The sequence below is a fragment of the Gobio gobio genome (assembly GCF_949357685.1).
Source record: "Gobio gobio genome assembly, chromosome: 6".
Classification (NCBI taxonomy): Eukaryota; Metazoa; Chordata; class Actinopteri; order Cypriniformes; family Gobionidae; genus Gobio; species Gobio gobio.
The window spans coordinates 9,517,175-9,661,353 of record NC_137102.1 but is presented as its reverse complement, the minus strand read 5'-3'; the positions used below and the strand labels follow the sequence as shown (position 1 = coordinate 9,661,353).

General features: G+C 40.4%; 1 protein-coding gene across 2 annotated transcripts; it reads left to right on the top strand.

The window, feature by feature from the left end:
- The first annotated feature begins 39,869 nt into the window (after nt 1-39,869).
- Nucleotides 39,870-108,526, top strand: LOC307128085 (cadherin-18-like). Of its 2 annotated transcripts, XM_079819672.1 has the most exons (12): nt 39,870-40,116; nt 56,898-57,384; nt 74,358-74,652; nt 76,922-77,041; nt 88,668-88,835; nt 89,142-89,329; nt 89,489-89,742; nt 92,253-92,389; nt 94,013-94,134; nt 99,670-99,784; nt 104,998-105,249; nt 107,748-108,526. In XM_079819672.1, the coding sequence occupies exons 2-12, from the start codon at nt 57,148-57,150 to the stop codon at nt 108,251-108,253; spliced, it is 2,394 nt and encodes a 797-aa protein (XP_079675798.1). In that variant the 5' UTR covers nt 39,870-40,116; nt 56,898-57,147; the 3' UTR covers nt 108,254-108,526. The 2 variants fall into 2 exon arrangements, with proteins under 2 accessions (XP_079675798.1, XP_079675799.1); XM_079819673.1 differs by lacking the exon at nt 74,358-74,652 and having other exon boundaries at nt 39,994-40,116.
- The last annotated feature ends 35,653 nt before the right edge of the window (nt 108,527-144,179 follow it).

Sequence of the window (144,179 nt, the reverse complement as noted above, 5' to 3'; positions counted from 1 at the left end):
ATTAGGTTGCACCAAAGCTGCATTCATTTGATTAATAATACAGTAAAACGGTAATATTGTCAAAAAGTGATCCTTCAGAAATCGTCTCTGGTTACGTATGTAACCTATGTTCCCTGAGAACAGGGAACGAGACGCTGCGTCAGCTGACGCTATGGGGGAACGTCTCCAGCGTGACAGGTGCCTGAAATCACAATTACAAAACGTCTATCCTATTGACCGGCGACAGCCCATGACGTCATCAAGGTGCAACCAGGAAGTATAAAAGGGCGCCTTGCCAACATGACAGTATCTAAACGTCTGAAGGGACTGTTTGGCAGGCAAGCCTTGCAGCATGGCAAAGCGACGCAGCGTCTCGTTCCCTGTTCTCAGGGAACATAGGTTACGTACGTAACCGGAGACGTTCCCTTTCGAAAGGGAACTATCGCTGCGTCAGCTGACGCTACGGGGAACGATATACCAACGCCGCCATGCCGAAAGGAGTGCATGCCCACTGGCAGTGACAACTGTCAGGACAAGCAAATTCAACTGAAAAGCCTGAACCACTCCCCTTCTGGTCACTTTAGGCTGTCGGTGACAGCGCTCCCTACGGTCAGAGCCCAAGCTATAAACCTGAGAAGGAAACTTCGCATACTACATGAAGTCCTACCCTGGCCGCTCGAAGGCCTGGAACCAGCCCGTTCGACAGAAGGGGTTCCTTTAAGGGAACGTGGCAGGGGGACCCGAGGGAACCCGCGCCAGTCACTATTTGGGAAGAATTCACTGAATGCCACCAGGGAGGCCTGACCTAGCGACCTCTATGTGGGACACGTCAGTTCGGCCAACCCCTGTCTGCTTAAGTACAGAGCCTCTGGTACTTGCCTCCGGAGAGACATCCTGCTAGGGTACTGCAAAAAAGGCAGTGTCCTCCACCAGCCGGACCTCAGAGACGGGTTATCCTGGAGAGCAGCGCTCAGCGAAGTGCTTTCTAACCCTTGCTAGCGAGGGGAGTTTAGCCACTCGATCCTAGGATCTACCAAGCACTTATTTTAAAACGTGCTCAGGAGGCCGAACAGGCCTACAGGCTGATCCTTGCTGGGAGGCCTCGATGGGCCTACAACCGACGGATCAGTGCCAAGCGGCTATCAGCTCACAGAAGACTCTCACTTGAGAGGAGCTCCCAAGCCTGCCTGGTAGGTAACCATGCTGTAGGCGATCTATGAGAGTCCCTTCCTGTAGGGACCGAATAGTAGCAGCGTCGTCTCGTCATGCTAGGGTATGAGCACCGCCTTCAGGTGCTACCGGCTAGAAACCGGCGCCTGATAGCAGGTGACCACCAGCTGTCAGCTTAAGCCAGTTATGTGTTCCCTCCTAGGGAACTCGTCCCCCAGGGAGGCCAGAAGGGGCCTCCACCTGGTAACCTGTGCCGACTGCTCGCGTGTCCAAACCACGGAGCTCGCCCTCAGGGAGGCCTAGCAGGCCTACCACCTGACCGTAGTCGAGCTAGCCCTCGAGGTAGCTGGGAAAACAGGGACTCGCTCCGTCAGGGAGGCCTAGTGAGGCCTACCACCTGTTTAGTCTTTGGGCGTTCCTTCAGGGAGGCTTAGTTAGGCCTGCCACCTGACAATAGGTGCGCTAGATAGCTTTTCCACAGTGACTAGACTCATCTAGTAACTGCGAAACCGGAACATGCCCTTAGAGGAGGCCAGGTGAGGCCTACAATCCAATAGCGAATCCCCCAGGGAAGCCCGTGCCGCTTGCGACCTGTTAGCAACCCGTGCTACCGTGAGGTACCGAAACTGGGGACCGGGGAATGATCTCAGGGAGGCTCGCCGCCTACCACCTGATAGCAGAACGTGCTAGTCCTCCAGGGAGGCCTAGTGAGGCCTACTACCTGCTAGCACTCCATGCTCACCGCCACAGAGACTGGGAACCGGGAACTCGCCCTCAGGGATGCCGGGTGAGGCCTACTACCTACTAGCAGCTCGTGCTAGCCATCCAGTGACTGAGGCCCGGGACCAACCCCTCAGAGGAGGTCCAGTGACCCTGCTTACCCCACAGCAGGCCCTTAGGGAGGCTTGGTAGCGCCTACCACCTACTAGCAGCTCGTGCCAGCCGTCGAGGGACTAATGCTCAGGAATACCCCCTCGGGGGAGACCGGGCAAGGCCTGCTACTCACAGCAGGCTCTCAGGGAGGCCTGATGGGGCCTACCATCTGAGCCAAGGTAACCCAAAAACGGGAGCCTACCCCCCAGGGAGGCCTGGCAGGGCCTACCTCCAAATAGGAGGCCTGCAGGTTCTATGAACCCTGCCGTGGATAGAAGAAGGCTGGCTGCTGCACCCGGGCTGACGGTAGCTGTCTGCTGCTGACGAAGAACTGGACATCCAGTTATCACCTGGGGACTCATCCCCAAGGAGGCCAAAGAGGGCCTACTGGTTGACGAGGTTTCTGCTGAAGTTGACGTCGACGGAAAGAATCCTCGGGGGCCCACCTATGGGCCACGACGTCGAGACTCCCTTGTCCTGGAGTCCGCTGCCCAGACTGCCCAAGCTGGCTACTCACAACCAGCTGGCCTTCATATGCCCGCACCTGGGGCTGGCTCCATCCCAGAGGCTAAAGGGCCTCCGCGATAGTGCAGTCTCACAGGGCAGTGCCTACAGACATGAACCTAATCACATTGCCAACAGCAGTGTACTCAGCAAACAAACGCTTAGGAACCCTCTAAAGCGAGGGGAGTACAACTTACGTCACCTGCTTCAGGGCGGCCGCCTTACTTTCTCATACAGCGGTCTGCCGTTCGTGCAAGGACGTCAGCCATTGGTAATGCTCGGGCCTCAGGGGAGCATTCGATCAAACCACCACTTTTTTGAAGGTTGCGATGTTCAGCTCGACCCGAGCCCTAAAGAAGGTGGAGCAGAGGACATAGAGCAGAGGATAAACACATCATACAAAAAATGTAACCCACCGGCCGTACCATCCTCCAGGATGAGGCCGGGGGCCACCAGAAGGTGGTGGCCACATCAGCTCTGAAAGGAGGGGCACAGCAAAACTAAAGTCTTGGACGCACACAGCGAAAGACGCTCAGCCCGGCCCCACGACCACTGGCAAGGTCGCTATCCCTGCTGCAACACCTACACTGCATTACTAAATAACCCCAGAACGCAGAGAAGGGGGCGGGCCTTGGCCGGACTACTCTGTAATAAGAGGAGGCTGAATCAAGGATGCAGAAAAACATGCACTGTTCTTATACTTAAAGACAGGCCTAGGGCGTCAAACCTGCTTTTAAAGGAAGCGCCCCCCATCCTTAGCAAAGCCTAGGCCAAGTGGTGCGGTGCCACAAGCCCGCGAGCAAGAGCGGCAATACAAACACTCACATAAGTGATAGAGATAACACGGAGAGGCGGTAGATCTCTACTAGCTAAAGTATAGCATTATGCACAAACATATAATGTTGCAAAGAAGATCGTTCTTAGCTTACTCACGGGGAGCTGCAGGCCCTGCGATGTCCAGCGATGTTCCATAATCCCCCGAGCCCTCTCAGGAGAGCGAAAAACGGAGTCCTGAAAACATTAGTAGAAAATGTTTCACCCTTCTCGAGGGGGACTCACCACTCGCTCTTCTCGGCGCTTCAAACCAGCCATCAAGCTAGTATACGACCACCATCCTGAGGGGGGCGATTTCACCAAACAAACCAGGCGGGCCGTCAGAATCTTACATTTTCTGCTCATCATTGGCCCACCAGCCTGATGTAAAGCGCCCAGGGGAATTTCACAGGAGGAAGGGAAAAGGCAGCGCTCATCTGCGCGCCCTGGGAGGCGGAGTCCGCTGCCTACGCTGGTTCCGGTTACCAGCACCGGCTTCCTTCCTCTTCTTGTTGCGGGTGTCCCGCCTTCTCTGCGCACCAGTCCTCCACGGAGGGGGCGCTCGAGAGGCGACGCTGGTTCGCTGGTCCCGTCTCCAGTCCTCAGCTGCCTGGGCGCGGTCCCGGACCTCAGCGGGATGCATGTTCTAAATGCCGCCGAGCGCGCCTTCGCCTCCCTGAACTTTCCGACCACCGCCTCCACGGAGGTGCCGAAAAGTTCAGAGGGTGAAACTGGGGCATCCAGGAGAAAGGACTTCTCTTTCTCCCCGATGTCCGCCAGGTTCAACCACAGATGTCTCTCCGTGGCTACCATCGCCGCCATCGAACGACCGATGGCAAACGCAGTTTGTTTGGCAGCCCGGAGAGCGAGATCCGTGGTCCGGCGCAACTCGGTCACCGCATCAGGGGTTAGTCCCTCCCCCTGATCGAGGTCCCTCAGCAGGTCCGCCTGGTAGGCTTGTAACACTGCCATGGTGTGTAAAGCCGCCCCAGCGTGACCCGCTGACATGTACGCCCTGCCGTTCAACCGTGATGTTGTCCTAAGCAGTTTGGTCGGCAGGGTGGGAGACCTCAGTGTCGATGGCCGCCCAGAGGCGAGATAGTTCGCAAACGTCTCGTCCACGGGCGGCAACGACACATATCCAGCCTCAGCCAATCCCTCGACATCAGCGAAGTTAGCTCGCTGATGCCGATGGATGCGGGCTAAATACGGCTTCTTCCATCCCTTCGAGATCTGTTGTTGGAGATCCGGAAGAAATGGAAGACTCCCGGGAGCTGGGCGGTCATGAGCGGAGAGAATCCGGTCATCCAAACGATTTGGACGCACGACCTCTCTCCTCGCGCGCTGCCACGGCAGCTGCAGTCTACCTGCAGCGCGCTCCATGACCTCCACCAGCTCCCCGTACATGGGACAGGATGGATGCGAGGTTTCAGCCTCAGCTGACTCACCAACCTCTTCATCCATCCTTTGCTCGGTTGGAAGAGCCGCAGACGAGGAGGAGGAGCTCAAATCCCGCTCCTCCTCCGATGTCTGCCCCTCGTGATCTGGATCGTCATCTGCGAGCACCACACCAGTCTCCAGACGACGAGCCAGATCCATCTGGGAAACCCAGGACTTCAGACGCCGCTCAGCCTCAGCTCGAGCAGGGCCGTCCCCAGATGCTGAATTCTCTCCCCTCGAGAAGAGAGCCAGACGAGAGCGGAGAATCTTCAGGGGAAAACGCTCGCAGTTTGCACAGGAAGCTCCCTCGAGAACTTCCCGTGCATGCTCCTCACCCAGACAGTACACACAGAGTGTGTGTGTATCCTCAGGTGTAAGATACCTGGTACACGGGTCCACACATCTGCGGAAGTGCCGTTGTTTCTGGGCACACTTCATCTTTGATTGTACTTGACGCTTTACGTGAAAATCGGCAAACAGTCCCTGAAGACGAAAAGATGCTGTCATGTTGGCAAGGTGCCCTTTTATACTTCCTGGTTGCACCTTGATGACGTCATGGGCTGTCGCCGGTCAATAGGATTGACATTTTGTAATTGTGATTTCAGGCACCTGTCACGCTGGAGGCGTTCCCCCGTAGCGTCAGCTGACGCAGCGCGAGTTCCCTTTCGAAAGGGAACAGTCTAATATGATGCTGATTTGCTGCTCAAGAAACATTTCTTATTGTAAAAATAAGATTGTATATTGTAAAAAAATATTGTAAAAATAATGCTGAAAAAAAGTTATATTTTTATATATTGTAAGTAAGTAAATGCATTTTATATAGTACATTTAAACATAGCAGAACTATCCAAAATAAAAAGATAAAAACAAGACTAAAATAGAATAGAAACAAAGTGAAACCAGACCAAACAAACAGTCGGACTGAAGTATAATAATATTACAATGCCAGGGAATACAGATACGTTTTCAATTTTGACTTAAAAAGAGTTATGGAAGGTGCAAGGTGGATGTCCAGGGGCAATTGTTTCCAAAGATGGGGGGCGGCAACAGAAAAAGCTCTATCTCCCTTAGTTTTTAGACGAGAGCGAGGGATGGATAAAAGAGACCTGTCTGAAGATCTTAAAAATCTGGACAATGACTGAGGAGTAAGAAGATCTTTAAGATAATGAGGAGCTTTGATCATTAAGAGCTTTAAAAACAAACAACAAGAGTTTAAACTGAATTTTAAAACGGATCGGGAGCCAATGAAGCGAGGCCAAAATTGGGGTGACATGATCATATTTCTTTGTCCCGGCCAGCAGCCTTGCAGCTGCATTTTGCACAATCTGGAGGCGTGTAAGCGATGACTGAGGAAGACCCAGATACAATGAATTACAGTAATCTAAGCGTGAGGAAATAAAAGCATGAATAACCTTCTCCAAGTCTTGGAATGACAAAAATGATTTAAGTTTGGAAATAATCCACAGTTGATAAAAACTATTCTCAACAACAGAATGAATTTGTTTGGTTAAACATAATTCTGAATCCAAGATAACACCAAGGCTCCTAACCTGGGTGGAAACTGAGTGGAAATGATTACCCAAATCCTTAATAAAACTACTCCTTAGTTTTGGGGGATCAAAAACAATTGTTTCAGTTTTGTCATCATTAAGTTGAAGAAAGTTAGTCTTCCTTGATGTCCCTGATGCATTCCAACAAAGGTTGAATGGAATTGCCAGCTTTCAATGGCAGGTACAGGTGTGTATCCTCAGCGTACAAATTAAATGTAACATTGTGCTTCTTAATAATATCCCCCAGTGGATGCATGTATAAGTTAAAAACAAGTGGACCCAAAATAGATCCCTGAGGTACACCACTAATGTGAATGTGAAGTGACGTGTGACCCATACTTGGAATCTGTGCTCTGCATTTAACCCATCCAAGTGCACACACACACACACACAGTAGTGAACACACACACCCAGAGCAGTGGGCAGCATATTGCTGCGGCACCCAGGGAGCAGTTGGGGGTTTGGTGCCTTGCTCAAAGGTCTCACCTCAATTGTGGTATTGAGGGTGGAGGAGAGCACTGGTTATTCACTCCCCCCCACCGACAATACCTGCTGGACCTGAGACTCGAACCCACAAACTTCGGGTTGCAAGTCTGACTCTCTAACCATTAGGCCACAACCCCATAATAGAGGCAGAATATGAAGAGAACTTACCTAACTCTATAAAAGACCTGTCTTTAAGGTATGAACTAAACCACCGTAAGGCTGTCCCCATGATACCAAATAAATGCTCTAAATGGCAAATAAGAACATCATAGTCAACAGTATCAAAGGCAGCTGTAAGATCAAATAAGATAAATACAGCATTTTTAAATAAATACGGCATCAACAGCAAGTAAAATGTCATTGAACACTTTTAGCAAAGCCGACTCTGTGCTATGATGGGCAGTGAAACCAGATTGAAAGGGTTCTAATAACTTAGTTGATTTAAAAAAAAAAAAAAAAAAAAAAATGATAGCTTAGGATTTTTATGATGAATAGAAAGTTCAAAAGAACAGCATTTCTTAATAGATTTTTTAACTTTTGGTCTTTTTTAACAATATAATGCATCCTTGCTGAATGAAAGTAATTAAAAAGCAATACAAAATGTACTGACTTTTGAATGGTGTACATTAGAAGACTATAGGCCTACGTTAAATTGTAGTGAAATATGTTATCTATAATATTATTGTCACCGTGCAGGACACGCCCCCTCTGCAGCCATTCGTACCAGATCCACCCACTCGTTCCCAATCACCAGAATTCTGATCACCTGCACCTGATATCACTCATCAGTTCACCTTTAATAGCCACCATCTCCCTTCATTCCCTGGCTGCGTCTGAAAACTTAGGCAGCTGACTCGTTGCCTCGCTCAAACAATTTTTTTTTTTTTTTTTTTTTAGCGTTTGTGCATGAAGGCACCTCACAAAACTAATTTCGGACAGACTACTGAGGCATTGTAACAGTTTAATGATGTACAGCAAAATAGAGAGAGCTTTGGTGAGAACTAAACAAATATTTAATTACTACATTAGTAATCTCTCACTAGAAATTACATCAGAGGTGGAAAATGTTAGTAAAAAACGTACATTTACACACAAACTGACCAGCAAAGGCAACTTTTGGACGCCATCTTTTTTCCCCAGCTCAACAGAATGGAACGCACATGATTGTGGGATATCAAAGGCAGAGAAGAATACATCTATGCTGCCTTCAAAAATCCACATCTGTTCCCATCACCCAGCCACCTGCATGCCGGTGTTCGCGCTGACCAGCCAGCCTTCCAGTTCCCTGCAAGATACACTAAGACTGTGATCTCCAGCTTAGCTTCATTCCTTCTGTTATTCAACTGTTTAGTCACCTCTCTGGACCCCTCTGTCTGCACATGAAATAAAGTTGTGTTGACCTTACCAGGGCCGGCCCGTGGCATAGGCGGAATAGGCAAATGCTAGGGGCGCCCCTCATCCATAGGGGCGCCAAAATGTATTACTGATTCTATTTTATTCATATTCATTTGAAATATTACCAAATAAAGCGAACTTAATTACAAAAAAAACTTAACTAAGTCCCCCGCATCTTCCCGGTCCGCCTCATCAATCTCCTCCGCCGAGCTTGAAGTGCGTCAGAAATATAACGCGCAATCAGTTTAACGTTGGGAATTTGTTGTGCCGCGTCGCCTCTCGCCGCATCTAAAGTAGACAGGATTGCTTTCATATTTTAGGGTGCTTGGCCGCTCGCTACAGGTGTAGACACGGTGAAAGTTGCCTGATAATTTATGACGGATGGCCGAATTGTAGTGTCATAAAAAACAGAAGCCCTCTGATGCAGGCAAGATAAGGGAAACACTACAAAAATGCTCTTCTTATTTAGTATTTTTGTCTTGTTTCTAGTCTAAATATCGAAAAAATTCTTAAACCAAGGTGCATTTACTAGATATTTTTTCTTAAGTGAGTTTATGCTTAAAACAAGCTAAATTATCTGCCAATGGGGTGAGAAAAATAATCTTGTTTCTGTCCCAAACAAAAATAAGATAATTTTTCTCACCCCATTTGGCAGATAATTGTGCTAGTTTTAAGCTAAAACTGACTTCATTTAGATTTTTTCCCCCAGAAAACAAGGAAAAAATTATCTAATGTCATTTTACTAGTAAATACATATTGATTTAATAATTTTTTGATGTTTGGACTGGACACAAGAAAAAATTACTAAATAAGAAGAGTATTTTTTGCAGTGTAAAGACAAAGGTAAAGTGATGTAATGAATGAACAATTTATTTAATTGCATAGTAGTAAAATACTAATGTACGCTAATTAATTCTAGTTTTACCTTAAACTATATGCAAACAGCTGTTCTGGGTTCTCCAGTGGCCACAGACTGTATTTTGTCCAAAAAAAATCATATCTGTTTTTTTAAACGCATGTAATTCACTTTTTTAATAGCCTAATGTTTTTTCTCTACAGTTGTGCAGTTTTAAGGGGACATATGGACATTTTAAAATGTATTTGCCGAAATTAGTAATGATATTTATATACAGGTTTATTTAAAATAGCAACATTTTATGTAAATTTCACATTTAATTTCTCAGTTTAATTCATGGTGAAAACATGAATGTGCATATTAGTGGAAGTTTGCTGCCATCCACTGGAAAACAAACACTTTTGCCAGTTCTCAATAGTTTGTGCATGAATGTTAGATGCAATTACTTGTTATTTGTGCTTAAGCTGTAATGTGGCGTAGGTGCTATTTTTGTATAGTTTAACTATCATCAGCCTTTAAAAAAAATAATAATAATAATATCATGAACATAATGACTGGGTAGACTGGACATCATAAAACAACAACAATAATAAAAATAAAAAAACATCAATGCATTAAAACAGTACCAGTGTTTCCGCAACTTAGACTGAAAACATGTAGCTAAACCTTGATACAAGGGGCACCAAGTAAAATCTTGCCTAGGGCAGCAAATTGGTCAGGGCCGGCCCTGGATCTTACTATCTTTTGTCCTCTTCTGTTTATGACAATTATATTATTAATAATATCTTTATTATTATTTATTAATAATAATATTTAATACAATTTAAATAACGAGTCAATACATCATCAATTCTTCTTTCAAAATGGGTTTTTGTCTTACCCTGATTCACTATGGTAAGCCTAGGTACACCAGCAGCCATATCACACTGTAGCCCAAGACTGAAGCTAATCAGGGTTGAGTCTGGTCAGTACCTGGATGGGAGACCATCTGGGGAAACTAGGTTGCTGCTGGAAGAGGTGTTAGTGAGGCCAGCAGGGAGTGCTCAACCTGTGGTCTGTGTGGGTCCTAACACCCCATAGTGATGGGGACACTGTTCTGTAACAAGCACCGTCCTTCGGATGAGATGTTAAACCAAGGTCCTGCCTCTCTGTGGTCATTAAAAATCCCATGGCTCTTCTCGTAAAGAGTAGGGGTGTAACCCCGGTGTCCTGGCCAAATTCCCTCCCTTGGCCCCTGTCCATCATGGCCTCCTAATAATCCCCATTCGTTGAATTGGCTCTATCACTCTCTCTCCTCTCCACCTATGGCCTTTGTGTGGTGAGCACACTGTGGCTGCCGTCGCATCCTCCAAGTAGATGCTGCACACTGGTGGTGGTTGAGGAGAGACCCCTGACATGAGTGTAAAGCGCTTTGGGTGTACAGTAGTACATATGAAAGTGCTATATAAATGCCTCATCATTCATTCATTCATTAGAAGTCCCGCATAGCCAGACCTTCAAATTGACAGCAGAAGGTCTGGACTCCATTGCATGTAATTTGCCAAGGACTGCCCGGACGCCGTCTGAATAACATGTAAAGAAGCATATCACAGTGTTTTTTTAGTTTTGTTCAGGGGCATGAAAATGTAACAACAATGTCCCTACAATAACAGACTGGTGTGTAAAACTCTTAGGCGGCTGACTTGAAGCAAAACTGCAAGCCAACATTGGAAACACTTCAGGAGATTAAAAGTCATTGCTTTATCAAGCAGCAGCATTAACGCACAAAATGAAACTGATTTTGGACTTCTGAGGTAGCGTAATGGCTTAATGATCTACAGAAAAATGTTGAAAGCTTTGGTGATAACTAAGCACATATTTAATTACTACAATAGCAATTTCTCGCTGGAAATGACATCAAAAGTGGAAAAGATTAACTTACATTTTAACAAGCTTTATTTTTGAGCTCAACTGTCATGGAATGGAATGGAATGGAACGCACAGGATTGTGAGATATCAAAGGCCATGAAGGATATATCTATGGGTGCTTCTCATTTCTTTTTAGTGCATCCTCGTTTTCCTTCCCTCACTTTCTTTCCTCGTGTCTTAGCTCCACCTCCTTAGTATGCAAGGAAAGAATACACCTGTGTATCCTCACTCATGACTCCTCAAGCTTCCTCGCTCCACATTCCTTGCCTCTTCGTGGTGCAATTAGAGAACTGAGATGTCCTTCAAGATGCCTAAGTTTGATCAGTTTCCAGGTCACAGGCTTGAGATCAACATGTGAGGATGAGTTATTTTATTGAACAGATAATTTGACATATGTTGCTCTCTAACAGAGTTCATTGTAAAGCATTATCTTTTGTGAAGGGTCATTTCATTATGGTTATTGCAGTGCTGTGCGTGAATTTATTTTCAAGGATGTACCGTGTCTATTAATGGGTATAGCTAATGTCTTCAGCTCAGCTTGAGATCCTTTCCATCTAAACTGGTTATTAAAGGCACAATATGCAAGATTTTTTTATTAAAATATCAAAAAACCATTAGAACAATGTTACATATTTTGTTGACCTGTGTACTTACATTATGCCAAACATTTCCAACTATGTTTAAATCCAGATAAATCAGCTATTATAACCAGTGTTACATGATCGCCTGTCAATGACGTCAAACGTTTCCAACTATGTTTAAATCCAGATAAATCAGCTATTATAACCAGTGTTACGGATCGCCTGTCAATGACGTCATATCCGCGCTACCTTTGATTTCTGTAGAAACCATAAATGCCAAGGACGGTGTAATATATATTATGCATTTTATTAGACAGGCGAGCAACTGTTTGGATATACATTTATTAACAGTAAACTAATCATTGTTATACAGCGCAACACATTTAGTCTTATTGTTTGAATCACTTGTTTTCTTAATTCACCTGTTGCTAAATAATTGCATGTCATTTAGCACCAGTCATTTAGTCATCCTTTTTTTATTAATATGATATGCTATCGATCAAGATTACTGCAAAGTGCATCAAGTCTTTCATACCAGCCACCAAGCAAATGCACAGAGTAACGTTATAAATAGTGCTGTGAATCGATAAAATAGATAAAAGATTTTTTTCTGTAATTAATCATGATTAAGAGTTTTTCTTATTTTGTATTGTAATAATTTCATTTACTCTCCAAATTAATGAAGAAACAATTTAAAAACAGCATAGTTTAAATATTTGTTGTAATAGCATCTTTTTATGAATGAAGGCCAGTATTTCTACTAATGTCTCTATGAAACATTAATGACATTACTTTACAGTATAACTGAAAGCTTCCAATTTCAACATTTATTAGGCTTTAAAAAAAGAACAACTTTTAATTTAATTGAACTTAAAACAATCTTTACATAAACTTTACATATATTTACCCATGGCCTTCCCTGTTAGACATTACACAGAAATTGAATAAAGTTATCAACACCTTTCTTAACTGCATATATAATAAATTAAATATAGATTAATCATCATTAAAGCTAAAATGTTTTTCTGTTCCTGTTGTTCTTTGATGAACATTAATAACAGACATCGGCTGCTGCTGAACATGACGCGGATGGGACGCGTTAAATTAACGTTAACGCATTAATTTGCCCAGCACTAGTTATAACATAACTTTCAACACACTCAAATGTATTTAGTATGATTGTTTTAACCATGTAAAACAGCACTGCGTCACCTCCACATACGCAACGAAAAGAGAAGAAATGGCCAACTGCAGCATAAGCATAAAAAAAACCTCAGAGACCAGTGTTTTGTGCAGGTCTCTCTCATTAGCATTCCCTCCCAAGGGCTCTCGCCGTGTCCTGCTTCATACCACCATGACGTTAATAAATCTTTAATAAATTTGCTCATTCATGAACATTATTTCTGCCTGAGTGAAGAGACAAGACCACAACTCCCATGATCCCACTCTCATCCATGGCGTCATCAAGCTATGCCTTTGTTTTAAATATGCAACCTCTAGTGGCGAAACTTACATACTGTGCTTTTAAGTCAAGTAGTGCATTTTTAATGAGAAGTAGGTTAATCTCTCTCAAGATAATCACAGTCACACAGAGCCGAAGTACAATCAACACAATGTTCTTCGGCAAAAAAGCATGCAGTTTTGTATTTTAACTGAGGACTTTAAATTAAAATTGTTACCAATTATCTTCCACGCTCTAATTGTTTTGTTTTTATCAGAAGCATAAAGATAATCTAAAATACATTTCTACTACTACTACTTATAAATAATAATAATAAATAATTTATTTTAAATAGCAAAATATTAAATATTTAAATAGCAAAATATTTAAATATTAAAATAATTTATTTTAAATAGCAGTTTAATAAGTGGGACAATGTACTGTAAAACATTATTTCTGCCTGAGTGAAGAGACAAGACCACAACTCCTATGATCCCACTCTCATCCATGGCGTCATCAAGCTATGCCTTTGTTTTAAATATGCAACCTCTAGTGGCGAAACTTACATACTGTGCTTTTAAGTCAAGTAGTGCATTTTTAATGAGAAGTAGGTTAATCTCTCTCAAGATAATCACAGTCACACAGAGCCGAAGTACAATCAACACAATGTTCTTCGGCAAAAAAGCATGCGGTTTTGTATTTTAACTGAGGACTTTAAATTAAAATTGTTACCAATTATCTTCCACGCTCTAATTGTTTTGTTTTTATCAGAAGCATAAAGATAATCTAAAATACATTTCTACTACTACTACTTATAAACAATAATAATAAATAATTAATTTTAAATAGCAAAATATTAAATATTTAAATAGCAAAATATTTAAATATTAAAATAATTTATTTTAAATAGCAGTTTAATAAGTGGGACAATGTACTGTAAAACATTATTTCTGCCTGAGTGAAGAGACAAGACCACAACTCCTATGATCCCACTCTCATCCATGGCGTCATCAAGCTATGCCTTTGTTTTAAATATGCAACCTCTAGTGGCGAAACTTACATACTGTGCTTTTAAGTCAAGTAGTGCATTTTTAATGAGAAGTAGGTTAATCTCTCTCAAGATAATCACAGTCACACAGAGCCGAAGTACAATCAACACAATGTTCTTCGGCAAAAAAGCATGCAGTTTTGTATTTTAACTGAGGGCTTTAAATTAAAATTGTTACCAATTATCTTCCACGCTCTAATTGTTTTGTTTTTATCAGAAGCATAAAGATAATCTAAAATACATTTCTACTACTACTACTTATAAATAATAATAATAAATAATTTATTTTAAATAGCAGTTTAATAAGTGGGATAATGTACTGTAAAACCAGCTGGTCATGATCTCAAAATTAACCCTTTCACCTTATGATCACCCTGTCAGATTATTTTGTGATTATGGCCAACTGGCTGTACATTATCCATTACATATTAAAATCCACATATATTTTCGATATATAGATTTGCAAGATTTTTGTATCTGCCTCAAATGTGAAAAAAAGCATCTGAATCTTAAATCTGAAAGCAACTGCACCCGCCCTCATCTTCCTGAGATCCCACTTTTGAAAATAATATTAATTCATCAATAGCTTCCTGCTGGGAGGTCCACTAGATCTGACTGTGCAAGATAAAGTTTAGTGTATAACAGCAGACCACCCCTTCACTTTGATCAAGAGTATTACCCTTGGAAAACACGCAAGCTGTACAGAAATAAAGTCCTCCTTCGATCCCTGTCAGTGCAGCTGACATTAGAATCCATCACTGTCAGAATAATGGGTGTCTACATCAACACTATCCAAGGTTTAAACTCAAAATAAACAGGATATTTCAGTATTTTGAGATAATACCCAGTCAGAATCAATGCTTCCTCTTAAACATAGAACATTGCCAGGCACTTTGATATAGTCTAAAAGGCATATTTTAGCCAGAAATGATCATTAATTACCAAACCCAAACCTGTGTGATTTTCTTTGTTGCGAAAACAAACAAATACTCAGGATGTCGTCATTGCTCTTTTCTATATAATGAAAGTGAATGGTGACCAGAGACTGTCAAGTTTCAAAAATGTAATAAAAGACCCATTAAAGTAGGCCATCTGACACATGTCGAATATTCCGGAACTGGAGTCTATGCCATTATTTATTAAAATCCTTTCTCTCTGCCAAATATCACATCATATGGACTATTTTTATGGTGATTTTATCACATTTGAGCTTGATATGAAAACGAGTATATCTACATTCGGCTAAACTTCTTTTATGTCTCACAAAATCATTAGAACGATTGGTGACAGATCAATATTTTTAATACCTATATTCCAACTGGCAAAATAAAATATAAAAGAAAGATCTAGAATTAAAGAAATATAATGGGTATTGGATTGAAGTTAGCGGAGTGCTAGAGTTGTTGCACTACAATCCTTTGTGCTTTCACATTAATTGCGTTAAAAGCATGTGAAGTGGCCTCTTGCAGTGAGGCATTGTGCAATTAGACAGTCTAACATGTATATGTTTCAAGATCTTGAGTTCTGCCTTACTGTATATAACTCTTTAAAACATGAATGTGAGGGTGATTTTACAGTAGATGCAGAATTTAGAAGAATGTCAATGCTTGAGAAGATTAAAATAGTTCTCTCTGAGACCAATTTGGTAAAAAAAAAGAAAATGTAAATATAATTTAGCAACAGCTTGTTGCAATACTTGTAGTGGTTACTGTGTTCTGGTTTAATAGTCCTGCTGGTGTGCACTTGTGTGTACTGCCTCGTACCACAGAGAATGTTCATTAGTGCAGTAACCATTTGGAACATTGCAATGGGCAATGAGTTCATTTCCAAAAAAGAATGGGTAATAAAGGATAAAGAAGCGTATGTAGGATGAACGTTGTCACGGCTGCTAACAGAACACCAAGCATTGAATGGAATCTCCCTTTGTGTTGAATGTAAGCGGTAACTAGTTATACTCCAGCAGGAGATGAGTCACTTTCCTGTCCTGGAAGTGCAGGTCCAGACTCTGCTGCATTTGCCTCTCCAGGAGGGATTTCATTGCTCACTGGTTTTGAATTATCTCCTCAGCTGTTGGAATGAATTAATTTCTTGAATGAATGGATTAGGTTTAAGTACAACACCTTACAGTTCTGTATAGCTTATAAATTACATCAACGGTTCATAAAAGTGAAAAGTTCTTTAGAAACATGCCCACATTGTTAGTAATCAAAGCCTTGAATTCACGTATATTTAGACGTGATGCTTCTACTTCTAATATCTTCAATTTTAAAATGTTTAAAACTGTAACAGATTCCACTGGAGGCAAGTTGTAGTTGAACCCAAGTGCAGCATTTATTAAATCCTGAACGTGAACAGGAATACAATGAACATAAACTTGGCATAGAATCAACAAGAAACATGAACTCACCAACAATGGTACAGGGGATAATACTCGACCAACTGACAAGGCAAACATGAGGACTATACACTCACCTAAAGGATTATTAGGAACACCATACTAATACTGTGTTTGACCCCATTTCGCCTTCAGAACTGGCTTAGTTCTATGTGGCATTGATTCAACAAGGTTCTGAAAGCATTCTTTAGAAATGTTGGCCCATATTGATAGGATAGCATCTTGCAGTTGATGGAGATTTGTGGGATGCACATCCAGGGCACGAAGCTCCCGTTCCACCACATCCCAAAGATGCTCTTTTGGGTTGAGATCTGGTGACTGTGGGGGCCATTTTAGTACAGTGAACTCATTGTCATGTTCAAGAAACCAATTTGAAATGATTCGAGCTTTGTGACATGGTGCATTATCCTGCTGGATGAAGCCATCAGAGGATGGGTACATGGTGGTCATAAAGGGATGGACATGGTCAGAAACAATGCTCAGGTAGGCTGTGGCATTTAAACGATGCCCAATTGGCACTAAGGGACCTAAAGTGTGCCACGAAAACATCCCCCACACCATTACACCACCACCACCAGCCTGCACAGTGGTAACAAGGCATGATGCATCCATGTTCTCATTCTGTTTACGCCAAATTCTGACTCTACCATCTGAATGTCTCAACAGAAATCGAGACTCATCAGACCAGGCAACATTTTTCCAGTCTTCAACTGTCCAATTTTGGTGAGCTTGTGCAAATTGTAGCCTCTTTTTCCTATTTGTAGTGGAGATGAGTGGTATGAGTGGTAAAAAAAAAAAAAAATGACTAAATGTACCCGGTGGGGTCTTCTGCTGTTGTAGCCCATCCGCCTCAAGGTTGTGCGTGTTGTGGCTTCACAAATGCTTTGCTGCATACCTCGGTTGTAACGAGTGGTTATTTCTGTCAAAGTTGCTCTTCTATCAGCTTGAATCAGTCGGCCCATTCTCCTCTGTCCTCTAGCATCAACAAGGCATTTTCGCCCACAGGACTGCCGCATACTGGATGTTTTTCCCTTTCACACCATTCGTTGTAAACCCTAGAAATGGTTGTGCATGAAAATCCCAGTAACTGAGCAGATTGTGAAAATACTCAGACCGACCCGTCTGGCACCAACAACCATGCCACGCTCAAAATTGCTTAAATCACCTTTCTTTCCCATTCTTACATTCAGTTTGGAGTTCAGGAGATTGTCTTGACCAGGACCACACCCCTAAATGCATTGAAGCAACTGTCATGTAATTGGTTGATTAGATAATTGCATTAATGAGAATTTGAACAGGTGTTCCTAATAATCCTTTAGGTAAGTGTATATCCAGAGACTAGGGGAACACATGACTATGGCAACCAGTGAACAACCAGAACTCAACCACATGACAAGACAATGAACCAATGAGAACTATGGACACATGACTGGACCAACCAATGAAAACATGACACATAGAGAAGGGAACCAATCAGAACAAGACACATGAAACTAGGTCAAAACACACAAAAAGTCCTGGAGGGTAATGATGGGCAGACCGAGGCTTCGTGAAGCACTGAAACAGTTGAAGCAAATGTGCCATATTTTGTGCCTTCGAATCAATTTGACACCGTCTCTACGGCGACACCTAGTGGTCACTTGCATGTGTTGATCTGAAATAGCCTTGACGATCCATGTAAAAACATTTTTTTTTAAAGTTTTTAACATCTTTTTGACAACTGCATGATCTTGTTCTTTTAACCTGTAGCCTCCTCATTGTGGATAACTATAGGTTTTTTTGGTCATGAAAAATGATCAGTGATTGATTAAAATGATTAATTAAAATAAATAAAGCCACAATGTGTCACATTTGTTACATAACATTTTTATTCAAAAATATTATTTGCTCTGCTGTTGAAGGACTTAGCCGACTTCTTTTTTTTTAACATATCATTTCTCCAGCCTTTGAAAAAATACTCACAAGGGACACTTGTTGCTGGCATGCACAAATATTTTTTAGCAAGTAACCTACATACAAATGAGGGAAAATCACTGCTATCACAAAATCTCTCTCCACTCACAAAAACCCACGAGGGTTTTAAACTGTGAGGAATTAGGTTTATACAGATGTGTGACTGTGTGGTTTGTTCCCGTCCCTTTCAATCAAACACAGTTTCGGCAGGCGCCACCAGATGAAACACTTGAAGCTTCCTTTAGCCATAGTCACGTGACATCAGTGTTTCGAATCATGGTTAGGACCAGGCCCTGGTGTGGCGGCCATCTCTGGACGCTGGTCAGGGGCACATGACAAGACAATGAACCAATGATAACTGTGGACACTTGATTAGACCAACCAATAAGAACATGACACACAGAGAAGGGAACCAATCAGGACAAGACACATGAAAGGGAAACACATGACATGATCACATAAGGGCAAGGAAGTCACATGACAAGAACCAGGAAACATGACAGAGGCAAAATTACAAAATAACAAAACATGAAAACATAAACGTGAACCAAATCCCAAAACCAACTGTGACAAAAACATTTCAATCTGCCTTTTATTATGGCCGTTTTTGGAATAAACTTCAATTCTGACCTTGTAACTCGAATGGCCACCAGAGTGACAGTGTCCAGATTAATGCTTCCTCTTTAGTCATCTCGTCTTTCAGAGCCATTGCCCTGGCCATGAAAATAAATTACAAGTTGCCGCATCCATCCATCACGTTTAACTAATGCCAAAGTGTAGAATTTCAATGTGACACTTATCCCTAAATTCAAAAGATATGAGATGTGCGGTCTCCCATCTCATTATAAAACCTCAGGAGAACAGCGTCCATAAACACATGACGGCATTTTCTTTCAACATTGACATTCAATCAATGTCTGAGGTTGTATTTAGGGGGGAAAAACCTGATTAAAAATAAACACAAGCACAAGCTGCCAAGCAAATTACAAAATAAGCTGTCAACATACGTCTCTGGTTCATAAATTCATACATGCTCTCATTTGTTCATTCATAACAATTAATGTTATGTTAGCTGATAAATGTGTGTATAATATAAATTATTTATTTTGTATATACATTTATGAGAAGGCATTTAGCCATTCATAACTCAAAATATATGTGAAATCTTACAGGAGAGCTGTAACACTCAATGCATGCAACATCTGTAATAACCTTAATCCTCTACCACTTCCCAAATAAGTTACAGTAACAATCAACACAATATTTTTATTCAATATTTGAGCAGATTAAGTTGTATATTTTTTGACTTTAGAGTCTTGATTATTTTACAATAACTCATCATTCTTAATTGGTGTGCTGATTTGGACTGATTTGATCATAACATTACAAAAAGAATCAGTAATAATATTAACAATTACAAAAGTTATGTTTTTATTAAGATGTTACAATCATCCCTTCTCTTCCCAACTGTCTTCATTAGTGAATATGGCAGCTGCACTGCTATTTGACTATTCATTTTAAATGCGTTAAAAATTTAATGTTTCTCCTTGTACCAACAAACACATCACCTCAGCTACTGAATTATAGCTTATACTTATATCCTCCTGAAATGTATCCGTGATTTGTCTCCATATGCTATGCCATAAATGCTTAATGATGCTATTCAGTTTCTCCCAAAGAGGCAAATGAAACTGGATTTTACCTTCTTTAACTGCAGACAGACTCTTATTCTCATCTTCTGGCTATGGAACAGTGTTCATTTATTGGAGTCGAGCCAAAATGATGGTAAATGTGGCGAGGAACAATCCAAGCAACAGACTGAGGCTTTACAAGGTAGCAGGTAATCTGCCGGGGCATATACACCGTGGCTGAGGCTGAAATGAAAGCTCCATATATCAGGATAAAAATGTTTATTTGTTTGTGAACATGCCATGATAAAAAGTGTGTCTTTTTCTTGCTCATATATACACACATAGTACAAGATGGGCATCGCAGGAAATGAGAGGCTATCATGTTTTCCACTGCTAGGCTTTTCTCTATTTCACTGAAGTGTAACACACTGTTGTTTTGTCTCAGCAGAGCTTGTGTTTTGTCACAGCAGTATAGAAGCCCGCCAGTATGTCGTAGCACTGTGTGGCCCCCTGAATGTCAATAAGCCAGTGGCCTCTGACTAGCCCACTGTCTGACGGACCATTACCCACTGTGATGAATTCTGTGTCTATGTCAACACTTTGACCCCGCACACAGTCGTTCTGTTGCTTTTCACACTGTGTGGACTTTATCACATTTAGTGAGGATAAGAGTAGCTATCATACATAAAACTGTCAAATGAGAGTATATTTACAATTAAACAGAACATTTGTGGTGTTTTAATGACTCACTCATACAGACAATTTACAGTCAAATTAACATTTATTCAGACACCTTCAACATTTTCTCACATTATCAAAGTTTATTCGCTATAGTTTAGAAAATGGTAATAAAATATGACAAGAACTTAAGAGTTAAGAGTTAAACTGTGTCAGATTAAATTCATCTTGATAATGTTAGATAGTGTTCCAGGCAGGTTTTTGAGCCCGTAAGTTATGACTTCAAACCATGACTCACAACTTTGTAGCATTCCAGGCAAAGTCACGCCAAACTACCTGAGCGCAAGGAATTGTGGTAGCTAGATGTAAACAAAGTATGGCAGACTGAACGGGGCTTATGCTCATTTACAATAATTTCTATCACCAAAGGGGCTTACTCCTTGCTTATTTGAAGGAAACGGAGGAGAAAAATGGCAAGATAAGCTGTTATACCTTTTATTTTACGTTATTTGTGTACGACTTTCATAAACACCGCATCTGTATGGGCTGCCATTGTTGTTCTGTGGGCTACGTGATGTCAGAGCACATAACTGGGAGTACATCGATCTAGTACGAGTTCACGGGTGGGAAGTCACAGGTTTGACTGCCGTTCCACTTTCACGGGTAGAAGGTTGGAAAAACACAGGCATAACTTTGATAGAAAGGTATGTAATGGATTACAATGTTCAGTCTGTGGTGTAAAAGGTGTAATGTCTAGTGTTTTGTTTTTGTTTCATGTTTTCCCATTGTCATGTTCCTGGATTTGTCATGTCATGTCCGATCAGCGGCTGACTTGAAGCAGTGTATGATGGTTAGAAATTTTGGCAGAGCCAACACCACGTGACGTATGCCATCAAAGTCCCGCGAGAGTGATTCGAGAGCAGCCAGCTGGTGCAGTCTGCGCAGCTTCTACAGATTGAATGCACGAGCACCAATGACGACATAGCTGTTCCACGATTGGCCGGATTCACCGCATGACAACAACCACGTGCGTTTCGTGTTTATTCTAAAACCTTGAGGTCCACTAATGCTCACAAATCTGTATTTTATAACAGTAAAACCTCTTTTCATGTACTTGCGATGTTATATTATTGTGTTCGGTTTATCAAAATAAAACGTTGACCCCACTTTATTGATAGTTCACTTAAGTTGAACTTCATTCTTGTACAAATACAAGGTATATTGAGCAGTTCATAAAGCATTAGCCTACATGAAAATATCTCTGAAACATATGTTTGTTTATGTCAAGTCCAGGTTCAAATTTAGTTCAAGTTTAGTTCAAGGCATGTTAAGTCTAGTTAAGTCGAGTATGTTGTTTACGTTGTATCTGTTCACATTGGGATTGTAAATAAACTGCACTTGGGTTCTATCAACTTGCCTCCAGTGGACTTAACGTTACAAAAGGTCACATTAGCAATTAAAGAAAAAACTTAAGCAAAACATGGTCAGGTCAAAGTGTCTGAATAATTTTGGCCCCAACATTTTTATCAATGTTACTGGTAGTCCACTGTATGAAGAATTTTTGGGTAGAATATCTATATCACAGTTTACTTTATTTTGCTATCCACGCTTACATAAATGAATTATGGTGTCCTGCACCCACTAGTAAAAATTATATCTGGTGTCTGAATATTTTTTGGTTTGACTGTATATGGTTGCTGAATGAATCAGTGTTTTTCTGTCACGGCTGCTAACAGAACACCAAGCATTGAATGCAATCTCCCTTCGTGTTGAATGTAAGCGGCAACTAGTTATACTCCAGCAGGGGTTGAGTCACTTTCCTGTCCTGGAAGCGCAGGTCCAGACTCTGCTGCATTTGCCTCTCCAGGACCTGAGCTAACAATTAACAAAGATTAATAAATACTAAAGTGTATTTCTCATTGTTCGTTAATGCATAGTAAAAGTGAAAATCAATAAGCAAATGCTAGTTTAACATGTATTGAGTTGAGATTTAAAAATGTCATAGGTCTGAGCTTCCCTCTATTCAAGAGGGAGAGAGTTCCAAAGGGTACTCTGGGTTTGGGCCAAAAATCCAAGCTCGGAGCCGTCCCCTCTGACAGCTCGCCAAATACACAAATGTTTTATTCTATCTGAATATTTGTAAGTGTAAACGTGTGAAAAGCGGGTTTGAGGAACAGCCAGCAAATTAGATTGCGAGGAATGCAATCTGCGATTTGTCGTATAAGGAATTAACAATGCGGATAAATAATGTGGAGCCAAGCCATGTGATGCTTTGTGCCTCGGCATCATAATTTTAAAACCAACATGGAGCCAGTGCAAAGACTCCAAAATAGGAGTAATATGATTGCATGTCCTGGGCCCATTCTGGATCCTGGCGGCTGAGTTTTGTGCATTTGTGCAGCTTGTTAAGTGTGGATTTAGAAACTCCGGCTAAAAGGGCATTAGAGTAATCTATCCAAGAGACAACGAACAAGTTAATAGGACATTATTGTAAAGTGTTACCAAAATTTCCACCACTAATGCAATAACTGACATTCTATGAGGAACACAAACACAGATAAAAAGTGAAACTAACAGTAAAAAAGTTCCAGTCTGTTTATCAACACTGATGGAATTGCCATTCAGCCATACAAACAAATTCAGGGAATGGAAGTAACTGTGGTATGATTCATAATTCCCTTTCAAAGATTTACTCTAGTTTACCTCTTTCTTAAAGCAGAACTGTAATTGGCAATTATACAAGTTGGTAATTATAAGAAGTCCTCCCACTGATTTTGTTCTGCATGAAAACAAGTTTAGTTTTTACATTTTTGATTTGCTTCAGGGATAAATGCTCTCTGACACTGTGTAACACAGATGCCAGATTAAGAGATCGGATAATGGGCCCCTGTCAAATCTGCTCATTTTAAGTCATTGCCATGGCTGGAGGGTCTGGTTTAACTTTGCTATGAAAGTATTGGGATGTCAGATCCCTTTATATAAAGCCTAAAACATACTCTGATCATGCAGCCAAATGTATTTATCATCACAGGCTATGGACTGCTGACAATGTCAGTTATGATGCCATTTGTCACAAGACATTATACTATATACACCTAAAGAATTATTAGGAACACCATACTAATACTGTGTTTGACCCCCTTTCGCCTTCAGATCTGCCTTAATTTTATGTGGCATTGATTCAACAAGGTGCTGAAAGCATTCTTTAGAAATGTTGGCCCATATTGATAGGATAGCATCTTGCAGTTGATGGAGATTTGTGGGATGCACATCCAGGGCACGAAGCTCCCATTTCACCACATCCCAAAGATGCTCTAATGGGTTGAGATCTGGTGACTGTGGGGGCCATTTTAGTACAGTGAACTCATTGTCATGTTCAAGAAACCAATTTGAAATGATTCGAGCTTTGTGACATGGTGCATTATCCTGCTGGAAGTAGCCATCAGAGGATGGGTACATGGTGGTCATAAAGGGATGAACATGGTCAGAAACAATGCTCAGGTAGGCCGTGGCATTTAAACGATGCCCAATTGGCACTAAGGGACCTAAAGTGTGCCACGAAAACATCCCCCACACCATTACACCACCACCACCAGCCTGCACAGTGGTAACAAGGCATGATGGATCCATGTTCTCATTCTGTTAACGCCAAATTCTGACTCTACCATCTGAATGTCTCAACAGAAATCAAGACTCATCAGACCAGGCAACATTTTTCCAGTCTTCAACTGTCCAATTTTGTTGAGCTTGTGCAAATTGTAGCCTCTTTTTCCTATTTATAGTGGAGATGAGAGGTACCCGGTGGGGTCTTCTGCTGTTGTAGCCCATCCGCCTCAAGGTTGTGCGTGTTGTGGCTTCACAAATGCTTTGCTGCAAACCTCGGTTGTAACGAGTGGTTATTTCAGTCAAAGTTGCTCTTCTATCAGCTTGAATCAGTCGGCCCATTCTCCTCTGACCTCTAGCATCAACAAGGCATTTTCGCCCACAGGACTGCCGCATACTGGATGTTTTTCCCTTTTCACACCATTCTTTGTAAACCCTAGAAATGGTTGTGCGTGAAAATCCCAGTAACTGAGCAGATTGTGAAATACTCAGACCAGCCCGTCTGGCACCAACAACCATGCCACGCTCAAAATTGCTTAAATCACCTTTCTTTCCCATTCTGACATTCAGTTTGGAGTTCAGGAGATTGTCTTGACCAGGACCACACCCCTAAATGCATTGAAGCAACTGCCATGTGATTGGTTGATTAGATAATTGCATTAATGAGAAATTGAACAGGTGTTCCTAATAATCCTTTAGGTGAGTGTATCTGCAGTTATATAGACATTTGAAACAAAGCAAGTCCTGTAATTTCATTTAACATGTACTATATTTAATTAATTATGTTTGAGAAATTTTTGAATTTTATGCTCTAGCCGAAGGCCTGTGATTATGACAAATACATGAGTTTTTGAGATTTCTAGCACATAGATGTATCCATCACCATTAGAGAGAGTTGTTAAGTGTCCGTGGGAGATAGCTCTGAGTAAAGGTCTAACCTCCGGGACGGATGTCAAGTGATTTATGGGGCTGTTGGTGGCACTATCTCACACTACCTCTGTAATAGGCAAGAATATAGTAATTAGAGCCACGAGACCTTCACTGAAATTGACTCAAGAATCTGACTGCTGCAAAAACGAGGCTCCTAGCTGTGCTAAATGGAAGTGATGTCCATTTGCAGAATGAAGTCGGTGCAGAAATGTGTCGACTGTTTACATAGATGCACCATAACTGTAATTCATAGTTTTCAGTCATGTGACTATCGCAGAGCCCTGGAGGGCAAAACAGCCATAGAACTGCAACACAAGCCTGTCAATGTTCCATCTTAAAAACAAAAACATGTGAACAAGATGCAAGTTTTGGGGCACTTGGGATCCATATACAGCACCTGCTGCAGTATTTCAATCACTAAAAACAGCGGGACGTTTTTAAAACGCTTAACGTGAAAAAAACTATAGGGTGAGTTGCACTAATAAGGATTAAATTAAGCAAAGTTTAACGCTAATCAAAGGTTTGTTGATCTGGGTTTTATTTTAAATCGAGTTGTGTTGCACCACTTCATTTTAAACACATATTAATGTATTAAAGAGCTGATTGGGATGAACCGACGCCAGGCTAAAGAATTCTTATTAGTGCAACCCGCCCTTAAAATACCTTAATGTACCATGATATTAAAATATTAAATTCAGTTTACAACTATTTGATGATGCATACTATATAGGTGAGTAGATGAGCCAAGAATATGAATGCAACGCATTTCTTTATAATGGTTTTCGATGGGAAAAACACTTAACCTTGTGTTGCATTAATATTCTGCGTTCATTTGCTTGCCTGTAGAAAGTATGCAACATCAATAAGGTGTATATTGAATTTGGTCTTTTAATATCACTGTCTTACTACATTCAAATTTACTACAAACCTGGTAAAAATGACTGACAGGCAATGGAGCCTTGTTTTGCCCTCCAGGTGAGCATTCCTATAATGGTGTGACGTCGCGTGAAAACTATGAATAGATAATGGCCTCACATCCATATTAAAAAACAGAAAAAAAAAATTTTGGCTCTATATCCCTCTTATTTTCTTTCTTTGCATTATTATTTTGACAGAAATATTATTTTGTACAAAAAAAAAAAAGAAGATTGATTGATAAATAAATAAAATAAAACCATCAAGGCTATTCATCCATAAAGTATGAATGAACTGACTAAGTGCTTAATCTGGTATGGAGTTAATGCTTCTCACTTCTGTCTCGAGAGCACGGGTCGTTAACCAGATACCTGTTTAATGGATTTCTTGTGTGTGACACATACTGTGACTAGTGTTGCCATGCGTTTGCATTTTTATGCTTTTTCTATTAGTATTTGGAGAGTTGCAAAGTACTGTTACTGGGAAAGAATATTCAGACAGAGTTCATTGCCACTTGAGAATTTATAGAGTATTCAGTGCTCTTTAAAGCAGCTCCTAGAATAGTACAAGGTCACTTGACTTACCCATAATGTATTTACCTTTCCTGACCTATTGGGTCGTATGGGTTGGTTGGAGGACTTGTTGCACATTGACACAGTTATTACTTATAGTTGGTCACACTGATATAATGCATCCTGATGTGTGTCTGGATGTTTGATAAAGGAACAAAGGATGTAATTGAAATCTTGATGGTGTTTTTTCATTAAGTATAATTTCAAGTTGAATGAATAAACCCAGTCTGGAGAGCACAGATAATTTTCTCAAGAATAATGGAAAAAGAGGCAGTCCATCAGTCTTGAAAATGAGGAGCCACCCGAACCTTCAAGACAAAATATATACATTTGTTAGCAGTAAGTCGTTTTTATGTTCTGTCATATTCATTGAAAAGCATCTCTCTCTTTCTTTCTCTCTCTCTCTCTCTCTCTCTCTCTCTCTCTCTCTCTCTCTCTCTCTCTCTCTCTCTCTCTCTCTCTCTCTCTCTCTCTCTCTCTCTCTCTCTCTCTCTCGGGACATTGGGATAATCTTAAACATTTTTAGAGAAGGACAGTAGGACAGTGTGCAATGTGGTCTTTTGTTTTGCCCCAAGCAGCTCTGGGTTATACAGGCTTAAAGCGACATATGAAAGCATGTGAGGACGGGCCTCGACAGAATCCTCCAACCAAACCCAATTAAACATGCATCTCAATGGAGCCTCGAATTGAGAGAAGGCGTTTCAGATATTGGATTGAGATGTTTATGTAATATTATGTAAGTAGAAGCATAAAATCAGAGCCTTTCTCTCACTGGAACATTGCCTGCATTTGGTGCTATTTGCACAGTGGATTCAAATGCTATTTTGTGAAGATCATAATCCTCTTGCAGGCATCTTTGCTCTCAAATCACGTCAACAGGTGCTCAGTTGTGAAGATTCAGTTCTTTGACTTTACTTTTTCAGTCCTCTGGGTTCACTTTGAGTTTACGTGTATTTTTTTGGGTTCAAGAATCCGCTCAGTTCAAAATGCTGAATATATTAACATTATGCTTTCCTTTTCCGATAAAAATATTCACTTTATTATTCACTCTATTCAAAGTATTTGCTACACAATTGGTTTAAATAAGATTTATTTAAATATGATTAAATTAAGTATTAAAATAGTTTAATTCATGCCAAAGAAACTGCGTTTACTGCATTTTTTAAAACTTATTATTAAAAACATGTATTCTGAATTCTCATTATGTGCACCCATTTAAAGATTACTCAAATGGTAATGGAACTTTCATGAAAATTTGTCATCAATCTTTAAAAAAGTAAAATACTCTTCATTCAAATTACGTCTCAACATTTGGTTTCTGTGGATCTCAATTTGTATTGTTTAGAGTATTGCAAAAATAAATATCTATGTAGGCAAAAAAAAAGAGAGGTAAATAAATGATGTTTTATTAACAAAGTTCGGGAGGAGCACGTTCAAATGATCTATCCAATCATGTAATTCCAGCCAGCTGTCAGCAATCAGTAATCAAAATGTCTACCCAATCAGCAGAAGTGGAGGATTATATAAATACCCAGTCAACTCATCAATGTTCCTTGACAGGTTTGCAGCATCCCTCCACCACCCCGTCTTCCTCACACTCACCTGGGCTGCATTTCCCGATAACGTTGTCTCTTAGTGCGCTACGAAGACTCTAAAGGTATAACTTAACTAAGTGATGTTTTATTAACAAATTTCGGGAGGAGCACGCTCAGATAATTAAACCTAATTAAACACGAGTGGAGCACATTAAGCTAATCAATTTAATCAACGATAAGAGGTGTATATACAGCAGATTGACCTTCTTTCGTTGACCGTTTTTATTTTTGCATCCCTCCACCACCCCATCTCCTCACTTTGATTTTAATAAACTCTTATTAGACGTCAACACAATCCATAATACAATGCAATCTAGTTCTAGACTATCTCTATCACGGGGGGGATACTCTGGGTTCGGGCCAAAATTCCTCCCCCTCCCCCGGACAGCACGCCATATACGCATAATCTTTACTCTATTTAATTTGATGTAAGTGTGAACTCATGAAAGGTATACCATTTTTATATCTTAGGAGGTTGCTTAAGTTATACCTTCTTAAGTGCGCCTTTACCAGGTGCTGAATTGGTTTATCAATGGCTCAAAAATCGATTATTCACTCTATGCAGGGGCTGTTTAATTGCGGTGTTCTTTATATAGAAGCACTTCAGAAATAGTTGAAATTGTATTTATCAGGACTCGTGAGATCTTATAAATACAATTCAGATTGCAAACTAAATCCAACCGTGGATATTTTATATCATTTTGAAATGATTGTGCGAACCCGCAACCTCTCATGCCCAAACGTATCATGAATCAACCCACATAACTGGCAGTATGCCATTTATATTATCATAATATATTTTGCCATAGTCTTCATTTACTTCACAAGCAGGGTTAATTGCTCGCATCACATTATTGGTGTAGATCACTAATTTCTGCTATTGGACCTAAACATAATCAACAACTACAGCAGTGAAAAAAGAATGAAAGAAGAGCGGCAACAGCTGAAATTTAATTTCGGGGCTGAGGGGGTAGCTCCGTCGAGTTTGTCTTGACAAAGTCGGACCAACAAGATCTAAAAGCTGCTGAATTTGCTGCCGTGGCAGGCAAAATTTATTTTGAATTGCAGTTTCTGACATGGTAAATAGGGGACTAAAGTTGTCACGGATAAAATAGTGCACATACACTACATGGCTAAATTTAGCAATTGCTGTATTACTGCCATAGTTTGACCAAACTCCCCTCCACAATCATTCCCTTTAAATAGACTCCATAATGGTGTTTGCCAGCTGATGTACCTTTGGATAATATAATTAAAAAGCTAACAAACATCAGTTTAATGACAATTGTATTATTTGCATGAAAACACTTAAATTAGCAGAATTATATTGGTAGACTATAGACTGAGTAAAGAAACAGTGGTGGCCACTATCGGAATGAACAGTCAGCAGTGATAAGGTATAGCTAAGAGTGCTCCAGACCAACCTTACAAAAGTATGACTTACAGAAGGCATACTTAACTAAGATCGTTTCGGGAAACACGTATTATGTTAAGGAACACCTCAAGGTATAACTTAAAGGGGTCATGAACTGGCATTTAAAAAAAATTTATACTGTTGTCTGAGGTCAACTTATGAGGTTTGCATGATTTTACATTCAAAAACATCATAATGAATAACTAATAGGCTATTTCCTACCCTGGTTGTGAGGCTCTCTCCTGGAACGCTTGGTTTTTATGGGCATGTGCACTGAAGACTTGGAAGTAAATGCCCACAGCTAGGATTAGATAAGATTTGCATATTTAATGAGCTTCAGCTCCCCAAGATAGTGAACAACGCACATCAAGAAAGGAATGTTATTTCACTATTTAAGATAGCCCGTCAGCAGGCCGGACTTGCGTTTTGATAGCCCGTCTGAAAAACACAGGCGAGCCCGTCCGAGTCTGATCCCAAATCGCAATGAACCAACAACACCTCAAATAAAGGATTATCCAGCCTTTGGCAGTGTGCTAAGGTATGTTCAGTTAGACACGTACACATAATCAATAGATATCAAATGATCTGTAACAATGCAAAATCACACTTTTTTTTTTTTTTGACTCACATTAGTGTGTTGCTTCATTCATTAATGTAATTTTATCCTGTCTGCAAATCCAGTCTCGTTTACAAATGAATCCGTGGTAAAAATTAAGGAACAAACGCGCAATGTCTTCCCCACGTGAGCTGGATATTCATTAAAAATAAAGTTCATCCATGCATTCATAATACAGGAATCCGAATTAAGCTTATGCGGTATGTTTATTGCTTAGAAGTTTAGCTCTATGTAGGCCTATGTCATGTCAGGCACGAGTCAGTGGGTGGGGCTACAGAATCAGGCATTGTTCTTCTTCTGTTGAGGCAGTGTTTCACCACACGATGACATCAAGGTGTGGCATATTCTGAGATTGATCGTTTGCTGGGCCTGGTGTCAATTCAAGTTTTTCTTTGACTAACAAGGAAGTTTTCAACTCTGAAACGTATCATATATCATATATTCTTATATTACCATGACCTTTTATATATCAAAAGCTCAAGGGGAAGTTGATTTCTCAATCCAGGACCCCTTTAAGAATGACGTAGCATTAAGAAGGTTTCAGGAAATCCAGCCCTGGTTACTTTCCTAACCAGAGATTCGGGGGGAGTACTCTGGGTCCGGGCCAAATACCAAGCCCTCTCCTCGGACAGCACTCCAAATATACATATATTTTTTTTTCTATCTGACTTATTTGTAAGTGTGAACTCGTGAAATCCATTTCGAATCTGTGAGTGAATGTGGTCATTTATCACCGCTATTGACACCCACTCATGCTTAAACTCCACCTAAGAGTTTTACATAAGATTCATTCAAGTGCATAATCAGTTTTTGCCCACAATTTGCTGAGCAATGATCTGGTCTATTCAATATCCAAACTCCCATTTGCTGTCTTATGCATGTCTTCACAAACACCATCAGTAATGTTTCTAATAGTTAGTCAGCTGTTTTACTGTCAAGGTGATGTTTTTCCCCCCATTATAATCTCATAACACTTTAAGTCACAAGCCTAACAGATTTGTTTCCAAAAGCAACAAGCCTTTTGTTTTTCAAATTGATCTGGTAAATCTGTGTTTATCATAGCATAAACTTGAACATCTGGTCATTAATTGTTTTATAATTATGTTGCTTAGCTGGTAATATAATAGTTTTGTTTTTGACAACCAGTCTGAAAAACTGTTCAGATAAAAGAAGAAAAATGTATGTTTATATAATATATATATAACCAATCAAAATCAAAATGATTCAATCCCCTTGACCTGCAAGACATGTTGCTGCCGAGAACAACATTTAATTAAACCAATTCAACAAAGGCATCAGTAAACTATAGAAAGTTTATTAATACACATTTGAGTGATTCCGAGAAGATAAAGTTGATGAAAAATGAAACTAAAAATGAATCTAATTGGCTCTAAAGATTCAAAGTCCCCAAAGACCCCAAAAATCTAATTTATAAGTGCTTAGAAGCTTCTGTCAACTCCCTACTGCAATCTTGGCCCATTCCTCACTTGAAAAAGCTTCCAGATCACTGAAAATATTATGTTTTCTTAAAATTCCGACAAATGTTTTCAATTAGATTTAGATCTAAAGACTGTACAGGCCACTTAAGAACATTCTACGACTGATCCCTGAACCAAGCTTTAATTTGGATGTATACTTTGGGATGTATTATGTCGCACGGCTGGCCTGGGAACGCCTCGGTATTCCTATGGAAGAGCTGGAGGAAGGGTCTACGGAGAGGGAAGTCTGGGCGTCTCTGCTTAGACTGTTGCCCCCGTAACCCGGCCCTGGATAAGCGGAAGATGATGGATGGATGGACTTTGGGATGGCTGTCCCACAGGAAAGTCCATTGATCATAAAGGTTCAGTCTCTGCACCAAAGGCATCGCCATCTTTGCCCAAATGGCTTGATACTTCAAAGAATTAATGATGTCCTTCATACAGTCAATATTTCCACTTCCTGTAACAGCAAAGCACCCCATAACAAGACTGGACCGCCTCCATGTTTGACCATGGAGAAGGTGTTCTTCTGCTCATAAGCTTGGCCTTTTTTTTGCTGATCCATGGGTTCAAAAAGTTCCAGTTTGGTGGTCACATCACTCCATAAAACATTGTTCCAGAACTCCACAGGTCTATCCAAATGAATTTGAGCTAATTCAAGTCTGCCTTTAATGTTTTTCTTGGTTATTCGGCAAGATGTCCCAACATGAAAACCATGCTTGTCTAGTGCTCTTCTTATAATAATAATTAGTTACATTTATATAGCGCTTTTCTAGGGACTCAAAGCACTTTACATAGAAGCCATATTGCTCTAGAACGCCCACCACAGTTCATGATGAACAGGGGCCAATGGGCAAATTTGGCCAGGATGCCGGGGTTACACCCCTACTCTTTATCGAAGGACATTCTGGGATTTATAATGACCACAGAGAGTCAGGACCTCGCTTTAACGTCTCATCCGAAGGACGGTGCTTGTTACAGTATAGTGTCCCCATCACTATTCTGGGGTGTTAGGACCCACATAGACCATAGGGTGAGCGCCCCCTGCTGGCCTCACTAACACCTCTACCAGCAGCAACCTAGTTCCCTTTCGTTCAGTCACTACGACGTACGTTAGTGACTAACGAATGGGGGTTTCGCCTAGAAGCCAATTACCTTCGAGGTGTTTAACAGCGCCCAATGGCGTGCCAATGCCATGGGCAATGCGGAATTTGCATGCGTAACTCCGCCCCACCGCGTGGGTATATAAGGAAGTACGCTGGCAACATCGCATTATGTTTCTGCTTTGGAGCCAAGAGTACCTCTTCACTCCTTCAAGCCTACAACTGAGTCTTTGTCAGCCTTCGAGACGAGCAGCTTTCCAGAGGCGTTGGATCTACGGCGCGTTCCAGTGATCGCATACTGCCTGCCTGCTGATCTGCGCAGTGGTCCGTCTGACAGCTGGTGTGTGGTCCCTGGGCGCTTCGGCGTCTCTGCAAAGCTTCCTCTCTAAAAGAGCATACACGTGGCACGTCCTTTTCAGGATGTCTCGCCCGTGTACTTCTGGGTGTGGCCGGTCGTTGACTTCCTTCGATGGGCACGATCTCTGCTTGGTATGCTTGGGCGTTCAGCATGCTCAAGCAGCGTTCGTGGATGAGTCATGTTCCCACTGCGGGAACATGACCATCGCGGTTCTGCGGTCTAGACTCAAAGACCTTCGTACTGAAGTGAGAGTCCCCTCAACCACACCCCGATCTACCGCACCCCCCGTGGTCGGTACTTCGGCTGGTGGTCAGGGTGACCTGAGGGTTACGGTGTGGAACAAAGCCCCGACGCTCATGCCTCGGGCCACACCCCCCTCTAGCGTTCCGCAACCCGTGAGTGTCCAGGCTGAAATCGCGGGGCCAGCTCCGGCTCCCCCGTGCATTTCGTTTGGCGCTCCGGAGGATGATGCGATGTCTGTCACCGCATCACAAGGTGGGCTCGAGTCCTCTGAGGATGACGACTCGGCTGTCCTGCCGCCTTCGGGCGCGCCAGCATTGCCCGAGTCAGACCCAGAGCTGACAGCCATGCTGTCTCGGGCAGCCGCGAGTTTAGGGATAGAGTGGAACCCTCCGCCCTGTCCCGAACGCTCGCGGCTCGATGATTGGTATCTGGGGGCCCGCGCTGACTCACGTCAGTCCCCGCCCTCAATACCTTTCTTTCCCGAGCTGCATGAGGAGATTGCCCGGTCCTGGAAGTCCCCGTTGTCTTCCCGTGATCGGTCTGCAGTCTCCTCCGCCTTCTCCATCCTTGATGGGGCCGCGGCCAAAGGGTACACTGGGGTCCCCCAGGTTGAACGTTCTGTTGCGATGCAACTGTGTCCTCAGAGCGCTTCGACCTGGCGAGGTGATCCTAAGCACCCCTCCAAAGCCTGTCGATTCACATCAACCTTGGTGGCGAAATCGCACAGAGCTGCGGGGCAGGCTGCCGCCTCTTTGCATGCCATGGCGATCCTACAGGTCTACCAGGCCAGGATCCTCAGGGACATGCACGAGGGTGGAGTTGATCCGGGGCTCTTAAATGAGCTGCGTGCCGCCACCGACCTCGCTCTACGGGCGACGAAGGTGACCGCACGCTCCCTGGGTCAAGTGATGTCCACAAATGTGGTCCAGGAGCGACATTTGTGGCTAAACCTGGCCGATATGCGGGACACCGAGCGAACGCGCTTCCTCGATGCCCCCATATCCCAGGCTGGCCTCTTCGGCGGAGCGGTTGAAAACTTTGCCCAACAGTTTTCAACCGCCCAGAAGCAGACTGAGGCTCTCAAACATGTACTGCGCCGGCGGCCAGCTGCTGCCTCCACCCAGCCGCCGGCACAGTCGCCTCAGCCTGCTCGCCGCCGAGGACGCCCTCCTAAGGCTCCCGCCCCTCCCACCCGGTCCCAGCAGCAGCCTTCACCCGGGCCGGGTCGCGGAGGAAGCCGTAGGAAGGCGTCCAAGTCCCCTCAGGCCGCCCCGCGCCCCGCTAAACGCCAGGCCAAGCGGCGCCCCGCTAAACGCCAGGCCAAGCGGCGCTCCTGAGACGGACGGCTCAGGGATGGGAAATTCTTTCGAGGAGATGGTAGCAGGACCACTCCTTCCCCCGGTGGAGGGCCGGGGGAGAATCCTTTGTTTAGATGCTGGCCCCCGGGTCAGCAGCACCCTAATTTGGTCAAAGAAAGAACTAACACTCCCATCCCTGAGCCCCCAGAGTCCGGTGATGCCAGTGCGCGCCACCCACGGGTCCCGCCACTCGCATCCCACTCTGTCGCCAGCCCCCTGGCAGAGCAGACCCCAGTGGAACGCGCGTCCTTCCCTGGTCTCCTCTGTCAGGACGCAGCCGTTAACCGCACCCCCACACCGGGACGCCCAACAGCCTCCCTTGTCCGGGTCGGTAACGCTGCATCGCTGCCCCACATCGGGTACGTCTGCAGTCCGCATGACCCCGCTGGTACAGTTCCTGGAAGCCTGGCTTCAGATTCCGGAACTGTCCGGCTGGGTCGAGAAGAGGGGCCGGTAGGGGCCAGGCTTAGGTGTCTTCGCTTGCTCGCCACTCCACTCCACGGACTGGATACGTGCGATATTTTCCTCAGGTGAGCTCTCCGAGAGCCCTGAGCTCCTCCAGCACTGTCGACGCCGACATCAGTTCAGTCTGCCCTTTCGAGCCCAGACCCTCATGTCCGGCCAGGTGCCCCGTGTGCATGGTTCCCTCCGGCGACCCCCACACAAGTATTTCCACCGTAAGCCTCCTCAGTGAGCAGGTGTCTTTCCCTTGGCAAGCCCTGCCACCCCTAGGGTTAAAAATCCACCTTCGGCTGGTACCCTAGAGTTCTTCCATATGCAGCCCACAGCGGGTCATATGTGTACTCTCTAAGTCCTCCCCACGGGTAGGCATCTTGGCATTCCCTCACTGGGATATGCTTCCCAGTGTACCTTGGTAATCCTGTGATAAGTGGGAGTCCTACGGCCTTAAGTGGCGGGATCTCACACTTACGCAGGGCACTGGACGACAGCTGAGTGGCGCGGTTATATTGGAACCCCCATTCGTTAGTCACTAACGTACGTCGTAGTGACTGAACGAAAGGGAACGTCTCGGTTACGTATGTAACCCTCGTTCCCTGAGGAGGGAACGGAGACGTACGTTCCTCAGCCACATCAGCTGTGCTGCTGGAACGCGGAGTTCAGATCTTGGCTCCGCAGCAGATACATAATGCGATGTTGCCAGCGTACTTCCTTATATACCCACGCGGTGGGGCGGAGTTACGCATGCAAATTCCGCATTGCCCATGGCATTGGCACGCCATTGGGCGCTGTTAAACACCTCAAAGGTAATTGGCCTCTAGGCGAAACCCCCATTCGTTAGTCACTAACGTACGTCTCCGTTCCCTCCTCAGGGAACGAGGGTTACATACGTAACCGAGACGTTTTCCCAGTTGGTCTCCCATCCAGGTACTGACCAGGCTCAACCCTGCTTAGCTTCAGCGGGAAACCAGTATTGGGCTACAGGGTGATATGGCTACTGGGTGATTATACTCTACATTGAAATGCAACCAATTTTAAACTTATGAATAAGGTGCCAGCTATGTCTCTAGGAACATTTAGTGTTTTGGAAATTTTCTTGAAACCATAGACTTTGTGATGTAATAAAACAGCAGTGTTAAATAGAGGTTTGGTGTAACAGAAAATATATATATATATTTCTCCTGTTTATGTTTTATCACATAATCAACCATTTTATCATATAATCAATCATTTTTTCTTGTGTTCATCATCATACAATCAGACATATCTTATTTGTGTTTCTTTTGATGATCTTGCTTCTCACATTCATAATGATGTATCTATATGTTTGACTTATGTTAACCTTTTGTTCTGAAGACTTGAGCAAATATCCACAGACTCATGGAACAAGTTGTTTTTCTGTAAGTGTTAAAGTACATGGTATATTTGATTACCACAGTGACCAAGTCTACACTGTCCAAATGAGCATTAATTTAGATACTAATCTGCATGAGTACAATGTGTCTCTTTGAATTGAGGTATCATACCAAGAGTTTCCATCACGTGTTGTCTAGCAATGTGATAAAAAAAAAAATGTTGTTCTGTCCTTTTGCCCTCAATCGTGTTGAAACCACCACAGTGTGCTATTTAATTTTTGCAGCTGTGGCCCAAGAGGTCACAGTGGTCTTGTTCATAACAAGAAGGAACTTGCTCTGATCAAACAAGTGTATAAAATATATGGCATGTTTCCTGGTTAAGTCAGTCTCTGTTCAGATTCAAACCTTTCTCTTTCTAGCACTCTGTCTGGCTCACTGCAAGAGAGCTCTCGTCCACTTTATTCTTTCTTAGGCAAGGATATTTTACTCCGAGATATTAGAAGTGATTTTTAACTTTTATGTTTATTTTCCTTTATTACATTTTGAATTCTGATTAACCCAAATTATTTTACTCATTTATTGTTGGACCATCTGCAATTAAAGTCCTTGTGAAATCAAAATCGATCTTATTTACTTTGTTAGCACAAATTACAGGTCTTAGGGTGAACAATGAATCCGTGCAAGTTAATACACAGAAGAAAAAAAAAAGTTTGTGGTATTTTTTAATCGAAATCTGAAAAGTTACTTCCGGTCTGGAATGGCGCTCCCTTTCCGATGACGGCAGTTTGACGGCTTGGGTTTGAATATCCTTAACCACTCCCCTCCAACCGTTAGTCTATGAACGAGAGATGGAGAGGAAGATCGCTGAAGTAAAACCTTGCCCTCTTTTCAATATTCCGTTTCACTTGAAAATACGTCACAGCACTGCAATAAAATCAGTTGCAACTTCCAGTTCACTGGTACTTTAAGAATACAATACATTTTTATAAGCATTCCTTCGTCAGACTGGATCTCCTTGCATCAGGGTTGAATAATTATGGCATAGCTGTACAAAAAAATCCTATAACTTAAAAGCATTACATTATATATTGACATTATCATTTTATTTTGACACTAAAACTGCTATAGATGCAATTAAAAAAAGCTCTTAATCTTTATAAAAGCTTACATTTATAAATAATTAGAGTCTCCTATATATATATATATATATATATATATATATATATATATATATATATATATATATATATATATATATATATATATATATATATATATATATACACACGCTATATTGCCATGAGTATTGGGACACCCCTCCAAATCATTAAATTCAGGTGTTCCAAATAATCTCCATGGCCACAGGTGTATAAAATCAAGTACAGGCATGCAGACACTTCTACAAACATTTGTGAAAGAATGGGTTGCTCTCAGGGAATTCAAGCATGGTACTGTGACATGTTGCCACCAGTGCAATAAGTCCATTCATGAAATGTCGTCATATTCCACGGTCAACTGTTAATGGTATTATAAAAAAGTGGAAGCAATTGGGAACAACAGCAACTCATCCACGAAGTGGTAGGTAACATAAAATCACAGAGCGGGGTCAGCGCATGCTGAGGCGCACAGTGCACAGAAGTCACCAACTTTCTGCAGTCAATCGCTACAGACCTCCAAACTTCGTGTGGCCTTAAGATTAGCTCAAGAACAGTGTGTAGAGAGCTTCATGGAATGGGTTTCCATGGCCGAGCAGCTGCATCCAAGCCTTACATCACCAAGTGCAATGCAAAGCCGCCACTGGACTCTAGAGCTGTGGAGACGTGTTCTCTGGAGTGATGGATCACGCTTCTCTGTCTGGCAATCCGATGGACGAGGGTTTGGTGGTTGCCAGGAGAATGGTACTTGCCTGACTGCATTTTGCCATATGTAAAGTTTGGTGGAGGGGGAATCATGGTGTGGGGTTGTTTTTCAGGGGTTGGGCTTGGCCTCTTAGTTCCAGTGAAAGGAACTCTTAATTTTGGACAATGCCATGCTCCCAAATTTGTGGGAACAGGATGGCCATCTGTTCCAACATGACTGCACACCAGTGCACAAAGCAAGGTCCATAAAGACATGGATAAGCGAGTTTGGAGTGGAGGAACTTCACTGGCCTGCACTGAGTCCTGACCTCAACCCGATAGAACACCTTTGAGATGTGCCTGACCTCACAAATGCGCTTCTAGAAGAATGGTCAAAATTTCCCATAAACACACTCCTAAACCTTGTGGAAAGCCTTCCCAGAAGAGTTGAAGCTGTTACAGATGCAAAGGGTGGGCCAACTCTATATTAAACCTTACGGATTAAGAATGGGATGTATTTAATATATATATATATATATATATATATATATATATATATATATATATATATATATATATATATATATATATATATATATATATATATATATATATATATATTAAAATTGCCACCAAAATGTGCATATTTTAATGACAGTATTTAACACATAATTTCATATAAAGTGCAGCTTAATTTTACATAAGCCATCCTCAAGCCCAACTGCAAGGACACCAGCAAAGCTGAGAAATGGGTGGAGAGAATGTAAATAAATAAATGGAGTCGAAAAAGATAAATCATCAACCTGTGCTGAGGCTGAAAGGAAAGAGGGAAACCTGGAGGTAAATGATGGATAGCCTCCGAGAGCAAGCTGAGAGTTTGATGACTCGGAGTTGCGGTACATAAAGCTTCTTCTTCTCCCTCAAGGCCTTTGTTTTATCTCATTTTACCTTTCCACAGAGCTACCGCCCTGTTCATGATGCCCTCTGTTACGTTATGAGCTGACAGGGTAGCCTTCCTTCTGGAAAAAAAATGGCCTTCGGTTCTTGAGGGGCTCCGCATACACAAGCTTCACATCCCTCTTGCTTTCCACACGCTCCCCCTATATTATTAATTAGGTTTCCTTCTGGAGCCACATTATTGCCTTAAACCAAACACTGCCTGCACCGCTCACCATTGAGAACATGTGCCTCTCCTTGCTGCAAATGGAGGGGGAGAGAGAGAGAAAGAGACTAAAAGATAAAGTGAGGGAGGTAGAGTCAGAGATGTAAAGCAAGAGAAGGAGAGAGAGCGAGCGAGCGAACGGATAGGAAATGTGAGAGGGAAAAAAAGCAGAGCTGACTTTTTCCTGCGTGTGTGTGTGTGTGTGGATGACAGCGCGTGTAGCTGGCCAATCAGAGCGCGCCTCTTGAGCTGCAGCAGGCTGGCAGATTTGGGAGCTCTATCGGTTCTGTTCTGTTCTGGACTGGATTGAGCTGCTGCACACATACTCTCTGTGTGACTCCAAAAATGTGGTGGAACATCAGGAGCGCTCCTCCGTATTCCAAAGCCCTGTCATCTTTTAAGGAAAGACTGAGAAGGTAAGAGGCACTCTGTGTGTTTTTCTCTTTACTCATCTGCTGATTGAAGCTTGAGTGCTGCCTCTGTTTGTCTGGCTTGTGGTGAGGAGGCATTCAGAGAAAGTCTGAGAGTTGTTCTAGTGTACATGTGGTCAGAGACGAAACGGAGCAGCGGGACGGGGAAGGAAGGCAGTGTCTGTCCATTGATCTGTGCCTCTTTCATTACTCCAGCACTTTATCGTGGCCGCATGTAATTCTTCAAAGCTACCTCTCACTTTCCAGTGAACAAACATCACAGCAAGTGAAGCTGTTGAAAGCCCTCGTGTCTGATATAGTGCTTTTTGGTGGCGTTTTTTGATTTGAAAAAAGGTCTGCAAGCTTTCTTTCTACAAATATTGAATTAAGGTTATTTATTTTTTGTTTATTTGTTTATAGCTAATAATTTACAGCAAAATGAATGATTGCAGTTTTCTTCAATCTAATATATATAATGTATATGTGAATGTATACATGTATGTGTGTGTGTGTGTGTACATACAGAAGTGCATTCTTTATTGTTCTTAGAAAAGCATTCAGAGGAATGGGGATGCCTAACAATCAAACATTGAGGGTTGTCTGACAATGATTAAGTGATTAGACCAGCCTGTATTTGATGCATGGGGGAAGTGGCGTGCTTAAACTAATGCCTCCATGCAGTGGACATGCCAAGGTGACAAATGCACATCAATGGATCCCTGGAGTCCCTCCCCCGATATTACTAATCCTGTAGCTGGCAATCAGTCTCAGCATCACCTTCTCCTCATGCCACTGGATAGTTCAAACGGCAGGGAGAGCTTCGAGGTTACAAAACCACTTCAGTTCTATAAAAAGAACTGCAATTTACTGCTGAGAAGTGAATAAGACATGAGAAGTAGAGAGAAAAAATATTAAATTGAATAAAGTGGGCTGAATCAACTACACTGGGGAAATTTTACTGCTTCATGTCTCGAAGGTTCTCTATGGTGCGTGAGACGACTTCAACATGGAAGGAATACTCTGGGTTCGGTACAAGTTAAGCTCAATCGCTAGCACTTTTGGCACCATTTTGAGTATTAAAAAAACTGAGGCACTTACAACAGGGGTGAATGGGCAAGTTTAAAAGCAATAATGAGAAATGTGAAACCTTTAGAATGGCACTTAAAACTGTTAAAATGTTCTGAATTTTTATGGTCATTTTAGGGTTTCATATTGCCAAGGCAACGAGGTTTTAACTTTACACAGAAAAGGTTAGTAAGTGAACATCACACTAAATTCATGTATATTAGTTACACTATTGAAACACTATTGATTTTTGCTTCTATCGTCAACGCTGGCGGGACACCTGGTACTCTTTTTTTGATCGCCTTTTTTTCGTATCATATATTTTAGTAATTATCATAAATTAGGTATCATTCAAAAGCTTACGAACTCAAAATTCATCCTGTGAAAACCGTTTTGAAATTGGATCAATTCTTCTAGCAGGCTCCTCCCCTAGTGGGCGGTGTCATGTTTCATATTACAACATTTATTTTAACTACTTTATAATCAAAATCTTTTCTAATCTTGACAAAACACATATTGTCGGAAAGGTCTGAGTCTCAAGATTCCATATTTGGTGACCGTTTTGTGATGGAAGTGACATTTAGACAGAAAATTACAGGAAAATGCATAAAAAAAACAATCAATGGAATTTCAATGACACCCGGTGTCTATTTTTGGTATTGCGCTTAAACAAAATCTCATGGGAACTTCAATTTTTGTGATATCAACTTCAAATTTGGAACACAGCTTGTTTAGACATATGGCTTTGATTTTATAGTAATTTTAGATTATAACATTTTTGTAAAATATATATTTTATATAAAATAAAAAATATTTAGTACAGTATTTTTTATTTACAGTAAATTTAAACTTCCATAACTTTTACATACTTTCATATTTTGAATTGCTTTCACTTCAGCAATAATCTGCCGAGTGTCTGCTTTAAAACAAGACCAAATTAGTTGGATAGTGCATTCTCAAAAAAAAAGGGGGGGGGGGGGTGAAAGTTAAGGGGTTAAAGAAAAGGAGGAGCAAGTCTAAACTATTTTTCTAGCAAGTGCTGTCAATTGAGCTTAACTTGCACTGAACCTCGAAAATATTAATTTAACGCCATCTCACAATACAGAATGACTCCTAGATTCAAATCCCATCAGTGATGTTTCTTTTAACTTTTAAAGATTAATTCAAGCAACGAGTGGGGTAGAGAGCCGACAAGAACAAACATGGAAAAATGTCATTGTGGGAAGATGCCTCTCAGCCACTGTTCCATCCGAGCCTCACTCCATTCCAATTAGCAACCTAATTAGCTCAACTGGATTCTAATCAGTATTACAAATTTGTTTTGAAGACCTCAAGAAACCTGCGTGGATCAGTCGAGAACCCTTTGCTCTTGAAGTGCAGAACAAGGGCATGCGAGTTATCATTGCCTGCTGGCCTACTGTGCTTTCAGGTGTTTTCTTCACATGTGTAACACCTTTTTTTTTTTGCTTTTGCTCAAGACGTTCATTATTTAACCTGTAACAACACCATGGGGGTATTGTGTTTTGACAGTTCCTGATGTGAATCTCAGCTTAATTCGCTTAACGGCCACAGAAAAAAAAATAAAAAATCACCTTTTAAACAAGCTTGAACTTGTAAAATTTTGGAAAATTGGACGTCAAATATTACAGATAGATGCAATTTGCATGAAAAATTGCAAGGATGAGGGTTAAGCAACAGAAATCTTTTACTACCGTCTGTTTTAACATAAACCACTGGAACAGCATGAAAGGAAAGGGAGCTGTCGCCCAGTATTAGTCAAAATGCACTCAAAAAGCAATTTCTTTTCAAGGCAACACAATAAGCTTGAAAGAGCGAGTAAAGGCTTTGCCCTCCCTCCTCCTCTTGAAAAATCTTCAGCAAGACTCAGTAAATAAATTGTGCTTCTGATTGAGCAGATGGACATTATTCTGAATGAGAAGCTAGCATATTCATTTCCCTTCGAAACTGGACTCAGGCCTCTGCTTTTTATTCTTTTTTTCTTTCATGTTTAGACCGTAAAAAGCAATCACATTTTTATTTTGTCCATTTTTTAAAGATGTTTGTTTTTTAAAAGCACATCTGGCTGACATGGCAACTTTGTTACAAGGAATATAAAACAGATCAACTCATTTACATAATTAGAACTTAATTTGTGTGTAATTAGCATGCGTTGATAAAACTGGGACTGGTTTTGCTTTTTTCATTTTGAGACAGTTTATACACTCCTGCTGCCACTAATCAAGGTACGTGTCAAGCATTCCATTCCTATGTGACAAACTTGCTGTCCAGTGGCCTGAGGCCAATAGTGTGGTAAATTCTTATTAGACCGGTGCTCAGAGTTGCATCAAGTGCAGTGAGTTCAGTCAGGCAGGTTCACATCAATTACGTTTCATTACACAGATTAATCCATAGTCACAGATGTGAGTTTCTGTATTTAGACGTTTATTTTGAGCTCTGACTCAAGTCATGTGAAAAAGAAAGGACACCTTTTTGAATTCTATGGGTTTAAGTATCAGGGGCAGGTTGCATAAACCATTAAGACTAGTCTTACAAGTTAGACATCAAATTGTTTTCTTCAACTGTTCATAACTTTTTAAAATCAGTTACATAAGTCAGACTGGCCTAATTTGATACCGAAAAGTAAGACTGAATGCAAGTGGGTCATACGAGAACATAAGACATTGTTTTCCTTTACGAAAAAGAATTTTCTTCAAGTGTGCTATTAGTATACTTCTTTTAAACTAAAAAATAAGAGTCTACTTTGTATGTACTTCTCAGAAATATACTTAAAATTGCACTTAAAGGATTATGTGAGTGTTGAGTATCCATTCGTTTTGATTGTTGAAGAAATATATATTGTTATATTGTTGCGCTATATTCAACTTCCGGGTTTAAATTAATCTTTGTATCAATGTCACAGAATGTGACGTTTTCTCGTGCCATAGTACGGCAATGACTCATCGGTGTCATAATTATTCAGGAGTCTGCATGTCCTTATCCTATGAGAAGATGCCTCGTTTAACACAGCATCACGCATTGATTGTCAGGCGCTTCAAAGAGTGAGATAGCATTCAGTAAGTCAGAGATGCATTAATGGATCAAAAACTAGTGTTTGTTTTTGCTTGTAAGAGTTTCTGCGTCGCATACGTTCTCTTTAGTAGATCCTGAGTCTTCGAAACAAACGCGATTCATCCACACTGTGAGTGTTAACGCTCTTTACGGCCCATTAAAGGTAGGGTAGGTAAGATTTGGTTAAAAAACTTTTTTTCCAAATTTGTTTAAACTTTCTTTATATATCAATACATAATTTAAATGTAAGTACTATGAAAAAGAAAGTATAAAAATTGAGTGTCTGTAGACCTCTCACGACTGTTTTAAAGACAGCTCATTATTTCCATTCACTCACCTTCTCCCTTCTGGGCTCTTTCCAAAGCCACGCCCCCAAAACACATGAACGCGCTACGCCGACCGCGATCAGCTCAGCTGAAAGACGCATTATTTACCTGAGGCGAGCAGAGAAGAAGTGCATGTAGTGACATCATGTCAGAATCACATGTAATAAAAAATCTAACTTTATCATTATGAATATAAACAAATAAGATGTCTTTTAGTACTCACTATCAAGCTAGAATAACGATACTGGTAAAGTTTAAAATACACACACAACACAGTGTCAACGACACACACAGATACAAGATAAAAACATCAGTAAACATTGGTAGAGTATATAAAAACAAACCAAGGGCCGAAATAAACGTGCAGGTAAAGTTCCCGGTGAACATGGTAAAAGAGTTTAGACAGGGTAGTAGCTAAAGCGAACTTAGTTCTAAAAAAAGTTCCTGGATGCGGTGTACTAGCTTTTACACATGCATTTTGTTATCTAAAGTGACATTTTGCGAAATTCAACACGACAGCGATCAACTTGAGCTAAGCATATTGAGTATTTATCATCTCTACTAATGGTTCGCTAAGTGTATAACATTGTAACTTTATGCTAAGTAATGTTATGTTAGCTATATTAGGCAGCTACGTGTGCTAGTGAGACATGCTTCATGAAAACATAAACCAAAAAAATGTATAATCAAAATGAAAGATTACCTGTCCAGCAGAAATACAGCCTCTTTAACTCCTCAAATCAAACGGGTGCGCCAGGGTTGCCAGGTTTTCACAACAAAATCCGCCCAATTGCTACTCAAAACTAGCCAAAAACAAGCCCAATCGTGTTTCTCCGGTAAAAATTTGGGGGGTAAAATATGTGTCTTTTTGGTAGGGCTGCCTGCTAAAATTCGCAAATCCCGGGGCAAAATATCACTTAATTGGGGTCGCTTCAACCCGCGGACATGAAAAACAGCCCGCGGCAACAGTGTTTGAAGTAGCCCGACTTGGCAACACTGGGGTGCGCGCATGTGGGCAGATCCTGGAGCAAAAGCGGTGGTAGCCATGGTAGCGAGAGAGTGACAGTCGCCCAAGCCAATCACTTGTTTCGGCCCGAACGAAAATAATGAGCGGTGTTTATTGCAGATTAAAAAGTCTAGAGTCACTCGATTTTTATACTCTCTTTTTCAGAGTACTTAAATTTTAATTATGTATTGACATATAAATAAAGTTTAAACAAATTTGGACAAAAGTGTTTTAGATCATTCTTACCTACCTCACCTTTAACTGATCAAACAGCTCATAAAACTGTGTTGTCAGTCAGTCTCCCCTCGTCCCCCTTCCCTCGGTAGCTTAACCACGTCCACTTTTATAGCATTTTTAAAAACTGTGGTGAGAACTGACGGCTGCTGAAACAGGGGGTTTCATGACCCTTTAAGTATACTTGACTTATACTGTTAGAAAAGTCTAAGTATATTTAGCCTATACTTGTACTCAGCCTTTTGACTTAAAGTATAATTAAGTATTCTAAGTACTGATATACTTGGCTTGTAGTTGTTTACACTTTTGATTGAGTACCCTATTAAATACTTTTTACACATAGTTTTAAATACCGTTTTATAAACTTACATTGTTTGAAAATATTGATTTATAAAGAAAAAAGATATGTTCCGAATTCTAAGTATCTGAATTGTTGTGTGTGCTAGCCCACTGGTAGTATACAAACGAATTTATTTAAAATCTACTTTACTCTTTCCCCGCCACTGACTGAATTTTACCTGCTATCCATATATATATATATATATATATATATATATATATATATATATATATATATACACACACACACACTCACCTAAAGGATTATTAGGAACACCATACTAATACTATGTTTGACCCCCTTTCGCCTTCAGAACTGCCTTAATTCTACGTGACATTGATTCAACAAGGTGCTGAAAGCATTCTTTAGAAATGTTGGCCCATATTGATAGGACAGCATCTTGCAGTTGATGGAGATTTGTGGGATGCACATCCAGGGCACGAAGCTCCCGTTCCACCACATCCCAAAGATGCTCTATTGGGTTGAGATCTGGTGACTGTGGGGGCCATTTTAGTACAGTGAACTCATTGTCAAAACCAATTTGAAATGATTCGAGCTTTGTGTCGGTGCATTATCCTGCTGGAAGTAGCCATCAGAGGATGGTGGTCATAAAGGGATGGACATGGTCAGAAACAATGCTCAGGTAGGCTGTGGAATTTAAACGATGCCCAATTGGCACTAAGGGGCCTAAAGTGTGCCAAGAAAACATCCCCCACACCATTACACCACCACCAACAGCCTGCACAGTGGTAACAAGGCATGATGGATCCATGTTCTCATTCTGTTTACGCCAAATTCTGACTCTACCATCTGAATGTCTCAACAGAAATCGAAACTCATCAGACCAGGCAACATTTTTCCAGTCTTCAACTGTCCAATTTTGTTGAGCTCGTGCAAATTGTAGCCTCTTTTTCCTATTTGTAGTGGAGATGAGTGGTACCCGGTGGGGTCTTCTGCTGTTGTAGCCCAGCCGCCTCAAGGTTGTGCGTGTTGTGGCTTCACAAATGCTTTGCTGCATACCTCGGTTGTTACGAGTGGTTATTTCAGTCAAAGTTGCTCTTCTATCAGCTTGAATCAGTCGGCCCATTCTCCTCTGACCTCTAGCATCAACAAAGCATTTTCGCCCACAGGACTGCCGCATACTGGATGTTTTTCCCTTTTCACACCATTCTTTGTAAACCCTAGAAATGGTTGTGAGTGAAAATCCCAGTAAATGAGCAGATTGTGAAATACTCAGACCAGCCCGTCTGGCACCAACAACCATGCCACACTCAAAATTGCTTAAATCACCTTTCTTTTCCATCCTGACATTCAGTTTGGAGTTCATGAGATTGTCTTGACCAGGACCACACCCCTAAATGCATTGAAACAACTGCCATGTGATTGGTTGATTAGATAATTGCATTAATGAGAAATTGAACAGGTGTTCCTAATAATCCTTTAGGTGAGTGTATATATATATTTGATATTTTAATTTAACTTATGACTGGTGGTGGTGCTTAAGATATTGTTGGTCATTCATTGTTTCTGTAAAAAAAAATATAATAGTAATAGATAATAGATAATGGTTAATAAGATAATAATACTACTACTAATTCTACTACTGATAACAATATACAACGCACTGATGAGCTGCAATTGGTGATGATGAGCTGATGAGCTGCAGCAAAAATACAACCAAGAATATGGTTTACATGTAGCGCGTCAATTCTGCATGGTATTTAAGACTCTCTCTCTTAGTGTGTGTGTGTAACAAAGCGCTCTCAGCAAAACGACGGCGAGTTGTGCGCCTTCACACTAGAGTTGTGAAAATACAGGAACACTGCGCATTCGTTGAGCTGAACTGAAATAGATCGCTTGAAGCAAAACTCTGAAAATATATCTAGGCTAAACTTATTCTTAGCCTCTAACACACAGACTGGCGAGTAAAATATAGTGAAGATTTACTCACATATGACTTATTTTTCGTAAGGGTTAACTTAATGGCTATGTTTATGCAACCGGCCCCAGGACATAATATAAATCATCTGGGGCTGTATTCACGAAACATTTTAAGGCTAAAAGTAGCTCCTAACTTGCCGATTTTAGGACTCGTACATTTTTGCTCTAAGAGTATTTCACAAAGCATTTTAGCGCTAAAACCAGCTCCTAAATCTGTGACTCCTAAGTCACTAAGACCAAATCACTAACAATGGTAGTTGCGGACCTTTCTCCGCCTTTTCTCTTCCACTTGACTTCCTGTCTACTCACTGTCCTATCATAATGAAAAGGCAAAATGCCAAAAATAATATATATATTATTTATTTATTAAAAAACTCTGCTGGGCCGAGAGTGAGGAGTCGGGGTGGTGGAGGGATGCAGAAAACTGTCGAGGTAACTAGGTGAGTCGACTGTATACTCCTATATATGCTGCCTCTCGAGCTGATTAGATAGTGCTCCTCCCGAACTTTGTTTATAAAACATAATTTGTCGTTTGAATTCTTCAGTCTCTTGAAATGCAGACATGTAAGAGGCTGACAATTAGCGGAACATATACTTGTTTAATTAGTGACACTTAGCCTACTTTTTAAAATCTTTATTTGAATATGGCAACATTTGTATTTTAAAACCTTTATTTGAATATGGCAACATGATACCTATAACAACAATATTTCTATGATTCAATCACTGACAGAGACCCCTCCCCTATTAGCCAATCACTGTGGTCATAGTTGGTAAGTGTGATGACATCATCCATAGCAACGAGGTCAACCTCGCCCTTAGTCTTAGCTTAAGACTTCTCTCAATTTCTTAGTAAAAGTAGTAGGGCTGTAATCAACCAAAGAAAATCTTGGTCGACTGAAGTCCTGAAATTTTCGACTAAAAATCGACTAAAATAACGTTAGGAAAAAAAAAAACTTAAATGAATAAGCTGCACACTGTGCGCAGTACTTGGTAGCCTTGTTGTCTCCCTAAATTAATTATAAATAAACATAAAAAACTAGTAGGCTATTTGCTGTATATTAAATAGTTTTTGAGCTGATTATTTTGCACTGAAATGAGTCTGACACACGAGTCTGTCGGCTCTGACAGCGTCGCATCGCATGCACCTGCGCAATATCATAGACTATGACTTCCGAAAATATAGCACTATGTGTTGTTAACTAGATATCATCACAAGAACTTTTGAGGAATATGCAACATAATTTAGACAATTGTTTTTGTCATATGTATAATAATAACTGACAGACACTCATTTCAGCCGCTCTGTGCAGCTCAAACATGAGCTCAGTCAGCTGAGCTCAGCTTCGCGGCTGAGACACGAATAGACTATTAACTTAAAGCTTTTACTCTTAAACACAAAAGGCACGTCCTCTTTAATAAAAAAGGAATATTTATTAAACAAGCCAGATCAAGAGCAGAAAAAACGCTCTCACAATTAAATAAATAATATACAAGAAAACTAGCCTTCTTCAATCTGTCTCTCTCGCCTGCGGGTTGGGCTAATCCAAAATAAGTGAAACAATGGGGGTGTTCTGAAGACAGACTGTTACCTGTGAAACAGGGGTGCTCTGAAAACACCCCCATTAGCAATTAGTGCTTTCCACCTGATGAAATGAACGCGGCGCGGCAAAACTAATGAAATTAACGTGGCTCGGCAAAACTGATGAAATGAACGCGGCAAAACTGACGGTACAGATCCACTAATAGCGCGGTGTTGTGACGCTTCCCCTCATGTGTATGTTGATGGGCGTTCCTCAAGTTTACCACTTTGGGTGTACGTTTGAGCCAGCGGGGAATGAAACACAAAGGACCAGTGAGAGACTTCTCTTCGCCAGTGGGTTGGGCTAATCCAAAAGAAGTGAAAACAATGGGGGTGTTCTGAAGGCAGACTGTTACCTGTGAAACAGGGGTGCTCTCAAAACACCCCCATTAGCAATTAGTGCTTTCCACCTGACGAAATGAACGCGGCGCGACAAAACTGATTAAATGAACGCAGCAAAACTGATTAAATGAACGCGGCAAAAAAATCGACCAATCAGAATTTTGGTCGAGCCAGAACGTATCGACCAATAATCGACTAATCGACTGGGAGATTACAGCCCTAAAAAGTATTCTCAGCAGCTTTGTGAATAGGTTTTAAGAGAAAACTTTTAACTAAGAACTTTTACTGCTATTTAGGAGAACACTAAGTGGTAAGATAAAATGTTTAGTGAATACGGCCCCTGGTCTTTAGCAGGTCTTAAAATTAGGTAAATACAACCTCAGATGAACAACACATGACATATTGTACTGTCATTATTTATTAACAAAAATAAAGCCACAATGGAGAAACCATGTGTTACAAACTAAGTTCACCTTATGATTCAATTGCTTGTGGAGCCACCTTTAGCACCAATAACTTAAAGTAATAATTTTCTGTACTTTATCAGTCTCTCACATTGTTCTGGAGGAATTTTTGACCACTCATTTTATTTTATTTGTGGTTGGGCATTTGTTTACGCACAGCTCTCCTAAGGTCCTGCCAAAGAATTTCAATCTGGTTGAGGTCTGGACTTGACTGCTGGTTTTCTTGGTATCAGTGTCCTGTTGCATGGACCACTTTCAGCCAAGCTTTAGCTGTCAGACAGATGGCTTCACATTTGACCCTGGAATCCTTTGGTATACGAGGAGTTCATGGTAGACTCAAAGACTGCAAGGTGCAGGGCAAGGACATGTGGCTGCAAAACACCACCGTGCTTGACAGTTGGTATGAGGTGTTTGTGCTGATATGCTGTGTTTGGTTTTCGCGCTGAGCATTATGGCCAAACATCTCCACATTGGTTGGACATTGTTCCAAAAGTGATGTGGTTTTTTTCAGATACAACTTTGCAAACATAATGCTGAGTTCACTCTGCCGGATTTTAGCCCCGATTTTGACTTGCCAACAGGTTTTGTGTAACCCGAAATCATAAGCAAGTCGATGCTCGTGCACGTGAGTGACAAACACACGGTGTGAATCACACGGGTGATTCAAACTCCTGCTGTGTGAAACGTGTTCTGACTGAAAATCATTTCGGCGATGACCGACAGCCAATGAGAGAGCAAGATACAGGGCAGCGGGAGGTTCGGGGAGGAGTTATGGACCAGAATATCAGTATTTTAATAGATATATTTACAATTCTATCAAACAGAAACAAAGCACAAACATTTGCTTTACCAGCCGCAACAGCAGCATGGTGCAAAATGATTTATTTACCTCCAACTCTCTTTGCAGAACACTATCATTGCTCCCTGTGTCTCCAACCATTTCTTCCGCCATTTTTTTTTCTCCTTTTCGCTGCAAATCAGCGCACAGACAATTTGGATTGCAAGCTTTCTGCAGTCTATATTTTTCATAACAATTCCAGTCTCACACGAGAACTCCAGTCTGACGCACGTGTGATCTTGCGTTGTTTCCTTCTCAATTCTCGCGTGTTTGCTTGTGAAACGTAGTTTGCGAACGGGACAGAGCTGTCGGCGATTCTTCCTCTTATACAGTCATGCAATGTGTCTTGCCGCCGATCCATCATGCAGTGTGAACACAGCAGCAACTGAATGCTACCACAGATAGTCATGCAGTGTGAATAGAGTAGTGATTCGACGAGGTTGAAATTCGTGCAGTCTGAACTCGGCATTAGCTGTACTGTCATGTTCTTTTAGAGGGAATAAGCTTTCTCCTGACAACCCTTCCAAAAAAGCCGCATTTGTCGAGTCTTTTTCTAATTGTATTGTCATGAACTTTAACATTTAACATGTTAACTTTGGCTTGAGTAACTAGAGTCTGAGATGTAGTTCTTGGGTTTTTTTCCAATTTCTCTGAGCATTGCACAGTCTGACCTTGGGGTGAATTTGCTGGGATGTCCACTCCTGGGAAGATTGGCAACTATCTTGAATGCTTTCCACTGTAGAATGATGGTCTTCAAATTGTTTGGAAATGGCCTTATAACCCTTCCCAGATTGATGGCAGCAACAATTGCTTCTCTTAGATCAGATCATTGCTGATGTCTTTCCTCCTTGGCATTGTGTTAACACACCTGAATGCCCCAGACCAGCAAACCGCCAAAACTTCAGTTTTTATAGAGGTGGTTACACTTGCTGATGATCAGTTAATAAAAGGCATTTGATTAGCAGTGCCTGACTGCTACTGACCCTCTTAATTCCTACAGAAGCAGTAAGGGTGTACTTAGTTTGTCACCCATGCCTTCTCCATTTTGGCCTATAGTTTTTGTTGAATAAATAATGGCAAGTTGTAATATGTCATGTGTTGTTGTTAATCTGAGGTTGTATTTACTTAATTTTAAGACCTGTCAAGGACCAGATGATTAAAAAAAAAGTATTATTATTTCCTAATACGTAAAATCATAGAATTCAATAGGGTGTCCTTTCTTTTTCACATGAGTGTAGTCCAAAATGCAAGTCTGAGACTGTTCTTCATATGCATTTGTTTGTGTATAGCTACAGTATACACAGTACAGACATCTTTATTAGCTATTGAACTAATCTTTCATGGAGTCGTTCGTTGGGAACTATTTTCGTTTGGGGCAATAGTGTAAATAGCAATAGTGTGTCTAAATTTAAGTTACTCCATATTAACTTATTGTTTATTTAACTATTATAGAAGAAGCAATATACTACACACAATCATGCTGTCGACATGTAGCTCAACAACTCAGTATGCTACAAAAATAAACATTACTCAATAGTTTAGCGCCGCAGAAACACTGTTCTCATCATTAACCGATGTTTGCTCTTTAGATTAGTACACAGGTTTCAGGGTTTAAAATTAACATTACACAGTAAACAGAGAACAAAAAGTTATCTGTAAGTTTCTGTAAAATCATATGGATTGTTTCTCTTTCCATTGCTCATAGTATATGCAAAATTACAATTACCAGTGACAGAATGGTGGCACTTATTCTCCTGCTATACTGAGTTAAATAGTCACCTTGGCTTGACCTATTCTCATTACATTTTTGAGCATAAAACTACTTTATCCAGTTTCAAAATTGATTCTTAAATAGCTCAAGAGTATGCCAGCAAGACAAAGAAAGTGGTTGAAAACGACCTTTTGTGTGCAATGCATGAATGAGATAGACGGTGAAAAATTATTTTCATTTTCTAGCTCGTTCAAAAATATTTTGCTCTTGGAAATAAGTGTTCAACATGTCATGACATTTGTGAAATTGTTTTCTGATATGCACCATTGTTTCCACAGCAGATGTAACTATATTCTTGTTGTTCTGGTTTGCATTATGATTGTTTAAAGTGCCCCTATTACACTATTTTAAAGTTTCCTAATTTAGTTTTGGAGGTCTCCAACAACAGGTTTACATTTTCTCAGAATATACTTTGCACATCACCACAATGTTCAATGATTCTCAAACGACTCGATGGATGAATCAGTCTCTCTAAATCCCTCCTTTCCACAAGCCTACTCTGCTCTGATTGGTCAGATAGCCCAGTCTGTTGTGATTGGTCTACCGTATACAGTGTGTATTTTGGAAACAAACGACCATTACCATATCACTGAACTCCAGCTCCGTATAGAAGCTTCATAAAGCTCAGCGATTGTACACACTGTAAAGACCGTAACGATGACCGTCGATTTTACACCAATCACAGCGCGAGTCCAAATCGATAATGACACATTGAGCAGGACGTTTCTCTGTGATGCTACTCAGTTTGAGGTACATTATGAGATGTTTCAACTGTAATTCCTCACCTCTGTGTGTGTGTGTGTGTGTGTGTTTCTAATTGGGTGCTCTGCACATGCACTAACGTGAATGATTGATGGAACATTAAAGTTTGCAAAACAAATCTTGCTCCATCTTTTATCTTTACTCAAAGTAGTCTTGAACAACAGACAATCTGCATCAAAAAAAGACACAGTTTTAGGTAATAGTAGCACACAGCTGATTTACAGTATTTCAGTAAGACAGTAATAAGTTAGCCGGTTAGCCAGATACCTACACAATATGAAACACAATAAACACATTGTAGAGCACAGCGTCTTCTCGACATGATGATATCCATTATCCGCCGCAGTGTTTGAGGTGGTTCAAGTTTTCCCTGGTGTCTGTGTGCGCAATAAGTGGACAGGCAATATGGTAATGTTTCGCCTTGACGTCACAACGAAACGGCTTGCAATTCGTTTGAAAAATGATTCATTTAATTGACTCAGAGTCGACTCTTACTTTTGAAAGACAATAACTTTTATATACGGTGCCCTTTCAGATTTAAAACTTTGCAGGATGTTTTCATTCACTTAGAACTGTTACACACTACATGAAAGGTAATTTAAAAAAATCCATAATAGGGGCATTTTAAATTTACAGATACCCCAACATTAACCCTCTGGTGCTCTTCGTTTAGGGGTTGCATTGGTTGTCTTCCCGGTCATAAGTGACCGGACACCTAAAAATGTTACTTCCTAAAAATGCAATTTATTTTTCTTCAATAATATTTTTTCTTTTTAATTTTGTATTTTGAGATGATTTGATGGTATTTTTTAATATTTAGGCAATGAGTATGGTCTATTTTTGCCATTTGAAAAAAAAAAAAAAAATTGTTTTAATTTTTTTATTTTTTTATTATTGCAGTATTTCAGGTTAAAATAGAGACTAGGCCTTCAAAAAAATTTGAAGGCAGATTAGCGCCCTCTTTTAGAATTATAAAAGAAATCGTGCAACCATGGGTGTAATCACTAGAGGTCTCTATGGAGAGGCTTGATAATTCCCTAGTTCTGTTTTGAACACATTTAATTATTTTTTTTATGGATTTGAATATATATTTAAAAAATCTCAAAGACTATTTATTATAAAGTTTTAGAACATTTTTTTTTTGTTAGAAATATAGATTTTTGGTTTTTGCAGATTTCCCATTCATTTCCTATGGTGTCATTTTTGACCGAAGAGCACAAGTGGGAGTATTTTTTTACGACCACTTAGCATACTAGAATCATGCCCTCAATTTTTTTGTGTGTTTACATACCTAATGCTAGAACAGTTTCATATCATTCTGATGAAGCTGTGATTTTTATAAATTCCAAATGTGGTTCATCATATGTTTTTCATAGGTGTGTGTGTGTGTGTGTGTGTGTGTGTGTGCGTGTGTGTGTGTGTGTGTGTGTGTGTGTGTGTGTGTGTGTGTGTGTGTGTGTGTGTGGATGTGTGTGTGTGTGTGGATGTGTCAATGTTACACTCTTGATGTTTTAGAGTGTCACCCCTTTACTGCTGTGTACTTTTCTTCAGCATCGTGGCCGATTTGTAGATTGTAGACACAAATATTCAGAGAATTTCCCATTCCATACATCCCATTTCCAATGAACGCTACTTTTTTTTTTTTTACGACCAATTAGCATGCTCTAATCTTGACCACAATTTTTTTTTGTGTGTTTACATACCTAATGCTAAAAAAGTCACCAAGTTTCATATCATTCCGATGAAGCAGTAATTTTTAAAATTTCAAAACAGAAAATTTTCCTGTCAGAAATGACCGAAGAGATGATGTGTCGAACCGTAAATGCTCAAACTTTCTTTAGTCTTGAAGAACATGCTAATGGCTGTTAAGCCTAACCCTAACTGTTTGTTTATTTTTTATGATTATTCTCTTGTAGTTGTTGTCAAGCTATCGTGACTAAAACTTTGAGGGGATTAATAAGGATAAAGCTCTCCTATTGTGCTCTAAAAATATTCTCTCAGCTTGTTCATCACTTGATATAATCAGTGACTCTTTCATTGAGATAATATAACAAGCACTTTTAATGAAATTCAGACTCGCATCGCAGTGTCTTAGATTCATTCATTAATTCTGACCACTTTTATTTCGGCTATTGAATTATTGACCTATGTGGAATAATTACTTGACGTAATACATACACATCCTAAAATGCTGAATCTCTGCATCATCAAATTCCTTTTCTGTAAAATTTCTGCAAAAAAAGATTCTTGAGAGATTAAAGTTGCATTCACATCATGTCACACTGCCCTCTTTCCACTCAAACAAAAAGGAGTTTCTCACTGTCAGTTTGTGTTGCACTATCAAATATTTATTCTGGTCATATAATGTTAGACCCCTGGGACATGGCTTCAGCATTACTGTGACTATTTTTAAACCGTCTTGGAAATGAAATGTTCAGATGCAACTAAGTTGACAGGAAATACCCACCCTGCAGCGTATCCATTGTCGTTTGTTTTTTTGATTTTTGATTTTTTTTTTTTTGCGTCTTGACGACATCACAATTTCCATTAATTTCAAAAAAGACTAACCTTAAAGCGCTTTCACTCACCCATGTCAGAACCCTCATGCTGTCGAGGAATGAAGAGTATGAGGGAGTTTCTCTTCAACAAGTGATGAGTCTGAATTGTCAGGGAGGCAGAGGAGTTGATAACTATCAGCTCTTTTTCTGCGGTATCCACGGACATGCATTGCAGACCATTGATCCTCGGAATGCCGTTCAGCCGTTTGAATAGAATCGCAACGCTGAAGCTTTTCATTACACGTCCCATGCACCAGCAGTCATGATCTCTGCTATTATACGGGAACAGCTGTTCCATCAAAAATGTATTAGAAGTTTCGTTGAATGGCAAACAGGAAAATCGCAATGGGTTTTTAGGCCATTTTCATATCTTTGGTCTTCACAAGCAACAGCTAATCTGAAATTTTCTGTGGAATTAAAATGTAATCGCTGGCTGTGTTTCATTTCGCCCTCCATGAAAGTACAGTTTGTCCTCTTTCCTTCACACAGATGTTTTGTGGAAATCTGCCATTGCCTCCAGTGAGTCTCCAGTGGAAGGCGACTCCCCAACGAATCAACACGTCTCGCTCTTGGCCCACGATGTGAGTGCTGCCCGCCGGGTCTCTGCGACAACAGGATTTTAAACCATGGCCATCAGCCAAGTCCTGCGAACTGGTCCGATCGGCGTCTAGAGCCGCCCACCGCGAGAGAGACCTCTGGGTGAGCGAGAGCGGGAGTTCAAACGTTGCGACTCTTTAACATGAGAGCAGCCAGCAGCCCTGCCTGTCTGTCCCCTCTGCTGCTGTGCCTATGTGTGCTCCAGAGGAGCAATGGGACCCCTTCTCCACCCAGCCCCAGCCCCACGCTCACCCACAACCAGACCAAACTGTCCGACGGCGACAAGGACTCGCACCATCGTCCCAAGCGAGGCTGGATCTGGAATCAGTTCTTCGTTTTGGAAGAGCACATCGGGCCGGACGCCCAGTACGTGGGGAAGGTAAGAGCCCTCTCTTTGTTTCGATCCGTGTGCAGGTGTGAATCATAATAGTCAGGGAAGCAGAGGTAGATATTAAAATGTTAAATATTAAGAAAATGTACATCTTCTGTGAAAATCTCTGGACTCAAAAATGTTCGTCCAATCAATGCATTTGGTCCGATGGTTCGACCTGCCTGTCAGCATATGTATTTTCATACCTTGTGGCTTTGGCTCTGAAGGGATTGTGGGATCTCTCAAAGCTACCTTGCTATTGCTATTCCTCTCATAATTGCCTACCCTGCCTTTAAACCGTGCAGCTGATTATCTAAAACAAATCTCATATGGTTTGTTCTGCAAACGGTTCCTTGAAAAAGCACTGTTTTATCCAGAGGAAATGGCTGTGCGTCATGTTTTTGGATGTGCAATGTCGATGTATTCCTGTAATCATATTTTCTTGGAATCGAGTAAATAGTGCAGGTGACTAATCAGAAACAAAATCCATATTTCTCAGAACAGCATGTTTTTGTCAGAAAATTGATTTGGCTTGCAAAATGAAAGACTGACCCATGACTGACATCAATCCTGCTAATAAGAGCGTAATTATTTCGACTGTCGACTACAGAGAAACGAGAGGATCCAGAGGCCTTTTTTTGTCTCTGTTTATTCCACTGTCTTCTTGCGCAAAATCAGAGACAGCTAACATGTTCTTATGATAATTATTGGAAGCAACTTATATTCTGCAACTCTGGACAAAATCCAGAGATCCCTCTCCGGCTTATAAACGTCACCAGCAATACAATAAATTATTTTGCCCAGCTGGTTCTGTGAATACTGGCCAACCCTGTCAGCTCAGATGAAACCACTGTTTCATGAGTTGGAATAATACAGGGTGACACTGACAGCTTTTGACATTGGCTCAGCAAGGTGAAGGTTAAGTGAAGATAGCAGAGTTTTTGAAGAAATGGCTGAGGAACCATCAATTGTCTACACCTACATCCCTCAGGAACTGAGCCGTGTGTGTGTGTGTGTGTGTGTGTGTGTGTGTGTGTGTGTGTGTGTGTGTGTGTGTGTGTGTGCCATGTTCCTTCAGCACCATTGGACAGGTATCTTTAGATCTGCGCACTTGAGTGTAAATGCATATGTGTGTACGTGTGCTAGGGATGTGAAACAAATCCATTTCTATATTGGTTTTTAGTACTTTTAAGAAATAAATATTAGAATTTTTTTTTTTTACTTTGAACAACCAGTACACTATATTAGTTAAGGATAAGGTCCCACTTTTGATTCACCGAGAAGAACTACAAAAGGAATGACTCATAAGATTCACTTTCTGTAATTGGATTACTGGTTGTGCTATATGGTTTTGATTCACTGACAAAAAACGATTCATTATACTGTAAGAGAAAAGCTGTATAATTTTGATTCACTGAAATGAACTGACTCCTAGGAGTCATTCTTTCTGTAATTGGTCTACTGGTTGTGTTGTATGTAGAGATGCACCGATGTATCGGACGGCGATATTTATCAGCCGATTTTTGATCAATTTACAACCATCGGCATATCGACTATAGCATGGAAAAGGCTGATATAACTAGGGATGCACCGGATGATTGGCCAAAAATCGGAACCGGACGGTTTTTGCTTCTAGTTGTTTTCTTTGTGTTTTTCTGCCAATTTTTCCGGAAGTGGAAAACGCCTATATTGCAATAATTCGCAAACATATCACTTGTGTGTTACAAACGGAAACTGGACAACTGAGGGAAGAGATGAGATACACTGAAGGGAATGAAGAGCCATTTTCCTGCGCTCGCAGAAGTTGCGCATACTTACCTCTCCGCGCCCTGCACGGATTATATGATCGCCCTGTAGATAGTGAACGTTTGTTCAGCTCAGCTTCTCACGTGTTGGATCGGATGAAAACGAAACAGACTTACTTGTGACAAAGCCGAAATGCTTCTTTTTGTAAAGAAGAACATGCATGCACTTTTGAAATGAAATAGTATCAGTTCTGTATAGGATGATCATTTTTATTTTACCTTAAAATTACATTGACTTAATTTGATTTAATAAGAACCTGCTGTAGCATCTTTGTTTTTGTTTTTTCCGTTGCACTAAACATTATTTGATTTAACATTGTGGAACAATGCATTTATATACTTTGGTTTTATTTAATTTCACTGGTAAAGACTTTTTTCTTTACACTGAATTTAAAAACAAAGGCTGATTTAAGTAACATCTTTGTTTGGATTGTTGAATGTGTGTTGATTGTGTTGTTTGGATTACAGAATATGCAGTTGTTGCCTTTAATTTCACATAAATTCAGCCCAATTCAATTTCCTGTTGATTTCAGATTGCGGACTTGTTTTCATTGGCCAAAAGCCAATTTGGCCTGTTAAATACCAAATAAACATCTTGTTCATGTATACTTTCATTCTTTTATTGTGTAAAAAAAAAAAATCGGAAATCGGAATCAGACAGTTTGCTTGAAAAAAATCGGAATCGGCCATGTAAAATCATGATCAGTGCATCACTAGATATAACAAACCGATGGTTTATTAAGTTTATTAATGAAATGCGTGAAGGCACTGAGCTGTATAATGTCTGCTGCATAATCCAATATTATACTGTAATATTCCTGCTGCGCTGCTGTCTGTGTTTTAATGTTAATCAAACAACAAAAGGATTAATTTCCGCGATGTGGAAAACGTAGACGGAATCCAGTCAAAAACGTAATTTACTGCATAACGTGGAATTTGTCAAAGTTTTGATGAATAAATAAAACTTAGGTCAGTACACTTACATCAAATCGTGATATATATACTAGTGTCTGTGGATATTAAGCCGCAAAAATACTTTTAAATATGAATCCTACGTGTCTCTGTGAATGAATGGCGCAGACGTGCAGTTTTATTTACCTCACACACACTGAGACTCGCTGTGTTTTTCAGCCTCTGCCGCCTCAATAAATGAGGACATGAATGCATGAACCTCATGTCCAGTCACTTCATGAGCATTTTACCGTTTCATTCAACAAAATGAAATCGTCATATCATAAACACACACACGGGAACTCGAAGGTCTTCACGGCAACCCGTCAAAATAAAAGTTCAGTTTAACAAAGTAATTTTGACAGAAATATATTAATGTTGTACACTAGAATTTAGCTACGTCTCAATGTTATAATACTATATGTGTTTAATTTATACAGTGAATAATATGCAGTGTTATTTAACATTGGTTTACTTTATTTCTGTACCTGGAAACTACCTATAAAGCACTGTTTATTTCATATGCATCTTTGTTCTGTTGTATTGATGTTGGCCTGCTGAATATTAAATGGATCCAGAATGTTCATTAGAAATTATTTGATAATGCAGCAATAAACTAGCTAGTAGGCTATACGTGTATGTTTTCTCATAAAATCCCATCAGTGCATATAGTTGTATGGTTCTGATTCACTGAGAAGAACTGATTCATTAAAGTCAATTGTTTTGCAATTGGACCATTGGTCTGGTTGTGCTGTATGATTTTGATTCAATACAAACACTCATAAGAGTCATTCTTTTGAAAGTCTGACCACACTGGCTGCGCTGTATGATTTTGATTCACTGAGAAGAACCGCCTCATAAGAAAGATTAGGTATAAGAAAGATCAGGAATTGGGCTACACTAGTCACACTGCACTGAAATTTTAAAACATAGTCTTTAAAAATCAGCAGAGTCAATTAAATTGAGCTCTTATTGCAGCCGAACAGACATGCTTTAGCCCCTGTCTGGAAGCAAAGTGTGAGAACATTCTCACTTGTATTGAACTGCAAAATATAAAGCCAAATAGGGCCCTTGTTCTGCTCACATGGGTGCCACTTAATTTTTATGCTGCTGTGGTGTGACCTGTCTGTAAGAGATTTGAGTGAGCTGAATATTTTCTCTCCGGCCTTCTTAAACTGAAGTGACAGAAATGGGTTGAGGCTCTCAGTAGCCTCCTACACTCCTCTCCACTAGTTTTTTTTTTTTTTTTTTTTCACACACCTTCTCCTATCTGGTCCCTTCAGACCACCATCTTTTCTTCTCTCCACTTCAGTGGTCAGACAAAAAGAGGTTTTGGGGGCCCAGACAGACCTGTTCTACTAAATCCCTGCCTGTCCTCGAATATCTAGTGAGGGGAACATAAATTATGTCACTTTATAAAAACAGATGAGAAATTTCAGTCGGACCAACTTTTGTTGGATAGAAATGGAATGTACACATGATATTAGAAAGAAATGATCCTGAAATGTGCTGGCTGAAATACAATTCGACACCGGCACAGCTCTGGAAACTAGTGATTTTGTTACTGTTTGGCAATCGTATTTCATAAAAAAAAGCATGGTAAATTACAAAAAGCACATGAATAATGTATGATTTTTAAGGTTCCCTAATGATTTATTGCATAATGTTTTTTTCTGGGATTTTTCTTTTTGGGGGGGAAATTATGTAAACAGTGTTAAATGCATGTATTTATTCATTTTACAGTTTCTTTTTAGACAATCTCTTTTACATTTAATCAGAATTGCTTTTATTAATTTAGTCTATTTTTCTCGGACTAAAATGGCAAATGATTATATAGTTGATGAAAATAACCTCTAAAGAGTCCAGACCAAATTTTCAATCAGGCGGACTCCAAAAGAGGCTGAATTATAGTTAATTAAGTACTGGAATCAGTCTTTCAACACTTATCCCTTGAGCAAAACACTGTATTGTGCTTTGCAAAAGAGCATCAGCCAAATGAAAAGAAAAAGTTTCTTTGAAAATATGGTATATATATATTCTCACTCCCAAGGCGTCAAAATCCTAAGCATGGTCAAGTGCCTTCCGCATCACAATGAAGACGCTAAAGGTACCCCTAGCCGTCACTACATCGACACGCTGGGTGCTCCATTGATTTCAGTTGTTTACCCAATGCGTCAGATCAAGACGCATTTTATTCTTTGCATTTGTAAAAGCAGACATGATTTTATTAATGTTTTATTACTTTTATATTTTGGAGCAACTAATCCCACTCCTACCCTAAACCTACCCACTTCTAAACAATTTAAAACACGTAACAGGCAAATACAAGTACAGTCACAGGTATTTATTGCAAAAATTGACCAAAAACAGTATAAAACTATTAACTGATGTTGCATTCCATGTCTTCTGAAGTCATATTTATGTGAAGAACAGAGTTGATCTTAATGTTTTATCGCTGAGATGATGATCCCGCCGCTCCGTGAACGCACTCATTCATATTTCATTCAAATAATCCCACTCAGTGTGAGATGGTGGTCCAGTGGGTTAAACCATGGAACTGATATGCAGAAGGTTGCTAGTTCGATCCCAGCAGTCCCCACCAGTGTGTCCTTGAGCAAGGCACTTTAATCCATTTTGCTCCAGGGGGATTGTCATGTAATAAGGGCACTGTAAGTCGCTTTGGATAAAAGCGTCTGCCAAATGCATAAATGTAAATATAATTAATACACACGATTCACGAGAGCCAATTACATTTTACAATCAAAGCTGACGTAATGACGCAATTGGTCACGAGACATACCAGAGCCAATGCAATTTCACTATGAAATCTGACGCAACGGGCTGCAATTTTTGAAATTGAATGTGTTCATGATCTTTGGCCGGTGGAGATGCTGGCCTTGGAACACTTTGATTATTTGTACTTTTTGAATAAATTGTGCCTGCATCTGCCTGTTATATCTGTGTTTTATATCATATAATACACAAATGGATAGGTTTAGGGATGGGATGGGGTTGGGTTACATGTTCAAACGTGTCTAAATAGCGTAAATTAAATAATTTTCACTCTTGATATTTTGACGCCTTGAGAGTGAGAACGGGTTGCATTTATATATATTCAGTTCAATTCACATTTATTTGTATAGCTCTTTTCACAAATCACAATACATATAGTTTGAAAGCAGCTTTACAGAAAAGTCCAGAGTTGTATGACCTTAAAGAGTGTGATGGATTGTAGGGTGAAAGATCAGTTGAATACACAGGAGCCGTTTTGGGCCTTATAGGTCAGTAGCAATACTTTGTTATCGATACGGAACTTAATAGGTAACCAGTGTAGAGATGATAAAATTGGGGTTATATGATCATATTTTCTTGACCTGGTAAGAACTGTAGCTGCTGCATTTTGTACTAACTGTAGTTTGCTTATTGAGGATGCAGCACTGTAAAAAAATGCAGGCCTCTCCAAATCAAACATTTTCAATTGGCCAAATTAAATTTCTGTGAATTGAATTTTATCAATTGTGGCAACAGTCTATTAACATAGGCTCAATCAGAAATAATATGTTGAGCCAATGAAAAAATGTAATTTGCCAAACTGTTGGTCCAATTAAATATTTTAAATTGTATTAACAATAGTTTATTTCTCCCTTAATGCGGTGAAGAAAAGTGGCACTGCATAGGCTAAAAACCTGCAAATAAAAATAAAAACTAACATTAATGACAAAGTTCCCCTGCATCACATCTGGCAAGTGACAGAACAGAAGTTACTTAATTATAAAATGAGGATGAGACGAATGAATGGATGATTAAGAAAATCACAAGCTTGACGTGTTTGATATTAAAAGGCAATAAGCCCTGAAAGAGGCCGGCGGCAATCTAACGGCACCGTGTTCAACAGTCGCATGGCACATATATCACACAAATGACTTAATTTACTTATTACCTATTATTTTAGACATGTATGACATGAGTAAAATAAAACTATTGGCTACCATTAGATAATTATGTGGTAACCGAGAACACACTCATGTAACCAATGAATGCAGGAACTGGTGATTCTACAAAATATTTGTTAAACTTCATACCGGAGGCCTGTTGCATGAAGCTAGCTGAACAAACTCTGAGTTTTAGTGTAAGTGTAGAGTTGACAAATCCAGATAAATCCAACCTCAGGGTTTCGGCAGGGTCTTAAAAAGTCTAAAAAAGTCTAGAATTTCAAAATCTAAACTTTAGACCTTAAAAAGTCTTAAGTATTCTGTTTTAGGTCTTAAATCATTTTTAAACCCGTCTTAATTTTCCTACGTCCGTGTAACACTAATTCTAATGCCCAATTATAATTTGCTGATTACGATCTCGAAAATCACCCCAAAAAATTTTGCGAAATCCTTGTGGGATTGAGCTATGAGGAAGTGCAAGTTTATCAATACAAGTTTATCGATTTGTTCCATTTGAATGAAATTAATTTACTTTGCAAGTAATTTTGTGACTGCATTTCCTTTTAAAGGTCTTGCATTTCATTTACATTTACGCATTTGGCAGACGCTTTTATCCAAAGCGACTTACAGTGCACTTATTACAGGGACAATCCCCTTGGAGCAACGTGGAGTAAAGTGCCTTGCTCAAGGATACACTGGTGGTGACCGCTGGGATAGAACCAGCAACCTTCTGCGTATCAGTTCAGTGGTTTAACCCACTGGACCACCATCTCCACATTTCATTCATAATGGTCTTAAAAAGGTCTCAAAAAGTCTTTCATTTGACTTTGTGAAACCTGCAGAAACCCTGAACCTGGTTTAGATCAAGTTCAACGAGAGATACAGGTGGTGTGGCTTTATTGCATTTTTACTTGCAGCTGATTGGTCCAGTTTGGGTTTGCAATCTCTAACCCAGAAGAAAACCTATTCCAGAGCAGGTTAGCCGTGTAGTTTAAGTTACTATGGTTATGAACACTGTTAAAAACCAATCCACTTTCTTGAGCCCGAAAAACCAGAGTTTGTTCAAACTAATCTCGAACTAAAACCAGCTTTGTGCAACAGGCCACGGGTCATAAAGCAAAGCTCTGGAGAATAACTTCCGTGCTCAATACTCACCAACGTCTTGTGACGACGAATATCTCTATTCTCTTGGGAATGTTTGTTTCGGTCTTCAGCACCGGCTGGTTCAGTTCTGCTCGCTCTCCCGCGCATCTTGCGTATGCATATACAGTTTTTTTGGACGTAGGATTTGTTCATCCAACATGGATTTTCACTTTGACTTCATAGATTAATTGAGCAAAGTTAAATATTCGGTGTTCGGTGAATATACATTTATTGGGCCAATATGTAATTATCAATTTCCACAATTTTTCCAAATAGTTTTTTTTGTACAGTGGACAACCACCTAGTAATGCATTACAGTAATCTAGTCTAGATGTCATGAATGCATAACGTAGCTTTTCTGAAACCGATAGCGTGTTCTGTTGCTTATCAATGTTTCTGAATTGGAAGAAGGCTGTTTTTGTAACATTTGAAATATGATTATCACAAGACAAATTGCTGTTTATCATAACACCCAGCATGTTTTTTTTGTCAACTGGCATTATGCTCATTTTATGTTATTGCCATAGATGCGTGATCAGTGGTATCCATTGGTTACACAATCTACACAATAGCAGATGAAGTTTCTGGCTGAGCAAGAGACGTAACACTCTCATGGGGTTCGATTCAGCTGCTCTTTGATTTATTTCACACTTCTCTTTTATATCAAATGAATAATGTGAAAATGTTGCCAGCACGCACTTGAGAGCTTTTTTCAGTTTGAAAAAAATAAGCAAAAGAGAAAATATTTGTTTAGTATATTTTTGCCTAGCAGATACAATTTGTTCTTCGTACTGTAGATTATTGCTGTGGTAAATATGCTCTCTTTTCATGTAGAAAAACGCACACACACACACACACACACACACCCAGAAAGAGATGCATACGCACACAAACAGCTTAAGCTTTGAAATTTGTAATAGAGAGCTAGCGAGCTGCTGGCGCTCTGGATGGTCTCTTTCTCTGTTAATCTCCTTACCAGCAGACTGGTAGCCCACATTAGTGTGAATGTGTGATAACTAGCGAAAGTATACAGTAAAGTAGACTTTGGAGTAGAGGAAGACCGATAGAGATCAGTCCACTGTCGTCCTATTGGAGTCGGTCTAGCAGATGAATATCTGTCACTGCAGCTTTTAAAAGGGAGGATTACATTAAACCGCTCACCTCTTTCTCACTAATGGCAAATTACCAAACTCCGTGCCGCCCATGCACGCTTCCTTATTCTGACGTGAAGGGCTCTTGGTGCAGTGTAAAATTGACCTTTCCATCAGTACGCCGGCTTTAATTTGCGGTTAGCGGTGAAGGCTGAGCCCTGATTTAATCAGTCCTTTCCTTCTTGTAGCGTGGGCAGTTTATCAAGCCCTTGCACAAGGCAACCTGTGCTCTCAGGTCTGCGGCAGCAGTAACCGCAAACCCTGCATCACGGTCATGTCTGCATTCTGCAGAGAGAAATGTGTTTGGTATATGTTCTTTCTGTGCATTCTTAATGTAGACATTGTTATGAATATTAAAACAGCTGTAGGAATGAGGTCGGTCGAACCAAGACACCTCTAATGAGGTGCTTGTTTTGACAATATGGTTTTTTTCAAAGTCTCATTTATATGTTCACACACTAAAGTGTATTCTTAAAGGGATAGTCCACCCATAATGGAAATTCTGTTATCATTTACTCACCCTTGAACCGACCGAAATCTGAATCACTTTCTTCTGTGGAATATAAAAGAAGCTATTTTTTGACAAACAGTTTAGTTCCCATGGACTTCAATTGTATTTTTTGTCCATACAATGAAAGTGAATAGGAACTGAAACTGTTTACCGACATTCTTCAAAATATCTTCTTTCGTGTTCAGCAGAAGAAATAAGAGGCTTGGAACGCCATAGGGTCTCTGTCCCTTTAAAGCACTTAAATGTTTATGCTGCAAGATTGAGTAATGTCACCTCCTAACATGCATACATTAAAAGGCTTCTGATCCATAATAGGTGCTCTAGTGCATCTAAATGCATCGCTTTAGCACCACAATAAAGCGCCTTGGAGCCCTGAATGAAGCGTAGGATTAGGATAGAGTGTGTGTGTGTGTGTGTGTGTATGTATTTGAGAGGGTGTGCAAATACTCAGTGGTCACCATTATAAGTTAATGGCAGAACGTATTCTGAGCCGGATCAGTCTGCTTAGCATGCAAAATGTGCAACACACCCAGTTTGTTTCAAATGGTTAATGAGTTTTCATTGTGCTCAAGTGTTTGCTTTCATTTATAATCCTATTAATCGCATTTGATGCATTTGTATTTTCTAGGCTGGCTGCTTTCAGATTTGTGTCTATATCTGTCTCGCAGGTTTCTCAAAGCCTGCATTCGTGTGGTAATATTGTGAAGGGGTACAGCGTCACACTTTCTGTAGGACGAGTCAATGCATTCTATCTTCCACTCATCTGCCTACCCTCCTCTTTTGTTGTGCTGTGACTTTTTGCACACAGGATGTTGACTCTAAAGCCGTTTTAATGTCTGTCAGCTGTTTATTTTATTATTTACATAATGGAAATGTTCACAACCACGTATTAAAGAAGTACTTAACTTTCACCTTTAAGGTGATGGTTATAAAAACAATATGTTATTAATTTTATTTTCATTTTCAAAAAATAATTTACCACCACCACTACCACTACTACTACTACTAATGCATGTCAGTAAATATTTCATTTACATTTGTTATTTATTTATTTAAAGCTGCAGTCCTTAAGTTTTGCCTCTTTGTTGCCATCTCTGTTTGAAACCTGCAATAGCAGTTATTTGCGGAGTTATCATCTTTACGTGGGTTGTGCATCGGCACGGCTCCTCAGCGCGCATGAATCTCATGTTTTGAGGAGTGTGTGTGGCTGTCAGTCACCGCACCAGTGTGGATATTGTACTTCAGAATCACAGATTCGACGTCTTGGAAGTATGACCAAAATAAGAATTTTCACCGGAAAATGTCATCTGAACAAATAAGAAACATGTAGACGATCTCTAACTGAGAAAAAACTACTACAATAAATCACGCTACCATCAGTGATTGAATCTAACAATTGCTTGGCTCATATCACATCAAACCGTGCAAATTATTAGGGGCCAAGGCACCTATTGAAACCGTTAGATTTCTTATTATCATTATTCCGCCATTGAAGTCTATGGCTGCCCATAGAACTGTTTGCGGGATAGTTATGAAATTTGGCACACAGATAGAAGTCTGGACCAACATTAACCACACCAATTTTGGAGTCTCTAAAACAATCCCTCTAGCGCCACCACCTGTCCAATGTTTCACTCATGTTTATGTTAATAACTTTTGAACCCTAATGGATAGAAACAAAATATTTTTTTCTTTTGATTCCTTGGCTCAAGCCGATTTGATGTCACCATGTGACGTCATTTTCTGTCATGAAAATGTTCCCGCCATTTTTAATTAACCGAAAAACCTACTTTTGCAAACTCCTACTAGGCCGTTGCTCCAATTTTCACAAAAATGTTACCAGATGATCTCCAGACCATGCTGACAAAAAGTTATGGAATTCAAATTGATTCGTCAAATAATTTTTGATAAACGCGCAAACAAATTTTACATAGTGGTTGCAAAAATACACTTAAGGCTATATCTCTGCATCGGTAAATCGTATTCAAACCAAACTTGGTACATGTCATCATAAGCATGACCTGAGGCAACATGCTGCGTTTCGGAACAGCGCCACCTACTAGTCCGGAGATACGAAAAATGGCTATTTTTGCTTATAACTTCTGAACCGTCTGCGTCCACATGCTGTCCAAATGTCAAAATATTGATAGTAAGGGGTAGTAAAATCCAATCAAAGTCAGGTGTCAGTCATTGTTTACGTGTTTTTACATATAAATGTCTATAACTCCAAAACGAAATGAGATATTTTCACCAAAATTGACACACACATGTATGGGCTCACTCCAAGGACACAAACAAAAAATTGTAGGATTGTGCCTCTTGCTGGCGCTATAATTAAACAAAATATGAAATTGGCTCTATACAACTCAATGTGGGGTTTTAACATTTTTGCTTCAAATGTCTTCACTCATTTTTTCAGTTGGTCTGCTGTTAGCTTCCTTGTTTGCTTCTGTTGCACTTGGCCCCAGTATTGCTGCTTGCAGCTATATTTATTATTGTTATACTCAGTTCTCAAATAGACTTGGTCGGCATTACTGGGAACGCCCACAAAAACGTCATATTCGCCACATGCCGTGGGGGAAAACAAGCCATTAGAATGAATGCACGTAGACCTTGTTAGACGTTTTTTCTTTACTCTTTGTAATGATTACGATTTATCTTTGCTTGATGCAGTCCCGAAAAGTTGCCATGTGGAATTCTGCACCTCTAGTAAGTTATCTGAAGTTTTAGAGTAAAGATAAAGCGTCTAACAAGGTCTACGTGCGTTCATTCTAATGGCTTGTTTTCCCCCACGGCATATGGTGAATATGACGTTTTTGTGGGCGTTCCCAGTAATGCCGACCAAGTCTATTGTTAATGTTATAAACATCAGCATTGCGTGACTACGTGTATTTAGTGTGTTTTAGCGTTACCTGTAGATTCAATTTATGTACACTTTAATCTTTTGCTTTTGACTACGGGTCAATCTCCAGTTGTCGCTGATGATTGTCATTTGGAACTTTCTGGATTACAATCCGCCATCAAATTGATACGTATAATTATTCCAGCTGCTGTGAGAAAAGGCTATAAATGATCCACCACCTGCATCATCCTCACATGCGAGCCGGACTCCTTTATGTATACAGATGTGACGTAATGACGCAAAGATGAACGGCGGCATGCTCAAATTTCCAGCGGAAACCCACCAGTACCACTCAAATTATAACACATTATTACAAGCTTACCGTTGTGATTCGGGCCAGGTAAGGAGATGCTCAAAAATTGATGCGCATGCGTCGTGGAGGCACACACGGAAGACAAGAAGAGGTTGAATAAAGTCGTTATATTGATTTTTTTCGCGCACAAAAACTATTGTCGTCACATCGTAAAATTATTGTAGAGTCACTGTGGTGAGATGGACTTTGTAACGACGTTTTAAGTGCCTTTTATGGGTCTTGGGAGTGTAAATGTACTGAATGCCAATGGAGGCCTATCTGAAGCCTTTCTCAGCCATCAGCTTTCAACAAAAATATCTTCATTTGTGTTCCGAAGATGAACGGGTCTTATGGGTGTCGAATGACATGAGGGTGAGTAATTAATTACATAATTTTCATTTTTGGGTGAACTAACCCTTTAACAGGGATTTGGCCAGTGGTAAACTTGACTCACCAATAGCCTGCTTGGCTTAAGTGACATCAGCAGAAAAAGAAAATTTGTTTTAGATTACAAAAGAAAGCTATTATTTATAGACATAACATGCACTCATAATGTACAATAAAACCAGAACCAGACAGTAAATAGAGTATATTTAATGTTGAAGATCTTAGTCCATCTTTGTGTATATGTGCATCACTTTTAGAAAAATAAATGGATTGATGAACAGCATTAGGACATTTTCAAAAAAAAAAGTATCCTCTATTTAAGAATTTGTTTAGTGATAGAACACATGATTCAATCCTCTATGCATCTCTTAGGGAACCTAATGCATTCGGAGGAGTGAATGGTGCTTCCATAAATATGAGGCAAGTTCAAAACAAGGGCTACTCCTTTTCAAGTACAGTGTAGGAGGATCCTTCAATCTTTCATACTGCTGGATGCAGCAGGTGAACATTAGGATACATAGCAGGATGAAAAAGGTAGACAAGAGCATCCTCAAAAAATGGCGCTGCTTGGGTTTGGGTCTCGGGTTTAGCTGTGTGCGTAAGAGAGGGCATGTTTGGTGTGGTTTAATACTGTATGTGCCCTGCTGCATTGCAGCTGTAACCAGTCATGTACACAAAGTTTTATAGATAAAGCAATAGCCCCAGAAATAGTGTGCTTTCAGGCCCGGCTCCCATATATATCTAAGAAGGTGAATGCCCCTTTTAGCCAGGGGGAAAAGGTTTGGAAGGTGAACGTCATTCTGACTAATTGCTCACTGCGGTGGGATTACACAGGCCGCCAAGAATTATGGGAGCACAGTGGGAAAAGAAAGCTGCTTGAATAGCAACCCAGCAACATGCCAAGTAATGTTTTTTTTTCCTTTTTTTTCACACCAAGGGCCATGCTCTGCCAATTCCTACTGCTCAGATTTTTATTTTTTGGATCAGACACATTGCCTTTTTGAGGCCACAGTAATGATAATTAGCAACTGAAATGGCAACATTTATTGTTGGATAAGTGGCCTAATAGCAGTGTCTCTGTTTCAGGTGGGCTCATCCAGCTCCCTGTACATTTGAAGCTTTCCGCTGTTTTGTATGCATTTTTTTCTTTCTTCAGTTTGTGTTACTTTAATTACACGAGCATAGCATATGTGATACTAATGAAATATGTTCCACAGATGGTTTCATATATTGGTTTTACACTGAAAGCTGACATGAACAGAAGTGATCCTTCATGTTGCATCTCTGCAAACATATGGGTCAATTACATACAAGCGTGACATGTCTAGTTTTTGGGGAATCGCACCACATGACATTTCACAACCTGAACTAGCCTTGTTTTGTCATAAATGGTGAAAGAGATATCTTTGTGATATTATTTCATGTCCGTTTTTATGCAAATTGGTTGCACCCCATGATTTTGCGGGTGAGAGAATGCTATAATATTATACCAGCGTTTGTGGTTGACATGTGAAGATAAAATAAGTAGTCAGACATACAGAAAAGTCCACAGACCAAGGGCTGTAACTTACTTTGCTTGTGCGTAAATAAATAAATAAATAAATAAATAAATAAATAAATAAATAAGTAAAATGAGGTCTTTGAAGGATCAGCATAATAGCTGTAGACTGCATATTTCCTTATGCAAATTCTAAATACTTGTTTGGATATTTATATTTGGTATTACAGAAAATTCTTACCTTGAGGCTGTAAAAGCAATATTCTGTTACAGAATATCTTATTGCACAACTAATATGAATGCGGTGGGATTAACCCATGTTTATTAGGAGGTATCCTTTCACCCTTGTGATGCATGTGTATTTCACATGAAACTCAATTTTGTTCTGGTTCGGAGCCACAGGCTTTAGCCTCATAATGTCAGGGTAGCTGACTCTCTACCATGACTTTTTACCCGTGAATTCCAAAAAATAATTATACATTTATATTCCAAAGCAGAAAGTATTAACAGCAAGGGTGTACTTTTAAACTTCTTTGAAGTCTGAAAAAATGATGGGTGAATGACAACCATTTCCTCTGAAAAGTATTTTCTCAGAACTCATGGGGTATCCTTGTGCTCATTTCGTAAATGTAATGTGTGTTCTATTTAAAGAGCATGCTAATTACAAATCAAGAGCATTCTGTGACAGGAGCTGGGATGCGGCACAGTTATTACCGTGATAGATTTGTCATGAGAAAATGATGTAAAAGCTTGAACTGTATGATGTCATTTATCCCACACATGTAAAGGTTATGACAGGATTGTTTTCATGTCTTTGTCTTCTGACTTTGATCATTTATTTTTAGGTCTATATCATTTAATATCCTGTTTTCTTAAAGGTAGAGGATTTAAAAGTGCAAAGACTGACATTTAAGTTGCTGTATTTCTAATGTGGATAATGTTGCTGTTTTGCAGCAAATTTTATCATTTTTATTGGTTGTATCGAGAAATTAACATGAACTTCTACTGAAGTTTGTCAAGCCGGATGATCATGTTCTCCCATATGATTTGAGCATCCTAATAATTTTGTGCTTCATTGGAAGCAATAATATATGACTGTCTGTACTGTGAGTCGCATGATTAATGTCACTAATTTGATAAGTGTGACCTACTCTAGTTGTGTTTCTTTTTTTAAATTATAAAACTGTGTTTATTTCCTGGTTTAAATTTGATTTTAAATTCAAATTCCTATTGTGCGCCATTCAGAATCAGTGCATTTTAAATTTGAGTTAAGTTCCTGAATTTGAATAAATCGCGCTATTCGCTCGTAGTTGGACGTTTTGACATTTTGAGTTTGCTCGCTTCATTCGCTTGTGAAGTTTTTTTAATTTGCACGTGAAATTCACTACACAACAGACGCGAATTTGCGTCATGGGAGGGGCTTCTACCAGCCGGCTTTTCTTGTTGCGAAATGGCTGACATGGATTGTTTTAAAATACGCAGAATATGCTCAATTTGCCGGCTTTAACTAGCTTGTAGTCTCAATAGCCTTTGTATAGCTAAAATTGAGTAAAGAGCGTTTTTTACAACTTACCAGATTGCCCGACCTCAGAATGTCTATTCACGTCTTTGCATTGACTTAACATGTAAATAACTTGTGCAAAACGCTTCATTTGCGTGTGGTGTGAACGCACCATTACAGTTCAAATTAGGAAGTAGAATTCAAATGAATTGTAATTTTTAACTAGAAGCAAAGTTTGTCAATACAGTCAATAAAGTTTGATACGAATTTGTGAATTAGACACCAGTGAATAATCTGAACTCTAGGCACTCAGCTCTGAAGACTAAATCGCAATCCAATGCATTTTCATTTCTGCTTTAGCTGTCACGGATAAAAGGACATTCACATTTGTTCTCTTTTTTCAAACCAAAACTTCTGATTATTTATCCACCCTCATGTTGTTCCAAATGATGGATGGATGGATGGATGGATGGATGGATAGATGGATAGATGGATAGATGGATAGATGGATAGATAGATAGATAGATAGATAGATAGATAGATAGATAGATAGATAGATAGATAGATAGATAGATAGATAGATAGATAGATAGATAGATAGATAGATAGATAGATAGATAGATAGAAATTCAGTTCAAATTCTAACTAATCAACTGAAAGGGAGACAGTTTTTCAATTCTGAATTCGTCGCAACCCTGCCTTGTTTTTTAATGTGGTCTTAAACATGTGGACCGGACTGTGTGTCTCTTTCTAAACTGCACAAATAATCTGCATTTCAAAATACCAAGATGTGTCAGAAATTTAGAATAACTAATTATGCAGTTTTAACACCACACCACAGAACATTTACATTTTGTTTTAAGGCAAAATTACAGAGTGATAAAACCATATTTTCTTTGTTACTTTCAGTTGCACTCAAACTCAGACAAAGGCGATGGCTCCGTCCAGTATCTACTCTCTGGAGAAGGTGCCGGTACCATATTCATTATCAACAAGTTAACGGGAGATATTCATGCAAAGAAAAGCCTGGACAGAGAAAGGAAGAGCCATTACGTACTCCATGCCCGGGCCGTCGACCGCTTCACCAACAGAGCTGTGGAACCCGAGTCCGAATTCATCATCAAGGTCCAGGATGTGAACGACAATGCCCCTAAATTCCCAGACGGCCTCTTTTCAGCCTCCGTGCCTGAGATGGCAGACATCGGTGAGCCAACAGTCAGGACCTCCTGGCTCTAGGGGGGTGTCTGAGACTGTGCCTGGGGGAACACAAGAACATTTTGTCAGTAGAGCATAGGTTTTATTTGCTGGCTCATCAGTTTCAGACCGCAGAGTCCAATTGCATTCTTTCTGGCCTGGACCTGAGCTCGCTCATCGCATGCTGCTGGTTGGTTGTGGTGGATTTAGAGTGGGATTTATTAAAGCTATTGTTTCTTATAGAAAGCCTCTCAAGAGGATGCCATGTATTGTCTGTTGTTGAAAAACTGATTTGAAGAGTAACGTCAAAATCAAACCAGAATCTCACATGAAAGCCTGAAAAGTATGTTCACTCACACATTACAAACTAATACAGCATTTGATAAACAAAAACCAGCTGTGTTCACCTCTTTTCACCCGTATCTCAATTTGAAACGTCAATGTATTATAGATCTGTGCTATCCACCCCTAATACATGAGTAATCCACATGCAGACCTTGCAGTCTGCATCAATGGCTGTGCACATCAACCCTGCAGTAAATGGACTGTCAGGAAAGTGCTAATTGTCCATAGAGTTCTTCCTTCCTATCCGAATCAATTGGCTGGACTCAAGCCAAAGAGCTGTGAAATTATCATTCCTCACAACCTTTCGGCACAATGTTCCCCCCGGGCACAGCTAGGATAAGGGCAAGGTTTATTTCTCACTTTTGGCCTTGAGTCGCTCTCTGCCACCACTTAAATTTTTTTGCTCTACTGTTTTTAATGAAATGCATTAAGTCTTTACAAATATTAAACAAACGGAAGGCTATTATATGTATCTGTTGCAATGAAAAAATTATCTGTACAGTATTCAGATAGAACTGGATGTGGGCGACACTTAAACTGGACGTGTGTCAAAACTTCATACAGCAAATATGCCTTGTACAATTTTTTTTTTCAATTATAATAAAAATAATATAATAAAAATAATATAAATGATGTATATTATACAATACTGTTCAGATGTTGGGGGATGTTTCTGAAAGATGTTTCTTATCCTCACCAAGGCTGCATTTATTTGATCAAAAATACAGTAAAAACTGTGAAATTGTATTTCAATTTAAAATGATTATTTCTATTTCAATATATTTTTAAATGTAATTTATGATGACAAAGCTGAATGTTCAGCATCATTCAGAAATCATTTTAATATGCTGATTTGATGCTCAATAAATATTTTTTTTATGTTGAAAACATTTTTTCCAGGTTTCATGATGAACATAATAAAGTTTAAAAGAACAATATTTATTTGAAATAGTTTTTTTGTAACAATATCAAAGCCTTCACTGTCATTTTTGATCAATTGAATGCGTGCTTGCTGAATTAAAGTTTTGATTTAAAAAAATATGGACCCCAAACGGAACTTTCACTGTATACATGTATATACATTTTTACACCTACATTTTCCCCCCTATTTTTTTAATGTTGCTCAGAACGTTTAAAACATTATTATAGACATTTCAAAATGTAAGTAATATGCATAATGTAGAATATTAGTTTACAACAATATATCAGGGCACAATAACAGCAAATTATTAAGCCTAAGCCTAAAATCACAGCGTGCACATTTTCATTCATCAATTTCTCACTTTAGTTTAGTAGCGTCACAGGCATGCCATTTCATTATCGTTTTTAATATGTTAATTTAAAGATTGCTTTATTCGTTACAAAATAATTAGCATTTTTGCCTATTGTTCAATAGAATTCGTTATCCACAGGTCATTATTTGTGCCTTTCCAAATAAGATATTCAGTTTCGGGTACATGACAAACACCACAAATGAGCTGGCAAGCTATCTGACTCCACTCACCAATCTGTGATGGAGTAATCACTGGCACCATTGATAGAGCCATATAGGTCAGTTGAGGGTCTCTGGCCTTTCAAGAGGGTCTATTCTAGAGCCTGGGGCTTTCTCTCTTTTGTGTTTGTGTTCTTTCTTAAATTGAAAATGAGTCTTAGGCTAGAGCAGCGTTATCACCACCACCCAAGCCCCAGACACTTTGTAATAGCATTAGATGCATTAAGGCTTGGAGGAGAGAGGCTCATGACAGGTGAATTCAACCTGGTACAGGTCAAAGAGGCATGAGATGATTCACTTGAATTAGCAAGCAGCATATTAGTACAGCATCTGCCTCTGTCAGAGCATGGTTGTGGCATGCATTAATGAGAATGAATGCAATCCTGTGCATGTAAATATTTTTAGCAGTTTAACTTGGACATATTTTTTTATATCCACACAGGAACTTCGGTATTCCAGATCACTGCCACAGATGCCGACGATCCCACCTATGGAAACAGTGCCAAGATCGTGTACAGCATTCTCCAAGGGCAGCCTTTCTTCACCGTTGACCCCAAAACCGGTACGCAAAGACCTCACTTTCTCCGAATAACCTGTTTTATGGACGCTTTGAGATGCCTTCGATTGTAGAAGGCTCCACTTGAATATTTTCTGATTGTTCCTGCAAGCTTGAGCAAAGTCACCAGCGGATGAGTCATTCCACAATAATAGGCTGTAGGAAACACAGATACAGTTTCTCTGTAAAAACTGCTTTCAGGCTCACAAAGGAACTCCCAAATTATTGCGCTACCCTATGTGGATCATAATTGATGGGTTCTCACATTGTTGATGGGCTGTCATACATGTTGTTTCCACCTTTGAAGAAATAAAAACAGCAAAAAGCCCCAAAGAGCGAGGGGAAAGACCTCTCCTGACCAGTACCAGAATGCGTCTTTTGACACAATGACATCAGTCGAGCATTAAAGCATTAGTTCACTTCAAAATGAAAATGTCCTGATATTTTACTCACCCCCATCTCATCTAAGATGTTCATGTCTTTCTTTCTTCAGTCAAAAAGAAATTACGTTTTTTTGAGGAAAACATTCCAGGATTTTTCTTCCCATCATAGACTCCCATGGTAACCAAAATGTTGAAGGTCCAAATCAATGCAGTTTCAAAGCGCTTCGAAGGGCTTCAGAGGCTCTGCACGATCCCAGACGAGGAATAGGATCTTATCTAGCCAAACGATCGCTCGTTTGAAAAAAAATAAAAATAATAATTAATATACTTTTTAACCTAAATTGCTCATCATGCGCTGCTCTGCGACATGCCAAGGATTGCGCAATCCCGTTGTGAAGGTCACGCTAGATGTAGGCGGAAGTACCGCCCCCGTGTTCACAAAGCACTCGTGCGAAAAACAAACGCCCTTTAGCAAAAAAAGGTAAAATAATGATGTCGGACGATTTTGAAGTTGAAAATGGAGTGTTTTTGGTAAAGGGCGTTTGTATTAGTCCTCGCACGTTCGCTTGGGGCGATACGTTTAACGTGACCTTTCCCTCGTGATTGCGCAATCCTTGGCACTTAACAGAGCAGCGCATGATGAGCAATTTAGGTTAAAAATATATTATTTTTTCTTTTCTTTTTTTAAATGACACTTCAATAGATAAGACCCTATTCCTCATCTGGGCTCACGCAGAGTGTCTGAAGCCCTTCGAAGCGTTTTGAAACTGCCTTGATATGGACCTTCAACATTTTGGTGAGAAAAATCCTGGAATGTTTTCCTCAAATAACTTCATTTGTTTTGGACTGAAGAAAGAAAGACGTGAACATCTTGGATGTGATGGGGGTGAGTAAAATATCAGGACATTTTCATTTTGAAGTGAACAAATTCTTTAAAAGAATATATTTAGATTTGTATGCCCTTTTGAAAGACACTCTGACTCAGGCACACACGTGTACTTCCGTTAAATAATGCGGGAAATGTAGGAAATATCACTTTCAAATGTATCTTAGAAATAAATCAATAAACTGAGGGCGATGAATATGGATGGTTTTCTTCTGAGACTAACATGAAACACTCAATTACTCTTGCAAAGCCCGGGTGGATAAACAAATCATTTTCATAATATTATCAACACATGATTGAAACATAGAGAGTGCGGCACTGTGCGACCCAGACTACAGCGTTCTGTGGCGGCAAAAAACACCCGAACCGTGGCCTACTTGTTATGATGTACCGCTCGCCTACAGTGTATATCCTAATTTAATGTTTCCTTTGCTCCTTCCTTTTTTCATTCTGTGCTTAGTAGCCATTTGGTTCAATTTCCGCAGTGGTGGTGTTTGTTTATGTCAGGTTGAATGTGCCTGGAGGGTGTTTGTCCCAGTTTGAAAGTGCCAACCTGCAGAGTGTTTATCCCATGATAGAGCCTATTTGGTGCAGGATAAATTTGCTTGGCTTATATGTGTTTGAGCGTGCCAGGGTGGTGTGTGCAAGTGCGCAAACATCTATATCAGCAGTGTACAAGGTAAAATGGTGAGTAGCATCTGTTCCAGCTGTTATTGCGTGCATAGTTCTTCAGTAGTGCCTTGTCAGTAACAGCGTGAGCTATTGACCAAAGAGACTCATCTTAGCACCAATACATACTTCCATCCCTCAGATATCCACCACAAAACCACGCCAATTTACACAGTATTGTTTCATGGGTACTCCACTGTGCATTTATTTATTATGTGTAATTGCTCATTCAGTCTCCCTCCTGCTGGGACCCTTGGGATTGTTGCCGTCCTCCACTGAAGCGGGATCTCTGATGGCGGTTTGTCTTTTAGTGGTGTCTTTGGCGCTAAAACTATGAGATTGGATGGACTGTAATCCTGCCGCGGTCACTCTTTCAACACTTTTCTCATCACTAATCCTCTGTTTGTAGCTATTATGGAGATTTTGATGGGATTAAAAGGCCAAATGATAATGTTCACATCTGGGTTTTATCATTGGGTGTTGGTTTAACGTTGCACTCTTGCATATCAGTGTTGCTTCCTTGTTTTCTGTACCCTTAGCACTGAGAGCAGTGTGTGTTTGAATTGTGCTCAAATAATCCAATACTCCAGGGCCCGTATTCATAAAGAATCTTAATGCAAAGAGTAGCTCCTAGTGACAAAATTCTAAGAAAATTCTTAGAAATGTGGGCGTGTACTCTTAAAATTAACAAAAAAATCCTAGTAAAGAAAAAAGTAATTCAGAAAGCATCTTAACCCTTAAAAGAGGTCTTAAGGTCAAATTTGTTAGGAGCACGGACGAGGACTTTTAAGAGGCTTAAGAGTTTCTTTAGCAGCGCAGAAAATGGCAGAAAGACGAAGAGGGAGAAGAAATGTGTTGCAGACAATGGGTGACAGTGACTTAATAAGACGCTATAGATTAGATCGTGCAGGGATCATGTTTGTTGCATTAAAATCAACTTTCAAAGCACCAGTTAAATAGCAATGCCAGCAATCAGAGTAATTGGAAAGAGTGGAACAATGTTTATAATTCTAAGCCAATCAAATACCTTATAGGAAATTAACAGCATGGTAAATAATAAAATGATTTATATACATTTATATAGTGTGTGTGTGTGTGTGTGTGTGTGTGTGTGTGTGTGTGTGTGTGTGTGTGTGTGTGTGTGTGTGTGTGTGTGTGTGTGTGTGTGAGTGAGAGAGAACGGTAAAATAGGACAATTTGCGCTTGTAATTTGCTTAGAATAGACCCTATACTTAAAAGCGCTCCTTTTTTCCCCCTTTTGGACAACCAACCAATCACAGTCTTCAAAAGACTGTGTCATGCGTAGCAACGGGGTCAGCCCCGCCTCTTCACTAAGATAAAAGTTTTTGTATTTTCCTTGCTCAGAGTTGCTCTCAGATCGGTCCTGAATAGCTCTTAAGCTAAGACTCCTACGTAAAAGTTTTTAAGCTAAATTAGGAGTTTTCTGAGAGGACTCTTGGAATCTTTATGAATACGGGCCCAGGTCTCTAGAGAGACATTTTTGCTCTAGGAGAGGGATATGCTCATGGAGGCTCATCTATTCTGCTCTGAGCATCACAACTATAAAACTTTATTCGTAGATATACACTGTCGTTCAAAAGTTTTGATTGGTAAGATTTGTAATGTTTTTAGAAGAAGTCTCTTATGCTCACCAAGGTTGCATTTATTTGATTAAAAGTACAAAAAAATTGCAATATTGTGAAATATTATTAAAATGTAAAATAACTATTTTCTATTTTAATATTTTAAATGTAAATTATTAAAGCTGCATTTTCAGCATCACTACTCCAGTCTTCAGTGTCACATGATCCTTCAGAAATAATTATAATATGATGATTTGCTTCTCAAGAAACATTTATGATTATTATCAACGTTGAAAACAGTTGTGTATTTTTTTTCAGTATTCTATGATGAATAGAAAGTTCAAAAGAACAGCATTTATTTTATAATCTTTTGTAACATTATAAATGTCTTTACTGTCGCTTTTTTTTTCAAGTTAATTCATCCTTGCTTTAACCTTTAACCCCCCCTACCCCCTCCCCTAATAAATAAATAAATACATTCGTACTGACCCAACATTTTTGAATGGTAGTACAATGTTGCCAAAGTTTTCTATTTTAGATAAATGCTGTTCTTTTGAACATTCTATTCATCAAATAATCCTAAAAACATGTTTTACACAACTGTTTTCAACATTGATAATAATCATAAATGTTTCTTGAGCAGCAAATCATCTTATTAGAATGATTTCTGAAGGATCATGTGACACTGAAGACTGGAGTAGTGATGCTGAAAATTAAAGTATAATTTAAGATTACAAAGTAATGTAAAAATTGTTAAAAAAAAATTTTTCACAATATTACAGTTTTTGCTGTATTTTTGGATCAAATAAATGAAGCCTTGGTGAGCAGAAGAGACTTCTTTTAAAAACATTAAAAAAATCTTACCATCCTAAAACTTTTGACCGGTAGTGTATATGCTTATAATGATAACACCAGACAGCACTGAGAATGCCAGCACCTTAACGCAGATGCACATGAGCTCTGATTTTTCATCTCTGTCATCCTTGATTTCGAACTTTGCTGCCCTATATCCATTTGGCTGCTATATTCACTGTGTAATGCATGTGAAATTACAGTAGCGGCATCAACCATCAAAAATTCCATATCAGTCAACCACTTCCAACACTTGATATAGGTCATTATTGTCAGTGACTTAGCCACTTTCTATGGTCTATATTTGGTAATGTTTAATGTTCAATGTTAAACATTAATGTTCCTGTTTTTTGGGGCGGTTTTTTAATATAAAAAAAAATATTTTTTTGTTTTGCTTATTTAATTCCATTATGTTCTAATCTAGTCTATTCTTGTAAATATTTTCAATATTTGTAGTATAATGTGGTCTGGTATGGCCAGAATGGTGTAGTATTGTATAATATAATAGTATGATGTACCGTGGGATTGTGCTGTATATTTTGGTATAGTAGAGTATACTTTATTTGGTTTTCTTCCAACTGTAGAAGCTTCCACCCATTCACTTCTATATAAAGAACAATAAGTTGCATCAGTGTGTCTAATCCTCTTAGCTGAGAATTATTGTGTAGTAGTTAGATTGCCCCATTTGCCAGCGGGTGATGCTTAACCTGCGTGATGTTTCACACTTTCTCTAGGAAGGACTGACTATCTGTTGTTTCATAGGAAATCAAACTCTGAGTATAAAGAGCAGGGCTTACCAAGTTCCGCATCAGTGTCTGGTCCTGTTTGCGTTATTTACTTTCTGTCTCTGCTTTGTGGCTACTAGCTGAATACTAAGAGCCTGTTTAACATGAACGTTTTGCTTTTTTCGTTGTGTTGTCTGCTGAAATCCCCTGTCCTGGCAGGTGGTGTCTGCTCTCAATGGGCTGGGTGCAATCTCTATGACATTCTCTGGGGCTGAACACTGGCGTGTGTTTATTTGTTCTGGCGGATTGAGGTATCTGTTTGCATATTTTTTCTCAGTCCCACTGGTCATGTCCATTTAAAAAGGGAACTGCATGTTCGAATATATAAACTGTCCGTCTCACACTTTCACACATAACATAAAATTGAAATTCCCTATTTGTCATTCCCTCACAGGTCCTCCTTACATGTTAGCTCCTTGCTAACATTTTGGGCTTGCTTATGTGTGTTGTGTTGTGTTGTTTTGTGTGTGTATATATTCAGACCCAAATATATATGTGTAAATGATGTCCATATATTTTATATACTGTATACAGCATTTTTTCAGGTATATATACACCAATCAGGCATAACATTATGACATTATGAGGTGAATTGAATTACACTGATTATCTCTTCATCACGGCACCTGTTAGTGGGTGGGATATATTAGGCAGCAAGTGAACATTTTGTCCTCAAAGTTGATGTGTTAGATGCAGGGAAAATGGGCAAGCGTAAGGATTTGAGCGAGTTTGACAAGGGCCAAATTGTGATGGCTAGACAACTGGGTCAGAGCATCTCCAAAACTTCAGCTCTTGCGGGGTATCCCCGGTCTGCAGTGGTCAGTATCTATCAAAAGTTTTCCAAGGAAGGAACAGTGGTAAACCGGTGACAGGGTCATGGGCGGCCATGGCTCATTGATGCACTTGGGGAGCAAAGGCTGGCTCGTGTGGTCTGATCAAACAGACGAGCTACTATAGCTCAAATTGCTCAAGATGTTAAGGCTGGTTCTGATTCAAAGGTGTCAGAATACACAGTGCATCACAGTTTGTTGCATATGGGGCTGTATAGCCGCACACCAGTCAGGGTGCCCATGCTGACCCTTGTCCACTGCCAAAAGCGCCAACAGTGGGCATGTGAACATCAGAAATGTGATTTGGCTGTGCACCGTCATCTCACATTCATGGCAGGCCAGGCTGTCGTGTGCGTGCCGTCAGATTTATATTCCCAGTTCACATGGTGTATCTAGTTGAGGCAAACACTATGGGTAAATCGACTGTACAGTAACTTTAAAGCAACACAGAAATGTGGTGGTTAAGGGCCACTGTGTCATGCCAATGTGCTGATTCGTCCCATCTTCTTCTATAGCTAGCAGAGTTTTTTGTCATGCTAATGTACTGATTCGTCCCATCTTCTATAGAAACAATCTCTTTCCAAAGCAAATAACACTTGTTAGCCATTTCAAGGTAAGGATTACACAATATTAGTGCATCAAAATTAACTGTATGTTAAACAATACTAGTAATTATTGTGTGTGCGTGCGTGCGTGCGTGCGTGCGTGCGTGTGTGTGTATGAAAGTTAAGTGTCGCTGGTGTCATATTTGTGCAAAGGAGAACTTGGAGAACATCATACCGGATCATCTTTAGGTTAGGATTAGGTATAAATCAACGGACAGGGAGAACAGCTCCAGTAATAAATGGTTTTGGCACAGGTTTTGAGAGGTTAGGGTTAGGGCTAGGGTTAGGAAACAGCTAAGACTAATCTAAACACGATCTAAACAGTCTATGAAATTGTGAACTTGAAATATAAATCTGAAGACACGCACATATAGCGCTTTTCTTAGAAGGCTATGTTGGATTGACTTCGTTTAACGACGATCAAAACAGACTAGCTGACAGCCTGCCATGAACGTGAGCTATATAACCAATCGGAGGAGGAGAGCCCTTCTAGCCAATCATAGATGAAAAAGGCGGTACCTTCCCCTACCATCCTGGGAAAAAAAATATCGCGGCCTGGCCTGATGAATCACGTTTTCTTTTACATCACGTGGATGGCTGGGTGCGTGTGCATCACTGGCCTGGGGAACACATGGCACCAGGACGCACAATCAGAGAGAATTGCGGCGGAGGCAACGTGATGCTTTCCGCAATGTTCTGCCTGTAAACTTTGGGTCCTGCCATCCATGTAGATAATTTGATCCATGTAGATTAATTTGACAAGTACCTCCTACAGTGGCCTCTTTCAGCAGGATAACGTTCCCTTCCACAAAAAATGGTTCAGGAATGTTTTGAGGAGAACAACAACAAGTTTGAGGTTCAAATTCCCAAGATTTCAATCCAATCGAGCATCTGTGGGATGTGCTGAACAAACAGGTCCGATCAGTGGAGGCCCCACTTCGCAACTTACAGGACTTAAAGGATCTGCTGGTAACATCTTGGTGCCAGATACCACAGCACACCTTCAGGGGTCTAGTGGAGTCCATGCCTCGATGGGTCAGGGCTGTTTTGGCAGCAAAACGGGGACCAACACAATATTATGTTATGCCTGATTGGTGTGTTCAGTTCAATTCACATTTATTTGTATAGCGCTTTTCACAATACATTTCGTTTCGAAGCAGCTTTAGAGAAAAAAATCATGTTTCTACATAACAATTTAGAGTAATCTGTTATCAGAGGTGACTGTGTCAAAGTAATGTCCACAAATGTACAGTTCTAAGATAATACAAGTCATGTAGTTAGTTAATATCATTTATTCATTTAGCAGAAACTATGATCTCATTAAAGCAATTATTACAAGGTGTGATCATAATGATTACAATCAGGGTTTGAAATTAACACCCGCCAACCCGCCAAATGTGGGTGAAAATCAACTGTGGCGAGTAACGCATATCAACACACTAAAGCCAGTTTGGCGGCTTATGATTAATAAATGATGTTTTATAACTTTGCCTGGCATCACTAACTTTGCATGGCATCACTATAGAGTCCTTCCGCTAAAAGGAGCAGTAAAAAAATTCTAACACATTGTTTTTTTTATGACGTTACGCACACCGGCAGCACCTAAGACTCCGGCTGTTCAAAATCATGCACCAACACGCCACTCACATAGTTTTCCATTAAAATACGATGGTTTAGGATGAATATATGTATGTAATAAGTTCACCCTATAGGAGATTGTGTATTTGTGCATTTTTCAGTAACATAATTGTTTTTGTGGCATGAATAAATATGCTTCTCTTTCCATTCGCGCTGTTTTTTTTTTTCAAATACCTTAATTCAAACTCATTAACGCCACTTTGTTCATTCTTAAAGTGCACTTTTGCCTGTATTGTTATTAGATTCACTGTTTTGGACTGCCGCCTTGAACTTGAAAATGCGAGTAGGCCTACAGAATGACATGACCGGGGTGTGAGCCTGCCTGTGAGATATTAGCAGCGGGACGCTTCCCGTCTGCTCTGTGACCGGTTAACCCTAGGCCAGAGTTCTAGGAGACAATCAAGAGGCCACTTTCTCCAACCAGTTCTCATAAATGCTGCATATCCAAGACGTTGGGGCAAAAAGCATCCTAGCGTCTTTTTTGCTACATGCAGGTAAACTATATAAGAGAACAATTATAAGAGAAGTCACAGAAAATGTTTTTATTTCCATTTTATTTTATTTAAATGGTATCCACAAATGGGGGTTGAATGTTGTAAAGCTGAACGCAATACAATGATTCAGAATCAGATTTAATACAAAATATATTTAAATCTAAGCTGTGTATAATCTGGTTTATTTCTGATATTTTTGTTTTGGCTATTAGAAGTTCTGAATAACTGGTAACTTAAGAATTTTGCTAATTAGCCAAATTGGCTATATATGTATAGACACACACACATACAATTTAGAGTGATCTGTTATCAGAGGTGACTGTGTCAAAGTAATGTCCAAAAATGTGCAGTTCAAAGATAATACAAGTCATGCAGTTAGTTAATAGCATCTATTCATTTAGCAGAAACTATGATCTCATTAAAGCAATTATTACAAGGTGTGATCATAATGATTACAATCAGGGTTTGAAGAAAATCTAACTTGGCAGGTAACATATATCAACACACTTAAGCCAATTTAAGCAGGTTATGATTAATAAATTATTTTCACTTTGCCTGGCATCACTATCAGAGTCCTTCCGCTAAAAGGAGCCTCAACTATTAGCAAAACAACTAGGATCACACTCTGAGAGAAACGCAGTTAATATTTTTGTTTTGGCAAATTTTATTAGGAATCAAATTGTTTGAATGATCCCACAGATTCAAACAAATCAGCACATTGTTATGGATCATACAGTTCTAAGGGTACAGGAAACATCGCCTTTTCCGAATAAACATGCTTCCTATAGTTGCTGAGATTGAACAGTACTCTGCCCTGTTTTAGAATAATAATAAAAGGATTTATATTCAATTCAAATGTATTTGTATAGTGCTTTTCACGATACATATCGTTTGTATACATACATACATATATATATATATATATATATATATATATATATATATATATATATATATATATATATATATATATATATATATATATATATATATATATATATATATATATATATATATATATATATATATATATATATATATATATATATATATATATATATATATATACATATATATAATGTGTGTGTGTGTGAGTGAGAGAGAACGGTAAAATAGGACAATTTGTGCTTGTAATTTCAAAGTGAAGGCTTAGAATAGACCCTATACTTAAAAGCGCTCCTTTTTGGACAACCAACCAATCACAGTCTTCAAAAGACTGTGTCATGCGTAGCAACGGGGTCAGCCCCGCCTCTTCACTAAGATAAAAGTTTTTGTATTTTCCTTGCTCAGAGTTGCTCTCAGATCGGTCCCGAATAGCTCTGATGCTAAGACTCCTACGTAAAAGTTTTTAAGCTAAATTAGGAGTTTTCTGAGAGGACTCTTAGAATCTTTATGAATATGGGCCCAGGTGTATTAGCAATTCCTAAAAAAAGTGTTTGCAGGTGAGTTGAACCGTTCAGACTGTACGGTAGTGTGTTTTAAAAATCTGCTCATCAGCCATACAGGGAGTCTGAGCAGCAATGAGGTCCACAAGTCTGTCATGTCTGGCAGTATATAGTCCTTTAAGTGATGAACAACTGTTCATGATATGGGCCACTGACTCCAAGTGTTGAGGGGGGTCATGCAGCATGCAGAGGGGTGAATGGGTGGAGGGAAACCACGGTGATAAGTTGTATTTTGTAGGAAGAACCTGCAGACGTGCTTTTACACAGAAAGTGAGGATCTCCTTACTGATGGTGACATTGATGTAGATGGTGTGTGATACAGAGTGGCACACACACACACATTTAGGTATTCTTAGGTTTTGGCTAGACAAAAAAAAAAACTTTTACATATCTGTAAAACATCAATAGAAAAGAATGGGAAATGTCCTATATTTAAAGCTTGGCTTGAAAATGCAATTTTTTTTATGATTTCTCCATTAGGATGATGGGTAACTTTGAGTATTTCAAGGCATTTCACACAGTTATTTGATACAACTGTCAAGATGTATCCTATACTGATATATTCACTAACAAGTAAATAAAATGTACCTATAGTGCTATGTACTGGCAGAGTTTATGCTTTTTAAAATGATGCTATCGTTTTCCATTTGTTTTTAAAGACACCCTTTGTTGGCTGTGTGGGTGCACTGGTGCCTGAGTGTGTCTTGCCAGTTGGTGCTCATTTCACAGTAAATATTACCATGGGATCTCATGGCGTAAAGGGGCTCAAATGCTAGTTCACGTGGCAAACCCAAGCTGTTCTGCTTTGCAGCCTTCCCTTCATCCCTGCCTTATCCTCTATCTCCTGAGGGAACATTTGGAGCAGATGGCAGACTTTGCTTTAGAGTTGTGGAGTATGCAGGAGATGATCACCAGCATGCTTTTTGCCCATGTGTGTGCACATCTGAACAGGAAGCTATGGGCTTACACCACATACGAACAGTGCATGGAGAAGAGGGGTCAGCACTCGCCTGCTGGTGTGTTGTCAAGCTCGAAAAGAACCTGTAACAGGTCAGAGCAGGGGCAAATCAGAGGATAACCACTCGTTGTGAGCTCACCGCCTCAATAACTAGGGGTCAAAGAGCAGCAGCGTACACATGATATTCTGGACACGTACCCTTCCAGTGAACAGGGCTCTTATTGCTGGAAATGCCATCAAACGACTAGAAGTTTGATTTAAAGGCATGGTTCACCCAAAAATGTATTATTTAAACCCATGTCACTTCCTTTCTTCTGTGGAAAACAAAAGAGATGTTAGAAAGGTTTCAAACCTTTGCTTGGTGTAGGAATGTGGGCCGTTTTAATATTTGTACTTTAACACCTTAATTTGCCGAAAATGGGAATGCCATTTTGAACATCCAATAATGGGATATGTGGTATGTAGGTCAGCGGTCATTCATGCTTTCTGCCCTCTGGGTCACAGGTGTCATCAGGACAGCTTTGCCGAACATGGACAGAGAAACTAGAGAGATGTACTCCGTCATCATCCAAGCCAAAGACATGGCCGGCTCAGTTGGTGGTCTGTCCGGATCTACCACAGTCAACATCTCACTGACCGACGTCAATGACAATCCACCACGATTCCCTCAAAGTAGGAGTCTCTGCTTCACTCAATCTCTTTCACCATTGAAAAAAAGTCAGGATTTTAGACACAGCCCTTCTACAGAGACCATCTAATCCCTAAATCCCTTTGAATGTAACGTGAATTTATCCCAAATGGCTGCATTCGTTTGAGCTTTATATTGTGAAAATAAACAACTTTTATTGAGCTTGCTCAGGTTTATCCCATATAAACCCTGCAAATTAGCTGAGTGCAAGCAACACTTTTTAACATGTGCATCAAAAGCTTTCAAATGTTTAATAAAATCACATCTGTTGTGTTTGTTCTCCACTTCAGAGAACTATCAGCTTTATGTGCCAGAATCTGCTGAGGTAGGGAAAGCAGTTGGTAAAATCAAAGCGAACGATGAAGACCTTGGTGTCAATGCTGAGATGGCATACAGAATTACCAATGAAGAAGGAGCTGCCATGTTTTCCATCTCTACAGACAGTGACAAGAGAGAAGGAATCATCTCCCTCAGAAAGGTCTGAACTAGATGTTCACACAGAACCGATGCTTCAGATTTGGGTTCTACAGCCATATAAATTTATGTCTGCTCATTCAGCCGTGCCCTGTCTTTTCCCATGCTGGCCAAAATGTCATTTCTGCTTCTCCCTTGATCTCATTACTGATGTTCTTTCTAGCCTCTGGACTACGAGAAGAAGAAGGCGTACTCTTTGAACATTGAAGGTGTCAACACCCATCTGGACCCACGTTTTTCTTACCTGGGCCCTTTTAAAGACACCACCACGCTCAAGCTCATCATCGGGGATGTTGATGAGGCTCCAGTGTTTACTATGGACTACTATATCATGGACGTGTATGAAAACGCTCCGGCTGGGACAGAGGTTGGCATGGTTACTGCTCAAGACCCAGACAGCACTAGAAGCAAAGTCAGGTGAGTTTTTAGAGCGACTAATGCTGGTATATATGGCCTTGAGGTATATTCCCTTTCCTGTCATATTTCTACTAACTGTTGATTACAACTAAATATATTATATTATATATATATAAGGTCTGTCGATTAAATTGATTAGTTGATTGATGATGAATATGATGCAGGACAACAACTCTGCGTGATGGAGATATCTAAAATTCAAGATATCTAGATAAGTTTTTGTCTCATTTACATCATATGATATAGTTCTGTTTTTCTGTTCTGAATAGCACAAGTGCAAATGCGATACTGATCTTATACAACAATAAATACAAAGTTAATATTCTGTTATTTTAGACACAATATTGTCTGTTTTGCTCAATTTTGCCAATGAAAATATAAAGACAAAGCAGAGCTGTTCATCTCCGAGCAACACACAGCGGCATTTCATTGAATTCGCGTTTTGATTTTGAACGAATGGGGTGAACCAGTAATTCAATTTACTTAATTCCTGAATCAATCGGCTGTTTGAACAAATCGTATGAATGACTCAATGACTTACTCATTAAGATATTTACCTAGCCTGGTCTTACCAGACTCTCGTACATTTCATTTGAACAGAGAGTCTGACAAGCGTTTACTTCCTTGAAGGCCGGTACTCTGTTGAAGTTTAAAACTATTGGATCTGCCAAGAGCCACTCTGGATCTGTCATAACCAATCGCTAACGCTTGGTCGTGACGTAATTCATGCGCCGTTCGCCTTTATTTCTCACATGGAAGTCCGTAAAAATAAATGTGCACCACCTCAATGATAAAACATTGTGCATTCGGATTGTGATTTATTCAAGGTGGAGGGGAGAGTTTTGTGATCGGGAATGTGCTGCTCACGTGGTCCATAACATGTTTGTATACTTTAAATAAAATATAATATGCTTGGTATGATAAGAATAAATGCTGCCGCAAATAACGGCCCAATTCAAATGTTTACGTGCTTTTCTTCCTTTTATTTTTTGAGCGGTAATGAAATATATTGCTCTTGAAAATACTTGCCAGCATTTAAAGAAATAGAAGTCTAGAAATGCATCCAAATTACAGCGAAGCGCAAACGCATGGTGCTCTGCAGTGGTCAAAAAGGAAATAAACAGTGCATTTTGAAGTGATATATTCTTGAAAACTCAGAGATGTGGATTCGGAGAGCAATTAAATTGCCACACGACTTTGGTGTTTGTCAAAAACAGTAGGTTATTCGGCCGGGGATTTTTACGCGGGTGGTGGGAGATGGACGGCAATAAAATCACTGACTAGCCCCTGTAAATGATGACCTTCCGACCCCACGAGACAATTACCGTCCGAATGGGGCTTTAGCCAACTCCTTCAGCACTAATGGAGCGAGCTGGAAAATCTAACTTTTTCCCGAACCCCATGGGGATGAGGGCCACAACATCATGGCCACCAACAAAATTCAGCAAAGATTGTTCTTGCTCCGGCTTTAACTTCTGGATATTCGGCAGCGGCGCCACAACGGAATGAATGGCTTCGCTCGCATCATTCTTCCATAATGACCAACGCAATCTACCCATTAGCGTCTTTTTTTGGGGCAATAAATAATGGCGCAAACACCAGTAAATTGAGGAGCGCAAATCTTTGTAAATCACTTTGCGTGATTTATTTAAATACTCTCCTCACATGAGTTTTACGCCTGAAAGGGAAACTCCTACAAATACATATGCAATAAGGTCAGCCGCAAAAATAACCCTGTACACGCCTTTTCAGCGCTGATTTATCACTGCGTGTCTTTAGTAAATCCTGACAGTTTTTTAACGGCAAAATAGGGTTTGCGTCGGCACAAGTTGTTAGTAATTATGGTCCTTGTTTTCTTACTTGGAGTATATTTTCATTAAAAAAACAAGATAAAATTTAAACATAATATAAATACAATAATATTTCAATATTTACATTAAAGATATAGTTCAACCAAAATTGGTCCAAAATTGTATGTGTAATAAGTTCTATGTTGAATCAAATAAAATATTTATTTCTGAAGCTACTTTTTGTAATGTCTATTTGATGCTTTACACAATAATGACTTTAAATGTTCATTTGGGGGTAAATTCTCAGCCAAATTCGATGTACGATTAATTAGTAATTAAGTGATTAATGAATTGCCACATCATGAAAACTTTTAATCGCTTGACAGCCATATTTACTATATTAAAACATAATGGGTTAGTTTCAGAAACTAGCTGTAGCGTAAAGGAGGATCATATCAAAATGTATTGATATAAATTTATGCCTTGCGCTGTATCAGAAGTTGCAGTAGCTAAATGGGTAAATTTCTTTTTTTTCCCCAGCAAGATAATGTTCACTTGACAACTAAATGCATTTATAAAAGCTATCTACTAATTCTGCTTTTTTAAACGCAAGGACACCATTTTTTTTCAGCATTAAAATGGCTATTTATACTCTTTATAAATGAATCTGAAACTTGAATAATATTTTTTTAGTTTAACTTTCCTGTATTGCAATTTTAGGTATTCCATTGACCAAAATGCCGAAGGTGATGCACTTTTCAGAATTGATGTTGACAGTGGACTCGTTACAACCACCAGGAATCTAGACCGAGAAGAAGTAGCCTGGCACAACATCACAGTGATGGCTTCAGAGATTGGTATGTACTGCTCTCAAGCCAGAATCCTTTCTGTATTCATTGATTTTTTTTTTTTATGTTGGTTTCGGAGGAAAACACATGGAACCATTTTACCAATGATATCTTCATTTTGAATCAAGCATTCTTGAAGTTTGGACAGGGAACATCTTGTCCAAGAGGGAATCATAGGCCCTGAAGTCTGAATCATCGATACTGACCAAAACAAATGTCTCCTTGAAGAAGTGTTGCCTTGTGGGATTGATGCTGAGGTTGCTGCTAGCATACTGGTGTGGTTTTGAAGGTGGACAGGGTCAATCAATTCTTCTTCTCTTTTTCCTATTTGTTTGTTTCTCCTTTTTTTAAAGATGCTTATCTAAGCAATTATCTTTCCTCTACACTTTTCTTCACAGTGGTGTTCAGCTAATAAGCTGAACCTGCCCTCTGTTAACGCTTGCCGATAGTGGACTGATAATGTTCTAGGCCACTATATCTCAGTTCCATCATACTGAATGACGTTTTTCGCACAACTCCAAAATGGGTGTAATGTTTCCCACACCAATTTTACATTCTCGCCACGCTCCAGTGAATCCCACGAGAGAAGCATGAATCATTTATATCTCACTGTAAGGTTTTCAACATGGTAAATGTAAAAAAATATATAATGTTAAATCATGAAAACTTCAGGCTTTTCAGGATTTATTGTTCACATTTAGCCTCTTGTGTAAAGGACAGTAGAGGCTTGACAGGAAGCAATTACATGTTGAAAATCTTAATGATTCTTCTCAAAAAAGATTATGGTGCCATTTTCACCCCAACAAAATGTTTTGCTTTAATTAAAAAATGTGGTAACACTTTACAATAAGGTTCAATTTGTTAATATCAGTTAACATCAACTAACAATGAAAAATACTTTTGCATTTATAGTTGATGCTAAGTGTAACATTTACTAATAGGCCTAAATTATTCAAATAAAAAAGTTGTATCTGTTAATATTATTTTAATAAACCTGAGCCAACATTAACCAACAATGATTTGTTTAATTAACTGACATCATCAAAAATAAATAATGTAACAAATTGATTATTTTTGCCATGTGAGTCATGTGAAATGAAATATGAGATGTGATGTGTGCTGTAATTTTATCAAATTAAGCCAGAAATGTTAAAATATGATTTAATTGTTCATATTTGTTAATACATATAAATGGGAAATTAGCTGTTGCAAAACAAAGGAGTCAGTCATTTTGTTCAATAAATGTTTAAAATGTCAATTCCATGATAGAATATTATTAAACACAATACTAAGCAATTAAAATCTTACACTGGGGTGAAACGACAGTTCATCTGTGATGCATGTACTGTTGGACATTGTTGTTGGACAAATACACTAAGTAAGACTGTTAAAAGTCTACACAGTTAAAGAAACCCCCCAAAATGGTCACAATATATTGTAAATAAAACATGGTGTTCATTAGCAAATATAGCTGATTCAAGCTTCACGCCAGTTTGTTCTGATATGGCATGAATTCAATCATGTGAAATCCCTCATACATCATTCATTCGTTGTTGTTTTGCCGGTTATTTTATAATTGTCCTGATGGAAAATATCCATGATTGAATATTTGTCATATTTTTTTTTCTCCAGACAATCCAAATCTGGTGAGCTATGTACCAGTCACAGTCCAGGTCTTGGATGTCAATGACAATGCCCCCTATATTGCCACAGACAGCGCTCTGGTTGTGTGTGAAGGCTCCAAGGCAGGCCAGGTTAGTTATCGCCTCTCAGTCCTTTTCTCTGTGTGGCCCTATCATTCTTTTTCGACCTGTCAGCTCCCATCTGAGACCGTTTTTCCTATCTGCACCTTTCTCCTGTCGTTTTCTCCTGCCCTGTTATTTTCTCAAACCTTGTTTTTTTCCTGCTTTAATTCTGTCTTTCAGTTCTCCCATATGTATGAACCCACACATTCCCATGTACACAAATGCTAGGGACACATGCATAAATGAGAAACACATACGCTTCCTTTATGATATGTCTGACACCATCAAGGATGGATTTATCTGTGGCTCGACAGACTTCGGAGGCTCTTAAACCTATAAATAATTCAGCATGTACCAATGTATTCACCGGCAGATAGGAGTCCGCATCAAGCGCACTAAGAATTGCTCACAGGAAATGTTAATCATTGCACGTTAAAATCTAGGCCCATGTGCAGCAATGCACAGCAGTGCAGCGGCATAGCTGTTATAGCTTTACCCTTGAATGAGATTACGATTTAAGCGGTTTGACACACACAATTCACACACAGTGGGTGACTAAGCGGGGGGGGGGGGGGGGGGGGTTGTTTGGTGATTTAAATATCACTCTCTGGACATTTGTTTCTGCTGCGCTGGTGGTAAACCATAGAAGGTATTAGAAGGGTAAATTATGAAAATTCTGTCATCATTTATTCACCCTCATGTCATTCCAAACCCATAATAAGATATTCTTAATGAAACTTTAGAGGTTTCTGCCTCTCCTTTGAAAGTCCAGGTAACCAAATCGTCGAAGACCCAAAAAGCTCATAAAAGTGTTATAAAATGAATCCATATAAATAGAGCGATTTAATTCAAGTCTAAAGGTATGGTCAAATTATTCTGCCTGAAAGAAAGTGTGTGATTAATGTACATAGTTGTGTTTTCATTTTGGAGGCTTGCTTAATTAAAGTTTGCTTTTAAAGCACCATGGTGCTTTTTTATATTGTGCTTCTTTCATAACCTGTCTTTTATAAGGCAGAGGTCCATTCATAAGTGTAGATATGGGCTCTCATTAATTATGACTTTTGGTCTGCTCGGCTCAAATCGTTCCATCTAACATCTAAATAAAATCCTCCTCCCAATTACTGAAATTCGTGATTGTAACTTTGTGAGATAATCAGGGAATGCTGTCATGCTGTGGCCCTTGATTAAGTGTTTCCACAGAGATAAGGCAGAACCACATTGCTTGTATGGCATCGACTCACTGGAAGCTCTTTCCTTTTGATCTGGACTGCACTGATCCACAACAGTGCGCTGCATGAAACCATGCACTGTAATTAGGGAAGAAAGCTGTAATGCAGTGACACTGGTGGGTTTCACACTCTTGCTTGGTCCGAACCCAAGTTCTACTTAGCACTATTGAAAGCATGAGAAAGTGTGTTAAAAAAATGTCTTGAAACTCAGTATGTTTTACATTATATGCCATGACTTCACAGCTAAAAGTGTATTGAATTTATAGATTTAAGTTTGTGGTCTGTAGAATTTTTGGTCACGCATTAGATTAGGGTTCAATTCTCACTATCATTTAACTATTAACTATAACTTTTGCCTCAGTAAACTCCTAATTAAGGCTTATTAATAGTTAGTAAGGTATTTAAGTTGGCTAGGGATTGGTTAGGATTAAAGGTGGGGTGAGTGTTATTTCAAAACTGCTTTATAAAGGTGTCTCGGGCCGTGGACCAAAACAAACTTGTAGCCAATCAGTAGTAAGGGGCGTGTCTACGAATGATGGTGAGAAGAGAGCACTGCACGTCACTATTTAAAAGACACGACACAGGACTGACATTAGCCGAGCTATGACAGAAAGAGAGAGATGGCAGATAAAAAACACATGTGGAAAATGTCAATGGAACAAAAGAAGGCTTACGATCAGGCAAGAAGTATCAGCTTTCCAGTGCTGGAGAGAACTCAAGGACCGCTAAGGCCTGCAATCAGAGGTTGCTTTATAATAATAATAATAATAATGCATTTTATTTAATGGCGCCTTTCATAACACCCAAGGTCACCTCACAAGCAAAAATACAGATCACTGCACAAGACAATACACACAACGAACACTCCGCGTATACAGATAAAGTGCAGTCAAGACTCAATAAAACATATTATAAAAAAGCCTGTATAAAAAGGTATGTCTTAAGACGCGTCCCTATTGCGAACATCAAGAGGAAGGGAGTTCCATAGGTGGGGGGCAGCATAACTAAAAGATCTGGCACCCATGGTTGTTAGTCGAATGCGAGGTACCACAAGAGAAATTGAAGATGAAGATCTGAGAGCATGTGAAGGAGTGTGAAGTTGAGTTAAGGTATTGGGGTGCAAGATTATGAAGTGCCGTGTAAGTAAGTAGCAAGATCTTAAATTCAACTCGATACTTTACTGGGAGCCAGTGCAATTCCCGAAGAACTGGAGAAATGTGCTCAGTAGAAGGTGATCTAGAAAGAACACGTGCTGCAGAATTTTGAACCAACTGAAGCTTATGTAGCAATTTAGAGGGAACACCTGTGAGAAGAGCATTGCAATAGTCTATACGTGAATTGACTAATGCATGAATAAGAACTGCGGTATTGTTGGTTGAGAGGAAGGGATGGAGACGGTTAATGTTACGCAAGTTGAAGTATGAAGTCAAAGGAAGAGTTTCAAAGGATAGTGTGCTATCCATGATAACACCCAAACGTTTAACCTGTGAGGAAGGATAGGTTGCATTATTGTCAATGTAAAAAGAAATCTCGCATTGTAAGTAACAGAGTAACATTGGTTTTGTTTTGTTTCACTGAACTAATATATGCTAGCTTTTGCTTGAATATGCTCATGTGTAGGCCTGTCGCGATTGGTCGATACAATCGACTGCGTCGACGCTGATAAATTAGTCGACATCAATATTTTTAGTCGACTGTGTAAGTTAGGTACGATATGAAATTGTATTAGTACCGGTACTTTAAAAATGACACCACACAATAAGAGCAGTAATTCTTAATGTGCGTCGATGTGTGGCAGCAGGAGTGAGGACGTGTGTGTGTGAGTTCTGCTTCCACCAGTCACTAAACAATGGAAGCAGAGCAGTCAAATATATACGCGCAGCTCAGGGAAAAGTTAGGCGCGGCCGGGACGTGCTCGCCTGCCGGACTCTGACCTGAAGCGATCGCAGTCGCCTTTCACTCAGACAGATCGTGACGTCAGTTTCACGGATTATTGGGTTTGAATGGTCAATTTTATGTACAAATGCACGTCCTGGCGAGTATTCATGTAAACACAGTCGGATATGTCTTTAGTGAACGTATACAGAGTTGAATGATAAAACGGGTGTTACAATGAAATTGGTCCGTGCAGCTCTTAAAGGGCCGGACCTAATATTCTGTGTGATTTAATGTTAATCAAACAACAAAGAAAATAGAAAATCACCCCATGCTTGACTGAATAACTTTAATATATTTATTAAGAATCAGTGTATAGTTAATTTACAGAGTGACTATGCAGACTATGCATTTTTGTTTTTACATTTGATTATTTAATTTCTTTACTGAATGCTACTGTTAAATAGACCTACTGTAGCTGAATATAAAGGGCTGTTTTTGTCATATTGTTTGTAATTTACATTTTGGCTTATTTAAAAAAAAAACTGATCAAATTAAATATCTATATTGTAATTATAAAATTACATTTAAAAAATATTAAATTACTTGTATCATGAAATAAGATTTCGGTCATCCTAACCTGTTCAGAATAGTGGTTAGTGTTAACATGATTGATAATAATGTCATAATTTTGGTATTGTGACAACACTATTCTATATAAAAAGTATTTGCTGATATTCTCTTTTTTTGTTATGTTCCTTTTTACATTTTTACTCTTTTAGTTTTACATTTTGTCAAGGGCTTGTTTACATTTATCCTTTTTAATAGTTAAATTAAATGTTTTTAAGTAAAATTGTTGAAAATTATTGCGATAAATTAGTCGATAGATTAATAGATATAAAAAAAGTCGTTAGTGGCAGCCCTACTCATGTGTCATGTTCGCTTTTTTGTCCATTTGCGATAGTTTTGTCATTCACTTCAGCAACGATAAAGACCCATTCATTTCCACATCCTATAACGTTAAACCACTGTCTGTTTCAAGCGTCAGCTCCCCAAGTGTGTCCGAAAAGTAAAACAATAAACTTATGTTTTATTCAAATTAAATATTTCATTAAAATATGTTTGCTTCCTTTGGTTCCTATTTTCGTGATTGATCCTCTAATCTTGTCATATTTGTAATATGTTTGCTATGTTGATCGAGTTGTTCATGAGAACTGTAATTGTGTTTTTGGGATAACTTTTTCACTGAACATTTGACCTGGATTACCATAGTAATACACATTGCTTTCACTTATTGATGGCATCGTACCCTCGGCCCGGTGGCACAGCAGATTCCACCATAGTTGTTGCCTGCGTTGTGTACATATGTGTGGGGCGGAGCTATCAAAATAGGGGCGAGACCCTTTTGGTGTAGGGGCGTGTTTGTTTTGGTGAACTGAAATATCAACATCGGTTACCAGAAAGAACTTACCCCACCTTTAAGGGATGTAGAATATATGGTCATGCAAAATAAGGCATTAATACTGTATATAAACAGCCAATATCCTTGTAATATGCATGCTAATAAGCAACTAGTTAATAGTGAGAATTATACCCTAAAATAAAGTGTTACCGAATTTTCTTATGCTCACTCAGGCTGCATTTGCAGCCATTAAAAATGTTGACAGGGCAGGTAAAAATCGTGTTGTTTAATCCTGAATTATCCCTTTGGATTAATCAACAAACTGTGAGCAGTTCCCAAATGCAGTTTCTTGAGAAACAGGTAGCAAAAAATGTGCATTATTTGCACTTTAGTACGTGTGAACAGTAGCTTGCAAAGGTGCATAATTATATGTAATGAATATCGATTCCCTTCCGCATATTAAAACAGGATGTTTTCATACCAATTTCAAACATAAACCTTACCCCTTGCAAGAGAACTACCAGAACTCCAAACAAACTCTCCAAACTCTTCCGTCAAACTGACTCGAATCCACACCAGATGCTCTGATGGAAAAGTGCCCTAGAGAGAGAAACCCCTGGTCTAACATGGGTTGTGCAGCACAGACAGGTGAAAGGCTTCAATAATTGGTCCAGACTCTGCATGAGGAGATTCCCACTTGCAGCTGATGTGCTAGCAGGAGCCAATTAGGTTAACAAGCTGACAAAACATCATGAGGCTGAGTAATGCTTCAAACCAGCTCTCTGTTCAATGACTGTAATCCAGACACCCAACTGGCCAAAGGGCTTCGGGTCAGCAGTCTGAAGTTAATGTCTTTCAAAAGAGGAGAGGAAGAAGAAGCCCAGGTGGTCCAATTACATTTCTGGGTTATAGAGAGTGAAACAACCCACCTCTCAGAGAAGCATAGGCATCTGTTTTAGATATTTTTAGTGCCACTTATCATTCCACTTTAATTTTGGAGTAAGAAAGAACTAAGCTTCCGTTTCATTTTCCTTGTAGGTCATTCAGACCATCAGAGCCACAGACAAGGACAACTTCGCCAATGGAAGGTTCACCTTTGCTCTACCAGAAGACCTTCCAGCCAATCCAAACTTCACTCTGAAGGACAATGAAGGTAAAATACGAACAATAACAAAACCGCTCCCATAGGGTTTGTTTTTTCTGCTCGGTAAAACATCTCATTAGAAATAGTTTGACGAGTCAAGTCTGTATTTTAAGAGTTGATTTACAAAAAAAAAATTCCATATTCAGTACTTAAGTTGTACACAGGCTCTCATGGAAGTCAAATAAGAGCCGACTGATCTAAAGAGCCTCTCCGATGGCGTCTCCATAATGGAATCTTTCTAATGTTTTCCAACTGATTTCCTGATGTTTGCTCAGGGCAAACCCTCAGTGCCTCTCCACAAACATATTTAGTACCACATGTTGTCACACAGATCACCCTCAGTTTCTGCCTTCCCCTCCTCTTCTTGCGCTTTCTTTAATATCTTTGCAAGGCCAACGGTGCCGTTTCCCTGGAAACCAGGTCTGTGTTTATGTTAGCTCAAGGCTCCCTGGTGGAGACGGCCAGGCTGTAATGATTTCCTTCTAATGCCGGACTGCTGCTTCGGTAAATCGGGACCTGCAGGTGGACCGGTCGGAGTTTAACAGGGCAATCAAGGAGATAAGAGGCAGATGCTAAAAGCCCAGAGTTCAGAGGATCCAGTGCTTCAGAGCTTTATTTGAATTTGTATCCTAGCCAAGGCCTCCACCCCCCCACCCCCCCACCCCCAGGCCACTCCATCCTTAAATAATATCCCAGCGGATGGACCATTATGGACAATTTTACACATTGGGGGTTGGCGCACTCCTCGGAACACACTTGAGGAGCGCTCCGTTGCGCTTGCTGTGATTGAGTGGGCGTGTAGGGCTGTCATCCTTGATCACGTAGATGTTTCTCTCCTGGCACCGCTGTCATTATGCCAGCGTCCACATGACCACAGTGCTTGCCAGGGTGAGGCGGAAGAAAATATGATGGAAATTCCCTCCGGAGGTGCACTTATTTCCCCCCTGGGAAATGACAGCGAGTTCAATTGAATGATAATCATCTTGACTGTTACATTTCTCGACATAGTTCATATTCTGAATCCAGGAAGCAGTCGTAATGAAGCTCTCCACTGCTTCAGTAGAATGGGTGAGGGAATGCACAGTGCGCCCTATTCGCAAAGATAGCCTACATCAAGTTTGACAGCGTGCCACGGTTTTGGCAAGAGTGTTTGTGTTTGTGTCATCTGGGATGGGACACATTACATCGAGAGGGCTCCTCCTGGGCCACTTCACTGCAGGTCTCTCTCAGGCCATTTATCTCTACCATTTAAACACTCGCATTAAGATATAACAGCTAGAGCGATCAGGACTCACGCCAGAACTCCAGTATTGGCAGTATACGTTGTTTTTGTTGTTGTTGCTATTTCCTATTTCTTTATTTATTTTTTGAATATTTTTTGCACGACCCATCTCACAGTGATGATTAATTATCCGCAGTACACGCATGATTCGCTCTCATGTATTTTCACGGGGAAAGTGTTTACGATTCACTGCTACATAAATCAAAGCACAACTGTGAATTTCCCATCCATGTATAATTACAGACCACGTTTTCCATGTTGTTTGTAAAGATGCGCTAATGATCGTTCCACCCTCTGTCGTTTCATGTTCATTTTTTTAATAGTGTTTGGACAGATTAAAAGGAGTCTACCTGGAGGCCATTTCATAAAACCCCTACAGCATGAAATCAAACACAAATGAGCTAAACCTAGGGGTCACTATATGAAGGGCTGATTTATGCGTAAATATTTCAGAGATGCTAATTTTGGTAGTGTTAACATAACCTTGAGTTTGAAAACTTTTCTTCCTCTTGCATGCACAATCGTTGCTGGTTCTGCATGCATTAGACCCCTGAAGAGAAACACCTCTGCACAGGTGTAGATTTGCGTATGGATGCCACTAACCCCAGCAAAGAGACTAGTGAATACTATCCCATTTTTCTAGCAATCACAGTTAAGGAATGTAACTGAAAACTAAAATGTCCCTACCAATGTTAAACGCAAACCCACGCTCTTGCTCTCCCGATATCTAATATTCAGAGGGAGACAGGGTTCATGTTGGATCCCAAACCCCCTCAAATCCTCCCAGGCTGAAGAGTCTGAAGACACTAGCTCAAACCACATTTGCAATGTGAAGAAGCTGCATGACCATGCATACACTGAGGTGCTTAAGACCTGCCTGTCGGTGGGTGTGTGCATGCGTGTGTAAGAAAGGAAGGTAGTGACAGCAAGAGAGAAGGTGAAAAACCTTGCACAAGCCTCTCAAAAATTATAAAAGTTGGAGCATGCACTGTATGGAGTTAATAAAGCATGACGCTTTTGTCACAGTGTGGGGTTTACAGTCTGTCAACATTCCTGTCGGGGTAGAAAAGCAAAGTTTTTTTTTAAAAATCAGACACAATATTTTTGGACCCACTTTATATTAGGTGGCATTAACTACTATGTACTAACATTTAAATTAATCATTTGATACAATGCACTTATTGTGTCAGACATATTTTTACACTGCACTTACATAAAAAAATACCTGCATGTAATTACATCTGTAATTAATTTCTGTAATTACATATTAATTACACTGTTGACACTTCCCTTACACCTAACCCTAACCTTAAACTTACCCATACCACCACACCTGTCAATAACCTTACTCGAATTCCACCTCAATATCAGCAAAAGTGTTTTGCAATACAATATGAACACAATAAGTGCATTGTACTTATATTTTGATGTAAGTACATAGTAGTTAAGGCAGGGCTCGACATTAACGCTTGTTCGCTTGTCCGGGACAAGTGGATTTTTTGAAGGGGCAAGTGAAAAAGAATTTTACTTGCCCGACGGACAAGTATCCTGGTTAAAACGTCAAAATAAAAAATAACTAGGGAATCACCAAAGTGCAATAATGATTCTGCATTCAGTTAGTGTACGTGGAGATCGGTAGTGGATAATAATATAAAACAAACTTACAAGGTTAACAAGGTTGTGCTGTTGAGGTTCGCGCAGCCTCTCGAGGAGAAAATCGAAAACAAATGAGCGCTGCTCATACAAAGAAACTCACGTTAACATACACGGTTAAAATTTTGTAGTTTTTATATTTATAACATAGTTAAGCAACATCACACAAACAAGAGTGTTGTTTTCCTGAATACCATCACGATTGAATGTTACACTGATTTCATTCGCCAGTTCCATAAACAATTAATTAACATTAAGTCACTTATATTTTAGATGCAATATGGACTGTTTTTGTTCTATTTCAGCAGCGAAACTAGTTCCAAACAAAGATTACAACAGAAACATAACGCATCTCACAGCAACAGCATGTTAGTAAATGATTCAGCGGTTTGAATGAATCGGTTGAATCAAAGATTCAATGACCGATTCGTAAACGACCGCCTAATTCTTGAATGAATCAGCCGTTTGAACGAATCGACTTAATGAGTCACATGCTGCCACCTACAGGTGGTTGAGTTTCATATTTTCAACATTTCTTATTTGTATATTCAAAAATATTAAAAATAATCTCATAACATTATTTAATGCAGTTGTAATGTTTCAGTGTCAATTATTTAATTTGATTGGTAACAGCCTATAGTGTCTTATTCATTTTTCAATTTAATTTATTGATCAAATTTAAAAATATAAAATGAAAGCTGAAGCATAGCCTATATTTAATAAGATTATGGAAAAATGCCCTTTATAAAAAGGTAAACATATCACAAATATGCATATTTAAATATGTCAAAGCTGATTGAACACTGGTGAGAATAATGCTTCAGAATAGATTATATTTACAAAAAAAGAAAATAAATCCGGACAAGCAAATTTTTTACTCGGACAAGTGAATGACAGATTTACTTGTCCGAAGGACAAGCATGTGAACAGGCTTAATGTCGAGCCCTGGTTAAGGCCACCTAAAGCCGGGTGCACACTGTGCAATTTTGGCCACGATTTGGCCATCTGAGACAAATTTTGCAAATCTTTCCTAAAAGATTCCTCTGATCCTAGGCTAAAATCTGAAGACTTTGATCGTTAGTTTGACATGTTCACTGGCATCCGATTAATGACCGCTGCGATCAAATTTGACCTCAGACGAAATTCTGACAGTGTCAGAAGATTAGGTGCACGATCCTGCAGTGTGACTTCTCCTACGACGACCGTCAAATTATCTTCGTTTTTCAAGACAAACTATGACCAAAATGAGCGCTAGAGATTTCTTTGTAACCACCATTTCGATCCCGCGTGTAATGCAGCTCTCTGTCACCGAACGCGTTTGAATGATGATATAAAACTCTGAACGAGTTTTCTTGCGTGCGTCCGTTTTTAGCACACCTTGAATATCGTACAGTCTGACATTAATGACAACTTAGATCTTTCAGTGTGACATGGCTTACAGCGGGGATCATGTTCATACAGTCTGAAAAGGAACAATCGTGAAGGACTATTATGAATCACACAGTGTGCACCCGGCTTAATGTAAAGTGGGACTATATTTTTTAAATGAGCATTTATTTGAACAAAATACAGTAAAACCGTAATACTATCAAATATCATTACAATTTAAAATTATTTTATTTTCATTAATTTAAAAATCATTTGTTCCTGTGATGGCAAAGCTGAACTTTAGTAGAGCCACATGATCCGACAGAAATCATTTTAATATGCTGCTTTGGAGCTCAAGAAACATTTGGTATTTCTTACCATATTATTTGATTGTATTGTTGTAATTATAAACTACTGGTTTGTAACACAAATAGGTTTGCAATTTACTGCACTTTGTTTCTGGTTCTTAATTCTAGTTATTTACCTAAAGTGGCTAATGAATCAGAAGTGCCATACATTCACAGAAAATACTTCCTCATTGCAAAAAAAGGTGGATAGGCCAACTAGAAAATCATGGGTCCCATGATCGTTTGGAGATAATTTGTACTATAGCAATAATATATTGGCCTACTAACATTATCACTTTATAAACAAATGCAACTGTTTTTGGAACATTGTTCTCTTTTATCATAGTGCTGTGGCTGCCGTTTTATACCTGTTGTCATTTTTCAACAGTGAAGAATCCAAACCCATATCAGACAGCTTGAAAATGAAGTAACAGAATGCAATATTCAAAAAGCTGTTCTTCATTCTCGGAGGCAACCGCCGAGGATGGGGAGCGAATTGTTTTGTTGGCTTCTGTTGCACGGCGTCGTCATGCATGCAGCCAGCGAGAATAAACCTCTGCTCTCTCTGACAGATAGCAGCGCGAGCGTGTTGGCGCGCAGGCAAGGCTTCAGCCAGGCAGAACAGGAGCTGTACCAGCTGCCCGTGGTTGTGTGGGATGGAGGAGAGCCCCTCCTCAGCAGCACCAGCACGCTTACGCTCAGGGTGTGTCCGTGCCAGCGCGGGGCCAGAACGCCAGTGTGCAGGGCTCAAGCCTTCCTGTCCTCGGCTGGTCTCAGCACTGGAGCCCTCATTGCCATCCTGCTATGCGTGCTCATCCTCTTGGGTAAGACTGAAAACTCAAGGGCCAAGAGAAATGCTTGTTTCTTTCCTCAATGAATTTGCCATCAGAGAAAAAGCAGAAGCATACAGTGGGGTCCAAAGTTTTGAATCCACTAGTAAATGTATTTATTTATACATTAATTATCAGCATGACATTTTGAGGGAGTCTTAAATTGTTCTATTTATATTTAAATATTTAAATGTTTATTATGGATGGATGGATGGATGGATGGATACTGCAGGATAACCAAGCACATATGATATTTAAGAAGAGAGGGGTGATATGATATGCATGTTGTTGCTGATCATTTGTTAGAAAGATCCAAGCAATCGTGGGATGATGTATATCCAAGATGTTCTCCTCTGCTTATTTCTTTTACCTGACGTCCTAAGAAACACTGCTTGAAATTCACTGTTTGTAGATGAGAAGTTTCACCCTGCAGAAAGTGTGAAAAACCCCTTTCTCACTCTGGTACCGACAAAGCCAAATATAGACACTACTCAGGAATTCTGCACAACTGTGTGGGCTGAAACCAGGAACAACAATCGTAACATTCACATACCTTAACAGACAATCAAATATTGGACGAAAACAGTCTTCTTGAATTTAGATGCTCATTTATGACAAAACAGATGATTTTTTCTGACCAGTTCATAATACTCGAACACAATATGTCCATTCCAAAGTCTAGTGAGCTGCCTACCTACCTTGCTGAAGATAACATATTATGCAAGCCTAAGCTGGTTTCCAAATGTCAGGTGGTCTCTCTGCCTGGTCATGCTGGTCTGTTGGCTGTATGGTTTTAGAGGGTTTGTGAGCAGTTAAACTAAATAAACATCAGCTTGGCCAGTCTTAATCCAGCTCAGGCTGGTTTAACTGGGTGTTTTCAACAGGGTTGACAGCCTTCACTTCAGTATTGACTAAAAATGTTGTTTCAAGAAGTAGACAGCAACATTAAAGGGATAGTTCACCCAAAAATGAAAATTAGCCCATGATTTACTCACCCTCAAGTCATCCTAGGTGTATATGATGTTCTTCTTTCGGACGAATAAAATCAGAGTTATATTACAAAATTCCAGGCTAATCCAAGCGTTATTATAGCAGTAATAGTTGTTCTGTTTTTGAAGTCCATAAAAAATGCATCTGTCCATCAAATAACATGCTCCACGCAGCTCCGGGGGGTTAATAAAGGCCTTCTGAAGCGAATCGATGCGTTTGTGTAAGAAAAATATCCATAATTAAAACTTTATAAAGTAAAGTTTCGTCTGACCGCCTTCCATGTTCAATTTATGTTCAATTAAATTTTTTCTTACACAATAACGTGTAAAAATTACAAACGTGTAAAAATTAGAAAGGTCATGAAAGTAGTCCATGTGACATCAGTGGGTTAGTTAGAATTTTTTGAAGCATCGAGAATACATTTTGGTCCAAAAATAACAAAAACTACAACTTTATTCAGCAATGTCTTCTCTTCCGGTCTGTTGTCAATCAGCGTTCACGACTCCGCAGTGACGCTGCTGACGTGTTATCTGGTTTACACGTCTTTTTTGTTCAAATCTACTGTTAATATGTGACAAAACGTTGTTTTAAGACTTTTTCAGGCGATAATGTAGTTGTTTAAAGCTCAATCTGTGGTTTATTTATAAAAAGAGTGCCTATTTGAACATTTTATCTGCCGTTTTCGGAGTTGTGAGCTCCAGTGGATTAGCGGCGCTCCGCGCTCGTTAACCCGGCGAGAGCAACCTTTCCTCAGCCAGTCCTTCTGACGTCTGCCGCTGGCGTCTCGAGCTATAATTCGTCTTTTGTATATGTAACAGGCAATCTTTGGTCTCATGGATCTATAATATGTTCCCTGGCAAATCGTTTAGGCTGAGGGCAAAGTGAAGTTTCATTACTTTTTTATTTTTAGGCTATAACTTATACATTTTAGGCTAAACATAAACTTGCATTTAACAAAAAGAGACTGGGTTGTGTTTTATGTCATTTAATGTTATCACAGTGAGAATCATATTGGAGCCATAAGAGCCATTCGCGCGAATCACGCGTCAAACGCGCCACCTCATTCGCGCGAATCGCACCCCAGAATGTCTATTCACGTCTTTGCATTGAATGCGAATCACATCATTCGCGTCCGGTGTGAACGCACCATTAGTTTACTATACAAATCCTATTTATGATGGTCCATTTTATTTTGTATGCTGCCTTAAAAGGTAGCTGCCTGTGTAGGCAGTAAAGCAGCTCACTAGGTTTTAGAACAGGGCTAATCTGTTCAAATAAAGAGGCTCATGGCTATTTATGGCAAAACATCATTGATTTCACATCAGTACTTGAGTGATTAGGTGAATATTTACCCAGACAAAGCTTTTCCCTGTATGAAAATGTCAGCAGGCAGATGCTTGCACTCCCATGCGATACGTCACTAACTCACAATAGTAGTAAAGCTAATTCACATCATCATTTACACAGATGAACAAACTGAGCTTGTGTCTCTTCTCTTGTAGCCATCGTGGTTCTGTTTGTCACTCTGCGTAGCAAGAAGAGCAAAAAGGAGCCTCTGATCATCTCGACAGAGGATATCAGAGAGAACGTGGTCACGTACGATGATGAGGGGGGAGGCGAGGAAGACACAGAAGCCTTTGACATAGCTGCGCTGAGGAACCCCGCGGCAGCCGAGGAGATGAGAATAAGGAAGGACCTGCAGTCGGAGGTGTGGAGGGCTATGGGTACGGAGGCTCTCAGCCCGTCGTTGACCTTACCGGACGAGGACATCTATGAGGTGATTAAGCTCAAGGTGGTCGAGGCAGACCGGGACACGAGCGGCCCTCCGTATGATTCTCTTCAGACGTACGCTTATGAGGGCCGCGGCTCGCCGTCCGGTTCCATCAGCTCTCTGGACCTGCCGGAGCTTCAGTCAGAGCTGGACCTCAGTGAGGTAGACAACTGGGGCCCTGAGGTACAAATACTTAGCAGAGTCTTTCAAGAGAAAGGCCAGCAACACGCCCCCTAATGGCTGCGCATGTTCCGTAAACCAGACGTTTTGTGTCGTTCCCCTGATGTCTGGTCAAATGGGACCGCAGTGAAGACTGAAGTTTTTTTGTCATCCAGTTTTGCTGTGGGATTATTTGACTGTTGTTTTTCACTGGCCTCCACAAGTGGAAGTAAGTTGATTTTTGAAGAAAAAGTTTAAAATTGAGAAAAAAAATGAGAACTCATAAAGGAAGCTATTTTCCCTGGTGTATATTTTCTATTGCTTAATAAAAATCCATGATTCCAGATAAGTAAAACATGCCTCTATTGAATAGTCCTCCTTTTCCAGCTTCGAAAGCGTCCAGTTCAATATCCTGGCTGGTTTGTGATGACATCTTTCATACTACACTGATCATTTTCCTTCTCAAAATAGAAATTTGATTTCTGTTTTCACAGCCTGCAGTGTTTAAGTTTCCATTTTTCACCCACTATGATGTGCCCTTCTATACTAGATCGACATTGAACGTAGTGTGCAACATTTAGTATAAATCACCTCTGTCAAAAGCAAGAAAATAACTTATTATAATTCTCATGAGCAGAGAGAGTTTTAATTGGATAACAACAGCATTCTGTGAAAGATAATTGGATTCAAATGCTTGAGTGGGCACCTTTTATTACTTTCCTAGGACTTATAAATCAACTGTGAAAAGTCTGTGTTGCAATCCAGTCCTGATCAATTCCCACGAGCCTCACAACATGCAGATAAAGAGCCCACAGACTGCTTTAATAGCCAGCGTAATGATGATGATGACTTGAGAGCGTCAACACGACGGCCGCTTTTACTGATCTAAATGCGCTCGGCTGTCACGAGTAGTGTTGGATTGTTTAGGAGGACGACTTTTTGAATACTGAGGGAGTTTCAAAAGAGCGATCATTTCCTCTGACGGCGGCATTAGCTAATTAGTAAGCCTATTCCGGAAACATACCTACTGACAACAAAATCAATGATTTTTAAGAGACAGTTGGTTAAAATGATGATGAGAGCCTTGTTTTTGACAAGCTAACATGCACTGGATTGATACTTGAACCAACAGCCTTGCTTTCGCAAGACTATATTTTTTACTATATTTTTCTATATTTTTTACATTTCAATACATGAAAGGTGTTGAAAAGTTAGAGGCTACTATATTATATAACAATTTTTATGGAAATTGTATTATAATATTTTAAATATATACTATATAAATTGATGTATATTTTGATTATCAGGTGCACTATGTAAAACATTTTCAGTAAAATATCCCAAAACCATTAGGCCAGTGTTATATATTTTGTTCAGTTGAGTACTTACAATATCCCAAATGTTTCCAACTATTTGTAAATCGTGAGAAATTGCTATTTTAACCAAGGAACCGGGACGTGTGAGGGAGTCGCCTGTCAATTACGCCATATCTGCATTACCCTCGGTTTCTGGTTTTATTTTGCAGAAATGCTTTACTCTCACTGCAGTGTGCAACATGTGTCATAGCAGCCGCCGAGTGAACGTACAGAGTAACGTCATAACATCATTTTCAACACACTCAAATGTATCTAATATGATAAACAGAGCTGTGTGACCTCGTACTCATGACCGGAAATGCGGAAGTGGCTCCGGCGACTGTGGCATAATAAAAGTCCCACTGCTTGCGATTGGGGTGTAAGAAAATATTGATATACATGAATATCGCGATATTATGTTTACCGATACTGTATCGATTCTCAAAAACACTGCGTCGATATGTATTTATTTGTTTACATCCAAGATTCGTGGCTTTGTGTTCGGTTTAAACCACAGACTGGATAAAACCCAACCGCTACATATCTCAGAATGTAACTGACGCGCAGCCGGAGAAGCGCAAGGTGAAGGTGCATGCATCGCTAGTGTTTGTTTTAGCAAACCCAGCTCACAAGACGATAGAATTATTCCACTCCCGCGGTATACAGAGCTGAAATGTGGACCAAGGAAATCGACAAGGGTCATTTTGTTTGCAATATAGGCCAAGTTAAAATCCAATACTCGGGAAACGCATTGAATCTGAGAGGCCGCTTAACATCCCGACGTCATCCGCGCTGATGAGAAGCGTTTGGATAGAATTATGTTCAGCACGTTTTCCTCTCAGTAATAAAATAAACACACAACAAAATTGACAGCGCTGGCAGCAGAACGAAAGCATCTGATCATAGCGATGTGATATGGATGCACCATCTCTGCAGTTCAGTACTTTAAATAGCACTTTATACAATAGACTGCTTTAAAGCAAACAGATTTACAGTATTAAATATAAAACAAACAGTCATTGTCTTGTCAGGTTTTATGCATATGGTTGTGTTTTTTATTCTTTTAAATGAGATCTCTCTAAAAAAAAATAAAAACACAAAAAAGAAATATCGCAATATGTTGCCTTTCTTACAATATTGCAAAATATAACAATATATCGTATCGTAACCCCTGTATCGTGATGCGTATTGTATCACCAGATTCTTGGCCCTAGCTTGCGAGGCGTGTGTTGCGTCCATCTTATCAATCGCTCCAGCGGCCTTGCTCAGCTCCACAACACTCAGTCCTGCTCTGCTTCATACTACAGTAATGTTAATAATCGCATCCATGAACATGATTTCTGCCCGAGTCCTATCCTGATTTTTTTCCACCGGCTGTGAGGTGAAGACTCATGTCCCAAGATTCTGCACTCAAACTTGGCATCATCAAACTACGCCTTTGTTTTGAATAGGCGATCGCTAGCGGATGGAAAAGTTACATAGTGCACTTTTAAAATGTTTACTTTTTTATATCTGTGCCTCTATGAACTCCTCTACACCCGTCCACCAAACACAGAATAAAAACTACTCACGCACACCACACTCAATCCACCAGTGCATTTTTCTTCCTGTTTCAGCCTTCAGCGTTGATTGATAATTTGTTGTTTTTGTTTGCTCTGAAGAAGTGGATATTTTGCGGTTAATGATGATGATGGTGGTGGGGATGATGATCTAGACTGTTGATTAGCCTCATCACAGATATGGACTTTTCCTACACAATCTGGCAGCTCATCAACACTCTGACCCTGATTATTGTGAGCAGAATACATCATTATCATGCGACCAAAAGCAGATCAAATGTTTAACACAATTTGAAGTGGGGTGAAATGAGTCTGGGTTTATAGTAACTGACCAGTTAAATTTGGGTGATTGACGCTGGATGATGAATACATAGATTGCCATGTCACTTTTGATTCTTCTTTTGAAATTTTTTTTCTTTTTTCCTTGTACACTGTAAAAAATGAAATTACCATTCGTCCAGCATACTGTGCTTTTTGAATCCCATATATTAGGAATTGTGAATAACTGTGACTCTACATAAAAATACCTGTTAGTCCAACAAAATTCTCCAAAATGTCACTGCTACATGTTAAACAAAGTTTTCTGGACAAACATTTTTCTGTTGAGCAGCAACACTAAGATCTATAGTTTGCGCATGCGTGATGAGGCAGAAAATCGCGCCGAATGCACAGGGTTTCCTTCTCCATTTTGTGCGGTAACGCCTCATTTTCTCTGTGCCATGTGGAAGTTTGCTCATCCTGCTTCTTTGAGGATCTAATATTGCCATACGGCTGTAGGTAAGTATTAATATTACTTTTAATTTTATGCATGTAACGAATTTTATACTCCCAAGCTGACAGTGTGTTATTAGACATAAGAATTGTTGTTTGAGGTTAAAAATGCTAACTGTTAAACTGCGGATACTCCATGTATAGTCTTAACTAAGTCTTTAATTCATATGTTGGCGTAATTATAATAATTATACATTAAAATCATATCATAGAAGCACCGTTGCCATCAACAGAAATGGTTTTTTTTGTAGGCTAAATGCAGAAAAAAACGTTGTGTAGCCTAACTTTTTTTATGTTTGTCACTGGTCAGAAAAAGATTAGCTCATTAAAGTTCTTTAGACAAAGATTACGGTAAATTAGATAATTTATTTTAAGCATTTCAATTAAGTTATCAGGACCCCAGCGCGAATTCAGTACATCCTACTCATATTACGTGGCAATACCAAGTAAATAATAAAATAATTGTAACGTTACACATAATAAAAGTTTCAATACAATAGCCAAGAAAAAGGAAACTGAAATTAACGAGTAACATGTCTGTTTACCATACAATGATTCAAGTTATTTGTTGTTAGTTAAGGTTGGTTCTTTTTTTTTTTTTTTGTCTCTAGATGGCGCTAATTTGCTGATTGTGTATCTGCACATTTGTAATAGAGAAAGACAGCGGAAATGTACGTGGAAATATTTAACCAGTGAGGTACGTTAGAACGTATAATGTGTAAATGTTTAATCTGTAAGCCTCACATACACAATGTATGGATAGATAAACTTGTATGCAACTGTATTTTAGCCGTTTCTATGTGCTGTTTCATCGTTATTTGTCACACGCATGTGTATACATGTAACGTTATGTCTGTGTATAGAACAGATCATTCTTTAAAAAAAACATTCAGAGATCTTCTTTGTACATCATGATTTTAAATATTTGGACAAAGATAAAATGTGTTCTAAAAGTGTAGAATATGACTCTTAAACCTGATAAGCTTCATGAGCGCGTGCACGGGTTGAAGCGCTATTTTTAGCACGAGTGTAATGTTTGTTAATAGATTTAACGTAAAAAAACATCATTAATCTTGACAAACTATATATCATTCTAAAGGTCTAAACCTCAAGCATCGAGGACAGACCACTGTTTTTCATTGAAAAGCTTATAACGGCTGTATTTTTGCATCAATGTAAGCAATACACATCAACGATTTTATAAATAAAAACAGAGTACATACCTTTAGTGTCCTAATTACGAGCCACACACGCATCCATTGCAAACAATTCCAGAACGAATGGAAAGGTGAGGGTCCACTGAATAACATCCCATAGAGCATTTTAATCCAACGAAACAATAACGGTGTAATATTGATGGTTAATCCTTTGTTTACATTGCATTTCTGCGGAGCGAAGTATCATACTAGACTGTTATGCAATAAAATAATGCACCAAAAACAGTCTCCCGGTAGAATAAAGTGGCATGGGTTTAAAGCTTAGAATGTTACGAACAAAATCCAACTAACCCCACTCAAAAACATGCAAAGATAGCCGCGATATAGTCAAAAATATCCAACCATAGCGATCGTTTTATCTGATGTCATGACGTGCTCATCCAATGATAATGTCTGTTTATCTGGAGCCAATAAAAGCATTGAATCGTCATGACTGACAGAAAATGTAGCCAATGAGCACACGATTCCAACGAGACCTTGCATGTGTATGTTTGTCACATGGGCGTGAATATTTATTCATCTGAATGTGCCAATGTGGCGCTATCTCCGACGAGATGCTGCGAGCCTGACACCCCCCATCTGACAGCTAAAAGCTAACGCGCTAGTAAACAAACAGAGGTCTCTTTGTAGTAACTGTTTGCTAATCTTACTAACTGGACGGAATGTATTATCCAATGGATCGTCAAAAGAAGTTTTTATTGTGCTGAAGATGCTTTATTTGAGCTCACTCGAAGCAGCGATGTGAAAAAGGAGAGTGAACACAGCGGTGACGGTGCTTGTTGACAGAGAAGTTGATCCAATAACATACCGGTGAGTTGCTATGTGTAGTTGTTTATGTATATTGAGAATGTGTGTGAGAATGTATGTATTTTATTGTTTCTGTGTGCTAGAAAAAATGCAATATACCAGTATGCATTATACATATGCTGATATTTTGCATTTTTCCTAGCACACATGGGGAAAAAGTATATAATTTTTCCCCATGTGTGTGTAAATAAAACATATATATATATATATAACACATGTAATTGTTTATATATATATATATATATATATATATATATATATATATATATATATTGAGACTGTATTTATTTTATGTTTTTCCTGTGTGCTAGAAAAATTACAATATACCAGTATGCATTATACATATGCTGATATTTTGCATTTTTCCTAGCACACATGGGGAAAAAGTATATATAATTTTTCCCCATGTGTGTGTAAATAAAACATATATATATATATATAACACATGTAATTGTTTATATATATATATATATATATATATATATATATATATATATATATATATATATATATATATATATATATTGAGACTGTATTTATTTTATGTTTTTCCTGTGTGCTAGAAAAATTACAATATACCAGTATAGATTATACATATACTGATATTTAGCATTTTTTCTAGCACACACAGAAAAAAAAAAAAAATATATATATAATATATAAAATGCATTTTTTTCCCCTGTGCTACAAAAACAAATTGACGAAAAAAGAAAAGTTCTGGACGGCCGACCATCTGTGTGATTGTTGAATGCTCACTGTTTCACCGGCCATTATATTGATTGTAGGACTGTGTGCGAATGTATGGGCCGCCGTCAATATGAATGCTCACTGTATAGCCGGCCGTTAGATTGATGCTTGGGCTGTGTGAGAATGTATGGGCCGCCGTCAATATGAATGCTGTCTAACCGACTGCCCATCAGTTTCATTGTTCATGGGATGGCCTGTAATTAGAGTGAATGATGACAGTGTGATTGTTGATTGAATGGGCAAACTATACAGAAATAGGACATGCAGTGCTAATTCTCTTTCCTTTCCTTGCCATTCTACAGGCATCAGATTGAGTCTTCAGATGAGCTATGGCATCCAAGCACCAGCCAACCAGCAGAAAAGAGAAGAACGCTTTCAGATTCTTCAAGATCTGCACTTGCTGTTGTAGACCTGAATCCGCCAGTAAAAGGCCAGTAAATGTTTTTTTTTTTTACATTTGCAAATTGTGTGTGTTTTTATAGCTATATATTTATATTATATTGTTATTTATATTACTAGTTATATTTATAGTTATTATACTTATATTACTTGTTGTATTTTCAGTTGCAAAGAAGTTTAGCTCTTTTTTATTAATATTTCATTTTTATTATATTTTTATAAGTTCTGTTGTACAAATAAATCACTAATACAAAGTCTTATGGTTCTGCCTATTATTTTATAGTTGAAAAAGCATTCAAGCATCATATATGATGGCTAAAACAGCTTGCAGTACACTTCATAACATTAGGTTATCAAGTCTCCTGTAGGTTTCTTGGCACCTGGACATATTCTTAGAAAAAAGCATGCAGGAACCCCATTTTTCATGATATCTTCGTCAAATTTTAAATATAAACTGATGAGACTTTTGCCTTTCAATTCATTAACTAACTGGATTCCTCCAGGCTTATTTTCATATATTTTTACATCAAATAATAAAGTGTTCATTGTAGCACAAATCATCTTCAAGACACTTCAACTTCTATAACTGTTTGTCTTTCTAAGTTTTTTTCTACTTTAATGTTTGGGTAATAAACTGTAAAGTGTCTTCTTTTTAAAGATGTCTAAATTGTGCATGTAGTGCAAATTGTTTAGCAACTGCAATTGTTTTAGTTGGGAGATGTCATTTCTGGGGATGTGCCTCAAGCAGGCGGAGGGAGAAATGGAACAGACATAGTCTTGGAAAAAAGCTTGCAGGAACCACATTTTTCATTATATCTTCCTCAAACTTGAAATATAAACTGATAAGTCGTGTGGCTTTCAATCCATAACTGAACTGGATTCCTCCAGGTCTATTTTCATATATTTTTACATGAAATAATACAACATTCTGTGTAGTGCAAATAATTTTTGAGGCATTTCAACTATTATAATTTTTTATCTGTTTGAGAATTATCAACTCTGATTGCTTTTTAGTAGAGTCCCAAGTGTCTTCTTTCCAAAGATACCTTAATTGTGCCTGTAGCACACTGTTCTCAGGAGCTATAATTGTTTTAATTCAGGTAGGTCGTTTTCAGCTGTGAGCCCCAAAGTGGGGTTGCAGTTTAACAGGTTAAATGCATTGCATTTTAACTTTATTTTTGTATAATAATTTTAATTAAAATAAGGTTGTGATTTGTACAATATAAGGTTCTAACTGATAATTTTCTATTTTTCAGGATGATCCAATGACTTAATGCAGTGTAAACACTGCAAATTCAGCAGTTCAAATGAAGATGTTCTTCTGAAGCATTATTAGCTGCATCACCAAAGACTTTCCAACTGGCCTTGCATTCATACGGATTGCGTTTGTATTTTCAGAACTGCAGGTGCTTTAAGATCCCACCTATCTAAATCACACCCCATCAGTGACCTGCTTTTATCAAGAACAGGTAATTTTTTTTTTTGTTGCTTTCTTAATCTGTGTTCAGATCACAGTAAATAAAGTGTACTCATTTATACAATTGAATTGTTTATGGAGGAGTTTTTTAGAATCCTTCTGGGAGTCTTCATGACAGCCATTGACATGTACACACCGAAGCTCCTGAAACTTTACAGAGCCAGAAAAGGAGCTTTCGGACAGGACATGGATGTGCTCCTAGAAAGACTTGAAGACATGGTAAGTTCAATGTTTTGATGGTTTGATCTATCTATCTAAATACAGTTAATCTATCTAAATACAGTTTGCATACTGTAAACACTAACAACTTTAATTCTAAACTAAAATATATTCTTATTGTGTTTGTGTCACAGGAAACTGAAGATGGGACAAAAGGGGTCTCTGTTGGCATTCTCTATGTGTTGGAAGATAACACCCAAACAACAACACCAATGATCCAGAACATTGCTGTTGTACTGGAGGAGGTTGTTGTTCTGGAAGATCTCCCTGATCGGTCTACTGCTCTGGCATACCTGTTTGGCCTTCTCTATGCTCTCAACTTTTCCTATCCCAAAAACCTCAAGTACACTTTTGATACGATTCAGAATGTGTTCATGGAGCTTGGGTCTGGATGCACGAAACGCGTGCTTTCTCTTAACAAACTGTTATAAGTAAAAACGGAACCGTGTGGTGGCATACCTTGTCACCAACAAAGAGCTTTTTTTTCTGTTAGAAAAATTGTTGTTGGTGAGGCATAGTTGGACCAGTGTTTCCAGTTTGATTTTTTTTTAAAAGTTTGTCAAGACATTAAGAATACAAAAAAGCATTGAAGTTTTATAAAGACTGTTTAAATGGACAGTTTACTCAGTTTGTTACTCAGTTTTACTGAATGAAAACTGTGCCTTGCAGTGTTGTGGATACTTTTTTGTGCTGTTTTTCATTTCAGTTAAACAGATTTCAAGCTCTTTTACAATGTAACACTCTGTCTGCACTCACATATTGATACTCCTTTTTTTTTCTTGTCAACAAGTTCCAAAAAAAGATCTCAAGTGCAGTTTAATATTGTTGAATGCATCTGGCATTGAGTGACCTGTTTGTATATGCTTTGTGCTTTGGACAAGTGTTCCCTTGTCTACATTTTAGTTTAAATTGTTAATTAAAGGGATAGTTTGGCTAAAAATGAAACATTTGTCATCATTTACTCACCAGCATGTTGTTTCAAACTTGTATGAGTGTCTTTCTTCTGTTGAACACTGAAGATATTTTGAACAATGTTGGTAACCAGACAGTTGACAGTAGCTATTGACTTGCTGTACATGGTATTTTTTTTCCTACTATGGAAGTCAATGAGTGCCGTCAACTGATTGGTTACCAACATTCTTTTAATTATCATAATTTGTGTATAACAGAAGAAAGACATACATACAAGTTTGGAACAATATGAGGGTAAGTAAATGATGACAAATTTTTCACTTTTGGGTGAACTATGCCTTTAAGAATTCTAACATTTCACTAAATAATACAGTTGTTACAATGTATGTGCTTTTTACAACTGAATAAACTGATAAAGGAATTCATTTTTTTGTCATTTGTAAATTATTTAAAATCACTAAAATAATTGTAGAAAGGATAGTGAGGTCTTTATTTTACTAATATTTTTTTTCCATCAAGGAAACAGAAAAAAATAAATTAGCTCAACAACAGTAATTGTTGTTTCAGTTGCTGTGACAATAATTTTTTTATTAGCAAAATACGACAATCAACATTGCATGAACAAACAAATTTACGTTGGCTAAACAAAAAAAAATGTTTTGGGAAGAATTCAAAATTAATTGTTGAGACAACGCAAAAGTCTTACTGCATCAAGTTGCCTTACATTTTTACGTTTTCTCAACTATTTTTTTTTTTACAGTGTAGGTATTTGACTTCAAAGCGAATTGGGCAGAGTGTAGCAATTCACCAACATTGTTCAAAGCATGAAAGGAAATAATTGAGGTATTGTAGACTAGTCTACTCAAAATGTATAGTTATCAAAAAAATTAACAGATTTAAGAATTGGACTATAACACTTTTAATGACTTGAGAGACTGGACTTTGTGGCAATTACATGTGATCAAGGGTGCTTTCACACTTAGTTCAATTGCCTGGACCGAACCCGAGTTCGATTGCTCCCTCCTCCCCCTGCCCCCGCTGGACTGTGTTTATATTATATTATTTGGGTCCAAACCGGGGTGCGTTTGTGTCATCAAGAAGCAGCTGTTTACCCGCTTGCTTAGTAATGACAGCAAGCGTGAAGGCGGCAAAATGCATAGCGTAGCTCACCTCACTTTTACCTGCACCTGAGTTCAGAAGACAGCGTTCACATCATCCAAACGAACCGAACTCTGACGTCAATCAAAACTGGGTGTGCACTAAAAGTGGTAGTGTGAAAGCGCCCTTAGACTCGATCTGGTGACTCCTTTCTTCACAGACTAGTTTTGACCTGATTGTCTGATGGATGTGGCAAATATTTTGACAGTTGCATATTGAGCAAAAGATCCCAGAAGTCCCTTTAATGAAACTGAGATCAGTGACAGTAGACCGATTTTGGCTGTAAAAATATGATAGGATCAATCAGCTATGACATCATGGGCCCTATCTTGCACCCAGCGCAATTGACTTTGTACACCGACGCATGTGTCATTCCTATTTTGCACCCGCGCAAAGCGCGCTTTTCCCTCCACAGAAGCACGTCGCTAAACTAGTGAATGAACTTGCGCTACCTGGGCGGTTCAGCGCAAAAAAGGAGGCGTGTTCCGGCGCAAACAATCCCTGGTGCTATTTTGCTGTTCCATTAAACAATTGCGCCACTGACCAGAAAAAAACTAGTCTAAAGTCAGTGGCGCGTTGCGCGTTCATTATGCTATTTTAAGGGCGCATGCTTGACCATAATGTATAGCGTGCACAACGCGCATACACTTTGCTCATGTAATCTACACAGATGCAACAGTTATTTTTGCAAATCATAAATTGTTACACTAAAAAAATATTAACACATGAGCTGACGGAAATCATTGTGGTGTGCCACGAAGATGTGAAAAAAATAGGCATAAATCTAGCTTACAAATGATTCAGGCTAATTGTAATAATTAAGGATAAGACCTGTTTGCCCAATAGTGGCAAGACATATATGTATATAAGGACATCTGACAAATTGGTTTGTCCGTCAAGAACCAGGAAAAAAAATCGACTGAAAAAACTGAAAGACTGAAAAAAAAAAGACTGTGAAATCACCTTTACCATAATGTACAACATTACAACTTAACTTCTCTGTCTTTCACTGCTCTTACAAGCACATCAGTCTCCTCGGCTGTGAACCGCTCCTGGCGTGCGCCTGGTAAATACGCCATAATAATAGCAATCCATAATGGAACTTGCGCACCTGCTTTTAAAGGGAATGTTGGATGACGCTCGGATTGGTTTATTCACGTTACGCCCAAACCACACCTATGAATAATGAAGCTACTTCAGACCAACCCATTTTAGATTTGCGCCGGGCGCAAGAGCCATTTATCCCGCCGGGAAAATAGCAACAGCGCCGAGACCCGCCCACAAAGTTACTTGCGCTTCGCGTTTTGACACTTGCGTTTCAGATCGTTAAAATAGGGCCCCATATGTTTTAAGTTAATTTAACTTGTCAAAATAAGTTAAGCAATTTCAACTTTTTAATTTAAGTTATACAAGATTCAACATAAAAATTATAAGTAAGTTTAACATAATCTAAATTGAAAGGACTTCTACTTTTAAGTTGCTTTAACTTAAACATTTAAGGCAGCAACTGAACTTAAGTTTTTAAGTTGAAATAGGTAGATCTGGCTTTTAGCAAATAATACTTTATGATGGCTGTAGTTAACGGATGGTGGATGTTTTGGAATGTTTCTTTAAATAAATTAAATGCATTTTATTTCAAACTTTTGCATGTTATGGACCCACACTGTAAAAAAATATTTTCATGAATTTTGTTATCACAACTTTTTACATTTTGTCAAATCAACTTAAATAATTAATGTGGTTCATATAACATAATATTTTGAGTTTCTATTTATTGAACCAATCCCCTTCATTGTATTAACAAATGTTTTTTTATTTCAATGAACTAAAAATTTTAGGGCAACCAGGTAACTTTTTTAAGTTAACCCAATAATAACTTTTTACAGTGAAATATTCACAATCGTCTCGGTTACGTATGGTAACCCTCATTCCCTGAAGGAGGGAACGGAGACGTACGTCGGATGTCACCGACAAATTGGGATCACTTCAGGGAGCCCCTATCAGCTTCGAGATATAGAGAACAGGCCAATGGGCCATTGGTGTGCGAGATTTGCATCTCGCGCTCCGCCCCGCACTGCAGGTATAAACAGGAAGCGAAAGCAGCACACTATTGTTTTTCACTGAGGAGCCGAACTAGTGACTCGGCCATGCAGTGATGGTACAGCAACTGTGGCAATGGAACATACGTCTCCGTTCCCTCCTTCAAGCAACAAGGGTTACCATACGTAACCGAGACGTTCCCTTTCAGTTGGTCACGTTTGACGTACGTCGGACAGGGAGAATCACACTGCTGTTCCGCAAGACCTACTCAGCAGACTATTGGATAATGCTGGGAAGCATGCCCGGAGGGACACTGTGGAAGCCACATCATGCCTGGAGGGAGTTACCATGTGGAGAATACACGTAGGGACTGGCCTTGGGCAGTGCAACATACAGAATCCCAGGGGTGTCCCCGACCAATTACGGCGGGAGAACAACACCGCACTGGGACGGCAGAGGTGTTCTGCCGAGGGAAAGACATGAGCTCGCCGTAGGGAGCTGTACCGTGGAAGGATACACATATGGGACCGCCATGGGGGTCACAACATATGGAACCCAGCCTAACACAAGTTCCACCAATGCATACGAGTGTTAAACCTGGTGTCGGATGCTCCGCCACATCCGACTGCCGCGGGTTGCGGAGGACTCGACAGGGTTAGCCTATCCTTAGGGTAACTCGACTGGAGCAGATAAGCGCACGTATCCGTTCCATGGGGAAGGGAATGGCGCAAGCCGACACTAGAACGGGCACTCTGGTGTTACAGACTATGGGAAGAGAGCACACAGGAAGCTACCGGCTCTACACGCAGGCCATAGAATCTAGCGAACGTGTTGGGTGTCGCCCAGCCCGCAGCTCTACAAATATCTGTCAGCGAGGCACCACGAGCCAACGCCCAGGAAGAAGCAACACCCCTAGTGGAGTGGGCTCTTAACCCGAGCGGGCAGGGCATGTCTTGGGTTTCATACGCCAAGACGATGGCATCCACTATCCAGAGGTATTGGAACTGCTCTTAAGAATTTGGGTATCACTGGCTGTTTGTAACATAAGTGGCAGAACAGAATTATCAATGGTTTTCCACCCGGCCCTCCTCCGAGGGAAGAGCAGCTCCTGACCAAATCTGGGTCAATGGTGTTTCTGGACCAGGGTGGACATCGTCTGGCCAAGGGCCAGCGCTGTGCGCAGCTCAAGCGCCGCTCAGAACTACCCTCGTGCACTAAGCAGGGCGGAGGTAGCCTGCCAGTGGCACTGCCACCCCACCGATGAGGGTAGTGAGAGAGAGGAAAACTTTATACAGATTATGGCCCTTTTGGTGTTCCATATTTTGGCACCAAATAGTCCCACAATGCCAAAACCTTCCAATGCACATCCTGGAAAAGGCAAGGGGCGGGCAAGGCGATTTACGCGTTGCACTACGCCTCAGTCACCCGGGAAAGCATGGCTGTCAAGTATGAATCTGATTCAGAATGAGCGCCCTGTATTATAGTGGGAATCTCAGCATCACCATTTCCAACACATAACAGCCCTCTCTCCGATGCAGCAATTGACATCTGTCCTCTGCTAGAGCCCCAAATGAAATGCTAGATCCTTTTTATTTTTTTTTTAAGGACCAGCAATCCCATCTGTAAGCTACCAGCAGGCATATGAGATAGTGGGCGTGGCCGTGAGACGGCACACGGCGCGCTGAACACTCAAGCCCTTATGAAAAAGGCTAGATGAACAACGCGCCGACGTGGTTATGCTCTCATGAGAGAGCATAGACCACCCACGAACACAGTCTCAACATGCTTGTGATGCGATAGAGGAGTGGGGGGCCCACGGAGATGTACTCGGCGGGGGAAGCCTCACTGTAAACCTCAGGTCACCCAGGCTTATCAGCCAAAGTAGCCCCTTTTCTGGTGCACCACAAAAGAAACTAGATCGGGGTATAAGCGAAGGGACTCAACCCCTTTTGAGGTTTCATAGTCTCGACCACGCATCTCCGCCGCCGAGCGACGCGCGCTGGGCTGCCGTGGTAACCAGCACTGTCACCCGGCAGCAAGATGGCACACGGCGTGCTGAACACTCAAACCCTCACGTGGAAGGCGAGACGAACAGTGCGTCGACGTGATCCCGTTCCCCTGAGAGAACATGTTTATGCGAGAGGGATCGTGGCCGTCAGGACAGGAAACAACCGGATCCAGAAACGCACGGGTGGAATGACGTCTTGAAAAAGACGCAGTGTCACACCCGTGTTGCTCTTTTGTGAGGAAAAGCTCTTTCAACAGTGCTGAAGCACCCAGGGGAAGACCGCGGCAGCACACAGGAGATCGTGCAGTCCTGTGTCTGCACTCACTGAGACAAACGCCCTCACCAAACCGACAGTTGCTGTGAGAACAGCAGTTTGTTATGCTGATGCAGCAGTGAGCACGCGGTCGTGCTGATTGTGCCTTTTCGCCAACACAAAGCGCCCCTCTCGTTCTCTGGAGTATCTCTCTTGTAGATAGGCTCTTTTTTAGAAAAGCAGTCTTGCTTCATCAACGCCGTTCGGCTCCGAAGTGAATGACAATAGTGTCCTGCTCTCACTTCCTGTTTATACCCGCAGTACGGGGCGGAGCGCGAGATGCAAATCTCGCACGCCAATTGCCCATTGGCCTGTTCTCTATATCTCGAAGCTGATAGGGGCTCCCTGAAGTGATCCCAATTCGTCGGTGACGTCCGACGTACGTCGAACGTGACCAACTGAAAGGGAACAGTTGTTTTTTAATATATATTATTATAATCCCATCAGTTACTCCTGGATAAGTTTTTCTTAAGGATTACATTTTTCTGGTTGAATATCTTGTACCAGAAAAACATCACATTATGAAAGCAAAATGGTTTGTGGATGGCTGTTCACGTCGAATGAAAAAAAAATCAACCACTGTAAAACATTTCTTTATTTATTTTTTCATTAGAGCTGACTGAGTTATAAAATTATAACACATTATTATTTATTAATATGAACTGACAACTTTAGAAGAACTCCAACTTAAAACGTGTAAGTCTGTAAACTTTGACTTGATTCTAACGTACAAATGACACGGGTTTACACAAGATGTATTCAGGGATTCATACATAGGAAAACGCATTAAATTCATCTATAAAAGATATTATGATTTTTTTCTTTCCTTGATTCTCTCCTCTTTAACTTGATTAAGTTCTTTCCTCTCTGCACGAGTCATAATTTTCGTGAGATTATCTAAGAGCTGTGTTATTCTGTTCGAACAGATTTGTGATACTCGTACTGCTCACAATAATAGTTTCACATTAACAGGGGTGTAATTTCATGTCCTCACTTTTTCTTTTCAACTTTTATTCATTGAATAAAGAAAATACAGTGGCACTGAAAAGAGATGCACCCTAATGGACCTGACCTCATCGGTTTCTAGGCTTTTATAGTATTTCAGTTCAATTTTATATCAATGCCTCAGAGAAAAAAAAATCATAGTCGACAGATTTTGTTGACAGATTTCTCCTTTAATATCCCTCAGCTTTGTCGTTTTGCCTGCATGTACAGTTGTAATTATACAGTCCAATTAGTGTTAGAGCAACTCATCAATGCCGTGGCTGAGGCGAGTGGCCCAGTTCTGTTCCACAGTCGCACACGTAATGTTTGGACCTATTAGACAAATTAATTTCTGAACTGTGAGTCATTGTAATGTAATCTAAAGAATTACATTAAAGATATAGAAAAAACATAATGGTTCTAATTGTTAATAAAATGCCTATATACCGTAATAATTGACCTATCAAGAAACCCCCTTAGTTACTGTTGCTAACTCAGACAAACAAACGGAGTGTTTAACTGTCGACAGCTGTCAGTTTGAAAACCTTATCCCAAGTTGTTTTTGGACACAGAATGTAGCGTACCCCGTCCGAATGATGGCTAAACTTTACTGATGGTTTGTGAAGTGTACTGCGTCCCTTTTCACTCCAAAAAAAATCACTGTAAGAACTGAGCAAACAAAGCATAAGAAGTGCGCATTAACTTCTCATGAATAAATTATCTCTCCTTGTTGCATTATCATTAACATACACCGCAAATTACACAAAAACACTCATACAGCTAACAGTAAACAAACATTTAAAGACCTTATGGCATTTCGGGGGGTGCGCTTGCAATAAACTGTAAACTTTGTATCTGCAAAACAACTAAACTGCGCATCGCTCCGTAGACTATAATACCCATTAAAATAGGAGTCCGCCTTAATAAAGGGGGTCGCACACCGGACGCGAAGCTCAGCGGCGCGCCTCAGGTATATACACCGGCCGTGCACATTCTATACGCATGAGCTCAATTTTGAATCGACTTCTGACAAAAAAGCTGCACGATGGGTGAGTTCTTGTAGCACAGGGTGAAATCAGTATATAAATTGACGATTTGAGGGAAATATAATATAAATTAATTGAAAACCTTGAAATGGCACTCTGTGGCGTGGCAAGATTTTGAACAACATCCTGAGTGGTAGCTGGGCGCCGAGGACAGGCGCTGAATGTCGCTGCCGGTTTGCGTACACTCATTGAAAACAATGTGTTCGAAATTTAAAGACGTGGCGCGGCACCGAGCTTCGCGTCCGGTGTGCGACCCCCTTAAGACAGATAATGCAGACCTTAAACATATCAAAAATGCATACAAAAAGTCTGTGACACAGAAGGACCACGTCAAGCAGCATTCAACTGGGACTTAAATATGCCATGGAGGTTTGTATGTTAGCAGGGACTCACTAACTTTAATCGTAACTTAAAGGGGTACTTCAGCGCTGGGAAGATTAATGTGTATTTAAACTGTGTCATTTATGTAGTAGAAATGTGAAATTATTTTTGAATTTGGTGCCTTCTAGACTGAGAAAAGACAGAAAATGTATTTTTGTTTCATGTGGATGAAAGACAACAACTCCCAGAATGCACTTGGAGGCAAAGCCAATTGGTTATCACTTGCCCACCGCGGCTCCACCGCCAACGTTGTTTTGATATTCATAGTAATAAAAAAATTTTGTTCAGTTAGAGAACAGACTCTACAATTAAAAACTGAACGTGTCTTTTCAATAAAGTGTGAGTGAGCCGAACGAAAGTCACGTCACAGACGCAGCAGGAGTCAGATTTCATTCATCTCGAGAGAAGAGTTGAGCAGAGCTGAGGTAAGCGCGGCAGTCATTCTTGGCGTGTGTCCAGTCTGGCGTGTTTTCAGATCGCATATGGAAGCTTAACTTTCATAGGAATTCATTGAAAAGTTGAAACACTCTCTTTGCTCTGTACCGCTCCGTTATTAATGCCCGAGCGACAGCGGCCGTGCGCATTTACATTCTGTGAGTGAGATCTCACCCCTGTGGGCGGGTTGAAAACATGCGGAACTAGCTCCTTCTACTGGTTGTAGTCTCTAGTCTATAGTCTCTGTTTGCGCTAATGAGTTTTACTGTAACGTGCTAGCCTGCTTTAACAGATCTCTGATGGGATAATGCTCAGACAACTTACTATGCAAATATTTTGGACCTGAGACAACCCAATAGATCCACCAAACATATCTGTCTTACTCTCAAAGCAATTAAAACATCCCGAAGGTTGGAATCATTTGTGATTCAGTTGGCAAATTCTCCTGTAGGGCCAAAGTATAATGAAAAGTTGGAACAATCAGTCGTGATTCTTGCGTGATTGATTATTGTCTTGTAGTTTGTCATTGTTCTCGTTTTCATTTGGACGTCTGATGAGCCCATAATGACTTCTGTTCGGTGTGCTGCTGTAAATTATAATTGTGTGTGTGTGTGTGTGTGTGTGTGTGTGTGTGTGTGTGTGTGTGTGTGTGTGTGTGTGTGTGTGTGTGTGTGTGTGTGTGTGTGTGTGTGTGTGTGTGTGTGTGTGTGTGTGTGTGTGTGTGTGTGTGTGTGTGTGTGTGTGTGTCTGGCATGTCGTCCCAATGTTTTACTGAAACATTTTACTGAAAACACTCTTTAACAAAACTTAGACTTTGATACTTGGAGTTCTGTTCAGAAGAAATACACTACCTTTCAAAAGTTTGGGGTCAATAAGATTTAAAGAAATTATTACATTTATTGAGCAAGGATACACTCTAAAAAATGCTGGGTTAAAAACAACCCAAGTTGGGATGAAAATGGACTAACCAAGCAAATGGGGTGTTTTAACCCAGTGAATGGGTTGTTTTAACCCAGTAATTGGGTTGTTTTAACCCAGCGGTTGGTTAAATGTTTGCTTAAAACCCTGTTGTTTTTAACCCAGCATTTTTTAGAGTAGGGGAGAGCAGGGACGAAAGTACCATTTTTCATAAAATCGTAATTTTAAAAGATTTTAAACCGAGACCGAGATTTATTTTTGCTGTGATCAATAACTCACAAGTGTGGTCTATCAATAGCAGGTGGTATTTTGTACAAATGTAGAACGACTACAGTATAATTTCACTTTGAACATAAGCTGCACATTGTTACTTTTGACCCCATCAGGTGGGACGAAAGTAACACACAGGTGGGTCAAAAGTAACGTCTCGGTTACGGATGTAACCCTCGTTCCCTGAGGAGGGAACGGAGACGTAACGTTAGTGACTAACGAATGGGGGTTTCGCTTAGAAGCCTGTCAACTTCGAGTTTAGAGAAAACGCCCAATGGCGTGCCAATGCCATGGGGCATGCGGAATTTGCATACGTAACTCCGCCTCACCGCGTGAGTATATAAGGAAGTACGTGGCAATATCGCATTATGTTACCTGCTTGAGGAGCCAAGACTGAACTCCTGCGTTCCAGGTAGCACAGCTGATGTGGCAACGGGACGTTACGTCTCCGTTCCCTCCTCAGGGAACGAGGGTTACATCCGTAACCGAGACGTTCCCTTTCGTTCAGTCACTACGACGTAACGTTAGTGACTAACGAATGGGGGTCCCAATATAATCCCGCCACTCAGCTGTCTTCCAGTGCCCTGCGTAAGTGTGAGTACCCTGTCGTAAGACTAGTACGGACGAAGGACTCCCAGTTATCACAGGATTACCAAGGTACACTGGGAAGCATATCCCAGTGAGGGAATGCCAAGGATGCCTACCCGTGGGGAGGACTTAAGAGACATATGAGCCGGCTAGGGGCTGCATATGGAGATCTCTAGGGTACCAGCCGAAGGTGGATTTTTAACCCTAGGGTTGGCGGGGACACGCCAAGGGAAGAAACCCGCTCACTGCGGAGACTTACGGTGAAATACTCGTGTGGGGGTCGCCGGAGGGGAACCATGCACACGGGGCATCTGGCCGGAGACGAGGGTCTGGGCTCGCTAGAGGGCAGACACACAGGTATCGGCGTAAGCAGTGCTGGAGGAGCTCAGGGCTCTCGGGGGAGCTCACCTGAGGAAATATCGCACGTATCCAGTCCGTGGAGTGGAGTGGCGAGCAAGCGAAGACACCCGAATGAGTTGGGTGTCGCCCAGCCTGCAGTTCTGCTGATGTCTGTCAGCGAGGCGCCATGCGCTAGAGCCCAAGAGGAGGCCACACTCCGAGTGGAGTGTGCCCTCACACCAAGGGGACATGGTCGACCTTGCTGCTGGTAAGCCAAAACAATGGTGTCCACTATCCAGTGAGACAACCTTTGCTTTGAGAGAGCACTTCTCTTCCGCTCTCCACCATAACAGACAAAGAGCTAGTCTGAGGTCCTGAACACTGCGTCATGTCTACGTAGGCGCGGAGGGCGCGTACTGGACATAGCAATGCCAAGGCTGGGTCTGCCTCCTCCAAGGCAGCGCTTGCAGGTTCACTACCTGTCTCTGAAGGGAGTGGTAGGAACCTTGGGCACATATCCAGGCCGGGGTCTCAGGATCACGTGAGAGTTAGCCGGCCCGAATTCCAGACACGCTTCGTCAACCGAAAAAGCCTGCAGGTCCCCGACCCTCTTAAGAGAGGCCAACGCGATCAGCGGAGCCGTCTTCATCGACAGGAACTTAATATCAACCGACCGCAAAGGCTCAAAGGGAGGCCTCTGCAGAGCACTTAAAACTACTGAGAGATCCCAAGAGGGTACGAGAGGAGAGCGAGGAGGATTCAGTGTCCTCGCCCCCCTCAGGAACCTGATGATCAGGTCGTGCAGACTTACCTTTTTGTTCTCCAAGCGATCGTGGCGGGCAGATATAGTGGCCACATAAACTTTGAGGGTGGAGGGAGACAGCCCACGCTCCAACCCCTCTTGGAGAAACTCAAGCACGGACCCGATCGGGCATTTCCAGGGGTCTTCTGGCGGGAAGAGCACCAGGTGACGAAGAGGTTCCACTTCAACGCATAGGCATGCCGAGTGGACTCTGCCCTAGTGGAAGTGATGGTGGCGACCACCGTAGGTGGTAGGCCACTCAAACCTGCCGCGTCCCGTCTAGGAGCCACACGTGGAGGTTCCAGAGGTCGGGACGCGGGTGCCATAGGGTGCCCCGTCTCTGAGTAAGGAGGTCCGGTCTCAGAGGAATAGGCCAGGGAGGGGCTGTCGCAAGGAGTATGAGTTCGGGGAACCAGGTCCGGCCGTGCCAGTACGGGGCGACCAAAAGGACCTGCTCCTTGTCCTCCCTGATCTTGCACAGGAGCTGTGCGAGTAGGCTCTCTGGGGGGAAAGCATATTTGCGTAGGCCCCGCGGCCAGCTGTGCGCCAGTGCATCCGTGCCGAGCGTGCCCTCGGTCAGGGAAAAGAACAGGCTGCAGTGGGAAGAGTCGTGGGAGGCAAACAGATCTACCTGTGCGTCGCCGAACTGTTCCCAAATCAGCTGGACCGTCTGGGGATGGAGTCTCCATTCTCCCGGGAGAGGCTGAAACCGCGAGAGCTCGTCGGCTGCGTGGTTCAGGACCCCCGGAATATGGACAGCACGAAGGGACCTCAGGCGCTTCTGACTCCATAAAACGAGATGGCGGGCGAGTTGAGACATACGGCGGGAGCGTAGACCGCCCTGGTGGTTGATGTACGCTACTACGGCCGTGTTGTCTGACCGGACAAGCACATGTTGACCCTTCAGCAGCGCTCGGAAGCGGTGCAGGGCGAACCGTACTGCCAGCAACTCGAGGCAATTGACATGCAGGAGGCGCTGGGGTCCTGTCCAGGAGCCCGCGGCTGCTTGTCCATTGCACATGGCACCCCAGCCCGTGGCAGAGGCATCCGTCGATACGACAACATGCCTGGAAACTCGTTCTAAGGGCACACCGGCCCGTAGAAAACTGAGGTTCGACCACGGGGTGAGTGTCTGTAAGCAGGCCCGAGTCACTTGGATCCGGGGCGTGCCAGACAGCCATGCCCATCTCGGGACTCGATCGCGAAGCCAGTGCTGAAGCGGTCTCATATGAAGCAATCCGAGCGGCGTTACCGCAGCTGCAGATGCCATATGCCCCAGGAGCCTCTGAAATAGTTTCAGTGGAACCGCACTCTTGCTCTCAATTTGGCGGAAGCAAGCCACCAGAGACTGCGCGCGCTCGCTTGTAAGCTGCGCGCACATGGCGACCGAGTCGATCTCCATACCGAGAAAAGAGATCCTCTGCACGGGGCAAAGTTTGCTCTTTTCCCAGTTGACCCGAAGGCCCAGACGGGCTAAGTGGTGGAGAACCAGATCTCTGTGTCCGCAAACCTGCTCCCGAGAGTGGCCCAGTATGAGCCAGTCGTCAAGGTAGTTCAGGATGCGGACCCCGTGCTGCCGAAGGGGCGCAAGGGCTGCCTCGGCAATCTTCGTGAAGACGCGAGGGGACAGAGATAGCCCGAATGGGAGAACCGCGTACTGATATGCCCGCCCCTCGAAAGCAAACCGTAGGAACGGTCTGTGTCGAGGAAGGATGGAGACATGGAAGTAGGCGTCCTTCAGGTCGATCGCTGCAAACCAATCGTGAGGACGAACGCATTCGAAAGGCGTTTCGCAGTCAACATCTTGAACGGAAGCCGGTGAAGGATCGGTTCAAGATGCGAAGGTCCAGGATTGGTCGTAACCCACCGGTTTTCTTGGGTACAATGAAGTCCCCGGAGGGACAGGCTCGATCGCACCCTTCGCCAGTAGGGTGGCAATCTCCGCACGCATGACGGGGGCATGGGCCCCGGTCACGGTATAGCGGACTCCCCTGTAACGGGGAGGAGCCTGCGCGAACTGAATCGCATAGACGAGCCTGACGGTCCGCGCAACCCAGCGGGACAGCCCTGGAAGCTGAAGCCATGCTTCCAGAGACTGCACCAACGGGGTCATACGGACGGCAGACGTACCCAGGGTGGGGCAGCAAGGCAGCGTTACCGGCCCGGACAGGGGAGGCTGTTGGGCGTCCCGGGGTCGGGGCACGGTTAACGGCTGCGTCCTGACAGCGGAGACCAGGGAAGGACGCACGTTCCACTGGGGTCTGCTCTGCCAGGGGGCTGGCGACAGAGAGGGATGCGAGTGGCGAGACCCGAGGGTGGCACGCACTGTCATCACCGGTCTCTGGGTCCTCAGAGACAGGAACATGAGTTCTTCCCAAGCGCTGCTAGCCCGGGGGCCAGCAGCGGAAGGATTTTCCCCAGGCCCTCCACCGGGGGAAGGAGAGGCCCTGCTACCATCCCCTGGGAAGAACTGGAACCCATCTCTGAGTTGTCCACCTCCAGCCTGGCATTTAACCAGTCTGGGGAGCGGACTGGGCGACATCCTCAACCACCTCCACGGCGCGGCCCAGGTGAAGGCTGCTGCTGGGGCCGGGCGGGAAGAGGGAGGGCGCCCTCGGCGGCGAGCGGACTGAGGCGACTGAGCCGGCGGCTGGTGCAGCAGCTGGCCGCCGGGGCAGTACGTGTTACAGCCTCAGTCTGCTCTGGGGCGGCCGAGAACTGTTGTTCTCAGCCGCGCCGCCGAAGAGGCCAGCCTGGGATATGGGTGAGTTGAGGAGGCGGGCCCGCTCAACGTCCTCCACATCATCAGGTAAGGCCAGGTGTTCTCCCGGACCACAGCTGTGGACATCGTCCCTACCCAGGGAGCGTGTGGCCACTTCACCGCCCGGGGGCGGGGTCAGTTGCGGCACGCAGCTCAATGAAGAGCCCTGGGTCGGCTCCACCCTTGTGCATGTGCAAAGGGGCGGCGGCCTGACCGCAGCTCTGCGGGACCACGCCACCGAAGTAGACGAGCCCACAGGCTTTGGGAGGGTGCTTAGGACAGCCACACCACGCCACGTCAAAGCCCTCTGTGGACACCGTAGTGCGCAACAGAGAGTTCAACAGTGGGGGGGAGGGGGCCCCAGTGTACCCTTGGCCGCGGCCCCATCAAGGGCAGAGAAGGCGGAGGAGGCCACCAAACGGTCGCGGGAAGCACGGGGACTTCCGGGACCGCGTGATCTCCTCATGCACCCCGGGAGCGAAAGGCATTGGGGGCGGGGCCCAACAGCTGTCGGGTACCGCCCCCAAAAACCAATCGCGCAACCACGAGCACCGGCGACTGGGCGGAGTTCCACACCAGCGCGAGACTCGCGGCTGCCCGAGATAACATGGCTGTCAACTTTAGGTCAGATCAGGCAGTGCTGATACACCCGGAGGCGGAGCACAACCTAATCGTCATCCCCAAAGGACTCCAGCCCACCTTGGGATGCGGCGATCGACATCTCACTGCTATCCGGAGCGTGAACTGAACGAACGGGGCGTCAGAGACGGGCCGTAGATTCAATCCAACACTCGCGGGAGCGATGTATAAGAGGGGGGCGTGGCCCGAGGAATGAACGTTGGGGTTCTTAATACCACAGCACCGCCCTCAGGTCACCCTGGCCACCAGCCAAAGTACCATCTCACTCGGGGACGGTAGATTGGGGTGTGGCAGAGGGGACTCTCTCTCCTCACGGAGATCATTGAGTCTCGACCGCGACATCGCGATGGTCACGCCCCCGCAATGGAAACGTGACACATCCGCAAACACTGCCCGAACGTGCTGAAGCCCAAACACACTCGAGCAGTGAATGCGTCCATAGACAGCAGCGGAAAATCGATCGCACCCGGAAGTGCACGGGCGAGCCGTCTCGAAAAAGACTTGCCACGCGCAAGCTCTTTTTGTGAGAGGAAAGCCTCGCAGTCGATGCCGAAGCGCCCAGGGAAACACACACCAGCTGTCAAACGGACCACTGCGCAGATCAGCAGGCAGGAAGTATGCGATCACTGGAACGCGCCGTCACACCAACACCGACTGGAAAGCTGCTCGTCTTGAAGAAGCTGACAGAGTCTCAGAAGGCTGTAGGAGTGAAGAGGTAGGTTCTCTTGGCTCCGAAAGCAGAACATAATGCAATATTGCCACGTACTTCCTTATATACTCACGCGGTGAGGCGGAGTTACGTATGCAAATTCCGCATGCCCCATGGCATTGGCACGCCATTGGGCGTTTTCTCTAAACTCGAAGTTGATAGGCTTCTAAGCGAAACCCCCATTCGTTAGTCACTAACGTTACGTCGTAGTGACTGAACGAAAGGGAACACAACAATACAAGCTAGATTTTTTTGGTGCTACTCTTGTTTTTATTAAGCATACCTGACTATGACCTTGTTCATATGTAACTGCAAACATATTTTGTCCTTTATCTTTGCAAAAAAATTATTAAATTACATTTTCATTTTAAATGTTAAAGTTCATCAAATGTTTCAAATGTAACCTGACAGGACAAACTTGAATTGTTTAGAATATTTTTTATTTGCAATGTCTGTATCTATTTGATAAGTTTTTTTCTTCAACAGAATGAACAATATGAAAATTAAATAAAACTTGCATAATATGCATTATATATTTATATAATAGCGGGACAAAAGTAACAAGTGTTACTTTTGTCCCGACAGGAAGTCCTGACATTTAAACACGATTTACTTTATACTGAAAAACTCTGAAAATACAAACCTTCATGGTGTGTAACAGCACTAAATAACCTGTAGATTGATCATTACTGTGACATATGAAGCAAAAAACACAACTTGTAATTAGAAAAAAAAGTACCTCTTCATTAATTTACTTTCCGTACTTGAAAACTGCATTTCGGACCTAACCGCGGGAAACGATGGCGGAATCACTTGATATTTGGCAGATCCATCAAGGGTTGTGTGCTGAACGTGCTGTCATAGCTTGGAATGTAAATGTAGTCAGGGCTCAGAGAAAATCGCTTTGTTACTTTCGCCCCGGTTCTCCCCTAGCCTACATTAAATTGACCAAAAGTGACAACAAAAGCATTATTACAAAAGATTTCTATTTCTATAAAAATATTTCAGCATTGATAATGTTTCTTGAGCATCAAAACAATATCATAGAATGATTATGGAGTAATGATGCTGAAAATTCAGCTTTGCCATAACAGAAATGAATGAAATTTTAAAGTGTATTAAAATAGAAACTGTTCATTTAAATTATAATAATACTTCACAATATTCCTGTTTTTACTGTATTTTGATCAAATAGATGCAATCTTTATGAGAAAAAGAAAAAAAAGTACATCCCAAAACTTTTGAACAGTAGTGCATATCATAATTTAAAGGTCCCGTTCTTCGTGTTTTTTTGAAGCTTTGATTGTGTTTACAGTGTGCAATATAACATGTGTTCATGTTTCGCGTGTAAAAAAACACAGTATTTTTCACACAATGTACTTATCTGTGTACCGCTGTTTCCACTGTCCTAAAAACGGCTGGTGATTTCCTTGTGCTATGAAGTCCCTCCTTCAGAAATACGTAACGAGTTCTGATTGTGCCAGCGCTTACCGTGTTGTAATTCGACCGCAGCTTAGCGCACGTGCCAGCAGTTCCTGTGTTGTGATTCGACAGCAGCTTAGCGCATGTTGGAAAGGTCACGCCTCTTAACGGGGAGATGTATGAGTTCAATAATCTCTACAGCGTCCCTGGGAAAGCCAAACAAAGGTGATTTGACTCCTGGATGAAAATAACAGCGTCTCGATGACATGGCGATAAACACACTCAACGCAACAGTTCCTTTTCTCCACGCGACCGTCCGCTTCTCCACGTGGGACAGCAACAAGACCGCGCCCCCTTTTTCGCGTTTCTTTGTGGGCGGAGGTTAGTCTGTTCTACTGCTCTACTGACGTAATTAAAGAAGGAAGTACCAGGATGTAGTCCAAGCCAGCCGTTCGCTGTAGGCTTTGAAAGGGAACTTCTGTTAAATAAAATATCTCGCTTGGCATTGAACTTTGAGCTTTATAATTTTACAGGTATTATTTATGCTCTAACAGCAACATTACACACTAACTAAAGTTTGAACAATGGGATCATGCGGAATGGGACCTTTAAGAAAATATACATATCCGAATGATGCTAGGCCGTGTAAATAAAGGTGCTTCTTTTTGTCATATTCCTTTTTTGCCCACTTTGTTTGTCTTTCTCAGATGTACTAGTTGCCACAAAAATAGACCTTGAATGAGTCCCGCAATGTCAAATGTATTTGATCCCGTCTGCATAAATTGTTAGGGGAATCAAACCGTGATGAGCTGTACGACACAGAGCGTGCTGGTGTGCAGCAATTTCCCACGCTGCCTTTGATGACTACTTTTATGGCACAGGAGCTAATGCTGGTGGATTCTCCACGCCCCTGTTCAACATGGCAGCCTGCATTAAAAATAATGAACTACATAATTGCCCATTTCATTACTGGCCCATAGATGACACATAGCCTTTTTGTCTGTAGATTGAGGGTAATTACTTCCCAGGACCTAGATGCCCTTTCCAAGACATGCATTGTTCTCTAGTGCGAGACTTGTTTATATGCCGCTTTTCCACTAAGAACAATGAGCTCTCTCTAGAAACCATTTTATCAAAAGGGCAGAGACTTTGTGGAACTACAAATGCCCTTATAAGGCTTTCCTGGGTTTTACGTGTACTGCTCTGTATTACCAGAACTGACCCGAGATTGCTTTTGGTCACCATAGGGTTGCAAAGTTTCCAGAAAAAACTGGGGGTGTTCAGCCCCATAGCAACCCTGGTCAACACATGAGAGACACCAAGATGTTTGGGATAATGTGTATCAGACTTGCTATGCAGAATATAAATAGAGTAATTTAGTATTTAGGAAGGGACCCGCCAACTTATATCTGCATTGACAAATTAAACCAGGCATGAATCAAATGAAACAGAAAGGCAATAAAAATTGGCTTTTGCAATTTCATACAAAAAAAAACCTGCAATGGATGCTGAAAACAAAACAAGCATATGAGAAATAATAAACAGTACAGAGATGTCACAGTTGGTTTTGGGTTTTGTTTGTTTAATTTCTTTTATTTAGTTTCCTGGTTCTTGTCATGTGACCTACTTGCCCTTTTGTGGTCATGTGCTTCCCTAGTTTCATGTGTCTTGTTCTGATTGGTTCCCTTCTCTATGTGTTATGAGGCTTGTTCGACTTCACCCAGCGATGAGCAGACCGATCGGCGGCTGACTTGAAGCAGTGCATGCCGGTTAGAAATTTTGTCCGACTTGAGGCAGCGCCGACGCCACGTGACAGTGACGTATGTCAACAAAGTGCCGCGAGAGCGATTCGAGAGCAGCCGGCGATTACAGCCGGTGCAGTTTCTCCAGAGCGACTGCATGAGGCTGCAGGGGCTCTGATGACGACACAGCCGTTCCACGATTGGCCAGATTCACCGCATGACAGCGATCACGTGTGTTTCGTGTTTATTCTAAAACCTTCAGCTCCACTAATGCGCACAAATCTGTTTTTTATAACAGTAAAACCTCCTTTCATGTAGTCGCGATATTATATTGTCATGTTTATCAAAATATAACTGATTAAAAACATAGACCCCACTTCATTGATAGTGTAGGCTTATATGTTGAACTTTATTCTTGTAAAAACACACGCTGTATTAAGCAGTGCATAAAGTATAACATGACAATAATGTCTCTGAAACATCTGTGTATTGCCAAATATTGCATTTATTTCACTTCAGCTGATAAAGTGTGCAAACACAGCGCGAGCGTCACCGCGGGAAGCAGAAAGTGTCCGACTTCACGTCTGTGTTTGCAGCTCCTCCCCGCCTGCACGCGGCTACTCTCGCCGATCAGTTTCATCCAGCCGCAGCCGATGTCGAACACACCTATGTTCTCGTTGGTTGGTTGGTCTAGTAATGTGTCCATAGTTCTCATTGGTACATTGTCTTGTCATGTGGTTGAGTTCTGGCTGTCCATTGGTTGTCATAGTCATGTGTTCCCCTAGTGTCTGTATATATAGTCCTTATGTTTGCCTTGTCAGTTTGTCGAGTATTGTTTCCTGTAAACCGCTGTTGGTGAGTTCTTAGTCAAGTCAAGTCAAGGTTTCTGTTTGCGCACTTTGGATTATTGAGAATAAAACTGCACTTGGGTTTTCCTACACTCACCTCCAGTGGATCTCTGTTACAACAGATGTATACAGGCTCAGCTGTAAATACCTACAGTCCTTGAAACCTTATGAAAACCCCCCCGATATGGAGCAATAGAAACAACAGTGCATGAGTTGAAATGAATGCGAATGCCTTATCTGATATTGTTCAGTGATAAGAGAGATTGTCTGGTGAAGACGGAGATGGTTATTTTGAACATATAACATTTGAAACAAATCCAACATGCATGAAACCAACAGAAAAAGTTACATCTATATAATCAAATAGATCCACGAGGTGAAGTAATGAAGTTGTTCATTAATGGAAATCTCCAAGCGATGAATGAAAAGAGTGTAAATGCTATTGGAAATAAAGAGTCCTTCTAAAATAGAAAACATAAACTTAACATTAGCAGTGAAGCCAGTTAGCAAGCAATCTCAAACTATACAGAAAAAACATGTGCTATGATTACGAACCAATATAAAAAACACGTTTCTGGGCGGTTTGTGGAATCGCAGCCGGTAGACCATACTTCCTCTTCCCAACAAATCTGACATTCTTCTGAGGCCCTGTCCCAAATGGCCCCCTAAACCCTCACGGTCTTCCTCTTAGTGCGCACTTTCACGACGTAATGTCGCTTTGACTGTCGGGAAGAAATCCGCTGCATAACCTGCACCAGTGCGGGCTCGGCAGAAGTGCGCATTGAGGGCGCATATCGACCGCATAGGAGGCGCTGGCAAGCACCCTTCTGAGCCCTAAAATGACAAATGGGACACCCTGCGGTCTCATGGACTTAACGGAAAATGCGTACGCAGCGGCCATTGTAAGTCCACAAGACCGAAAGTGCACATGAAGTGTGCCATTTGGGACAGGGCCTGAATTTAATGGCGGTTGGCAAACCAGCAAAAATCTGGCTTTCTCTACTACCCTCCTGGGTATATATACCAGTTACTAGAGCATCCTAGCACTGCTAGTGGTGTGTAGTAGCATTGCCCTCGGTCAAAGAGAACATAGGCATAAGCCTGTTACAATATGTTGGGTCAGTTCAAATTCTTTTCTAAAACTTTGGCCCTTAAGCTTAGACTGGATGGGATCAGAAAATGATTAAGTGGACACTGTTCAGTGATAGTGAACTACAGTGAACTGCTAACATGAGAATCTCCAAGTAAGTCTATATAGGCTAGTTGGTCACAGGAGCACTAGGGGCCAATCTAGACAGGAGAGATGCATCATGGTAACCTTTCACCAAGGTCAATCAGTTTTTTGAGTCTGATATTCTGTTCCCTAAAAAAAGGACACAAGAAAAGCCTCTTAATATTTGCTTAGGAGTAACAGAGTTTAAATGATATAATTATGGGTTACACTTGATTTTGATGGTCCCCTTTAGACATTACTTTTTTATAGTACACTACTGAATGCCAAAGTTGCAAGTTAAATTATATGTTTTTAAGTAAAATTGTTGAAAATGATTGTGATAATGTTACGGTAGTGTGGTGCAGCAGAGAAGAGGAGAGGAGAGGAGATCCAGGGCTTCCACAAAGACGGAATACAGACACGCAAGTATAACATTTGACAACGGACACGGGGTGCAGGGAGTGAGTACAATATAAAGGCGTGCTAGATGACGAGGACCAGGTGCAGGGAATCCGGGGAGAGCGGGGAGAGATAATGAGGAAGTGAGTTCAGGTGTGAGATAGGGAGGATCTTGGGAAATGGAGTCCGGGACAGACGTGGATTGTAACAGATAAATTAGTCTATAGATTAATCAATATAAAAATAGTCGTTAGTGACAGCCCTATTACAGTTTCACTATTGTTGTATATCTGATTATTTGATGGTTTTAAATATATTCTGTGAAACGCAATAAATTATATCAGGAAAGTATTGGCGCCGTATGGTCTTTGGAATTAGAATGCATGAAATCATAATTTATTGTCGAAATTATTTTATGCTTAAAAAAGATGATATATGTATTACAGTAAAATATTAAAATTTGGTAAATTTTTGTAAATAGGAAGTCACATTATTAACAGTGAAAACCGTCAAGATCCGTTAGAAGTTCCTTTGTGACAAAACAGTGTTTCTATGTACTTTTGCTTTCAGTGATCTGCATTAGTTTTATTTGAGATTTTATGTTGTTTACTTAGTGTTTACTGTGTTATCATGGTGGTATTTTGTCTTTGTGTGAGTAACATTTTAAAGGATAATTCACCCGAAAATGAAAATTCTGTCATAATTTACTCACCCTCATGTCGTTTCTGTTTTATGTGGAATATAAAAGAAGAAATTTTGAGAAAAGCCTTCGAGTTTTTTTGTCCATACAATGAATGTCAGTGGTCACCAAAACAGTTTGATTGCCAACATTCTTCAAAGGGGTGATGAATTGAGAAATCAACTTTCCTTTGAGCCTTTGGTATATAAAAGTTCATTGTGATATAAGAATATCCTGCAAGTTTCAGAGCTGAAAACATCCTTGTTAGTCAAAGAAAAGCTTTTATAGACACCAGGCCCAGAAAACGAGAGATCTCAGATTATGTCGACCACTGACGTAGAAGGACGCAGAAGAACCGCCTCAAGCCCGCCCACCGACTCATGAAGCTAAATGATGCGGATTCGATTGTAAACAAGATAGAGGTTGAGACTGGATTTGCAGACATATTGGGATTAAAACACAATGCTGTGCCTTCTATATTGGATCAGACAGGAACGGCGCAACACACTTATGTAAGTAAAACATGTTTTTTTTATATGTGTTAGTAATGCATTGTTACAGATCGTTTGATATCTATTAATTACAAACCTTAGCACACAGTCACAGGCTGGAGAAGGTGTTATTGGTTCACTCGTGATCAGACTCGGACTTGTAACGCCAGCTCGCAAAGCCCAAAGTCACAGCACGTGCGTGCGTGTATACGGTTCAAGGTTATCTTCACTGATGAGCGAGCGAATTGATACAGAAATAACATTCCAATCAATCGCGGGTGGATGAGATCACTGTGTTTGTTTGATAAAGACATTTTGCGAGCCCTGGCTGTGGGCTGGGCGATTAATTCCGGTTGCTGTTTGCCACACGCTGTCACTGACAGAGGAGCAGAAGCTCATTAAATATGCAAATCTTATCCAATCTTAGCCGTGGGCGTTTACTTCCAAGTCTTCAGTGCGGCACGCCCATCAAAACCGATCGTTTTTCAGAGAGCCTCAAAACCAGGTCAGAAAATAGCCTATTACTTATTCATTATGATGTTTCTGAATGTAAAAACCACGTGAACGTCATAAGTTGACCTCAGACAACAGTATAATTTTTTTTTAAAAGCCTGTTCATGACACCTTTAAAATATCTTCTTTTGTGTTCTGCAGAAGATGGAAAGTCATACAGGTTTGGAATGGCATGGGGAGATTAAATAATTACAGAATTTTCATTTTTGAACCATCCCTTTAATAAATAAGCAGTTATGGAATTATATCTTAATATCTTAAATCCATTTTTTTTATCAGAACCCATGATCCTCCTTGCACAGCCCAGACCTGATGCTTGTGTTTAAAATGATGTATATAAAACGGGAAAGGAGCCATCAGCTCATATCCAACAAAACACACTATTTAAGTCTAGACATCCCAGAGGCATACACGCAAACTTGCTTAGTGATGTTAAAAATGGCAGATGGCTGAATGAGACTACTTCTGCTTTTGTATGATGAAGAGAGCAGACAGCAACAACTCAAGGCGCTCTAACCAGACTATGGAAATTATGAAAACAATTAGCGTCATCCCCGTGGAACATTTAGGCAGGACACGTTGCAGCTAAAACTGCACGCTGTGAAACATTTTTGCCCAAATAGTGTTTTCTGTTTCCCCTTTTAAACCTTGCGAGTGAAAATTGCAGAAAGTGACATAAGTGTAATTAGGCAGATTGTTCAGGCGATAATTGGATCCAGACACTTAACAAGCAGGTTAATGGCACGACTGTGCCGTGCTAATGGCAGAAGTCCAGATTATTGACGTTCTAAAAATGAAGTCCAAATCCTTTAAAATCCTGACTATCCACTCAAGCCTTTCTATTTATATTTTCACTAACTGAAACCATGACCACTGGTCTCCATACTCTTGTTGATTTCTTTCAAGGCAGCCAGAGCTGCCACATGAGAGGTATTTAGTATAGTCTGTCCACAGTAGTAATCATTTGTCAGGCTGTCATAGGTGTGAGGTTGGCTGAATAGGAAAGTGGTGCCTTCAGGCATAGCTGGGAGCAGGTTTATAGATCTGACGCTTGCTCTGACACTGGAAGACTTCTCACACCAGGACATTCCTCTGTAGAGGCACTAATCCAATGAGTCTACTATGACATGCTGTGAGGACATGTAATATAGTCTATTGTCATCAACCTTAGCTGTCCAATCGAGTTAGCACATTCTGCTTCTCCTTCCATTGTTAGCATGCACATTTCATTATTTCATGTTTGCCTCTTTCATATATATATTTTTAAAAAAAGTCATATTCACTACTGTTCAAAAGTTTGTGGTCAGTAATTGTTTTTATTAAGAAATTCATTAAGCATTAAATTGATCAAAAATTATTACTGTCACACTCGGTTGCAAAAATGAAGGAAAGTTGATTTTATTAAAAGAAAACTCAAAGAAACAAAATACTCAGAATAATTGGACTAGATAAAGAGGAACAAAATAACAAGTATCCACATTCGAGAACAGACCAAGAACTGAAAGAAACACGGGGCTTCAATACACAGACAAACTAATCAACAAAACAAGCAACAGTTCAACAGGTGTTCAACTTAATCAATCAATGAGAAACCATAGAAATAAAGGCTGTTTCCGAAAACCTAGGTAGCTGACTCGTTGCGTTTGTGCATGAAGACACCTCACGAAACTAATTTCAGACAGACTTCTTAGGCAGTGTAACCGTTTAATGACCTACAGCAAAATAGTGAGAGCTTTGGTGAGAACTAAACAAATATTGAATTACTACATTAGTAATTTCTCACTGGAAATTAGGGATGTAACGATATCAAAATCTCACGGTACGATACAATTTCGATATTGACCTCATGGTACGATATTTATTGCGATATTGTGGAAAAGCTCACGGTATTATTAAATAGCTCACGATAGTGTTTGTGATGATAATAGCGAAAAAATACTGACATTTATTCTGCTTTTGCCAGTCAACAGGCAATTTATTGTTGTATTTATGGATCCATGACAACATAAAACGCTGATCACATAGTGCTTTTAAAGTGCAAGTTGTAGTCAGGAACATCAATATTCTGTATAGTAATATTTGGTTGCATAACTGATTCTTCTGTGCAATGTTCAAGTTAAGAAGCAAATAGAACAATTGTAAACAATAGGGAATTCCCTTTAAGTGCAAACAAAGATCAAGTTAAGTCAGGTTTAAATGTGCAAGGCAAATAAAAGCAGCCTTTTAAAACTGGTATTTAGGAACATAACTTAAACTTAAATAAAATAGTCAGTCAAAAAGCCTTTTAAAAAAACACTGACCTATCATTTAGATTATGTTCACGTTTTTCATCAGAAAGATCAAAATATCTACATTGCAAGGGAGAAGAAAAAAAACATTCAACAAAATCCTTAAACAGTCTGGCAAAAAGCCTTCTGAAAAACACTGAACTATCCTTTAGCTAATGTTCAAGTTTTTCTTTAGAAAGATCAAAAGATCTACATTGCAAGGGAGAAGAAGAGACCTCTGGGCATTTACAATATCCCCTGCTGTTGAAAATTCCCTTTCACTGGGCACCGAGGTAGCAGGTATACACAGGTAGGTCTTTGCTAATGAAGACAGAATGGGATACCGCCCTGCATTGTCTCTCCACCACTTAAGAGGGCAAGCAGACAGAGAAACTAATGCTTCTTTGCAGTAAGAGTCTGTTTTTGTGTATGGAACAAACATATGGTTTAAAATGTTCTCTGAGATCGCACACTGACTGTGCGTTATAAAACAAACATATAAATGGTTTAAAAAGTTCTCTGAGATCGTGCACTGACTGTGTGTTATAAAACAAACATATAAATGGTTTAAAATGTTCTCTGAGATCGTGCACTGACTGTGTGTTATAAAACAAACATATAAATGGTTTAAAATGTTCTCTGAGATCGTGCACTGACTGTGTGTTATAAAACAAACATATAAATGGTTTAAAATGTTCTCTGAGATCGTGCACTGACTGTGTGTTATAAAACAAACATATAAATGGTTTAAAATGTTCTCTGAGATCGTGCACTGACTGTGTGTTATAAAACAAACATATAAATGGTTTAAAATGTTCTCTGAGATCGTGCACTGACTGTGTGTTATAAAACAAACATATAAATGGTTTAAAATGTTCTCTGAGATCGTGCACTGACTGTGTGTTATAAAACAAACATATAAATGGTTTAAAATGTTCTCTGAGATCGTGCACTGACTGTGTGTTATAAAACAAACATATAAATGGTTTAAAATGTTCTCTGAGATCGCGCACTGACTGTGCATTATAACACAAACATATAAATGGTTTAAAATGTTCTCTGAGATCGCGCACTGACTGTGCGTTATAAAACAAACATATAAATGGTTTAAAATGTTCTCTGAGATCGTGCACTGACTGTGCGTTATAAAAGAAACATATAAATGGTTTAAAATGTTCTCTAAAATCGCGCACTGACTGCATTATAAAACAAACATATAAATGGTTTAAAATGTTCTCTGAGATCGCGCACTGACTGTGCGTTATAAAACAAACATATAAATGGTTTAAAATGTTCTCTGAGATCGCGCACTGACTGTGCGTTATAAAACAAACATATAAATGGTTTAAAATGTTCTCTGAGATCGTGCACTGACTGTGCGTTATAAAACAAACATATAAATGGTTTAAAATGTTATCTGAGATCGCGCACTGACTGTGTGTATAAAACAAACATATAAATGGTTTAAAATGTTGAACTTCGGTTTTGTTGTTTTCATCCTTACAAGTATCGCTGTCGGCCATGCTGGCTTGCTGTGAGCTTGTGTGGACAGCGTGCAGCGTGCAATCCTATTGGC

Coding starts and splice junctions, on each gene's coding strand:
- LOC307128085 (XM_079819672.1), top strand. CDS start 57,148: ATGAGAGCAGCCAGCAGCCCTGCCTGTCTGTCCCCTCTGCTGCTGTGC. Junction 88,836..89,141: donor TCCACCACGATTCCCTCAAA/GTAGGAGTCTCT, acceptor TCTCCACTTCAG/AGAACTATCAGCTTTATGTG. Junction 94,135..99,669: donor AAGGCTCCAAGGCAGGCCAG/GTTAGTTATCGC, acceptor TTTTCCTTGTAG/GTCATTCAGACCATCAGAGC.